General features: G+C 46.1%; 1 protein-coding gene across 1 annotated transcript; it reads left to right on the top strand.

Annotated features, from left to right (window-relative positions):
* Positions 1–84,267: 84,267 nt before the first annotated feature.
* Positions 84,268–134,340, top strand: LGALSL (galectin like). The gene is made up of 5 exons (XM_085612531.1): positions 84,268–84,611; positions 85,390–85,464; positions 85,572–85,660; positions 90,805–90,976; positions 132,465–134,340. The coding sequence occupies exons 1-5, from the start codon at positions 84,570–84,572 to the stop codon at positions 132,606–132,608; spliced, it is 522 nt and encodes a 173-aa protein (XP_085468657.1). The 5' UTR covers positions 84,268–84,569; the 3' UTR covers positions 132,609–134,340.
* The last annotated feature ends 9,839 nt before the right edge of the window (positions 134,341–144,179 follow it).

Raw genomic sequence — 144,179 nt, 5'->3', positions numbered from 1 at the left:
GCCAGGATCAAAACTAACTTCTGTCTCTCTTACTCTCTTCCCCAGCTGAAAGCAGCTGCAATAGTCTTCATATCTCCAAGGTTGAGCTTCTCTGTACTAATGTATACACTGTCCTTGTCTGTACATATCTTTCACTCTAGATAGGCCTGCTCCCACCCTTAGAGCACTGGGTGCAGGCAGAGTGACCTTGGCGCTGAGATAGATTGTGCCCGGTCTCAGGATCGAAACCCATCCTTCTATATCTCCATTGTCCACCAGCTACCAACTATAAATTTCCAGTTAGGGCGTGTCTTTATTGGTTCTGAATTGTACATAATGTATCACCATACTTGCTAAAGTCAGTCCCTCTGCAGCAATCCCAGAAGACTGGTCAGACTGAACTCCCTCTCAAGTGTATTTGAATAAAATAGACTTGGTATGTATTCTCTACTGTCTGATCGACTCTTCATTTGTTTGGAAGGCTGAGAGGTGGTCATGAGTAACCCGGGTGGCCCCTAATCAGGTCACTTCCTTCAGAGGTGTGCTGAGTGCATTTGTGTAGAGTGCAGTGGCAGAGAGTGGGGCAGATTTAAGTGATGCAGAGAGCAACTGTGTAGAGTGGCGTAGAGTGCAGTAGTGTGGAGTATAGTGGCATACAGTGCAGCGGTGCAGAGTAGATTGGCATACAGTGCAGTGGCATAGAGTGTATTGGTTTTGAATAATGTGGTGTAGTGCACATTGGTGTAGAGTGCAGTGGGGTACTGTGCAGCGGTGTAGAATAGAGTGGCATAGTGTGGAGCAGCATAGAGTGGAGTGGCGCAGACTGGAGTGGTGCAGAGTGGAATAGAGTGGCGTAGACTGCAGTGGCCTAGAGTAGATTGTTTCAGAGTAGAGTGAAGTGGCGTAGTGTGCAGTGGTACAGAGTAGAGTGTTGTGGAGTGCAGAGTTGCAAACTAGATTAGTGTGGATTCAAGTGGCCTGGCGTAGAGTGCATTAGCGTGGAGTGTAGCAATGCAGGGTAGAGTGGCATAGAGTTTGGTGACATAGTTTGGTGGCGTAGAGTGCAGTGGCATAGAGTAGAGTGGCATAAACTAGAGTAGCAGAGAGTGCAGTGTTGCAGACTATACTGTCATAGAGAGCAGTGGTGTAGAGTAGTGCGGTGTGCAATGGCATAGGTTGCAGTGCAGTGGCAAAGAGTATAGTGGTGTAGAGAGCAGTGGTGTAGAGTACAGTGATGCAGAGTAGAATAGAGTGGCATAGAGTGCAGTGATATAGTACAATGGCCTAGAGTGTAGTGGGGTGGAGTATAATGGCGTAAAGGACAGTGGTGCAGAGCAGACTGACGTGGAGTGCATTGGTTTTGAGTAAAGTGGTGTAGAGTGCATTGGCATAGAATGTAGCAGCATAGAGTGGTGCAGAGTAGAGTGGAGCGGCGCGGAGTGCAGTGGCGCCGAGTACAGTGGCAAAGAAAGCAGTGTTGCAGAGTAGAATGACGTAGAATTAAGTGGCATAGAGTGGAGTGGTGTAGAGTGTATAGGTTTTGAGTAAAGTAGTGTAGTGTGCATTGGTGTAGAGTGCAATGGTGCAGAGTGCATCCGTGTAGAATAGAGTGGCGTAATGTGGAGTGGCACAGAGTGGAGTGGCACAGAGTGAAATAGAATGGTGTAGACTGCAGTGGCTTAGGGTAGGTAGTTTCAGAGTAGAGTGACGGAGACTAGAGTGCAGTGGTATAGAGACGAGCATTGTATCGGGCAGTGGTGCAGAGGAGATTAGTGTGGCTTCAACTGGACTATAGTGTGCAGTGGCATAGAGTGTAGTGATGCAGAGTAGAGTGCCAAAGATTTCAGTGGCATAAAGTGCAGTGGCTCGAGTAGAGTGGCATAAAATAGAGTATATTGTTATAGACTCCAGTGGTGCAGACTAGATTAGAGTGGCATAGAGGGTATTAGCATAGAGTGCACTGGCGTACAGTGGAGTGGTACAGAGTGGAGTGCATTGGCGTAGAGTGCACTGGCATAGAGTGCAGTGTTGCAGAGCAGCATGGCATAGACTGGCATAGAGTGGAGTGGCATTAATTGATGTAGAATGCAGTGGCAATGAGTGCAGTAGTGCATAGTAGAGTAGTGTGGGGTTGAGTGCATTGGCATGGAGTAGAGTGGAGTGGTGTAGATTAGAGAGGCATAGAGTGGAGTAGGGCAGATAAGAGTGCAGTGATGCAGTGTGGAGTGGAGTAACATACTGTGGAGAAGTGCAGAGTAGAGTACAGTGCTGTGGAGAGGGATAACGTGGAGAATGTCTGGTATGGTAGCGTGCAGCCATTACAAACACATCTTCAACTAAAATGACCATTAGATTTGCACTCACATACAGTTTTACTGATAAACGTATATGCACACAAATGATAATGTGGGGAAATATCACCACCCAATGTACTGATTTGATCATCAGCACAGTTAATTTACAGACATTAAATTTTGTTGTGCGCTAGCAAAAAAAATAACACCGTACAGCTTTCCTCAAGCAGACCCCCAATAGCCAGCATGATTGTCACAGACATCCTGTCACTTTGAAGTCAGAGAAAGAAAAACAAACACCAAATTCCCTGGAAGGCACAGCCTGACATTTGATCTCCGTCTTTGAATGCAGAGCTAATGTGACAAGATAAGAACAAGATTTAAAGGATTATTTACAGAAAATGAGTAAGTGAAAGAATAGAGTAAACAAGATTTGAGCAACGGGAGGGATGAACTCGTGCTAGACAGCCTAAAGCAAATAAAACCAGTAACTAGAAAGTCAGGAAATGAGAGTTACAAACCACAAAGCCAATAATAAGAAACAGGTGGAATGCATCCCTAGGTCAACTTTCTGTATATTCCCAAGAGGTCTTAAGCAAACTAGACAGCTGCCCTTTCTGGTAGGCTGCGACCCAAAAACCAAAAGAGAAAGAAAATAAAGTCTCCTTGGGGGAAACAATGACAATTTGTGGGTTGGGAGGAGGGAGTAACAAGAAGCATGCAGGAGTGAAAGAGTGTTATTTGAAGGGGAAAGCAGAAGAGAAGGAAGAGAGCAAGAAATTGTATGCACTCTCATTGAGTGCTAAAAAAAAAATAAGTGTTGCTCCGTGAATGAGAGTAGTTGAAGGCTGCAATTCATCCAGTCCTAAGGATGGTAAAGAAGATATGTTCAACGGTGGGCCAAACACAAGGAGGAAAGCATTTGAATAAAAAGTAAAAAAATGAGATTGACAAAAAAGTCAATTAATCGTAAGCAATGGGCTTGCCCCGAGACAACCATAAGATTTTTTGTATGGTCCACAAGAGGTATTTCGACCTCTTAGGTGAGACCTTTCTGTCTGCAGGCGACGCCTAGAAAGGATCTCCCTCAACAGGGTGAGGTAGGAAAACATGATTGCATAACTAAGCTTATTTAGAGATAGATTGACATCAACAGGGATCAAAGATAAAGGATAGATGTACCAGCACCTTTTGTGAAGGCTCAATAGGCTGACAATAAATAAAGTCAATACTGGTAAATCGATTTATATATGGTGGTAAATGCCTTAAACTGAACCCTGCCAACAGACCAGAGCTCGGCAAATACAATTGTTACTTCCTCAGACCCGTCAACAGCCTTTCAGCCATGTTTTAGATCCACTGAAGGCACTGGCCTATTGGAACGCCAGTAAACATCTACATTTTCACATAGGTTAGGCATTCCATTGTCTGATAGAGATGGGATAGATTTAATCACAAATATGTCAAGTACTCCTTGCATTTGAATGACACTGCTCTGTCCCAAAGGCTTTTCCAGAGCCACTGTCTTGCAAGGGAAAAAAGAGCCTGGTGGCTTAAAGCGCCTTCTGCTAGGGATATGTGTTTCATCTGCAGGAACCAGTACTACCCCTGGTTAGATAGTTTGGTAGGTTAAGGTGCCTGCTGTAAGACTCTGTATGTAACCTGCACATCTCAAGGTCAAATCCCAGCTGGCCAGGCATATCTTTCCACTTCTCAGAAGGGTTGCAGTACAGTTCTTAAGAATGCATCAGCATTATAAGGCATAACTGTTCTTCTGTTGACAAGGATGTACCCACATGCAAGGGCTGCTATGGAAGTGGGCATCTCAACTGTTCTGCAATACATTTAAATGATAATGCCAACATTTTTCATCAGGGGTTGTAGCTTTTGAATCAGACGTACTTGCAATCTCAGCAGGGTTATCATCCTCTGCTCGAGTAACCTGTAAGCTGTGGTGGAACACTGCTGCAGGGCTGCTCTACTACTCCAGCACTAGTTTAAGTACTGCAGGACTGCCGCACTACTAACAGAAAACTACAGACACTTCCGAGAGAAGTGTGACCGAGTATCAACAAGAGGGTGCCGACACCTCATTGAGGCTATATTATGGCAGGTGACAATACTTCGAATGGAATGTCCCACCACTCTGTAGCAGGGAATGCCATCATTTTAATGCACAACTTTTGTCATTTGTTTGTGACTAGTATACTTTCATGGACCAGCATGACCACTCCTCTGGGGCTGAAATAAATCTAATAAATAAAGATATAGTGTGGAGTTAGACCTGGACCGCGCTTGTCCACCTGTGGGAACGTAGCAACAATCTTATATATTGTATTATATGGTTAGGTGTGTTCCTATGTCTAAGACTGACTCCTGTTAAAAAAGTGCATTATGGCTGAGCTATCTCCGAGGGCCACTGCAACACTTCGCACCTCTCTTCCTACACTTGATAGTCACCACAGCTGTTTTGCTGTAGGCCTCCATGTTCCGGTATGCCTAAAACCCAGGAAAGGAGATGAAGTCTCCCTTTCAACTACAATTAAAATGTGTGCTTAACTGGTGCTTCTATGAACCAACATGCTTAGCAGATGTTACTTCTTGGCATCTCCATTCCAAATATCTGCCATTTAGTCTACAGACTACACTGCTCGCTATGGTTTTATCAAGCTTAACATAGAAGAAAGAGGAATATTGCTGAAAGGGGTTGATCCAGCGAAAGGCCAGGGTAAACATTTCAACAAAATCAACAATTTTCTCACACTGGGCCCATATACACATTCAGTTTTCTGACTGTTTCGCTGGGGGTCAAGTTTTATTTCACTTTGATCTGAATTAGTCAATGTCTAACTAACCTTCACAGATCAACACTCTTCCTTTGGTCAATGGACCATTAGTCGAGTAGTTGATGGTGATATTACCGTATTCACTGTTCTATCTTATAACTTTTCAATAAAATAATCACAGACTCCAAGTAAGATTCAATAAATGTTATCTAATAACTCGTTCAAACTGAACGCTCACTTGTACAGATTCACAGTGCAAACTCCATCAACTTTCATGAGAGAGAAAAATTCATTTATCAAATGACATTCAAATACACAAAGACATTCAACGAATCAAATCCATTAGGAGTGATAGATGAAGAGACAAAAGGCATAATATCTTATACTTCGCAAAAATTATGCAAATTTAAGACCGAAATATATTTACTAAATGGGGAAACCCAAACCCTGGCCAAAAGGATTGGTGTAGGTCACCTGATAAAGAGTCAGGAGACAAAGACTATAGGATAGGTACAGGATAGGATTATACTTACTAAACTTCTATAGAACCCGACGCACCGAAGCGCATCCCTCACTTACACTCTCTCCCTCCTCGATATTCTTCCACAATTCTAATCAGGCTATCTTTCAGTATTGAATCTTCCCAGTCTTTTCTCCTCCAGCAGCAGCTCTTGCCCACACCTCACTCAGTATCGATGTCCTCGCATCATCATCTCAGCCCTCAACTCTCTCTTCACTTTTAATCACTCAAGTTATACTCTTTAATTCTGCATGTCCCACACTCATACGTTGCGAACACTGTGAATCATGGACTGTGATTGGGCTGGGGCAGGGGAGTTGTCGCCACCTCATGTGCTCATTCTGGATTTCTTAACTAATTCTTTGTTTAATAAACCCTTCCCATTTAATGTATTGAATTTTACAAAACACTTCCTTTCACATGCATTCGCAAAAAGAAATAGATAAAAATGTTGTATAATTTCTACAGTTGAAGAACTTTCCCAAGCATCTGTCCTTGGTTCTTGGCAGCCGGTCAATGTCTCGGTCGGCAGGTCATTCCAAGACTTTAGTGCGCAGACTCAACTTGTGTTACGTCTCAACTGCCATCTTTTCTTTTTGGCTTAGCACATCAAGCCCAAACGCACACTATTAATAAAGGAATATAAAACAGATGTTAATTCTCAAATATGTTATCATCACTGTTCACCACCCACTTCTACTCTATCCCATGTTATTTCCTTCTTTGTTAAGCAAAAGCATTAGCAGCGACAGCTCCTTTTAAATCCATGCAAGCATATGCCAGGCTCCCTCTACCTCGAGACTTACAATTAGTGGTTCCTTGCGCATGCGTCAGAGATTTCCTCTCACATGGGTTAATCACATGATTATTTACGCGGCATGGGTTCGCACATGCACAAGGCAATTTTCAGTTTCAAGCGGAACTTCAGTTACGTAGCACATTATTCTTTGTTATTTAAGCAAGCAGTAAGCCTTTTCCCCCATGTATGTGAATGTCGTGTGTATTTTAATTTTCTTTCAAGTTTCTATTTCTACTTGTTAGTATTCGTTAACGAGAGGTTGATTCGAGCAAGTTTCTTTTCTTCTAATCCTTGCTCCATCAATCCCCCCTCTGATGGCATTTTTGAGCCATCATAAAATACCCATCATTACCAATTGCCAAGTTTAACATTAAATCTTAGTGTCTTTGTTAGTTTTTACAAATTCTTAAGTTTTCTCCTTTATGTTCATCTCCTTCATTTTTCCATACAGATTGCCTTTCATTTGCTCTATCTCCTCCCATTTTCTCTTTCTTCCCATTCTTTTGTTCTTCATTTCAATCATTGATCTTGTTCTCACCTTTCCCTTACAACATCTATAGGTCAGTATTATCAGTAATATTACTAGTGCTATTGAAATCATAGGGATTAATATCTTTCCTAATAAACTACTTCCAAAAGTGGACAACCAGTTACCTAATTTTAAAAGACTTTTACTAAATGTTTCCAATGCACCGTCAACCTCCAGTTGCATCAAATCATTATGAATCTACGTAATATTATTGATATATCCCTCAGACCTTTACCTTTATCCGGGATATATGTACAGCAGTGTTGAACTTTTAACATGCCACAGACTCCACCTTCCTTTGCCAAAATAATATCAAGGGCAAGTCTATTTTGCAAAACCATAGATCTGCTCGCAACCATTTCAGTATTGATCATTAAGAATCCCCCAGCAGTAGCTGTTGATAAATGATCAACCACAGTAGACAACAAACCTATCTTATGAGAATTTAATGTGACTCCACTGACGGTATCAGTGCACCAAATATATCACCTTCTATTTCTGTAAAAACTCGCTCTTTTACTTCTTGTTAGTCCTTTGCTTATGTCATTCATTTAATTGTTCTTAGTAATGTGATATACCTTTGGGAATACAATGGCAATGTAGCAACTGCCATACCATTGTGCAGGTAACCTATAATAGGCATTTTTACCGCACACATAATAAATACCTGGAAATACAGGATCAGTTTCTCCTTTTGGTCCCCATCCCCCCATTATTAGGAAAGTATGTTCACATTCACTAGTACAATGAATATAGTATTCTATTCAGTTCTTAATCTATGAACAAAGAATTTTCCCAATTTCGACAAGTCCAGGGACATTGCAGCAGGAGCCTCACCTTTCTTATATTCCCCTTCTAAAGCAGCCCATGGAGGTATATGAGTCTTTTGCTCAACCACTTTCTTTTGGAAATCCTGCCTACTTTCTTCTACTAAATTTAAAAAATCTTTTTCTTCATCATGCAAAAGGCATGTTAGATTATTTCTATGTGTGTATGTTATATCTATAGGAATCATTGTTAAAAAGAATTCTCCCATGGACTCTGCATTTCTAGCACTAAGTACTGGATTCATATTTCTTCTAATAGGAATTTATGAAAAGACTAAATCCATGTTACTATAGTAGTATTGTAATTTACCGGTAACATAAAACAAACTAGTTACAATGCTACAAGACACACCACAGGTTAAGGGAAGGTGGTGATAAGTTACACCTTCCGAGACAGAAGTAGTTAGTTTCATGCAAACATAACAATCAATCACATCCATTGTCTCTACATAGTGATATAAGAGTTTAGTAAGCACATTTAATGATGAATCACTACTTGATTTATCATGATAATACATGCTCTTATCCACTTGTGTTAATTCTGTAGTAGTTGTTCTCTTACAGCCTCATGCATCAACCCAAAATCCAGTCGGTAAAATACCGATTCGCTAATAGCTCCCGGTATTAAGTTAAAAATACCCAATCCCAATGCATCAACCCAAAAGCAGAAATCGCTATTTAAGGAATCCTTAAATAGCGATTCTTTAAATAGGGATTCCTTAAATACCGATTCTTTAAATAGGGATTCCTTAAATAGCGATTCCTTAAATAGCGATTGCATTTAAGGAATCCCAAAGTGAGATTCCTTAAATGCAATGCATCAAAGTTAAAAAATTAGCGATTTCGCTAATAGGGGGAGCAAATTACCATGAAGATGAACTGCATGGTAATTTGCAAAAACTTTGAAAAATGCACTTTTGTGCATTTTTCAAAGTTTCATGTTGCGCACACACATGCCCTTAGAGCATGTGTGTGTGCAACATATGTGCACATATCATTTTCAGGGGTGCTATAGGGTGTCATTTTGACACCCTTGCACCCTTGAAATTGCATGAGCAATTAGCGAGAACCTACTGGTACTCGCTATTTGCTCATGCAATCTCCGAATCATTCCTATGGGCCTGGAGGCCCATAGGAATGATTGGGACGGCATTCCTTAATTGCTACTCGCTATTTGCTAGTAGCAATTAAGGAAAGTTAAGGAATCGCTATTTGAATAGCGATTCCTACATGCATAGCCTTTTGCTATTCCTTATTAGCGAATCCTTATTTTTCGCTAATAAGGAATCGCAAATGCTAATGTTGATGCATATGCCCCAAAGTCACTATATTCACTCTCTCGCTTACATTTGTGTTATTCTTATTATTAGTTACCTTTAGGACAGGTATCACATCAAGATTATTATTGTAATGCTACATAGACAACATTTAACACACCGTCGTTTTAGGTTAGATTTCGGATGTTCAGTCACTTTTACTTCTGCCATTTTTTGTTTCTAAATTAATTCTAAATTTAGTTTCTTTCTACAAATACGTAAATTCTTTGTGTGATTCCACGCTTTAAAAGCTTTTTGCTTTAGCCTTTCCTTCTGGGTCCTTGATTAATGTCTTTAATAGAATCCACCTTTATACAAAAAGGAAAAGTCTTTTAAGGTGGTCTCAATTCTCTTTCATCAGACCCTTCAAAATTGCCACTTTTTGGTTGCTGTTGTTTGCCCCGAGTGGACGCTTTGCTGACTTTGGAGGGTGGCACTGACGAGGCTCAACACACGGGACTGCGAGGCCCAGGGTGCACGCTGCTAATTCTCTTAGCACACCTGGTGCCTCTTCCCGGCCCCGCCTCCCTTGACCAATCCGCGCCTCGCGGCCCCCGCTGCGCGGGAGCCGCTCGTAGGCTTTATCACCTCCTCGCCGCTATAAGTGCTGGGTCCTTCCTGGGATTGCTGTTGCTGTTGTTTGCCCCGAGTGGACGCTTTGCTGACTTTGGAGGGTGGCACTGACGAGGCTCAACACACGGGACTGCGAGGCCCAGGGTGCACGCTGCTAATTCTCTTAGCACACCTGGTGCCTCTTCCCGGCCCCGCCTCCCTTGACCAATCCGCGCCTCGCGGCCCCCGCTTCGCGGGCGCCACTCGTAGGCTTTATCACCTCCTCGCCGCTATAAGTGCTGGGTCCTTCCTGGGATTGCTGTTGCTGTTGTTTGCCCCGAGTGGACGCTTTGCTGACTTTGGAGGGTGGCACCGACGAGGCTCAACACACGGGACTGCGAGGCCCAGGGTGCACGCTGCTAATTCTCTTAGCACACCTGGTGCCTCTTCCCGGCCCCGCCTACTCCTTGACATTGTAACTATTAGTAGCGCTCCCGCCCCGACGCGCAAGCGGAACGCGCGCGGGACGTAGCTTGGGGCGAAGACCGGGCAAAGAGCGGGCCGTTTGTGGCCGTTCGTGGACGGGTGTGGACGGGACGGGCTACCCCTCTGAGATCGATTGGACTAGAGTATAAACGGTAGCCTAACACTGTGCGCAAGTAGTATACAAGTTAGGTTGCTACCTGTGCTTTGCTAATATTCTGCTACTGTTTCGTTTTACATCCTTCACATTTGCAGGTATTTGTAATAGTTTGTACTTTTAGGGTTCTTGGTTACTGTCATAAGCGGTCCCCCCTCTTGTCCTTCTTCCTCCCTCACGAAGATGACATCTCTAAGATCCGGTAGGAAGTTTGTGCAGGGTAACACGGGGGGTAGTATTTCAGGGACCCTAGATAATTTCATCACCAGAGCTGCTCGGGTCCTTGAACAAGAAATTTCTTTGACTGAAAAACGATTGTCATTAGAAATATCTGCCAAGAGATCGTCGCTTGGCAACATCATGGCAGCCACTTCCCCCGAATGCAGGAACTTACCTCTGGTGTCTGATTTGTCGCACAGTAATGCACCTGGGTTGTCGAATATATCTTTACATAGTTCTCTGGACGATATTTCCGGTACTATAATTATTCCTGAAGATAGTGGTATTCCCTCAAATCCTAGTGCTATTCCTTTACCGCCCCTTATTGAGCAGCCACGTTTAGTTACCCCGATTTTGACCAATAAGTCCAAACCTATCAATGGGAAAAGAAAGCGTGTGGGCGTTTCTTCTAGGGGTAAACGTATAAAAGCTTCCAAAAAGTCCCAATTTGCCAATACACGTTCTGACCCCTCTTCCCTTCCATCTTGTTGCTCATCCCCTGCTGCCAGGAGCCCTATGTCCTCCCACTGCACAGACAATCTGCCTAATACTACTCCTCAGCCTACCTGCTCTCTTGAACTTTTGGACCAGTTGCTCAAGTCTTTTTTCCTTCCCCTTCTTGAGCGAGTCAAGAAACTTTCCATCTCCATCGGGAAACTAGAGAGTATGGTGTTAAACAATACGTCCTTGTTGGAGAAGACTACCATGTCCCTTGCTGACCCTAAGACTCTACCAAATACTGTCACTTCTGCCAAAACTGGGTCAGCTTTAAATGGTCATACTCCCGTGACTGAAGTCCCTTCCTCCTCACCCGCACAAAATGAACAAGCGGTGATAGTCACCCATCCACCAATTAGTGCTGTCTCGTCTATCCAACTAGCTAGTAACTCTGATACCAGAAATAGCAATAGCGATAATGCAGTAAGACAGCCTTCTTCTGAGGGTGCAGGTACGTTCTTAAAACTTCCTTGTATTAATCTCCCTCGAGAGTCCCTGCCATATACTGTTATAATGGTAGATGTTCCTAGGCTTCCCCAGGAAAAGTCCGAGACACACAGCGCACTAAAGAACAAAGTTACTCATTGGCTAAATGGCAATAGGCCTTTGCCATTTAGAGTAAGCGCTGAAATCTTGACAGAACGTAGGGTGAATTGGCTGGGTACTAGGGTAAAGAATGTGGAGGGTGATTGCGTAATTATCAATTTTCGGGATCCTAGGGTGGTGAGTCATATTTGTTCCCTTTCTAACACTTTGAGTGCCACTGGTATATTTACTGTGGATGTATCTTATTTCTACTCTCGAGACCCCCGTGATATACCGGGTGCTATGTTTAATGGCTGGGAAAGGGTTACCAAGGGGCCTCGTAGCCCGCCCGAATTGGACTCCCATCTCCCTTTGTTTAATTACTTTGCACCCTTGAATTCTCTAGAGGGGGTCGATTGACTGCCATCTGCCCAAATTGACTTGGGAAGTGTGAACAATACCTTTGCGGGCCCTGACTGTTTAACCCGCCTGTGGCCGGGCAGCAGGGGTGGGTGCGGGGGTCTGGGTGTTTCACATTCCACTAACGCTTGTGTTTCTTCAAATGCGCCTCTTAGTAACATTGATTCCTTTCCCCTAGTCTTGGAATGTCGGGATATTTCCCTGACTACTAACTTTGCTTACCTCAACCCCTTCCCTATAGAGACGGTGAATCGTTCCACTATGTTGCATTTAGATAGCCCACCTTTCTCACCCCCCGATTCCTGTTCACATGAAATTGTGTGTAGGGGAGATGACATAACTGTAATCCAACCTGCTGTTTTGGACTTTCCACCTGTTCACCAGTTGGCTGGTTTATCCAGCTCCCCCCATCTTAAAATGGTTTCTTGGAACATCGCTGGGTTACGGAATAAAATAGCAGTGGAGGAATGGTCTGCTTGGGCTATCACCCACGATATTCTTGTTTTTCAAGAAACGTGGGCGGTGGACCCTATATATTTTCCTGGTTATGTCAACTTTCACAAAGGGGCTATTGGTGGGTTAAGGGGTCGCCCTTCCGGCGGTCTCTTTATCTGGGTTAGACAAAGTTTAATGTATAGTATCGCCGAGCTACCACTCGATAGCCCAGATATATTGATTATTCTTTTACAACTTAAAGACGAACCCGACACCATGATCATTAATGTATACAACAGGGGTCTCCCAGGTGGGAAAGGTACCAACACCTTTCTCCATCTAGACGGGTTTTTGGATTCTGTTAACCCATCCACTAATGTGGTAATAGTGGGCGATTTAAATTGCTGCTTTGAGACGCTGCTCTTTGCGTGGGATTCACTTACTATGGAAGTGGATACAATTTTGAATATTCCACCACTTGATCTCCCGCCTATTAAGAAGTGGACAGAATCCGCCATCCAGTGGACGTCCTTGCGTATGGAGCGCGGCTTTAGGGCAGCAAATGGTCGGACTCGACTGGTAAGGTCACTTTTTCCAGTGGTCGACGAAGCAGTAGAATCGATTATGCTTTGATCAAAGTTGAGTTCTGGCATTTACTAAGCGACATGGTGATCCAGGACCGCCCCGAGAGCGACCACAATCCACTTGTCTTGAATCTTTTATTGAATACAGTCCCCCTAAATAAATCTACTGAGATTGTTACCGCAGTGACTCTACTAACCAACAACCAACGGAGAGTGCGATGGGACAAGGTCGCCCTTGACAGTGCAGTACTCTCTGTGATTAGTTCTAAAGTCACTTGTGCGGTGGCTGATCTCCAATCTCTTTTGAGTCAAGAGGATGACGTGGTCGAGTCTACCCATATCCACGAGAAATTATTTTCAGCCCTTTTTTCTAAACCTTGCAAAACCAAGAAAACTCGTAGCTTTAAGTCTGATTCTTGGTATAATAAGACCTGTCGTGAGTCTTATAGTAAATTGAAATTTGCTATTAAGTCCAAGAATCGGGCAAATATTCGACTTGCGAGGAAGCACTATAGTTCGGCCAAAGCTTTGGCTAAAAAAGATTGGGACAATGAACATTGGAATAATCTTTTGGCTGCCAGCAAACAAAGGAATTTGACCTTGTTTTGGCATATCGTGAAATGGGGTAACTCTCCGTGCTCGCAGACCCCTTCAAACCATGTACTCCCTGATACTTGGGTATCACATTTTGAATGCCAGTTTTCTGACCCTAATTTGGAAGAAGCGACCGATTCTCCGATCTCCCTTGCAATACACCCTCCTCCAAATTTCAAATTCGATTGTAAAGAGGTAGAGTTGGCTTTATCTAGGGTCCCGAGTGGAAAGGCTCCAGGCTTAGATTGTGTCCCTGCGGACCTTTTCAAATCAGATCCTGACAACTGGGTGCCTTACATCGCACTCATGGCAACCGCCATAGCTAAGGGGGCCGCTATTCCCAAATCCTGGATGGGCGCTGAAATTTTGCCCATCTTTAAGAAGGGCGATCGCGCCTGTCCAGGGAACTACCGCCCGATTAGTCTAATTGACTCGGTTCAAAAAATCATAGCTAGGATGCTCCTGGCTAGAATCCAGTCTTGGATAGAGCAGGAGAATATCATCTCACCCCTGCAGGCCGGGTTTAGACCTTGCACTAGCACTATCGACCAGGCGTTCAAGTTCCAACTGATCGTCTGGAAAACGGTTTACCTCTGCGACGGTACTTTGTACGCCGCTTTCGTTGACCTTCGGTCAGCTTTTGACTTAGTCAATAGGACTAAACTTTGGGCTGTTCTAGCAGAGTTAGGGAGGCCTGCTGACCTCCTGCATATGTTTATTAGGTTGCATGATAACAACTTTGCTCAAGTACGTTGGGGGATCCAAGGACAGGTCACTGACAGGTTTAAAGTCAATAGGGGTGTCAGGCAAGGATGCGTCCTGGCGCCTACACTGTTTCTGTTATTCATTAACAGTGTTGTAAGGTATTTTTTATCCACATCCACGGACGCCCCTTCGTTGGGAGGTACAAAAATTCCACTCCTTATGTTTGCCGATGACACCCTACTTCTATCACAGACCCTGTCTGGCCTACAGGTGGCCCTGAACGTATTTGTTAATTTTTGTTCTGATTATGATTTGTCCGTCAATGTTTCCAAAACTAAATATATGGTGTTTAATAAAGGGAAATGCGTGACCGGCAAAGTGACTATGAATAATGACACCCTCGAACGTACCGATGTCATGACTTATTTGGGGGTTGTTTTCGAAAACAAATTAAACTGGAAGCCACAAATACATGTTTTATCCCTCAAATTTGCACAACTTTCTGGGTGTCTGATAAAAGAACAAAAACAATCCCAGACGAAAACTATAGGTCCTGCCTTAAAAATTTACAACGCTGGGATTAATTCAGCATTCCTTTATGGCGCCGAACTCTGGGGTTTTTCCGATCTCTCTCCATTGGTCAAGGCCCAATACAAATTTTTTAGGCTTCTTACGGGTCTTCCCTGTTCTACCCCACTGAAACCATTATTGCTTGATCTTGGTTGCCACTCTTTTGATGACATTGCCAGGTTTAAACCTCTGGCTTTTTGGAGGAGACTTTGGACGGTCCCAGAATTAGGGCCCTGTGCAAAGGCATTTCTGGACGTCCGTGCCATCTTGGGCGCAGGTAATATCCTGTGGTTTAAGCAAGTTAGCTTACTATTGGATTCTATGGGCCTGGGTATTCTTTGAACCGATCCAGTTTCCAATCCTTTTCCCCCCAAAAAAGTTTTAAAAAGCCTTTACTGGGCAATGGTCTATCAAAAACAACTTACCTTAGTCTCAGCGGAGTCCCTGTCAGGCAGGTTCCTCGTGGAGAAAAACGCCCCTATTTTAGAAGCATATTGGGACACTGTTACTAGGCCCATCGATAGAAAACTCTATCATCAATTTAGGGTTGGCATCCTTCCTATTAAATCATTCACCAAAAATTGGAAGGGTGCGACCTCTGATTCCTGTCGCTGGTGCACAGAATGTAAAGAAACAGTGGGTCATATATTCTTCGTTTGTCCGGCTTATGCCGCTCCCCGGACTAAATGGCTTAAACCCATATGTCGCACTTTGGGCTCTAGACAGGGACTTGAGGCACTAAAAATCTTAAGATTTGATACTAGTGAATGTATCATAGTGGCTGTGGCCAAATTCTTGGGATGGGCCTGGATTATTAGAAATAAGAAACATCAGTCTGCTGAGTGTGTTTAATCATTGTTCTTATTTGATTTGTGTCTCTTAGACTTCTTTTTATACTTAATATTGTATGTATTGATCATTTTGTAAACTGTCTTTTTATGATGAAACTAATCGACAATAAAGACTAATGAAATGGTGAAATGGTTCTTCATTTAGGCCAAAGTTTTTCAAAATCTTCAAGGATAATGTATGTCCACTCTGGAACCTTATACTTCCTATTTGGAACCTTCACTTTTTTTAACCATTCTTTTTATTGAACAGTAACCGAAGATTGGTACATTACAGAGGAGCCAAGCAGTGTGTATTTTACAACGTGCATAATTGGAAGGATATACAAATCGTACATAAGAGTGGAACATTACGGCAAACTAGGGTCATCATGGTCAACAGTTTGAGGTGGCGTGCATATTTCCCCTCTACTGGTATTCCACGGGCTCCAAACCAGTGACCACTTCCTAGGGCACCCTCTTGCTAAGTACACTGTCTTTTCCCTAAACATACACCAGTCGAGATTCCTCTCCCAGTCCTCCAACGTGGGTGCATGGGCTGCCCCCCATAGTTGAGCTATATTTCGTTTAGCCAGCATGTACCCCAGAGTGGCCCATTGGGTATGTGATGCATTTAGGTCCGTGGGCTCCCAGATATTCAAAAGGCATCTTCGCACCTCAGGGTGGAGGGAGACCTGCAATACTTTACTAATTGTGTCGTTCACTTGACGCCAAAAGAGGCTGACATGCGGGCATTCCCAAATGATGTGCAGAAATGTGCCGGTTAGGCCATACCGCCGTTTACAATCCCCAGCATCTGACCACCCCATGTGCACCAATCTAGGCCCTGTTATATAAGTTCTATGGAGGATCTTCAATTGGACCAACCGCAGGCGCGCCGGAATGGCCACCACCTTAGGGGAGGAGATCGCCGTTTGCCAATCCTCAACCTTCACTCTTCTTGATGACCTTAATGCTCTTCTTCTTGTATGTTCTTGCTCAGACTGACTTGACACCTCATCTACTTGTTCTAGTTCTTTCCCTGACTTTCTTCTTAGGATGTATCTCAGTCTTTTCACTCCACTTGGCCAGCGATCTTCTTTCCTACCTCTTTGTCTGTACTGCCCTTTCACCTTCTTCACCTATCACAAGTGTCCTTTTTTATTTTCTCTTTCCTTTTGTTGGTTTTGTTCTGAATTCCCTACCTTTTCTTCTTTTGTTATTTGTTTTTGTTCCTGACTTTCTACTCTTCTCTTTTCTTCTTCTGACTGCCTCTGATCTAAATTTTCTTCAGATGATTCTTTTCCCTTTCCTAACTGAGCTGGATTTGAACTTTCGGCAATGGACTTCCCTTCGTTCTCTTCTTGTGACTGAATTTGATCTGAGATTTCTACAATGAGTTCTTCTTCTTCTATTTCTGACTGGGCTGAATCTGGGATTTCTGCAATTGATTCTTTTGGATTTTTCTCACTTCGTTCTGGTCTTTCAAGTTCAGGCTCTTTTCTGGTCTTTACGGCAGTCACTTCAGTCCCAATAGCTGTAATTGTAATTGTAATTGTTTATTTGTACATGATTAATTAAAATCTTTACAAAATATCATAAAACATCGGGAAAAAAAAAGAAAAAAAAAGTATTTGAAAATTCATTAATACATACCTAAAAAAAGAAAAAAGAAATTTATTTAAGATCAATTAAAAAAGTTTTTAAATTATCATCAAGTACTCTTAAGTCTTTTTCGCGTTAAATGAAAAAACTTTACAACCTGGCAGTTCAGTTTGGTATATTTCGGGTTAACACACAGTTTTTAGGCTTGTCTACAAGTCCGCGTGCCATACTGCTTAAAGGATGGACATAGTAGGTTATGCCTTAAGTCATTTAGTTTGGGACAAATGCAGATCACATGTGAACAATGTCCTCCTTGCCAGTGTTGCACAGTCGGCACTGCTCTGAGAAGTTATTCCTCTCCCAAGGTGGCAAATGTGGGAGTATAGGGATTACTCCAAAGCGTAGTTTCAGAAACCTTTCTTTGATTTTTATTTTCATGCCAGTACTAAGGTATGCTTGTGGTTGAACTGGCCCGTAATCACCCAGCATTATCCAGCCATGCTCTCTTTTCGATAAATCATTCTTGTCTTCAATTGCTGAGATGATGCGCGCCGATCTTTTTGCGATTTTTTTTAAGGACAGGTGGTCTGTTGGAGTTTCCCAAAAGTTGATCAGGCCCAAAACTTGAAGTGATTCGAGTAAGTAGTCTCTGGCCAAAGATTTTTGATGTCGAAATAGCTCCCCCCATATGTTGGAGCTTAAGGTGCCAGTCTCTGCAGTGCGAATCTTGTGCCAGGTCCATACATACGCACACCGCCTTCCTATTGTCTGTTTAATTATGCCAACTTCCAGCCGATTCTGAGCAGGAGAGACATATTTGGGGAGATTAAAAATGGCCCTGTATGATTTGGCCATAACTATGTCCAGTAGGACGGCGTCCTTCCCATGTAGGGATTCGCTCCCATATGTGAGGGTCGGCCGTAATTTTGCACGTAGAATTTGAAGGAGAGGTTTAAGTGTAAGGTCGGGAAGTTTTGCCTTTAGTGATTTAATGGCCAGATGGATCATAATCGCCTTCCCTCGTAGGGATTCGAGTTGTGGCTTCGACCTGTTTTTTGCGTCCAGGATTACTCCCAGATATTTATAAGTGGTTACCAAATCAATTTTCTCTCCGTTCAGATACCAACGAATTTCCCTTTTTTTTCTATAGTTCACAGCCATAGCCTTGGTCTTTTTAAAGTTTATTTGAAGGGCGTTTCTTTCGGAAAAGGTATATACAACGTTCAGAAGATGTTGAAGGCCCATTGGGGTTTGACTTATTAACACTAAGTCGTCTGCATATAATAGGTTGGAAAGGGTGATTGAACCCAGTTTGGGAGCATGGTTTGGACATTTGTCAAGTTCCCCCGGTAGGTCAGCTAGAAAGAGATTGAATAAGAAGGGAGCCAGTACACACCCTTGTTTTAGTCCTTTCGTTGTCTTGATAGGTTTCGAAAGGTGTGTTCCTGTTCCAAGTTTGATTTTGATCCAAGTGTTGGAATAAAGTAGTATTAGAACGTCTAAGAGATGTTTCGGTATTTCCCAGTGGCTTAATTTCTGCCAAAGTTTGTTGCGATCTATGTGATCGAATGCGGCAGTGTAATCAATGAACGTGAGATATAAGGATGACTTGGTCTCTTTGGCTTGGTTGTAGTACCTTGGCCTCTGCAGAATCCTGTTTGAGTAATCGGGATAATAGATTTTTCAGCTGCCCATGTTGTTAACTCTTCCAAAATTATACCTGCAAAATATTTAGCCTCTATATCTAGCAATGCAATGAGCCGGTAATTATTAGGATGCTTCTTGCTACCGTGCTTGTAAATCGGGTTAATTACTGACCCGTGCCAGGACTCAGGAAGTGTCCGGGTGAAAATTAGACTATTGAATAAGGATGGCAATGATTTGCTCCAAAATTCCACGTCTTCCTTGTACAACATTGGTGGAATGCCATTTGGGCCCGGTTCTCCCCAGGTCGCCCTCTTGTTATTTGTCGTTTTACGTCGGCTGGGATAATTAAATTTTGCCATTGCTCGACACATGTCGAAACTTCTGCCGCTGGTACTAGTTTATCATGTTTAGGTAAGATCGTAGACCCATTCTCACGCTCTTCCTGGGTCCTTATGGGTGTACAACTAGTTTCTTTGCCTTCAGTTTTAGGCCATATAATTTCTGCACGAGGTTTATGTGTTACAGCGCCCTCTATGATGTCCTCATTGCTAAAATGCCTTGACAGATATTTTGTCCAAACCTCCTCTGGTATGTGGGAGTTTTGGCCCCGATGGTCTGGGTTGTTTATTTTTTTTACCATTTGCCAGAACTTCGAGCTATTTTTCTGCTGCTCTTCGTAATGGAGCTTTTTCCATAGTTCTTCATTCTGTTCCTTCCTTTTTTCCCATTTCATCCGTTTTAGGTGTTTTTTTGCTGTCTGTAGGACTGTACGCAAGCTGCAATTTGTTTGATCCTTTCGCAGCAGCCTTAATGTTTGATTTATTAGCCGTTTTTGAGTCTTCATTTCCAGTGTTACTAGATTTTTATTTGGGACTCCCTTCCCCTGACATAACAGGTGTGGCGGGTTTTTTATCAATTTCTCGCTAATTTTTGTAATAAAGCTTTGCCAGTTTTCCGACGCTTTACATGAGGGATTGACTATTTGAGTAAAAAATGTTTTAGCTGTCGTACTTACTGACCCGATGTTATCAATGTTGCATCGTAGCCGTCGTAGGTTAGACGTGACTTCCGAGCGGGGGCCTTTATATGGTTCTTTTTCCAGTTGTAAATTAACTCTTATTGTGGCCTCTAAGGGTAGATGGTCACTATGATCACTCGTCCCTATTCTGAACGTTTTAGTCCAGCTGAACATGTTTAAAGATATAAACATGTAATCAAGATGGGAAGTTTGTTTATTAGAGTGAAAGGTTGCAACTGGTGGGTCGTCTTCGACGTAACGCCCATTCAAGGCCCTTAGATTAAGATGTTCCAAATTTTGAAGTAAATTTTTTGAGTTTTTAGTTAATTTGGTATTTTTTATCGAGCATTGTGTGGGTACGCCCCATGCCACGTTCAAATATCGAGTAAGGTCGTCATCTTGGTCCTCGCTGATGAGAAGCATATTAAAGTCCCCCGCCATGATGATTAAATCAGAGTCCTGTTCTTCCCTTATCTTCTCCAAGGCTGCTTCCAGATCTTTTGCAGCCTTTTGCTTTTGTTTTGGATGTATATATGTGTTAATTATAATTACTTCTTGAGGCAGGTTCTGTAACCAAAGTGAAATCTTTACCACCTGTATTGCACTCGGGGGGGTAAGTGAGAGTCTATTTCTTTCATTTCGCCTATTGTTTGTATGGAGGCAAAAAGCATCAGTCCACCTGACCTCCGTCCAAAGATGGCGTTTTTATTAGCCGGGATACAACATGATGCAAACCCTAACAGTTCAAATGCTTTTTCTTCCCAGGTTTCTTGAAGCAATAGGAGATCAAATCTATTCAGATATTGAAGAAATTCCGGGTCATTGCTTTTGCTGGCTAAGCCATTGATGTTCCATGAGCAGATTCTAATTTCCCTGATCTTATTTAAGGGATTAGGTATTTCTTGCCCTTTTTTGTCAAGTTGCGCCAGTCGTTGTGCTAATTGTGCGTTGGATTGACTGCCAATTAGGGTTACGGTCTTGAGAAAAGTAAGTACTACGATTTTGATTTTGTCCTATTTGTAATTTTCTGTTGTCTTTGGTGAATGCCCTCGGGGAGTTACTCCTGGCGCCCCTTAAAATTGAGTTGGTTATTTTGGGCGCTAAAGACCTATTAGGTGGTAAGAAGGGTGTTGGATAGCGGGGACGCTGTTCTAATCTCAACTCTATCCCCCATTGTTGGAATGTTGCTTCTTCTTCCATGATTTTACTTGCTGTTTCAATGGAGTTCCAGGTTGCTTTCGTTATTTCCGAGCGATGGGGTTCGGTGTTTGGCTGGAACTCTATTTGTGCAAGTTCTGAAGGGCTAATGTTTTCTAGGGTAGTGACTGAGTGCAAAAGTCTTAGGATATTACCCCTATTCAATATGTCGTCCCTACCTCGGGATGTATATTCGGGAATAAATAGGATTGATGCCTAACTATGCAAATGCTGAGGTGCTATTAAATTTGCTGGGAGTCCCACATTATCTTGTTGGATGGGTTGAGGGAAACATGCTGAGCCTGTTGTGTCTAGGTAATTTAATTGCTCCATTGTAATATTATCTGCCTTTTGAGGCCTTGTGTTGCTGTTTAAGTTCCGTTTTGGATGATGCGGCAACTCTGCTTTGATGACTGCAGCATTGTCCGCACTTTTTATTATTTGAGTATGTTCGACAGATGTTAACTCGACATTATAAGCGTTATGTGCCGATTGATTTGATTTGGTTTGAGGACTTTCTTGTTCAAGTTCTTTGAGGACAAGTTTCTGAGTCGAACTGATTATCTGTTTATCGCAGGATTCTGAAGATGGTTGGGAAGTGCTACCTGTGGTCTTATACGAGGGTGATAATTGATCGTTGTTTTTTACTTTTCATCCGCGAGTAACTGCTGAGGCGTGAGGATACAGTTGTGTCTCTTTGTAATGCCTTCCATGCGTTGGTAGCCTGTTCCTTCCTTTCCTTTTTTTCTTTCTGCGAGATTTATTCAAAGCTTGGTTGTTTATTGAAGTGGAATTGTCTATGAGTGTGGGAATAATCGTAGGGGCAATATCCAACGGGTCAGAAGGTGGTGTTTGTTTTGGTAGTAAATTGGTTGTTAGGCTCTGCTCGGGAGACGGCTCGGTCTCTCGGCTTATGTGTATCAATAAGGGCTCTGGCGGTGGGTCCAAAGTTTGTGGGATCGGAGTTTGTAAGGCTGTTAGTTTTAAGTCATTTATCAAGTCTCCCAGCATTGCTGGTAAAGATGATAATTTGTCCAAAATCGGGTCGTAAGTTTGCAATTGTGGGGGGTTTGTTTGGGACTCATAGACGGCGTCTTGTCCTCTTTTTATGAGGCCATTTAATTCTAAAATTTTCCAGTCAATTCCTGAAATTGTGTCCGCCATTGTCTGCAAAACTATGAGTTGCAAGTCCATTTTTTGGGATTGAAATTCTAGAGCCGTGGTCGAACGCTGCAAAGTTTTCAAAATTGTAGCCCATATTGAATCGTGGCCCAGATTATCGAAGTTGTTAGTTTTGTCCAAACTTGGTAATACGTTGATAGGTGGACTGCATCCGGCTGATTTCTGATTGTAGGTTGCAACTAATTCCTCCCATTCCTGCGCTGCTATGGAGGATATGTCGTTGTTTCTGTAGTTATCTATGGATTGAAAATCGTTGTGCTGTAGTAAGGTGCAACGTTGTGGTGAAGTGTGTATTGCTGACCTATTATTTATTACAATTTTTCCTATATTGCTATTAAGATTTATTGGAGATGTCTGATTTTGAGTCAAGGAGATGTTAGCCAGTTGATGATACTGGGTTCTGCTTTCTTGTTCAATTATTTTGGTTTGCTGCAATATTTGTGTTTCTTCAAGGACCTGGGTTACCTTCTTTGATTTCTTTGATTTTGGCGAACTACTTAGTGGTTGGAAACAGTGTAAGTCTTCCCTTCCCTCTACTTTGTGAGTCTGGGTCTCAAGATCCTTGTTCTCAACCTGGCTCTCTGGATATTGGTGTTGGTGGATTAATGCCTCTGTGGATTCAACTTTCTTTAATAAGCTCCAATTTTTGATGACGGATTTATTGGTCAGCTCTTTTCCCAAGTTTATATGGTTGGAAATTGCTTGGACAGCCAGGGTTGCCAAGTGGGTAAGTGAGTCCACTTTCCTGTTATTTTCCTTTGATGGGGTTGATGCTGATATTGCCTCAGCTACCTCAATGTTGAATGTATTCAAAGGCCCCGCTTGCCTGGGGGGACCTGCTAAATTGCTGTCAGTATTTTTTATACAGCTTTGATTATGTTCGCTTGGTAGGAGCGGTGCGTGAAGTCCCTTGATGCTCCCTATCTTAGAAAAGATTGCTGATCCAGGATCTTTTAAGAAAGAAAACTTCGTATATATCTTTGGTTGATAAAAACATGTCTTTTTTTCACTGGCGTTCCATCAGTGGTTATAAGGCTGTTTAAAACCATTGGTGGTGATTTTAATGCTCGGGGCGGAAGCACCTGGGATGGTTCCTGTAATTGCTGTGATCGTTGAGGAGCTGTCGCTAGACAGGGTAATACAATAAATTCGTTGTCGTGACACTTTATGTTTGAGGATTTGTTTAAATCCAAGGTGAGGATTAGTTCACGACTAGTTCTTGGTTCTTGGTTAATAACTGACATCCTATCTTCTCTGGGTTCCGTAGGTTGGCTTTCTCCGTTTTTGTTGGAGCTTAAATGTATTGGTGAAGATACTGACTCTAATTTCCTTTTCCGAGGTTTGGATATGGGGTTGATTTTAGAATTTGATTTTATGTTAGTTGAGTTGGAAGGTGGTTGCCTCACTCTACCTGATCCCATTGCATTTTATTATTTTCCGTCTTATACACAATTGATGTGTTTAGTATTTGTTTATGCTTCGTAATGATACGTGGGCACGGTGTGTAATTTGTTACTAGTTCAACTCTTGCGACTTGGTGGTGCAACGATTCCTTGTTTCCAGTTTTCCTATGTCCTTTCTAAATATGTCGTGATGTACACAATGTCCAAAATCCAAAGTGACCTTGGGGAACCTTGAGGAAAAAATGTTCTTGAAGAGGTTTTTAAAGACTTCAGGGGACTTGAGAAAAGTAAGTGAGGCACAGTAATACACGATGATGTAAATGACCAAGTACGCAACAGAGTTTTTGGGACAGTTTGGAGTAGTTCTCAGCAATTTTCAGCAATTTCCAGTGGTACAGCAGTAATGTTTTTACACTCAACAAGGGGTACAATAAATAACTGCAACAACTGCAAACAATGCTGATGGTGGGGGTGAGATAAGAGGAAAAAGGGAGCTCGGTGACGAGCAGTGCTCACGGACGGGACCTCGAACTGACTGTGCCTAGCCAAGCCGCCTTCCAGTCAACCCACCGGGCTCTTACTTTGCGACTGCCTCTAATGGCAGCCACGCTCATACGTCGTTCTCTACTTTACCCCCAGCACCTCTACGCAGCCTCGCCTCACCTTGTTCAAGTGGGAGCCAGGTGAAAACTCCCTCGCTCTCCCCTCCTGGGGGGTAGTGCAGGCGGTAATGGTGGGCGGTGGCTTGCTGGTTCCCCTGGAGCGGAGCGGGAACAAGGCCGGGGGGGTGAGGAACACTTAAAGTCCACCACCCGGCTGCCCGCAGCTTCCCACAGCTTCCCGGTTTCCTCCCGGCTTTTCCCAACTTTTTTCTGGCTCCTCGCTCTGCTCCACTGCTCGGCGCTACTTGGTTGTCAGCGTAACCTGCCCGGGCAATTTCCACCCAGGAAAAGCCAGAAACAGAGACGAAGGTCTCGAGAGGTGGGGCTCAGGAAGCCCCTCCGTTGCCTCGGGTACACCTCTCAGCTGCCTCCACCAGATGCCGAAATCCGGAATCAGAGTGTTGGGTTTTTGCCACAGCAGAAGCCTCGGTCCTCCGCACCCTGCCTCGTCCGCCACAGCCAGGGCACAGCCACCAGCCCGCCCGCTAAGGTGAGCACCTTAAGCGCTCACAAGGGGTCAGGACCGGGGGCCCCAGGTAAACGAGCAGTACCAAGCACAGTGCAAACCTCGGCCAACAGCGGCGGGAGCAGCGGCAGCAGCGGCAGCAACGGCAACAACGAAACCACGAGAGGCAAGACCAGGGCGGGGCGAAGAAGGAGGTACTCTTTCATGACTGGTGCCCAATCGATTTGACTTGTACTTGGTTGTTCCTCGTCAATGCATTCTTCAGAGTCTGTTTCTCTGATTTCTTCGACTTCACAACTCTCAGCTTCTGGTTCCTTTCCTTGTCCTACCAGTTGCTGTTCTGGTCGATCAGGTGGACTTGGGACTCTTTGGGTGTGACTGGCGTGGATCCAATTCGGAATCCCAGCACACATACTGCTGTTGTCGTGACCAATATGATTTGATGAGGTCCTTTCCACCTGGGTTCCAAGCACAACTTACTCGTGTGCTTCTTCATCATGACCCGGACTCCAGGACACTAATCATGAGCTTGATTTGGCTGTTCTGCGTTTGGATCCTCTCCAACCTGGTGAGACACAGAATGTACCAGATCAGCCAGCCCTTTGCAACAGTTCAATATCAAATCATCAGTTATATTCATTAATTTGTTTCCAGGTATAAATGCTTGTCTCATTGCTCTTCCCATGAGGATTTCATGAGGACTTAATCCTGTTCTTCGATCAGGAATGCTTCTAAGGCTCATCAATACAATAGGCAAAGCATCAGGCCGTTTTAGTGAAGTGGATGCACACACTTTTCCTAACCTGGATTTTATTGTGCCATTTAGCTGCTCGACCACTCCAGAGACTTCTGGTCGGTAGGCACAATGTAACTTCTATTCAATTTTGAAAGCTTCACAAATTAGTTTAATTATCTCATTATTAAAATGAGGTCCTCAATCTTATTCCAAAGTGACTGGAAATCCAAATCTTGGAATAAGCTCTCTTAACAATAGTTTAGCAACTGTGAAGCAGTTGTTTCTTCTCATGGGATAGGCTTCTACCCATCGAGAAAACAAACAAACAATGACAAGGACATACTTCAACCCGTTGCAAGGTGGCAACTCGATGAAGTCTAGTTGCAATCTCGTGAATGGTCCCTCTGCTTTTCCAATTTTTCCCCAACTAACCACTGTTTTCCTTTCTGGGTTTTGCAGTTGCCAAGTCAAACATCTTTGGTATAGGCTCTCTGCAACTATCCTGAACTTGGGATTAAACCACATTTATCTGAAATGTCTGATCATGGCGTCCCTCCCAACATGTGTAACTCCATGATATACCCTAGCCATTTGTGACAACAAACTGTCTGGCATTATTGGTCTACCATCTGGACACACCCATACTTCATCATCAGCCCTTTTTGTGCAACCTGTTTTGATCCAACGTTCCTTTTCTTTCATGTCTGTCTCATCCTGTAATTGCCTAACTTCATCCCATGTTTCAAAAGCAGAGAAAAACATTTGTTGGCAACTGGTAACTTCTTTTTCAATCCATCTGTTCAAAGACATTATATTTCTTGCACAAAATTGTGCCACTTGGTCTGCGTACCGATTACCCAATGTCACATAATCATTTCCTGACTTGTGTGCAGCACATTTAACCACTGCAATATCTTTTGGCAATTGCAGTGCTTCCAATAGTTCTTTAACATCTTTGCCATTTCTTATAGGAGATCCTGAAGAAGTCAGAAATCCCCTCTGTAGCCACAATTGGCCAAAATCATGTACAACCCCGAAACCATACTGACTGTCCGTAAATATGGTTACTCTCAATTTTTTTCCAAATTTGCAAGCCCTCGTTAATGCAAACAATTCAGCAGTTTGAGCGGACTTGACTCCTATTAGACAGGAAGCTTCTATGATACCTGACACAGTACATACAGCATAACCAGACATCAGTTCTCCATTTTCTCTTCTCAAACATGACCTATCAACAAACAGTACACAATCTGACTCTTCCAAGGGAACGTCAAGGAGGTCAATCCTCGGTTTAGTACACATCTCTGTCACATCCAGACAATAGTAATCCACTTCTTCTTTCACTTCTTCACAATAGAAATCAGGCAACAAGGTTGCTGGATTCACCATGGTACATCTTATCACACTTACATTCTCAGCACCCAAGATTACTCTCTCATATCTAGTCAGCCGACTAGGGGTCAAATGTTGTATATGAGTTCTTGTCAAGAGGATCTCAACTGAATGTGGCACATACACTTTGACGGGATGTCCCATCACAATCGATTCACTCTGCTCCACACTCACACAAGTAGCAACTACTGCTTTCAAACAACCAGGTAATGCTGCAGCCACATGATCAAGGGTAGCAGAGAAGTATGCTATGGGGCGTCGAGACAATCCATGTCTTTGGGTTAGCACCGAAAGTGCATACCTTTCTCTTTCACAGCTGAACAATGCAAATTCATATGTCTAGTCTGGCATTCCTAAGGCTGGGCCTGACACAAACAATTTTCAATTTTATGAATGCTTCCTCACTCTCATCATCCCACTCAATAGGGTCTGTCATCTCTTTTCGTGTCAACCTTATTAAAGGTTTTGCCAGCAGTGAAAATCCACTTATCCATTGACAACAATATCCAACCACTCCCAAAAACATTCGCACTTCCTTTTAAGTTTTAGGATTATTCATTTGTCGAATCACTTTTATTCTTTCTGGTGTCACCTTCCTGACTACTTTCTCTATCTTATGTCCAAGATATTGAACTTCTTGTTTACAAAATTGGGATTTCTCCGGGGACACCTTGTGTCCTCCTTCTGCCAAATGGTTCAGTAAAGCTATTGTGTCAGTGACACAAGCTTCTCTTGTCTTTGATGCCACCAATAGGTCATTAATGTACTGAACCAAAATGGAGTTCCCTGGCATTACCAATGTCTCTAACCATTTTTTCAAAATCTGATTGAATATCGACGGACTTTCTGTGTACCTTTGAGGAACTCGGCACCATGCCAAAACAAGGTCTTCAAATCAGAAGGCGAAAAGATATTGACTATCCGGATGTAGTGGAATTGAAAAGAATGCTTGGCACAAATCAATCACAGTATACCAATGAGCATCCTATGGTATCTGATAAAGAATCACTGCAGGGTTCGGTACTACAGGACAACAAGTTACTACTATTTTATTGATTTTCCTCAAATCTTGCACTATTCTGTATTTTCCACTAGGCTTCAAAAGTCCCATGATTGGTGAATTACAAGTACTGCCCAATATTTTTTTTTAAATTCCCTTTTCAATCATTTGGTCAATTACTAGGGCGACTCCTGCTTTTACTTCAGGGCTCATTTTGTATTGTGTGGTATTCGGGTATATTGCGCCTTTCTTTACCATAACTTTGATGGGGTCTACCTTTGCCATTAGGCCAACTTCTTTTCCTGTAAAATACCACACATCTGACCTCACTGTATCTCCTAATTCACCAGGCAAATCACTTTCAGTAAGAAGTGAAAACATCTCATCCACTTCTGTTTCCTACTTAGCTAGCATCATCTTGAAAGCTATATCCTCATCCGGAGTTTGGAAAGCCACACCATCAGGCGTACAAAAGATGGTGCAATTCATTTTGCACAGCAAGTCCGTTCTTAATATGTTTACTGGACTCGAGTCACATACCACAAATCAATGCATATCTTTGAAATTTCCAAGATTCCCTTCTATTGGTTTTGTGCTAGGGGTTCTAATCTGCTTATTTGAGACTCCTACAACTCGGATAGTTTCTCCCGAGAGGGGTAGGTTTGGGATTTCTGCTGTTCTTACAGTAGAACAGGTAGCGCCAGTATCCACTAGGAAAGTGATATCATTGCCCTCAACCTTCCCTTCAATAAATGGACCTGACTGATCTACCGCCAAGGATGCGCCAAGTACGCACTCCTCCTTCCCCCTCTGGCACCGTCACTGCAACATTCCCGATTCATCTGCATCACTCCACATCCAATATTGTTGAACAGTCTGTGTATTCTTACCACTTTCTCCTCGGAATCCAGTGTTCACACTGTATCTCTGCACCTGAGCATTCACATTGTTGAGCAAAGGGGCTTGAGGCACCTGTAACTGAGGAGTAACTATCTGCTGCTGTTGCTGTTGATTGACAACCACCTCATTCTGCATCTGTGGATTTAAAATTTGATTTTCCCCATTATTCTGTGGAAGGTTTCTACACTCATTCTTCCAATGTCCACATTTTCCACACCCATGGCAAGGATATTTCTTTCTCGCTTCTTCTCTACTCATTCTTCCTTTTTCTTTGCTTTCATTCAAAACTTGACCACTCTGATTCTGTCCATTCATCTGATTATTCATTTGAGAACTTGAATTTGCTTCTTGGTGTTCTGCTATCTTCACTCGTGCCCACATCATTTTCTCCTTTAACTTTTTATGCTTTTGCATCAATGTCATCACTGGAGTATTTTGCATACTTCAGAATGTCATTGATCGTCTTTCTTTGCCAACAAAGCATATGCTGCTGAATCATCTGGCTAATCTCTGATCTTAGCCCATAGACAAATCAGTATACAAAATGTCCCATATCTTTATCACCAATGTTCTCAAATTCACTATACTGTTTAAACACCTGTAGCAGCCTTTCATAGTACGCATGCTCTGACTCCTAAGGTTCTTGAGTCGTTCTATCTATTTTAACCCAATCAGTTTCTTTAGGGGGAATTTTCCCTTTCAGGAAAGTAATCACCTGATTATACTTCTTCAGAATCCTCCCTCAGCCCTACGCTCTTCAACATCTACATGGCTCCGCTCGCCCCCATCGTCAGAACCTACGGACTCAACATTGTGTCATACGCAGACGACACCCAACTCATCCTCTCCCTATCCAACGAACCCAATACCGCAAGACCCAACTTTCGAGAAGGCATGGAAGCTGTCGCCAAATGGATGAAAAACAGCTGCCTACAACTAAACACCAATAAAACGGAAGTACTCATCATGGGCGCAAACCCAGATGCCTGGAACGACACCTGGTGGCCCCCCGCCCTCGGAAGCCCGCCCACCCCCACAGACCAGGCACGCAACCTGGGAATCATCCTGGACTCAGAGCTCAAAATGGACCACCAGATCAACTCCGTCTCGTCCTCCTGCTTCCACACCCTCCACCTCCTACGGAAGACCTTCAAATGGATCCCCCTTGAACACAGAAAGACCGTCACTCACGCCCTGGTCACCAGCAGGCTCAGCTACAGCAACACACTCTATGCCGGAATAAAAACCTCACCCGCAAGCTACAGAACATCCAAAAGGCCGCCGCAACCTGCCAAGACACTGCCACATCTCCCATCACCTGCGCACACTCAACTGGTTCCCCATCAAAGCTAGAGTCACCTTCAAGATGCTAACCCACGCTCACAAGGCCCTCCACGACACTGGACCAGCATACCTGAATACCTGACTCAAATTCCACGCACAACAAAGGACCCTACGATCAGCCCAGCTCTCCTACACCGTGCTCCCCCACACCAGAAAGACCAGATCGGGAGGCCACTCCTTCTCCTTCTGCGCGGCCAGAGCCTGGAACGACCTTCCGCTCCACCTCAGACGGATAACATCAATCCCCATCTTCGCAAGAAACCTCAAAACCTGGCTCTTCGACAGACCCCCTCCTTGATGGACTGGAACCTGCGAACCCCCTCCCCCCTCACACCCACAGCGCCTTGAGACCCTTACTGGTGAGTAGTCACGCTTAACAAACACCTGATTTGATTTGATTACCTCCTCTGAGGGTGCACCTCTAGGCTATTCTTCGGTGGGCCAATCAACTGTAATCTTACATTCTGTCCACAAATCTGTTGGTACCACTATATCAAACAGACCATCCAAATCCTTCAACAAAACCTTTGAGACCTTCACAAATCTCTCCACCTGCTTGTACCATTCGATAGGTACTATCTCAACCTTGGGAAGTCATTTGTAAAAGACAAAATATCCTGTCTACTCGATGGAACATGAACATATTCACCACCTGAAACTTCTCTCATCGGACACATCCTTTCAAACTTTTCCACTTCTCTCATCGGAAATGCATATAACTCTTTGGCAACTGCCTCCTCTCTTTTCTTAGTCCATCTACTTCTCCATCGATCTGCATCTCCCCATTTCTTCATAAGCTGTATCAATTCCTTTATTTGCAATCTCCTTCCTGACACATTCGAACTTTCTAAGTCCTTTTCAGTAAATTCTGCTCTGTAATGTTTCTGCAGTACCTTTGACCTTTCTATGTCTATTCCAAATTCTAAGGCTACTTCCGCTATTTTCTCATGTAAATTCTTTGCTCTCCAGGTTATACTTTTACACAGAAACAACAACTAATCATCTTCATATGAACCTAGTCTATCAAGACCTATTGTACCAATGATCATTTCTTCTAAATCCAACCTTAACTTCCTTACATCTATAGTTTTGGGTTTCTTCTTCTCTAATCTTTTTGCCCATTCCTCTAGATCTTCAGGAGAAAATCCAGCTGAACTTCCTGCCACTGGAGTGACAGTTGGTACTTTTCTTCTCACAATTGTGGACGACATTCTCTTTGGGGTTTCAGTCACAGCCTCAATATTTGGGAGATCCGTTAATGAAACATTTGACTCACACTCCCTAACTTGATCGTCTACCATGACTATCTCTTTTCTAGCACAATTCTGTGAAGCTGCCACAATTTGTGATTTCGGTGCACCTCGTTTATCACCATAAAATGGAAGAACAGGACCGATCGTTACTGGTACTGTCAGTGCTTCCGCATTTAAGCCTTACTGATTTATTTCATGAATTATCTCTTCTTTTGTTCAATGCATCTCTTCCTTTTTCCTGAGTTTCTCGAATAACTGTTGGCTCACATAGAACTTGTGGAACCAATGGAGTTCCCATTATGGGGGCACTTGGAGTTGTATCTCTAGTACTTTCCTGAAAAGGCGGATGTCTCTTTATCAAAATGTCCTCAAATAACTCATCATCAGATTCATTACACCCTATCCCTGTCATACCCATGTGTTTCGTTTTCTCCTTACATTTGCTCCCTTCTTGATCATTAGCCATCAATACTGGATAAAAACCCTCTGTTACTACAGCTCTTCTCCATCTTTTCATCTGATCTCCTCGCGTGTCATATGGGTATCTTGCTGAAAATCCTCTATTAATTCTCATGTCTCCTCTGTATTTTTCCCGTTCAAATGCCTCAACTTCCCATTCTTCCAATGCCTCGTACTGTGTTAACCTGGGATTTGTTCTAATGTATTCATCCTGTTTCTCAAATTCTGAAGAATCCTTACGTTAAATGTACCATGTTCAGGGAAAGCTAAGACACCATCATCTTTTATATACTCCACCCAATTTTCCAACCATACACACGTATGATATCCAATTTCCATCATCATATAAGAAGCCGGTGTATTAGGGGGTGGCATAAGAATTCCCTCCCTAGTTATTACACGCTTATCCTTCTTGAAGAAATTCTTGACCTCATTATTCAACTTCATTTTCTCGTTCTTTTATCTAATTCACTCAACAAAATCCCAAAACTCTTCCATGTTCTCACTAAACCTATTAGTCAATATTCGTCCAATGCTTGCACGTCTCACACCAACAAATCAATCAGAGCTCACTATGTATTTTCTTCTTCACCCAATACCAGCACGCTACCGGTCTATTGACCAATCAGACCTTACAGCACACCCACTTGTCTGACCAATGCCAGCGCGGCTCTTGTGACGTCAGTGTTACTCCTTTTACTGACGCTCCCTTTACAATCTGCAGTTTTCTCACGCCCGCTACTTTCACCAATACCAATACTCTCTGTGACGTCAGTATGACTCCTGCTACTGACCCTCCCTTCACAAGGTAATACAACAATGTCTTTTCCGTCTTTCGTTATAAAATTCTTGTTAGCAACAACGTAAAAACAGCACTACTCTGTCTGCTCTACTAAACCAAAGATAGTTTCTCCACGCGCTACCAAGAGAAAATTCCTTCCTGTCACTGCGAATAAAAACCACTGTTTACCCTTCACTTAAGCTCGGGGAGGACCTGTTACTCCTCTAGGGATACTCCTCCTTTGAGTAAGTCCAAAGTTTCACAGTCGGGCCCTCTGCTATCATTCACACTCTACTCTTATATGATATAGTCCCTAATGTAATACTGCCAGCCCTCCGTAACTTCTCAGTATTACGACAACAGACAAGTAACCTTCTGCAGTGTGATTTCCATTTACTACACTCTTCTAAATTCCGTTACCGGGGTTCCCAGGTATCTCGGTACCTGTGCTTCAAGACGACATAAAACGTGACATTAACAGTTAGTGTTAAACATTTAGTCAATTAGTCAGAACAAAAGTCAATAATCAATAATCACCAAACTAATCAATAATAACCATTATTCTGCTACCTGAACAACTGATCCAGCGAAAGGCCAGGGTAAACATTTAAACAAAATCAACAATTTTCTCACGCTGGGCCCATTTACACATTCAGTTCTCCTTTACAGTTTCGCTGGGGTCAAGATTTATTTCACTTTGATCTGAATTAGTCAATGTCTAACTAACCTTCACAGATCAACACTCTTCCTTTGATCAATGGACCATTAGTCGAGTAGTTGATGGTGATATTAACGCATTCACTATTCTATCTTATAACTTTTCAATAAAATAATCACAGACTTCAAGTAAGATTCAATAAATTGTATTTAATAACTCATTCAAAATGAACGCTCATTTGTACAGATTCACAGTGCAAACTCCATCAACTTTCATGGGAGAGAAAAATTCATTTATCAAATGACATTCAAATACACAAACACAATCAACAAATGAAATGCATTAGGAGTGATGGATGAAGAGACAAAAGGCATAATATCTCATTCTTCGCAAAAGGTATGCACATTTTAGACAGAAATATATTTACCAAATGGTGAAATGGGGAAACCCAACCCCTGGCCAGAAGGATTGGTGTAGGTCACCTGATAAAGAGTCAGGAGACAAAGACTATAGGACAGGTACAGGATAGGATTATACTTACTAAACTTCTCTAGAACCCGACGCACAGAAGCGCATCCCTCACTTACACTCTCTCCTTCCTCGATATTCTTCCGCAATTCTTCATCTAATCAGGCTATCTTTCAGTATTGAATCTTCCCAGTCTGTTCTCCTCCAGCAGCAGCTCTTGCCCACACCTCACTCAGTATCGACATCCTCAAATCATCATCTCTGCCCTCAACTCTCTCTTCACTTTTAGTCACTCAAGTTATACTCTTTAATTCTGCATGTCCCAACCTCAAAAGTTGCGAATATCTGTGAATCATGGACTGTGATTGGGCCGGGGCAGGGGAGTTGTCGTCACCTCATGTGCTCATTCTGGATTTCTTAACTAATTCTTTGTTTAATAAACCCTTCCCATTTGGGTGCCGATTCCGATCCGGTAAAAAAAAATACCGTACGACTCGTATCCGTATTTTTTTACGTACGAGTCGTACAAGTACCGTACAAACGGCCAAGTACGATCCGTACGCGAAAAATATCTACGAATAGCGTCGGGAAAAGTCTACGAGAGCGCGCCGGAAATTTGTTACGTCCGAATATCGTCGGGAAAAGTGTACGAGATCGAGCCGGACATTTGTACGTGCAAATCGTAAAACACAAGTCCTATGCCCATGTACGAGCCGTACAGCCCCCCCACCCCCAATTCTGTCAGCACCGTACACCACCCTGTCCGCACTGTACCCCAGCCCCGCAACTGTACGCGCCGTCCCCCCTGTACGCGCATCACCCCCGCATGTACGCGCCGTACCTCCGCATGTATGCACCGTACCCCCTGCCCCCCACCGCATGTACGCACCGGACCCGAGCACCGCCTGTACGCACCTTACTCCCTGCCTCCCCCACCGCATGTACGCACCGTACCCCCTGCCCCCCACCGCATGTACGCACCGTACCCCCTGCCCCTCACCGCATGTACGCACCGTACCCCAGCACCGCATGTACGCACCGTACCCCGGCACTGCATGTACACACCAAACACCCTGCCCCCCACCGCATGTACGCACCGTACCCCCTGCCCCTCACCGCATGTGCGCACCGTACCCCAGCACCGCATGTACGGACTGTACACCAGCACAGCATGTACGCACCGAACCCCCGCCCTCCCACCGCATGTACGCACTGTACCCCCTGCCCCCCCACCGCATGTACGCACCGTACCCCCTGCCCCTCACCGCATGTACGCACCGTACCCCAGCACCACATGTACGCACCGTACCCCAGCACCGCATGTACGCACCGAACCCCCTGCCCCCCACCACATGTACGCATCGTACCCCCTGCCCCTCACCGCATGTATGCACCGTACCCCAGCACCGCATGTACGCACCGTACCCCAGCACCGCATGTACGGACCGTACACCAGCACCGCATGTATGCACCGAACCCCCGCCCTCCCACCGACTGTACGCACCGAACCCCCTGCCTCCCCCACCGCATGTACGCACCGTACCCCCTGCCCACCCACCGCATGTACGCACCGCACCCCCCCATGTACGCGTCCCCCCCCCCCTGTACACGCAGTACCTCCGCATGCACGCGCCGTACCCCAGGTCCGCCCGTGTACGCACCGTACCCCCACCGCATGTACGCACCGCACTCCAACACCGTACCCCAGCACCCACACCCAGCATCGCGTATGTACGGATCGCACCTACGCGAAAAAGACACATCCCCCTCTTCACATTCACACACACACACACTCACATACACACCCACACACCCCTCTTCACATCCACACCCACACCCACACCCCACACCATGCCCACATGACAAGAATCCAAAGTTCACTACGGCGGAGCTGGAGCTCCTTGTCAACGAAGTCATCAGAGTCGAGCCACAGCTGTTTGGAACATTGGTCAGACAGACCAGCATATCTGCAAAATCTGCCATGTGGCAGAGGATTGTCGACAAGGTGAATGCTGTTGCGCCCGTCCGAAGGACCAGGCATGAATGCCAAGCCAGGTGGTACGATCTGCGCTGGGCAGTCAAGAGGAAAATGAATGAAGAATATGCCCAGACTAACATCACTGGAGGTGGGCTGCCCCGCAGACCCGTACACTACCATCCCTGGGAGGAGAAGGTGATGGCCCTGCTACCGCCGGTGGGAGTACACGGAGTGGAAGGAGTCTCAGAGCCTGGTGAGTACACAAACAACTTACGTAACATGGGGGCAATGGGGTCCACACAACATATACACCAAATGCACGCAACTTCCCCCAAGCACTCACCGCTCACAACCACACTCACAAACCACGCTCATGCCACTAACGTCTCCATGCACCCTTCACAAATCAAGGCAGGGCCATGTCCAAGGCTACAACAATCACAAACACAAGACTGGATGTCCGGGAGGCTGGGAGGGTGGGCCCCACACAACACATTGTGGAAATGAGACGCAGACAACAATGCCCTCAGCCCATATGGCATATGTACATACCCATGCACAATGCACAGGGACTGGCAAACTACTGACAAGGTAGCTGACACTGGGCCCTGTGTATGCAGCACAAGGCCCTCCTGGGACCACTGTACACTCAAACTCCAACTCCACAAGCACAGGTATCTAGCACAGGAACTCACACTCACTGTCATGCCAGCATGCACCATGAGGGGACAGACACATCACCTGGGAGACCCAATGACAACTCACACTACACACGACAGCACGCCCGGCCACACCCCCCCCCCCCTAACACAAGCACACACCCCCGGGGCAGGCAACGGATTTACACACTCCCACAATGGACATGTGACACAACTACACCAATCCAGAGCCAAATAAGCATCAGAGCCACCAATCTACAGGTCAAACACTCAGGAGAACATCCCTATATGTCCCCCGCAACATACCCATACCCAAGTGGACATTGAGAGGAATGCTAGGGACAACCAACTACCTGGAGGAACTGTGTCAACTTGAATATGTATGAAACATAGATGTGGCAGGAAACACCATTGACATTGTCTCTCTCTCACACACAGGGCAACGTCGTCGATCTCCCCCCAACACTGGGGGGGAAGAATCACTGTCCCAGGCTCCGCGTGAAGACGATCCCACCGGCAGCGACGACTCTCACCACTCCGTGGATGACCCCGACCAACCTGGCCCCTCTGGTGCCCAAGCACCTGCAGCACCTGCAGCACCTGCGTCAGGTACATTTGTGCCAACCACCACCCCCATTCCTGCCACATCCCAGGACACACCCAGGAGCCCTGCTCGCACTGAACAACAGAGCCAGTCTGACCAGGAGGGACAAGGTTCTCCGGGCACCCAGGAGGAGGCAGGCAACCCTGCAAATGCCATCCCTCAGGGGTCCCGTAGACCCGATGTGCCCACAAGGGCAGGCCAGGCTCAAGTGGGCAGGGGTGGTGGGAGTGGAGGCAGGCGGAGGCGCGAACCTGACCAGCCAGCTCAGGACCCCGGTATGTCACACATACGCAACATCCTGGACTCATACCGGCGTGACACCAGAGGCATCGACTAGGTCGTGTCCAGACTTTCTGGGATGCAGGGGACCCTCGATGAGATTAAGAACCTGCAGGTCGAGCATCATGCCAGTCATCAACAACACCAAGGACGGATGGAGGCAAGACTGGCTGAGCTCCTGGCGGTGCACAGAGACGTGAGCCAATCACTCCGTCAGATCGCCCAAAGCCTGGCAAACCCTCCCTGTACCACCAGGCGTAGACCTGCACCAGACACAGGGAGGGATGAGGAGGAGGAGGATTCGTCTGACGGAGCGTCCCTAACATCGTCAAGGCCTGCATCTGAGGGTCCCCGGAGGAAGGTGGGTCGTCCACGTAAAAGACCGTGAGAGTCAGCGGACCATCCCCATCTCCCAGGTCACCTGGCCTGGCACCTGGCCCTCTGGCGCAACAGCAGCACCTCACCCAATGACATTCTCTGCCACATGGACTTGCTGGTCACAGTCTGACCAATGATGACCAACACTGTGGTCTGGACTCTGATGACTCCAACTGACAAGGATGCCATCTCCCCCTGTGAACTTTGGATTCTATTCCCCCGGTAGTGCACCTTAGCACATCTACCAAAAGACTCACCCCAACAAAAATAAAATCTTATTTTTCTGCACATGAGACGTTGCTGTCATTTGGCATTATACAACGACATATGTGTGTGGAAATGTCTAACTATGCCTGAGTGTTGAACTAACTCCAGCCATCCATACCCTGAGATCAGAGTCTGGTACAGGACACACATGGGTCACAAGGTATCATACAATGTAGGCATGGAGCACAACATTCACCTGTGATGGCCTCTGGCTGCTGAGGGGGTGCTTGCTAAACTGTGCGGAGAGACCTATTTGGGAGATTATCATCAAGGCGTAGGGGTCATGGCTCATGTGGAGGTACCCGGGGAGGGAGTCCCAGGTATGTGTGGCCAGGTGGGAGAACAATGTCCTGTATGCTGGAGTATGGTGGATGTGAAGAACGGTGCCCAGGGCAAGGTTGGATGCACGGAGATGGCCCAACGGGATCTAGGATGACAGACGTACAAGGTTGGTGTGGGGTCGTGTTTGTGGACTGCCTCCTGAGTGTGGGTGGAGAGTGTGGAGGTCATCCTGCAGCAGACAGTGATCCATTGCAGCTATCTATGCTGGACGGTGAGGTGGCTGGGGCGCAGGGTGTTGAAGCTGAGGTGTGCAGATGCCCCCTGAAAGGGGACCAGTTTCCTGGGAGTTTGGATGTACTTGCTCCGTAGAGGGCAGGGCAGTATTTGACACGGATGTTGCCATGGACCTGGGGGATGGTCTGTCTTTACTTGGAGTGGATCCATCTGTGGATAAAGTGCATAATGCAGAGGGCGTTGCAGCAAGAGGTACAGATGCTGTGGACTAGCATGGCACATGTGAGCCAGCCAAACATGATGCACACCATCTTGTGTGTGTGGCCACTGGGTGCTTGTGCAGGGCCCGCAGCAGCAGGCGCCATCTCCCTTCAATATGCCACATTTTGCACACAAAGACTAGGATGTCAGAAGGACAACTGCAACAGGCGCGGGTGTAAAGTAAGGAGTGTCCAGTATCACATGGCACACCCAGCGACAATGCATGCACAATCACCAAAGAGCCATTACACCGGATCAGGAAACTGAAGGCCGACCTGCGCACAGGAGACACACCCTCAGCAGCTGTTGATGGCCCATTGTGTGGTCGACCTAGCAAAAAAACATACACGACCATGTACTACATGCCCAATCGGGAGCCTAATCCATGAGCAACTGCATGCAAACTACACATGGACTCCTATGCATTATCTACAACAAGTATGCCAGATATGCCGCATGCTAAGTGACAAGAGACCTGCATTGACAGAGATGAGGCACCTTGGAGTGTTACGAACACCTTTATTACTCAGCCTCACACTAATGGAAATGCAACAATTGGAACAGACTCACAGGTCATTTGGCTGAACATGTGTGACCTACACTGGACACCCCCTTCAACACACAGATGTGGTAAATCCTACAGAGCTGGTACACAAGTGAAGGGGTTGAGCCTAACACCCTTTGCTGCACACGGAGAGTGTGCAATTCCCCATTGAGGCTGTCATGGGGATGTCACACACCATGTCCACCATTAGCATCCCGTATGTTCCTGAGGGACGTTATACACACATTGATGCCTTCATCAGAATCCACAATCCATGACAGATGACTGTCAGGAAGGGTGACTATCAATTCATGGGAGCCATGCAACACGTCATGTGACCCATGGTGAGTCGACATGTATGCATGGTAACACAACATGCACAGGAGCAGTCCCCACAAATCACAAACACGTACCACCCCCAAAACGCCTTGCTGCACTCCTTACCCCAAATGAATGTTCACCATGTCTGTGCATGTCACTCTGATCCAGCACATGTTGCAATACTCATGAGGAATAGCAGGACGGCAATGATGACATGAGCAGACGACAGCCGCAGGAACCTGGGGAAGACAGACACACAACAAGTCAGCTAAGAGCTAGTAATCCGCAGACATGTACATGTACTCTACAGGAATGATGCCGTCACCATGCTATTAATGATTTTTGTGTTCCCGCAAAAATGTGTGGATTGACATCATCACTTGAATGACACATCAGAACACACCTCCAAGTCACTCAGCACACAGTCAGCTCGACACACACATTGCAACACATGCCACACAAGGCTCTAAGCATACACACTCAGACACAGGGACTCACTATCATGAGAAGAAGTTGCGGATAAGCTGACTCCGGATGTCCTCATCCTCATCCTCCTCCTCATCCTCACTTGCCCCGTGCCCAAGCCCTTCATCCTCCACGGGTGGATGATCCTGCTCATCGGGATCCAGGATGAGTGGCACGGCCTTCTCCACTGCCATGTTGTGCAGCATGCAGCACACAAGGAAGATTTTGCAGACCTTCACCGGGGCATATGGGAGGGCGCCGCCGGTCTTGTGGAGGCACCGGAATCTGCTCTTCAGGAGGCCAAACGTCCTCTCAATAATGCGCCTCGTCTACCCATGGGTGTCGTTGTACCGGTGTTCTGCGGCAGTTCTAGGGTTGCGGAGAGGCGTCATCAGCTATGGCATGTTGGGATAGCCAGAGTCCCCTTCATGGAAACATCATGGGCAGAAGTGGGTCAGGAGAAGCAGTAAGATATTGAGATACCGCAAAGCACTGGACTAACAGAGTATACCCACCAACAAGACATGCACGTTCATTGCGCAGCTGCAGCATCATTTCAGGCACCCTGCTACGCCTCATAATGTAGGCATCGTGTGCTGATCCTGGAAAACGGGCACAGACATGGGATATCAGCATGTTAGCAAGACATACCACAAGGGCATTGATGGAGTGGTAATGCTTGCGGTTACGAAAGGCTACCTCCTGTGCCTGTGGTGGTACCAAAGCCACATGTGTCCCATCAATGGCCCCAATGACATGGGGCATCCCTCCTAGGGCATAGAACTCACCCTTGACACCTGTCAACTGCTCACGAGTTGGAAAATGTATAAATTCATCCAGGTGTAACAACATGGCCTCTAACACATCATGCAGGACACGGCTGAACATGGTCTGGGACATGCCACCTACATCAGCTATGGTCAATTGAAACGTACCCGTGGCAAAGAAATGTAGGGCTGCCATCACCTTCATCTTGGGTGTCAGTGCAGTAGGATACCTGTGTAGCGGTTGGAGGTGTGGTGCCAGCCTTGCGGTCAAGTTGTCAATCAACGGTTGTGAGAAGCGGTAGCGGCGTATACAGTCACGTTCCCTCATGGCAGCCAAGTCTGGCATTGGTCGGGGGAGAGGTGGTGCCCTGCAGAAATTTGGAAGGAATAACGAAGATTGAGTACATCACTACACAAATGTCAATGAACAGAGCACATGTCCAACAGCTAATACACATATGCTACATACAGAGTCTGTTCTGTGCAATGCATCCAGGCCACGTATGACAGCCAGGTGATACTCCTACCAAGAGTCAGCTACACACGTGGGTGCTCAAGGTCAACACAACATGCCATGAAACTAGCTGTGGGCCAGTGTAAGTGAAAAGCCAGACGCATTACAGGAGTGACAGACATCCACAGATCAGCATTTGAAGGATGTCATCTCATACAGACAGCTGGCGGGAGTATAGACGCACAGGTCACATGTAATCTTGAAAAGGACAGACAACACACATTACCATGAAGGGGTACATGTCAAAAACTGATGACACAGACATTGAGAGAATGCAGATATTGCCTCATGTCAGGGAGTCATCTTCGAACCATCATGACACATGTAACGTGTGAGTCCACATGTGGCATGGTGTGCGTATATGTGTGTCATGCACATATGCACACAGACACATGTTGGATACTGCAACAGCAGATGGATTTGACGGAACACCAACGGAAAGCTCATGGGAACACATGACACACACTTGACATAGTCACATCGTGGCATGCTGGGAGTCACATGTGAGGTGTAATTATCCGTGTACCTGGCATCAGGGGACAGTTGCGGGTGTTGCTGACTGTGCCATACCAGTGATGCGGTGCTTGACACGTGTGTCCTACATGCACACATGTGCAAAGTGTGAATGGGAAGTGTGCCACGTAGTGCCCCATCACACATGACATGTGTAAACAGCTCATCACACATCTATTGTGCCACAACATGAGGAGACATGTGCCACATCACTGCCTGACACACCTAGGCCCTGCACATGAAGGACTGCACTGACAATGACTTGATGTACAGCCTTGTGCGAGTCTGACACCTCCATTCCTTTCGTGTCCGCCTCCTATCACCAGTGTAAGCTGTGAAAGGCAGTACACACGCTCTGAGGGCGTGTGTAGGGCCCGTACTCACGCGTGTATGGGCCGTACACGTGTGAGTACGTGCCTATCAGTAGGACCTACGGTACCCCCAACTATAGTGATACGGGCCGTACTCACGCGTGTACGGGCCGTACACGCCTGAGTACGTGCCTATCACTAGGACCTACGGTACCCCCAACTATAGTGATACGGGCCGTACTCACGCGTGTACGGCCCGTACACGCGTGAGTACGGCCCGTATCACTGTAGTGATGGTGCCCTAGGGGTACGTGCGAAACGCGCCGTACCTGTGTGGGGAGTTAAGAATTACAATGGGGACACATGAGGGACAAGTATTAGGGCCTAAATGCATGCAGGTTGTCATGGATACCGAGTTTCACGTTCAAAATTGAACATCATGTGGTCTGGAAAAATCAGTTGGCCACATTTAACAATGTTGCAAAGTGGTTGTTGACTTGACATCATGCTGCAAAGTCGAAAGATGCAAAGGCTGTCACTGGTGTCTGTTTAAAGGGATTGGAGGAAACGTAGGATGCAAATGAGTCTGACCAATCACTCTGTCCTCCTGTAAATGAAATGGGCCAGCAAGGCAGATATAAGGCAGCCAGAACCCATGAAAGGGCACTTGCCTGCACAACATGTCAGTCGATACCACTGCTGCTGTATTGTCTCCCTCTGGCACCATGTCAAGGACTGTGGAGAGGGCCCAGCCTTTCACCCAGGAGGAGAACGAGGCCCTGCTGGATGTGATCTTCCCACAGTACCCCATGCTGTATGGTCGACCAGGGGAGCAGGTGAGTGCTGACTCCACTACCTTTGCTTGTGCACCTTTATTGTGTCTGTCACTTCTGGCATTGTGGCCAGGTGTGACAGACATGCAATGTTGGTTGGAGTGGGTCCCAGGGAGGGGGGGGCTTATGTCTCTCATGCAGGGCTTGATGTAGTTCATGTGTGCACTCCTCACTTGCATTGTGCTTACTGTGACATTCACTGCATAGTGCATGGCACATTCCGCCAGCCTAATCCTCTTGGGCATTCTTGTTCTATTGTCCTGCGGTGATTCAGTGGTCACCCCGGTGTGACAGGTGACTGCACCCACAGATGTGTGTGAGAGTTAAGTGGAGCTGTGGTGAGAGTGGTGAGAGTGTCCAAATGATGTGTACGCCCCCTGGACATTGATGTGTGTGAATGTTCCTTGTCATGTGGGTGAGTGTCCTTGTGGAGTGCTGCACCACAGCTGCATGGAGGAGGCAACTGCTCAATCCATATGATGTGTGAAGTAAGCCGTGCTGTGTGTCTGACTTGCTGAGGTAGCCCCACACCTGTGACCCCCCCCTGGCAAGTGGCACATGTGCAGAGTGAAGTGTGCATACGCAGTTGGCAATGGCAGGTGATTGATGTGTGCCTGTGTGTGTCAGTGTACTCTGCTGAGGTTTTGTCAGTGGCCTGGGGCATGTGACTGATTTGCGGTGCTGTCCATCAGCCTTCTGTTGCTTGGGATGCACAATGTGTGCCATGATCAGGGATTGTTTCGCACCCCTCATGCCACCTGTGCACTTACTATGCCATGTTGTGCATTGGGGCGCCCACAGTGGAATAAGTCACTGTTAGAAGGGCGACCTCCGGGGAGTCAGATGGTGTCGGACTGACCACCCCGAGAGGCACCGTTCCATAAGAACGCAGCCGAGCGCCACTGAGAAGCCTCCTGGGCGAGGTCCTTCTCCTAGGATCGTACAGCCAAGTAATCCCCTCCCACCACAAAGGGACACAACCAAGGTATCACTGCTCATAAGTCGTTTATCAGAATTAAGGGTAGGTCTCCGTGGCAATATTTACAGGCGGATCAAGGGATCCAAAAGAATCTCTGGGTTTGGTTAGGAACGGGGGTAGCGGGACAGTCTCAGTATCAGCCCGGGACGTCGTCCGCAGGGTTCGAGGGGTCGCTTCGGTGAGGTCGAGCCGCGACGAGGTCAGCAGGGCTCCGGTGGTTGCTTCAGCGAGGTCGAGCCGCGACGAGGTCAGCAGGGCTCCGATGTTCTATGAGGGTCTTCTTCTCAGCAAGGGGGAGCCGCGACGCAGTCAGCAGGGCTCGAGTTCTCAGTTCCAGGCAATGAGTCTCTCTCCGTAGGGTCAGCCGCGATCCGATCAGCAGGGCTCTGGACTCCAGGATACAACTGCCGTCCTGGTTGTGGGCTGCCCCAGATATATGGCTGGAGCCCTTTGATGTCCGGACCCTCGCGCCTGGGGGGCCGGGATGAGAGAGTCCAGACACCCAGTGGGGGGGTGGAGCCATCGCCCAGGGAGGCCGGAGGGCGTTCGGGCCCAGGTGTCGGGGGCCGGTGGGAGGCCCCATCGAAACTCCCCTCCTCCGGGATCTGTGGAGTGGCCACTCGACCCCCTTCGGTCGGGTCTTGGCACCTTGATGTTGGGGCTTCGCAGGGACCGAGGCCCGGGCGGGCCGCGTCGCGAAGGCTGGTGCGGGTAGCGGGGTACAAGCTTGGGGGGCCCCGAAGGGTTGGGGTTGCCCCGTTTGGTCTGGTAGGAGGGTTCGGGACCACGCCACGAGGCCGGGTCCAACAGGCGTCCCCCCCAGCGGAAGGCAGGGAGAGTCACCCATCTTCTTGGGTGTTCTCCTCACCGAGGAGGAAGAAGCGGGATAGGCCGTCGGCGTTGGCGTGGTCGTTGCCGGGCCGATGGTCTACGGTGAAGTCCATCCCCTGCAGAGAGATGGACCATCCACACACCACACACCACACCACGGCGAAGGCCTCTCGTTCAATGGTGCTCCATCTTTGCTCCCAGGGCAGCAGGCGCCGGCTGATGAAGGCCACCGGCTGGTCAATCCCCTCAGAGTTCACTTGGGACAAGACAGCCCCGACTCCGTATTCCGAGGCATCAGTCTGTACCACGAACTCTTTGCTGTAGTCGGGAGCTTGTAGCACGGGGGCGGTACACATCGCCGTCTTGAGGGTCTCGAAGGCCGCCTGACAGAGGGGCGTCCAGTGCACCTTCTTTGGTTGCTTCTTTGAGGTGAGCTCCGTGAGGGGGCCCACAATGCTTCCGTAGTTCTTAATGAACCGCCTGTAATAGCCCGTGAGTCCCAGGAAGGCCCTCACAGCGGTTTGGGTGGCAGGGGGCTCCCAGGCCATGATGGCGTCGATCTTTGGCTGGAGGGGAGCCACATGGCCGCTCCCCACTTGATGTCCCAGATAGGTTACGGATCCTTGGCCTATCTGACATTTGCTGGCTTTTATTGTGAGCCCGGCCCTTTGGAGGGCGGTCAGAACCTCCCAGAGGTGCCTCAGGTGTTCGGCCCAGTGGCTGCTGAACACCGCAATATCGTCCAGGTAGGCGGCGCTGAACGCTTCTAGGCCGGCCAGTACCTTGTTCACTAGTCTTTGGAAGGTCGCCGGGGCATTCTTCATGCCGAAGGGCATCACTCGGAAGTGGTAGTGGCCATCGGGGGTGGAGAAAGCAGAACGCTCTTGGGCGCCCGGGGTGAGCCTGATCTGCCAGTATCCGGCGGTGAGGTCAAAGGTGCTAAGGTAGCGGGCTGCTCCTAGGCGGTCGATCAGTTCATTTGCCCGAGGAATGGGATGGGCATCGGTTTTGGTGACGGCATTTAATCCCCTATAGTCCACGCAAAACTGGAGCTCCGGGGTGGTGCCCGGGGCGGCAGCTTTCGGCACCAGGACCACAGGGCTGGCCCAGGGACTGTCGGAGGGCTCGATGACCCCAGGGCCAACATCTTGGAGACCTCGGCGTGGATGCAGGCCCGCACCCGGTCGGGGACTCGGTAGGCTCGGTGTCGCACGGGGGGGCTGTGCCCGGTGTCGACGTCGTGGACGCACCATCGGGTGACTCCGGGAGTGAGGGAGAAGAGAGCAGCGAAGTGATGCAGCAGTCCCTGACACTCTTGGCGCTGCTCCACAGTCAGGGTGGCGGAGAGGATGACTCCCTCTACGGAGCCGTCCTTTTCGGAGGTTCTCAGGAGGTCGGGTAGGGGCTCGGAGTCGTCCTCGGCCCCATCGTCCATAGCCATCAGCAGGCTAAGTTCCGTTCGGGCAAAGTGGGGTTTGAGCCTGTTGGCGTGGAGAACCCGGAGGGGGTTCCTGGGGGACTCCATGTCGACCAGGTAGGTGACGGGGCTCTTTTTCTCTACCACCTTGAAGGGCCCGGTCCATTTGTCCTGGAGAGCACAAGGGTTAACGGGCGACATGACCCAGACCTGCTGGCCTGGCTCGAACTCGATGGAGGAGGCGTTCTGGTCATACCAGTGTTTCATTTCCTCCTGGCTGGCCTCGAGATTGGCTTCAGCCAGTTCCCTGAGTTTCCGGGTTTTATTCCGCAGGGTCAGGAGGTACCGGTAGACGTCGGGCGGAGCATCCTGGACGGTAGTCTCCCAGCCTTCTTTGACCAGGCTGAGGGGGCCCCGGACAGGGTGTCCGTACAAGAGTTCGAAGGGGCTGAACCCCAGAGACTTCTGTGGGATCTCCCGATAGGCAAACAGGAGGCAGGGCAGCAGGACGTCCCATTTGCGTCTTAGGGGCTCCTCCAGGCCCTTGATCATTCCTTTCAATGTCCTGGTAAATCGTTCGACTAGTCCGTTCCCCTGGGGGTGGTACGGGGTGGTGAACTTGTAGGTGACCCCGCATTGTTGCCACAGGGACCGCATATATTTTGAGATGAAGTTCGTGCCTCGGTCGCTCACGACCTCCCGGGGGAAACCCACTCTGGAGAATATTCCCATTAAGGCCCGACCCACTATGGGGGCCGTCACTGTTCGGAGAGGGATGGCCTCAGGGTATCGGGTGGCATGATCGACCAGGACGAGGATGAAGCGATGTCCTTGGGAGGTTCGGGGGTCCAGAGGCCCCACGATGTCGATCCCTACCCGCTCGAACGGGGTGTTTACTATTGGAAAGGGTTGGAGAGGGGCTTTGACTTTTCCCCCACTCTTCCCGCTGGCTTGGCAGGTCGGGCAGGTGCGGCAATGATTGTCCACGTCTTTCCGCATTCGGGGCCAGTAGAAGTGGGTCACCAGGCGGCTGTAGGTTTTGTCTTGCCCCAGGTGCCCGGCGAGGGGCACATCATGCGCCAGATTGAGGAGGAAGTCTCGAAATCGGAGGGGGACCACCAGCACTCAGCCGGCCCCCAGTTCTGCGGTCTTCTGCTCGCTGTAGAGGAGGTCATTGTCCCAATAGACCCAGTGGGTCCCCGTTTGTTCTCCGGTGGCCTGGGCGGCTGCTTGCTGTCGGGTCCCTTCGAGGGAGGGGCAGGTTTTCTGTTCTTGGCGGAACTGCTCCCTGGTGGGGCCACCTTCTTGGTACCATTGGGCGAGTTCGGGTAGGTCGCCGAGCGCGGCGACCTCGTCCGGGGGGATTTCTGGCGGCCCGGACTGAGCGTCGGCTTCTTCTCCGACGGAGGGGGGTGGCGGTTCGGGCCACTCCGGCTCTTCGGGGGGAGCAGGTATGCTCGGCTGGATGGCCCGGGCGGTCGTGGACTGGGTGGTTGCGCAAACCCACTCGGGCAGTCCCAGCATTCCCAGATGCTCTCGGCGCTCGACGTGGGCCCAGGGGGAACTTTCCAGGTCGTTCCCCAGGAGGCAGTCTACGGGGGCGTCGTCGCGGACGGTCACCTTCAGCATGCCCGACACTCCCCCCCACTCGAAGGGAATCCGGGCCATCTGGCACAAGTTCTCGGTGTTGTCTGCCGACCGGACGGGGCACAGTACATTAGGCATGATCTGTTCGGGGGTCACCAAGTGGCAGCGGACGGCTGTCACGCTGGCTCCGGTGTCGCGGAGGGCTTCGGCCCGGCGTTCATTAATGGTGACCCACTGTTGGTACTTCTGGGTGTTGCTCGGGATGGGAGCCGCGGGCACCATTTCCCGGCTGCCCAGGCATACCAAGATCATGGCGGCGGGTTCCCATTCGGTTGGCTCTGCGTCGTCGTTTTCTTCATCTTCTCCCCCTTCTCACAGGGCCGCGGCCGCCAACTGGCGGGGGGTGGCCCGGTGGTCCCGGCTCGTTGGTTCACGGGGCAGGTCGGGTCACTGGCATAGTGCCCTGGCTGTTGGCAGTTGTAGCACGTTACCGTTGGTGGAGGCCCTGGTCGGGCTAGGGGGGTCCCTCTTCGGGCGAGGGACGGGGACGTGCGGTTCGGGGCGGTCCCCGGGGAGGACTCCGGGGCGGCCCTGCTGGAAAGTCTCTGTTTTGGTTCGATCCCCCTCCTCCGCCGCGCTGGCGGAGGGGCCCCGGGTTGTTCCGCTGGTACTCCCCCATCGAGTTCCGAGGGACCCGGGTGTTCACCCATCGATCGGCCTCGGCGGCGAGCTTCCGCGGCTCGGTCAGCTTGCTGTCGAGGAGGTGCTGTCTCAGCTCGATGAAGCAGTTGTTGGAGAGGTGCTCCCATACAATGAGGTCGAACAGCTGTTCGTAGGAGGTGACTTTGCTGCCCTTGATCCACCCTTCTAGGGCTCTGCTGAAAAAGTCTACGTATTCCACCCAGGTGGTACCGGGGAGCTTCCTGCTGTCCCGGAAGCGCTGGCGGTACATCTCTGGGGTGAGACCATAGCGGGTGAGCAGGGCCTCCTTCATATGGTCATAAGAGGTCATCACTGCGTCTGGAAGCTGTAACAGGGTGTCTCTGCCTTCACTGAGGAACCGTCCCCATAGGCCGGCACCCCAATCTTTCCGGGGTACCCGATGGGCGGTCATGGCTACCTCGTAGGCATTGAACCATTGTTGGATGTCGTCGTTCTTGTAGTACTCTTTGACGACATCCTTGGGGATATGTACCTTCGCCTCGGCCGGCGGAGGGTTGTCCCTGTTTCCGGGGGCGCCGGTCTCTCCATTTTTGGACTTAATTTCAAGTTCTTTAAGGCCCCGCTCATGCTCGAGGGTTAGCCTCCTCTCTTCCAGTTCTCGGTGCCGTTTTTTCTCCTCTATTTCTTCTTGCAACCGTAGTTGCTCTAGGGCCAATTTCTTTTCTGCTAGTAGGAGTTCGCCGTCCAGGCGGAGTCGGGCGAGCTCTAACTCGTGGGTCCGGACCCTCTCCCGTTCTCGCATCTCTTCCGGGGAGAGGCCGGTCTCCATGCTAGTTCTTCTCCCATCTGCTGGGGCTGCGGCTGGTTGCTGGTGCACGCTTGGCACCGGGTTTTCTTCGGTTTGGGGGGAAGCCGCTTCGGGCTCTACCCAGGCCCTTAGGGCTTTCTGCAGGTCTTCTTTTGTGTTTAATCTGGTGGTCGCGATGCCTTTGTCTTTACAAAACTGTTTTAGTTCCTTATGGGTATATTCCTCCAACCGTTCTTGTTGGAACTCCGCGGTTGGGGTGGTCTCTTGGTTGCTCATAGTTACTTTGTGTCTGGGTAGGTAGTGGGTGAGTTACTCGCTGTACGATTTGCGTAGGGCTCGGATCGCACCGCTGGCCACCAATGTTAGAAGGGCGACCTCCGGGGAGTCAGATGGTGTCGGACTGACCACCCCGAGAGGCACCGTTCCGTAAGAACGCAGCCGAGCGCCGCTGAGAAGCCTCCTGGGCGAGGTCCTTCTCCCAGGATCGTACAGCCAAGTAATCCCCTCCCACCACAAAGGGACACAACCAAGGTATCACTGCTCACAAGTCGTTTATCAGAATTAAGGGTAGGTCTCCGTGGCAATATTTACAGGCGGATCAAGGGATCCAAAAGAGTCTCTGGGTTTGGTTAGGAACGGGGGTAGCGGGACAGTCTCAGTATCAGCCCGGGACGTCGTCCGCAGGGTTCGAGGGGTCGCTTCGGTGAGGTCGAGCCGCGACGAGGTCAGCAGGGCTCCGGTGGTTGCTTCAGCGAGGTCGAGCCGCGACGAGGTCAGCAGGGCTCCGATGTTCCGTGAGGGTCTTCTTCTCAGCAAGGGGGAGCCGCGACGCAGTCAGCAGGGCTCGAGTTCTCAGTTCCAGGCAATGAGTCTCTCTCCGTAGGGTCAGCCGCGATCCGATCAGCAGGGCTCTGGACTCCAGGATACAACTGCCGTCCTGGTTGTGGGCTGCCCCAGATATATGGCTGGAGCCCTTTGATGTCCGGACCCTCGCGCCTGGAGGGCCGGAGGGGCCGGGATGAGAGAGTCCAGACACCCAGCGCCCAGGGAGGCCGGAGGGCGTTCGGGCCCAGGTGTCGGGGGCCGGCGGGAGGCCCCATCGAAACTCCCCTCCTCCGGGATCTGTGGAGTGGCCACTTGACCCCCTTGGGTCGGGTCTTGGCGCCTTGATGTTGGGGCATCGCAGGGACCGAGGCCCGGGCGGGCCGCGTCGCGAAGGCTGGTGCGGGTAGCGGGGTACAAGCTCGGGGGGCCCCGAAGGGTTGGGGTTGCCCCCGTTTGGTCTGGTAGGAGGGTTCGGGACCACGCCACGAGGCCGGGTCCAACAGTCCCTATGACTAAGGTGCTATTACTTGCCAGCATACTATGCCCTGTTCAACAGATCAAAGATGTTCAAACGTGTGTCTCTGTGACATGGTGCAGGTGTAGTGATGTTGTCCCACTTTGTCATCCACACAGGTATCCACCTACCACAAGGGGAAGATCTGGAAGGATGCCGTCAAGGCCGTGCAATCGGTGGAGGGTCGCAGGCGGCGCCTGCCACAAGTGAGGAAGAGATGGCAGGACATCCGGTGCTGAACCCGGAGGATCGCCCGGGTCATGCTGAAGGAGGAGGAGCCTCGCAAGCATGGCGGGCGCCGGAGCCTGACCCACCAGATGCGGCGTGTCCTGGCGGTGGTCTTCCCTGACCTGGATAGGTGGATACGGGAGTTACAGCAGCAGGAAGGGGCTAGGTACATGTGTGTTTGTTGTGTGTCGTCAGCTTTTTGATCTGCTCAGTCGCCTGGATACACTGCCAGGCTATATATGTGCAGTGCATATCCATTTCCCCAAAGTCAACCTGTGCTGTTCTTCCTCCCTTCCCCTCCTTGACATGTGTTACCTGGTCTGTGTGCCATCACTATTGCACATGGTCATCTAGGCTGCCAGTTTATCAAGTGCACACTGCTTTCAGCATCATGTGTGGGGGCGGTCTGCCTGTGCCCTGTCCTGTTTGGTCATTTTGGGGTGCTTAATTGTTGGCGCTGATGCTGAGCGTCAACATAGCAGTGTGAGGGTTCAAATGAACAGACTTGCAGCATGCATTACCAATGTTGTGGCCTCAGACATGATGTGCATGAGTGGGACATATGCTTAGTGCCGGGACGGTTGCTCCTGCGACAGTCAGCTCATTCCAGGACCATGGAGCAGTGTGCACACTACAGTCCCCTGACACAGCCTGCCCTCCTACTCATGTGTGTCATCCAACACTGTGCACATTCACTGTGGGTACATCATGGCTCTGCCTCTGTGGCATTGTTCCCTGGCCTAGGTTGTATTTTTCACATGTGTGATACATTTGTCCACTGGACAGGGATACACCAGTTTGCTTGTGCATACTCACACTGGGCAGTGCCTGTGTGGCTATTCACAACAATCTGTTGATGTTTGTTTCAGACCAATATGTTTTGCCAGCCCTACAAGGTGATGTCGTGTTAATGAAGCTAGTTTTCAAGCACAGTTATTGTAACCCTGAATATGAGGTGTCACTTCTTGATCGGAATTAGTCACATTGACTCAGGTATGGGTGGGTGTGTGCGTGAGGGGCGTACATGTTCAACCCTGATGTTTCATTGCCAGTTCTGACTTGTGTGTGATGAGTCGTAGTACAGACAGTCATCGTGCAGTGCCCCCGTGATGTTGACCAGTGCTTAATGTTCGTGCCTCATTGCCAGTGTCAGTTTTTGACAATCATGTATCCTGGTTGTACATTTTTGCCACCTGTGTGTGGTTCAGATGCTACACAGTTGTGACTTTGTGTGCTGACATCTGTGGGTAAATTCTGGCTTGCCATGAGGGGGAACCCACAGTACAGCTAGGCTTTTTTGCTACACAATTGCAGGCCCATTAGCTTATGCATTGTCCTGGGTGTGGACATGTGTGCCACTGCAGATGACAGTCAGTAGGTCATATGTGTAGCCAACTGTGTGATCAGGTGACGGATAGCCATGTGACAAATGACATGATTCAAGTTGTTACACAGAGAAAATGTCCATTGGCACTCACTACACCTGTCAACATGTCTCAATGTTTCATATGCGTGACCTTGTTGTTTTGTTGTGAAGGACAATGATGTGCCTGCATGTCAGATGTCTCCCAAGGAAGTGCACAAGACACCACCTTTACACTTTCCAGGGACACGCTGGCACATTTTACAGTAAGGCACAGTTTGAACAAAACTTGTTTGGAGTTCATACATATACATCTTCCCACAGTGTGCTAGCAATTGGGTTCATCCTTGGTTGTTGCTGATACCAACTTACGAGTGTCAAGTCATCCAGACCACCCTGGTGCCATGTATATGTACATACTGATACGCCATTTCTGCCTAACAGTGGCTGATTTGAATGAGTCTGGCAGCTCAGACAATGACTGTGTACATGTAGTTTGGTGTGCACCTCCTTGTGTGACTTCTGCTATACAGACACATGTGTGTTGTGTTCACAGAGTGCCACATTCACACATGCTAGACATGTCCATCATGTAAAGGGTTGTGAATCTCCAGGAGTCACAATGTATTGCTTTGGGGTGTCAAAAATACTCACAGGTCTCTGAGTGTGGGGACACCTTCTGCATTGGCATGTGGTCTTTGGCCTTCATTGCAACAATACTGTTTGTTTCACAGTGAACAAGAGGTGGCATGCCTTCATAGTCTCACTGTGCTCAACTGATCCCAGACACTAGTTTCTCATGATCTTGTGATTTCAAGTTATTTGCTGTTGGGTCCTAATTTTATTTTTATCCAAGTGGCATGGTAGGTCAACCAACTGGGGAGTGCAGGGCTTACATATGTGGGGAGTATCCTAGATGTTACTCATGATGCCTTTCCTGATATGCAGTGTTGCCTATTTTGTTTGGACTCATGTGTCAGATGTATACAGGTGACTGATTTTTTCCTGTCTCTTCACCTTGCCCACAGCATCATCTGAGGACACCGAGGGAGACACCGGCACGGACGTCTAGGAGGGATCGAGCAGTGTGTCAAGAATTCCTGTCATACAAGGGAAACACGCCCTTATGTAAACAGGAGAGCTGTTACATAACTCAAGGGAAACGCGCCCTTATGTAAACAGGAGAGCTGTTACATAACTCAAGGGAAACACGCCCTTATGTAAACAGGAGAGCTGTTACATAACTCAAGGGAAACACGCCCTTATGTAAACAGGAGAGCTGTTACATAACTCAAGGAAAACACGCCCTATAAAGGGAGGAACCGGGAGGTACAAGGCTGTCGGATATTGTGTTTACACCGACGTACCTGCTTCGTGAAGAGCAGTGTTCCGGAGTGGTGCTCCAGTAAGGCAAGAACGGAGGTAGGTCGAGTCGTTACTCCCTGGGCCGTGTCTTGCCCCATCGTCACCTGTGAAGGACCCGGAAGCTCTACCGGTCAACCATTGAGCTTCGCTTTTTGACTCGGCTGAGTCCAAGCGCAGTGGCGCTTTTGCTGGTTGGAGTCGTAACTCCCAGCCCGACCAGAGACACAGGGACTGCCAGCTGTAACGCACACCAGGAGGTGTTTGCCGCGTTACACACTCGGAAGTCCACAGGATCGATCGAGCGGCTGCTCTCGGTTCAGTCTTCTTGCTTGTGATTGGGGTATCGGTGACGCATCACCAGGAGGTGACTCCGCGTCCCGGTGCAGTCTGAGGAAGAGGTTGAGCGGCTGCTCCCTTCAGGTAGAGACCCCGGCTGGGTGTTTCCCTGACTCCTCGATTCTCCCCAACACTCTTCGTGCCCCTCACAGCCTACCGATTGGCATTGTCGGCCATTTCATTTCTGCCCTCTGTTGGCATACGCCGGGATCGGCGTATATGCAGAGGACGGTTAGGACCATCCGTGCTGTGGGCTGGTAACGTACTTAGCCTGGAGGATTCCAGTGACTATAACTTTTGTTTGTTCTTTGTATTTTATTTGCCTTCATTAAAAGAACTAACCCTTCACAAGTGGTTGCGTCCTCATTGTCGTGTCTGTTAAACGATCCTGAGACGTTCAGGGCGTTACAAAATATCCGACCTTAATAACACTAACTGTCTCCCGGTCGATAACAGACATGGCAACACTTGATGATGTGCTGGCTGCTTTAGCGGCCATGCAAGTTGAAGTGGCTGCCTCTAGGCAAGAAACAGCCGATGTAAAAGCCAGACTGGATGCTATCCAATTGGACCCGCTCACGCCCAGCACCTCCCTCACGAACCAGACCCCTGCGGTAGTAGTGGAAATGCCGGTAGCCATCCCCTTGGCAACACCAGAGAGGTACAGTGGGGATCCTAACACAGTGCAGGTATTCCTCACACAAGTGGCGCTACATTTATCGTGCAAACCAAAGGCGTTCCCCACGAGTCAGGCTCGTGTGGCTTTCCTTATATCCTATTTGGCTGGAAACGCGGCACAATGGGCCGTACCTCTGGTGAGCAGGGACGACCCCCTCTTATGTGATTGGGGTGCTTTTCGCGAGGAATTCCTGAAGGTATTCGACAGAAGGGCTGACTCGTACACGGCGGACCGTGAAATGCTTGAGTTGAGACAGGGATCCAACGACCTGGTGCAGTATCTCAACGCGTTCCGAAGGCTGGTTGCGGAAACCAAGTGGCCTGTTGCTAAACAGACGGCGCTCTTCCATCAAGGGCTGTGCGATGAGCTCAAGGACGCCGTGGCTCATATTGACCCTCAACCCAAGACATGTGAGGGCCTTATCAACCTGGTATTACGGCTGGAACATAGGCTAAGTGAAAGAAAGGGGGATCATGGGAGAAAAGGAAAATCCCTTCCATACTATGTGACGGTGGGAAGTCCTGAAACTTCCACCGCATCCAAGGGAGAACCCATGGACATCAGCGCAATACGAGCGAGCCTCACAGCCATGGAGAAAGAGTCACGCCGTAAACAAGGATTGTGCCTATATTGTGGCAAAAAAGGCCACTACGTACGTGAATGCCCTGCCAAACCGAAGACGTCACGTTATCGGGCCAACCGGTCGGTAACAGCCGTGGTGGACATACCGGCGGAAAACTAGAGGACTCCAAGACCAGAGAAGGGGCATCTCGGAGTCACTCATCCATCCCTTCACTTTCCAACTCGGTCACTAAGGGACAACGACACCTGTTTATCACGGTGCACGTGGGAGTGCATGACCAGTGGATACCCGTTGTGGCCATGGTGGATTCAGGGGCCACTGGCATGTTTATGGACCACAACGAGGCATGCAGGCTAGGGCTAGTGCTTCTTCCCAAAGCAGTACCCGAAGACGTCTATGCGGTAGACGGAAGGCGATTGGTGACGGGGCCCATCGGACAGCACACGGGGGTCCTTCCGATGAGATATGGGAGGAACCATTTGGAACAAATCGATTTTAACATCATCCGAGCGCCCCAATATGGCGTCATATTGGGATTGCCGTGGCTACAGAAACACAACCCCTTTGTGGATTGGCCAACACATCGCATCGAAATGACGTCACCGTATTGCATCCTGCATTGTGGAATAAGAACGGAATCCCTTGACGCAGATGAGAGCGGGAGTCAGACGGTGGCTACAGCGGCAGAAAAAGATGTGGCTCTCCCCCAGGCTTATCACAGTTTTGAGGATGTATTTGATGAGGTGAAGGCGGAAGTGCTACCACCACATAGACAGTTTGACTGCCAGATCGACCTGGTGCCAGGGGCCAGCGTTCCCAGCGGCAGGCTGTATGCCCTGACGGAGCCTGAAAACGTGCATCTCCGGGGGTACCTGGATAAACTCCTCAAGCTAGGATTCATCCGCCCGTCCAAGTCTCCGGCCGCCTCGCCACTCTTCTTCATCCCGAAGGCTAATGGGGAGCTGAGAGCCTGTGTGGACTTTAGGGCATTGAATGCGATAACCATAAAAAATCGGTACCCCTTGCCTCTCATCAGTGTACTTCTGGAACAGGTCAAGAAAGCTCGTATCTACACCAAGTTGGATTTGAAAGGGGCATACCATCTGGTGCGCATGAGGGACGGAGACGAGTGGAAGACCGCCTTTAAGACCAGGTTCGGCCTTTTTGAGTACCTCGTCATGCCGTTCGGTCTGTGCAACGCCCCGGCAGCCTTTCAGTACTTTTTGAATGAGGTATTCAGAGAGGAGTTGGATATCTACGTGGTCGTATATATCGACGACATCCTCATCTATTCGTCCAGTGTGGAGGAGCACGTACACCACGTCAAAGCTGTGCTCCAAAAGCTGAGGGAAAACATGCTGTTTTGTAAACTCAGCAAGTGTGACTTCCACGTCACATCCGTGGAATTCCTCGGAGTGATGCTGAGTCCAGAGGGACAGGAGATGGCAGAACGAAAGATCAAGGCGGTGAAAGAATGGCCGGTGCCCCAAAGCGTGAAGGACGTCCAAAGTTTCATTGGCTTCGCCAACTTTTACAGGCGGTTTATAGATGGATTTTCAGGAGTGGTGGCCCCAATCACACAGCTACTGAGGAAGTCCAAGGAGTTTGTCTGGTCCCCTGAAGCGAACAAAGCCTTTGAGGCCCTGAAAAGCGCCTTTGGTAAGGCGCCGGTGTTGGCTCACCCCGATCCGGATCTCCCCTACGTGGTGGAAGCGGACGCGTCGGATGTGGCGCTGGGGGCTATCTTGTCCCAACGCAACCACGACACAGGGGTGCTTCATCCCGTTGCGTACATGTCCCGCAAACTCAACGACGCCGAACGCAACTACCATATTGCGGAGAAGGAGCTTCTCGCAATCAAGGACGCCTTCACCGAATGGAGGCATTGGTTGATGGGGGCAAGACATGTGGTATCGGTGTACACGGACCATCGGAACCTACAGTTCATGACGGCCACTAGACACCTTTCTCCCAGGCAGCTGCGGTGGATGATCTTCTTTGCGGGGTTCAACTTCCGCATCACATATCGGCCGGGGACGGAAAACCGGAAGGCGGACGCCCTGTCCCGTCAATCTGCAGTTAAGGAACCATTGCCTGCAACCGAGCGTTCCATCATTTCCCCGAGGATGGTATTGGGGGTTATCCAACCGGATACTTTCCTGAGGGGAATAAAGAGAGGGATCAGGTCATTCGCATGGCGGAGGTGGCTCCTCAGTCACAGAGAATGGCAGCTGAAGGACGGGATACCCCTGAAGGGCAGGTGCCTATTGATACCCACGCCTAGGCTAAGGAAACAAGCATTCATCTGGTGCCATGACTCTCCATGCGCAGGTCATTTGGGCTTTGAAAAAATGGTGGCTAGCATGGGACGGCATTTCTGGTGGCCAACCATGAGAGTGGATGTCAGGAGGTGGGGACAGGAGTGTCCTACGTGTGCTACCATGAAGGCCGACCATGGCCGAACCCAAGGGCTCTTACATCCACTTCCGACCCCGGATAGACCATGGGATAGCATATCACTGGACTTCGTGGTGGGCCTACCGGTAGACCAGGGGATGACGGCAATACTGGTGGTGGTGGATTACTTGACGAAAATGGGGCACTTCATCCCCTGCAAGAGAGTCCCTACGGCCGGGGAATTGGCGTCACTACTCCTAAAGAATGTGGTACGACTGCATGGATTACCTGGGGTGATCGTGTCGGACCGGGGGTCGCAGTTTACTGCGCAATTCTGGAAGACTTGGTGCACTGCGCTGCATGTTAAGACCGCCCTGTCCACCAGCTACCACCCTCAAACGGACGGCCAAACCGAGCGCCTGAACCAAACGCTCAAACAGTATCTGCGATGTTTTGTGGACCAGGGCAGGGAAGAATGGGTCGACTTGCTATGGGTTGCAGAGATAGCCTATAACAACGCCACTCACAGCTCCACACAGTCATCTCCGTTCTATAGCAACTATGGCCAACATCCCAGGTTCTTGCCATTTCTACATCCGTTCAGAGAGGACAGGATTCCCGCCACAGCGGACAGGGTGGCACACATAAAAGACACGTTGATGCGCTCAAGGGCTGTCCTAATAGAGGCCAAGAGAAGATACAAGGCTGCGGCAGATAGGAAGAGAAGGCCCGGGCCACTGTACCGCACTGGAGACTACGTCTGGATATCCACAAGAAACATGAGGTTTCGAAAGAACAGTGTGTTCCATCCCAAGTACATGGGCCCCTATCGAATTACCAAGTGTATGGGTCCCGTGAACGTGAAGGTGTGCTTGCCCCAGTCATTGCGGATACACCCTGTCTTTCATGTATCATTGCTCAAACCAGCACCCTCCAAGCCGTCTGGGACACTTAGGCCGGTATGCGTGGAGTCGGAGGTGGAGTATGAAGTGTCGGGCATACGGGCGTCCAAATGGCGCAGGGGGAAGCTGTGGTACCTGGTTGCGTGGAAAGGCTATGGCCCGGAGGAGCATTCATGGGAACCGGCTGAAGGGGTTCATGCTCCGCGCTTGGTCTCCTTGTTCCATCGGCGTTTTCCTGCCAGCGCTGGACCCGTGGGGAGCCGCTGAGAGGGAGGATGTACTGTCAAGAATTCCTGTCATACAAGGGAAACACGCCCTTATGTAAACAGGAGAGCTGTTACATAACTCAAGGGAAACGCGCCCTTATGTAAACAGGAGAGCTGTTACATAACTCAAGGGAAACACGCCCTTATGTAAACAGGAGAGCTGTTACATAACTCAAGGGAAACACGCCCTTATGTAAACAGGAGAGCTGTTACATAACTCAAGGAAAACACGCCCTATAAAGGGAGGAACCGGGAGGTACAAGGCTGTCGGATATTGTGTTTACACCGACGTACCTGCTTCGTGAAGAGCAGTGTTCCGGAGTGGTGCTCCAGTAAGGCAAGAACGGAGGTAGGTCGAGTCGTTACTCCCTGGGCCGTGTCTTGCCCCATCGTCACCTGTGAAGGACCCGGAAGCTCTACCGGTCAACCATTGAGCTTCGCTTTTTGACTCGGCTGAGTCCAAGCGCAGTGGCGCTTTTGCTGGTTGGAGTCGTAACTCCCAGCCCGACCAGAGACACAGGGACTGCCAGCTGTAACGCACACCAGGAGGTGTTTGCCGCGTTACAGACTCGGAAGTCCACAGGATCGATCGAGCGGCTGCTCTCGGTTCAGTCTTCTTGCTTGTGATTGGGGTATCGGTGACGCATCACCAGGAGGTGACTCCGCGTCCCGGTGCAGTCTGAGGAAGAGGTTGAGCGGCTGCTCCCTTCAGGTAGAGACCCCGGCTGGGTGTTTCCCTGACTCCTCGATTCTCCCCAACACTCTTCGTGCCCCTCACAGCCTACCGATTGGCATTGTCGGCCATTTCATTTCTGCCCTCTGTTGGCATACGCCGGGATCGGCGTATATGCAGAGGACGGTTAGGACCATCCGTGCTGTGGGCTGGTAACGTACTTAGCCTGGAGGATTCCAGTGACTATAACTTTTGTTTGTTCTTTGTATTTTATTTGCCTTCATTAAAAGAACTAACCCTTCACAAGTGGTTGCGTCCTCATTGTCGTGTCTGTTAAACGATCCTGAGACGTTCAGGGCGTTACACAGTGGTGCCACCACTGCTGAGGAGTCGATGGAATCCAGTGGTACGGAGGGCGAGGGGAGTGAGGCGGAGGACCTGCCCAGTACCAACACAGACTACGAGGCAGACGGGTTCGAGGCTGAGCTCCCAGAGGGGGCGGAGGCTGCTCCCACAGCTGAAAGCAGCAGTACATCTCTCGCCGCCCCCTCCATTCCCATCACCGCCCTCCCACTTGCTCGGGTCCCTTCTGTCCGTGCTAGGTGCCCACATGTCTCCTTCGTGCCAGGCACCGCACCCCCTACCCCTGTCCCCCCTACTGCCCTCGCTGCCAAGTCTGTGGACATTCAGCGGCAGTTGCAAGTTGGGCAGACATCGATCCTGACTGTCCTCCATGGCCACACCAGATTGCTGACACAGATGGTGTCGTACATGGAGGGCATGTCATCAGCGATGTCTGACCAACGGAGGTTGCTGAGGTCCATGGACTCAACACTGACAGCAGTAGCAAATCACCTGCAACGCTGCGTCCCCCTCCCTACCCCTGCCCCATCCACAAGTCCCACAACCATGCCTGTCCCAGTCACACCAAGACATCCACACACACGCACCCCACCAGACAGTAGCAGCACACCACCACATAAGGGCAAGCGCACACCTCCTGACACGCACACTCAGGGGGAAGCAGGCACACCCACTGGGTCTGGGGCACACAGGCAGGCTCGCAGCCACAGTCCTCGTCCACATGACTCACTCCCCAGTCCCTCCGATGTCACTCCCCTTGGCTCCCCTGCCCCAGATTCGGAGAAGGAGGCCTACTTTGCTGGGCTGGGCCTCAGCCCCACTAGTTCACCTGGGCGGAAACGGTCAAGGCACTCCACGGGTAGGGGAGTTAAGTCCCCCAGCCTGTCCACCACCTCCCCCAGTAGCTCTGCAACCCATTCCTATGACCCCCCACCCTCCTTGGGGCCTGTTGTGTCTCCGGGTGCAGGGGAGACGCTTGAAGAACCGGCAGATGTGTGCAGCGCCGAGCTCGCCTCCACCTTTGGCGCTGCCCCACCCCCTGTGGTGGAGTCGTCCGTCCCTGCACCCACCACACCTACCCTTCCCCCTCCTGTCCCTGCGGTGCCTGGTCCTTCCCCACATGATGCCCCCCCCCAGTCGACGACACAGTCTTGTGATGTGCAGGCAAGCTAGGGGAGACGCATGGCCATGTGCCCCCCCCCCCCAAGGACTGATGATATGGACTGGCCATTGGCCTTTGTGAATAGTCTCGTTTACACATTATTATTTTCATGCTGAATAAAGCATTTACTTTTTCATTTGAAAAGTCTTGCATTTCAGGTATTGATGTTGATGCTGATGCTACAGGAGTTGGGGTTGTGGGCATGTGTTATGTTTCAGGGACATGTTGTACTCTGCTGCTCATGGGGTGAAACCTGGTATCTGCGTGCCATCACAAGGTCTCTGCAAAGATTCTTTGTCGTGTCTGCTCTTTGTGTTTGGAGACATTGTCCCAAGGAGTGTTCTTTCCTCTGTGTCACCTGGCATCTCCCCTGCAGAGAGTTGCACAATTGTTGTGTTGCCCTGTGTCTACATATCCTTGGCTGGTGATGGATCCCTTCAACTCTGGCCATGCTTGCTCAGCAATGTGTCCGGCTGCATCGTCTGTGCCATCCTTGGTACTCACTGTACTCATGTATAGAGTGTTTTGCCATGCCTTCACGGAGACATTGTCCCTTTTCCGCACAATGCATGTGTGTAATCCCAGCCCAGTACACATATGATACTTGTCCTACTGGGTATTTGAACACCTGACTCACAATTGTGTCCTTTGTATCTGTGGGAACTCCACCCGATTCCTTCCGTGACAGACAACATCTTGGTGGCTAGGCCAGCACCTGAACATTCCTATCAGTCCTGGGATGTGCGTGTCAGTGTGTGTTCTCTTTGGCTCTCTTAGTTTATTAGGCAGTGGCATGACTATACAGTCTTGTGGCATGATCTCAGTGTGTGTATTGTGCTGCATCTGCCAGGGGTGGTTATGCATGTGTTATTTGTCCTCACACCCACATGTGGTGTGTCATGCAGTGGGGGAATGACATCCATCCTCCTGGGAGTGGGTCACTGCTGTCAGTGATGTGTTGCTATGGCACTATCATCATTGTCCTAAGTTATGGATATGTACATTGACCCATGGAGCTGTGGTCATCTGATAATGATATACACACCCCCATATCTCTGTCCACTGCTGGGAATCCTCTGCACCCACCCCCATATCTCTGTCCACTGCTGGGAGTCACCTGCACCCACCCCTCATATGTCTGGGCACTGCTGGGAGTCATAGACACCCACCCCTCATATGTCTGGGCACTGCTGGGAGTGATAGGCACCCACCCCTCATATGTCTGGGCACTGCTGGGAGTGATAGGCACCCACCCCTCATATGTCTGGGCACTGCTGGGAGTGATAGGCACCCACCCCTCATATGTCTGGGCACTGCTGAGAGTGATAGGCACCCACCCCTCATATGTCTGGGCACTGCTGGGAGTGATATGCACCCACCCCTCATATATCTGGGCACTGCTGGGAGTGATATGCACCCACCCCTCATATGTCTGGGCACTGCTGGGAGTCATAGCCACCCACCCCTCATATGTCTGGGCACTGCTGGGAGTCCTCTGCACCCACCCCTCATATGTCTGGGCACTGCTGGGAGTGATATGCACCCACACCTCATATGTCTGGACACTGCTGGGAGTGATATGCACCCACCACTCATATGTCTGGGCACTGCTGGGAGTGATAGGCACCCACCCCTCATATGTCTGGGCACTGCTGGGAGTGATATGCACCCACCCCTCATATGTCTGGGCACTGCTGGGAGTGATATGCACCCACCCCTCATATGTCTGGGCACTGCTGGGAGTGATAGGCACCCACCCCTCATATGTCTGGCCACTGCTGGGAGTGATATGCACCCACCCCTCATATGTCTGGGCACTGCTGGGAGTGATATGCACCCACCCCTCATATCTCTGGGCACTGCTGGGAGTCATAGCCACCCACCCCTCATATGTCTGGGCACTGCTGGGAGTGATATGCACCCACCCCTCATATGTCTGGGCGCTGCTGGGAGTGATAGGCACCCACCCACCCACTTGCGCCCTTGCTGTGGTACACTGCTGTCCTGGCCATACACCACCCCCAATTTACAGCTGATGTGCTGCACCAAGCCGTACGCCTGCATCCGTGGCGTGTGTACGCCTTGTGTCCATCATGTAATGAGGCTGTAGGGGTACGCATGTACGGACTGTACCCACGCTCTAGGGGCGTGGGTACGGTCCGTACACGCGTACCCCTACATCACCACTACTATGGTGGTACGGACCGTACCCACGCTCTGGGGGCGTGGGTATGGTCCGTACATGCGTACGCCTACATCACCACTACTATGGTGGTACGGACCGTACCCACGCTCTGGGGGCGTGGGTACGGGCCGTACCACCATTGTAGTGGTGATGTAGGGGTACGCGTGTATGGACCGTACCCACGCTCTGGGGGCGTGGGTACATCCCATAACACCATTATGGTGGTGACGGGTACGCGTCCACGTCCACTTCCGTTGCGACGGGACGTGGGATTGGTGGACACGCCCCCCGAAGTGACCAGACCATGGAGGTAATTATTGTGCAGGTTGTATTTGTATTTTGTGGGGTGTGGGTTATGTTTCCTGCCCCTTGCACCCCACCCCCCCCCCCTTTGCCCCTGGGGGTTGTTCTGACCTTCTGCGGCATCTGCGGCGGTTTCTGTACACAAGGTGGTAGGCTATGAGGGCCGGGATGGCGCGTAGGTTGGGGTCCATCGCTGTCCGTCGCGTACCCGTGCTCCTTGTTCGCGTCGTCCTCAATTTCCCGGCAGTTTTTGGCTCCCGTAAAAAATGCTAAGTGCGGAGTGACGTAGGCACGAATCGTACTTGCTGGTCTGTGAAACGCTGCCTGCCTCCGTCCGGACGTCGCGTCTGCGCCGTCCAGACTCAGATTTGTATGTATTTTTTTGACGGTCGGTGTTTTTTACGACTCGTACGGAAATGGTGTTTCTGTACGATTCGTACTTGCGAGTTTGTAAGGTGTTTTTCCCGGGTACGAGTCGGACGGAGAAAACGCTCCGTACGACCATTTGTACCCGGGTTTTACCGGATCGGAATCGGCACCTTAATGTATTAAATTTTACAGAACACTTCCTTTCACATGCGTTCGCAAAAAGAAATAAAAATAAATTTTGTATAATTTCTACAGTTGAAGAACTTTCCCAAGCATCCGTCCTTGGTTCTTGGCAGCCGGTCAATGTCCCGGTCATCAGGTCATTCCAAGTCTTTAGTGCGCAGACTCAACTTGTGTTACGTCTCAACCGCCATCTTTTCTTTTTGGCTTAGAACATCAGGCCCAAACGCACACTATTAATAAATGAATCATAAACAGATGTCAATTTCTCAAATATGTTATTATCACTGTTCACCACCCGCTTCTAATCTATCCCATGTTATTTTCTTTGTTAAGCAAAAGCATTAGCAGCGACAGCTCCTTTTAAATCCAGGCAAGCATATGGCAGGCACGCGTTACCTCGAGACCTACAATTAGTGACTCCTTGCGCATACGTCATATTTTTCCACTCACATGGGTTAATCACATGATTATTACGGGGGAGGGGTTCGCACATGCGCAAGGTGATTTTCGGTTTCAAGCGGAACTTCAGTTACGTAGCACATTATTCTTTGTTGTTTAAGCAAGCAGTAAGCCTTTTCCCCGTATGTGAATGTTGTGTGTATGTTACTTTTCTTTCAAGTTTCTATTTCTACTTGTTAGTATTTGTTAACGAGAGTTTGATTCGAGCAAGTTTCTTTTCTTCGAATCCTTGCTCCATCAGGGTGAGTAATTGTAAAGGGAGAGAGACACAGGGAGAAAATGAGAAGAGGAGAAAGTTAAGGAGAGAGGGCGAGACAGAGAATGTGTGAAGTGAAGACTAACAAATAACAAATGAGGTGAGACAAAAATAAAGGAGAAAAAAAGGAGGACAGAACAGATTGCCAAAGTGAGAGAAGGGAGACAAGAGAAAGAAATCTTTGTCAAGAGATGGAATAAATTGGGGAAGAGGGTATAGATTATGGGAGTGCCCGTCCACAAATGTATATTAGAGAAGGGGAGGGACATGAAAGATGGCAGCCGAAAGGGATGAGAAAAGGAAAACTTGAGGGGAAAAAAAGTAATTAAAGCCTGAAAAAAGTGGGGAGACAAGTGTGAGGGATAGAAGATTATGAAAAGTAAAAAGATGAGGAAGGGTATAGCTGAAGAAAAACAAGGTTTCTCAATGTAAACAGCTCTGGCTTGTATTTAGAGTCCCCAATCAGGTATTTCTAAAATGCCTGCTGGCGGATAAAAACAACTATTGCTTAATGTATAAGAGGCATCTGTTTACCACAGACAAGTACATTTGAAGCTTCCTTCACATGTAGGTCACCGTGGCACAGAGGCTGCACTTGCAGGGCCAGCAGAAGGTTGAGATATGACTGCATTTCTCTGAAATGCACCGGCCATAAAATGTATATCGAGCCCTCCCAATTTCTGCCTGTGAGGGAGCTGCTGCTGGGGGAATGGAAGAAAGCCAGCCAAGCCAAATATGCTGGCCCTGAAATCTCTGCCACTTGCCAGGAAGGGGGGTGCATCCATGGTACAAGAAAGGGGCACAAGCAGATGGGGGAGAAAAAACAGACACAAGGGCAGGTGAAACAGGGAAAGGGTGGGAGATCAAACAGGGATTGTTAAGGGGTTGAGGGGTGGTGAGGAAGGAGAAGTAATAGAGGAGCTTAAAAACACAAGCACTCATATGGAGTGCTTGAAAACAAAAAAGTTAGCTCCAAAAAACGGGAGCAGTGGAAGGTCAAAAGTACTTGTTCCTTACTCCAGGGGAAGGACAAACTCAAGAGACGGCATGACACGTCTGCCATGACAAAAAGAAAATAAGCAACTGAGAGCATTGTTCTAGCTAACCAATAGTAAGCTATGGGTGGGCTGTAGCCCACTAAACTGTAAACAAAATGTTTTGAAGAGACAGTGCAAGCGCTGTCTATATGAGACCGAAAAATGGAGGAGTAGGGCAAAAGGTTTGGGAGAAGACCCCCTTATGACTGACAGGTCTAACAGTATTTACAATACAAGTGTTGACAAAACCAAGAGGTCTCTGCTCTAAAAGATTGAGCTATTGTGTTTTCCAATGTTTGTGTGGTACATGTGAGCTGAGTTGCATTTATTTACCTGGGTGAGTTCTGATTGTGGGAGAGTGTTCATAATGGGGCACAATTGAGAGCTCTAGATCTGAGGCCTTGGCCTCTATCCAGTTGGCACATGGTGATGGTCACATATGCACCATTTGTAATTACCAATTCCAAATATTTACAACAAAATCATTGTTGTTACTCATTTATGTCAAACTGATAAAAAGCCCTCAGGAAGCCAATAGGTCTTGTTTGTTTTAGGCATATGTGTGTTGTTGAATGCATTAACGGAAAACCCACCAAAAGGCACCTTATAGCTGGTCCAGCAGTAGGCTGTGGAAAACACAGGATTAAAGTTCCCATGTTTTAAGCCATTCCCTTAATTCCTTAGGCCATGCTCTTATTAGAGACCTTGTCCACCTTTTTCATCTCACTTAAGGCACTGCGGTCCAAAATAGTCAATTTCCTGTTGGTGGCAATGTGGAGGGACGGGCACGTTTTATCTCACACTTTGGGAGTGTCCCTTGATCCAGACGTATTGGGAGGTGGTTAATGGGGCGGCTGGAGAAGTGTGCGGGACTGCCTTAGCACTATCTCCCAAAACATGCCTACTGAATATATGGGATGCCACGGATCTCACCGGCATGGAACAACTTTGGGCAGCTACTGACTTTATGCTGGCGAAGCATAACATTGCCCGCAAATTGGAGGTCTCTGAGCTGCCAACAATACTTGAGTGGGAACGAGATGGAGATTGGTGCATGCTGGCTGAACGAGCGGTCTATACAAATACGGGATGCCCCAAGATGTGGTACAAGTGTCAATATCTGCACCTCCCCATCAGCGCAAGGACATGGATTGGAAATGTAAAGTCAGGAAATGACCTTTAGACAAGGGAGGGGGAAGATACATGAAGAGTTTGTGTGATGGAATGTAATCAACTGTTCATGATCTGTTGTGATGCATAGTTGTGTTGTTTATGTCATTCTAACCAATGCCAATAAAAAATGTTTTAAAAAAAGAAACAAAATAGTCTATATCCTGCGGACAGCTTCAAGCTGTCTCGTATGGGAGACCAAAATATTGATTATGTAAAACTGTGTACTCCTTGGATTGAAACCTAAAAGGTAGGGAGCAGTAAGAAGAAGCAACCGGTTTGCTCCTCTTGGCAGTCACTCTTCTGCATCTCTTGGAGGGCAGGAGCCTAGCTGGTGTTACATGTCAGAGGGGAGACTTACACTTCAGTGAAAGAAAGCAGAGGGTTAGGCCTCCTCTGCTGTGACCTCACAGGCCTTGTGATTGTAGGTGTCACGGCTCTTGATGCTACTTCACCCTTTTAGAAGTGGACCATTTGCTTCCTGGAGAAGTTGATACAAAGGTTGTGCAGGTCATTTTCTCCCGGGAGAAACAGATTCAAATATCCTCAGCTTCTTTAGGAGTCAAGTGCAAAGGGAGAAACACAGGTGAGAAACAGCAACTTGGAGTGTGGGGGGTGGAAGCAATATGCAGGGTGGTGCTGGAATGACAGAGGATGGGGTGGGGGAAGCAACAGGAGAGTCGGGGAAGCAAAACAGAGTGCAGAGCGGACACAACACGGGGCAGGTGGTGAGGAAGCAACACGAAGGACGCAAAAAGCATGCTAATGGGAAGAGAGAGCAATGTGGAGTGTGAGGGGGAAGTAAATGAGCGAGAGAGCAACAGGAATGAGCAGGGAATGAACATACAGGCAAGAGAGAGGGAGAGAGCAACACAGAGCACTGAGGGGGTAAGAGAAGCACTCTATGGAGACAGTTGGAAAATACAGGCACTCTTGTGGAGTGCTGAAACAAAAAGAAGAAAGTAGCACCTGAAAAATGAGAAGTGGAAGGGCACTAATAAGGCATCCACTCTCCAGGGGCGGGACAAAAACTTTAAGAGGAAGGAAAGTCCACACAAGCTAACAAGTAAGAAGCAAGCAAATGAGAGTTACAGTGAAGCCAACCCATTGTAAGCTATGGATAGACACTCACCCACCTAAGCTAACAGTGCATCTCACAATAAACAACGCATGCGCTGTGAAGTAGTTGAGACCTAAAACCCTGGCCTCCATTTTGCTTATGGCTGAGGTTGAGAGCAGCGTGTCTGTGGCTGAAAATACTACATTTGTAAGGGTGTGTGTCACAAATAGCAATGTGTATGCTTTCAATTAATGTAGGGTCTCAACTTCTGTATCACTATTTCTTTAGTGCGCATATGTCACTAGAAGCACGTATAGCATGTTTGAAAGTGACTAGTTCAGTGTTGGTGAGTAGGGCAACTGTAGTTTGATGTTAGTGTGAGTGTGCAGTCATGCGAATTGTATATATATCTGGCTAGATATTGGCATGGTGCAATAATGTGGTCATGAATGCAGCATATGTCTGTGGTTTAGTGTTAATGATGTCAAGTGAACTGTACCTGCCACAGCATTGGTGTTTTCACTTAAGCTGAACTGGTCTGGCTATGTTGTTAACATACAAGAGGCATATGCCTAGGGGATGGCTGCTGTGGTCATGTGATTTGTGCCTTCCTATGGCTCCTCTTTGGTGTGGTCATGTGCCCTATACTTGTTTGTGTCCAAATATTGAAACATTTGAGTAGGACTTACGTTGCCAACAAGAAACATCTTTGGGCCTCACAAGAGTTAAGAGTTATTAAGATATCAGTAGAATACAATTGCCTAGCCTGGACCACAACTTAACATTAAACCAATGCTGGGGTGGCTCCTCCATTTGAGCGGAGGAGCGTCGCCCCACTAAGAAGGCTTCAGGCCAGATCTGAAAAATAAAACGATAATGAAGCTTATTTATTACCATTTTGTTTTTCAGCAACCGACCCGTCCTGATTTGAGTGGCAGGATGGTGGTGGGGCCAGTGCAGCCGCACCAAGTGGCAGCATCAGGGAGCTGTGTGCTTTAAAACGCGCATGTCTGTTTGGCCGGGTGTCTTGTGACGGCCAGCCAGACCAGCGCCTTTTAAAATTCTCTAACCTAGCTGTCTAAGACAGCTGGGTTAAAGAAAGTGCAGGCCTCCAGTGCTCTTAGAAGCTCTGAGTGAGGCCACTCCGTCCAATCTTGGTGCTGCTCTCATGTTGGTGAGATCTGTGCCAGGATTGGTTAGGGGAGTTTGCTGCTGGGTCCCCCGTTGGAGCCTACCAGAAGACCGAAGGAGGACGTTGCGTCGCATCAGAACGTAAGACTGTTTTATCTTATTTTTTTGTCACCCTCCTGTACATGGTAGCCGCCACTGAATCAATGTACATATTGTTTCCTAACTTGAGAGTAGACTACAGCAACCCAGTCAGCTTGCAGAGCTTGACTTAGTACTCCTGGAGCTGTCACTACAACCCCACAATGAGCACTCGCACAGGCTACCAGGACTTGCTGAACCAGAACAATGTAAAATGGCACATGCCTAAAAACTGCTCCCCCCTATTCGCGCTCCTAGCACTGACCAACATGGTAGATCAGCCTGCTGTGGTCTGCAACAGAATGGACTGGCTTTCCTTCCAACCCCATGGTAAGGATGAGCAACGGCACAACGGTGTGGGCCTGGTGCTGTACACGCGCAGGGGTATGTTCCCTTGATACAACACCTTTGTTCATAACCTGGAGATAGGCAAATGCCAGTTTGAACTGTTCACCTTCTGTTTCACATGTCATTAAGCAGCTGGCATTCTTTTTATGATTTTTATTTCTGCTGCATGAACTAATTTAGACACAGTCTCTCAGTGTACACTCTGTGAGAGAACTGGATAAACCCAGTACAGTAGTACAACGCGCAGTAGCGCGTGCTGCATAATAGAAATTAAGTGCATTGTCAGGTCTTTGCTGGGTCATAGTGCTGGAATAACATGCTTTGCTGGAGGTCAGAGTTGAGGTGCATCCACAGCGCAGTTTGTGTGTCTGGTCTCAAATAGAGTTGTGCTACTTTCAGAGGTGAAGTGTATTGGCTCAAAGGTTTTTGGGCCTTCATTTTGTAATGTCAGGACTGCTACAGTTCAGGTTTTCTGGTTTATTGACACAGCGTTTCAGAGTCTCAATGCTAGCATAACCGTTTTGTGCTGCAGGCCAGGTCTGAGGTGAGTTGCACACTTTGTTTTTTTGGGCCAAATTGTTTGCCTTTTCTCTATGGAATGTTTGTCTCTTGAAGGGGACATATTATCGCCCTGCCTACAAAATGGCAATTCACTCATTTCTGTGCAATCTGTAGACACTTTGGATAATAGCATAACACTTGGTTCTCTCTGATCTTGTTTAACTTAATTAACCTGTCCTCATGTCATTTTCCTACAATTAAAGTATTGTAATATTTCATGTGTGCCATTTCAGAGTCTATGGCTTTGCAGCAAACATAAGTGAAATTATTACTATAAAATCTACCAATGAACAGCATTTTTTGAAGTTGTTGTGTGATGCATCAACGGCACTCCTGAAACGTTCTGGGGGGGGGGGGGGGGGGGGGGGACCAACTCCCTAACTCTCTGCAAATCAGATCAGGGATTACACCTGAATTCAGTCAGAGTCCATGTAGGCAGTGGGTGGTGCAGTTGGTTGAAGAGAATCATGCCAGTAGTAAGAAAAGGGGGAAGGCCTCCTGAGAACAATTTGGTCACCTGCACTTGTTTTCTTCACAAATGAAGCACAGGAGTGCAAACAACCCTAAAGCCGGTCCTGCTGGCCTGAAAGTGGACAAGAAATCCAGACAGTAAGAACGTTAGTAGTCCTACACCAACAATTATCGGTTGCTCCAAAGTAAGGAATAACTGTATGAATATATTCATAAGTGTGACATGTATGTTGTTGATGGGTCAAGTCTGATATTCTGAATTAGTTAAAGCTGCACACACTCTTACCATAGAAAGGGGGCTGTCAGTGAATGGTGGGTTTCCTAATTTCTAGCGCCCTATATTGCCATATTGTGATTTGAGAGTACCATAACAATTTAATTGAAATGACGTCTAACAGTTTGTCTCTCAACTTTTCCCAGGTTAATCAAACATGTACACACAAAAAGGACACATTCTGGCATGCCTAAAGATTGTATAATGATGCTGCACTGCGTTATTAGCATTTGAACATGCTGTCTCAGCAGTGTTTTGATAATTAGCAAAGTAATCTCAGAATGAAACTCCTATAATTAGGAGTTTGCGAAATACAACTTCTAAAGAGAAATTTTCTGTTGGAATTAAAAAAAAATAATGCATGCGGTCTGGATTGCCCCAGTGCAAACCTGGCTGTACAAAATGTCTCCACTGTTCACAGCAATATCATGAGTTTGAAACCATGCTATGCTTAAGAAAGTCCATTTAGATGGCTGTAGATATTGCAGGAAAGTAGGGTTAGCAGTCATAGGATTAGGGAGGCAGGTGGTTGTAAAATATTGACAAACAGAAGAATGACCCCAGCCGGCAGTACCATAGTCTTGGACTGATGCATTCCCTTGCAGTACATTGGAAATATGCCACATGCCCGTTATCAGATATGCCTTCTGATGCTTAGAAGGCTATGGCTCCCATGATGAATTGGCAATCACCGAGGAGTTTCTGTCTGTAAAGCCAGGAAAGAATCCAATGGCTGAAACCCAGTAGTTCAGTACTACTAAATTATGTTTATGCCATTTCTCCTCCATCCGCCTGACCCTAAACTAGGCCTTTAGTCATTTAGGGCCAGGTGTACGACCACTTTGCAAGTTGTTAATCGGTCGCAATACAATTTGCGAATGCGCCGTACGAGATGTACAACAGGTATTTGCAAATCAGAAATAGAGATGTGACTAATTACGAACTTGCAAAAAAATGCCAATGGATTTTGCAAGTCTCAAAAGCATCAGGAATGGATCGAACCAAGGTAAGTAGGAGCCCTCCCATTGACCTCGGTTTGATCCAGTCATGTTGCATGCATTAGACCCAGCCACACAAATGGTGCAACATGTTTATCGACACAAGTGGGGTAATACTGGGTTATAGGAATTTTGTGGATTCCTCCTGATTCCGGAAGTTTCCAACACAGAAATGCAAGGAAAATTCATGATTTTAGACAAAGTTTCAATCAATCAATCAGGGATTTGTAGAGAGCACTACTCACCCGTAAGGGTCTCAAGGTGCTGGGGGGGTAGGGGGATCAGACAGATCCGAGGTCATCCGAAGAGCCAGGTATTGAGTGCGGTCTTTTCTGAAGGCTTACAGTGTGGGGCTTCATATGATGCTGAGGGGGAGTTTGTTCCAGGTCTTGGCCGCGATTTAAGAGAAGGATCTGCCCCCTGTTCTGACTCTGTGAATGCGGGGGACTTCGGCAAGGGCTAGGTCGGTAGGTTTCTCTAATGAGGGTGGAAGGAGATTCTTTCATTGAGGTATTGGGGTCTGGTGTTGTGGAGGGATTTGTAGGCATGTGTGAGCAGCTTGAAGGTAACTCTCTTTTCGACGGGGAATCAGTGGAGGTGGCGGAGGTGCCTGGTGCAACTGCGGTCCGTGCAGGTAACAGCGGTGGGGCTGCATTGTGGGGCATTTCGAAGGACGATGCATCGTCCATCAAAATCCCCCCCACGCGGCCCTATCGCCCACTGCTGTTACCTGCACGGACTGCGGCTGGCTGGGTGATGTTGTCGTGTCGTGGGATGTTGGATGTTGAGGACGAGTGTGGCTGCGGCATTCTGGATGGTCTGGAGGTTTGAGAAGGAGTGATTTGTTGATTCTGGCGTAGAGGGCGTTTTCGTAGTCCAGCCTGCTGGTGATGAGTGCGTGGGTGACGGTCGTCCTGGAAACGGGGGGGTCCATTTGGAGGTTGAAGTTTGAGGTTTGCAGAGCATTGTGGGTAGGAAAACTTCATGGGATTCGTGTGTGATACACCAGCCTGGGCTTCCCCGGATGTCTACTTTTCAGAAATGTGTGGGTTTGGTAGGTTTTCCTAGGTGGCGACTGAGTCAGGCCCCAGTTAACACAGCTACCCCTTTTGCGAATCAGGTTAATTTTTGGACAGGAAATGTTGGTGTTTCCACATTAGGATTTGGGGCTTTTCCTGTTGTGAACACTAGGCCCACCCATACATGAAGGATAGTTTCTTTATCGGGACAAGTCGGGGAATACTCTGCAATAGGAACTTTGTGGATCCCTGTGTATTCCGGAAGTTTACATCACAGAAATGCAAGGAAAATTAGTTATTTTACGCAGAGTTTGAGGTATGCAGAGCATTGTGGGTAAGAAAACATCATGTGGTCCACACAAGGCATAGAACCCTTGACTCCCCTCGATGTCCAGTTTTCTGAATTGTCTGGGCCTGATAGTTTTCTCCAGAAGGAGGCCTACCCAAGCCCAAAAAGTGCAGCCATTCACCATGGCAAGTGGGAAGATATTGAGATTTAGCCCCAAATTCATGGCCTATATGGAAAAACAACACTCAAAAGAATCAAATATCCTCTCTCATACCTGTGGATGAGATGTTTCCATCCCCAGGAGAGGAGAAACACTGCTGAAGCTTTAAGGGTTAGGGTGGGGCTTGATATCAGGATAGGCCAGAGTCCCACCCCATTATTTTATTGTGTAAAAATAGTCCTGTCACTGATTTGGCTTTCTACACCTGGGGGCAAATTTGGGGCAAACCCCCAGTCTTGTTTGTTTTGGCATCATTTTGAATTCCCTGGTGCCTAGAGGGCCCTCTGTCCCCCTACAAGTGCAAACTTTAGATAATCTTCCAGTCTACCCCTGGGGGAGGGGCAGGAAAAATAGTCTGTCCCTTTTGGGCTAGGGGTGTCGCCAATGCCGCAGTGCAATGCCGGCACCCCAGTATTTTTGCCACAAATGCTAAATTCCTGGTGTCTAGCAAGCTTTCTATCTCCTGGGGCGGAGGGCAGATTTGGGGCAACCTCCCCAATTACAAACTTCAAACTTCCTAGCTGCCCCTGGGGGGCAAAAAAACATGATGGTCCCTTCTGGGACAGTGGCATGGTTCGATGCCAGGGTAGGCGTCACCTCTTTTTGTTTGTTTTGGCACCATTTTGAAATTTCTGATGTTTAGTGCTCTTTCTGTCCCCCACCCCCCCCCCTCCCCCTCCCCCGGTGAATGAATACCCCTATCCATCCCCGCGGGGGCAAAAAGTCTATTGGGCCCCAGGGTGATGAGAGCACAGGCCTATGGCGAAGGGGGGGGGGGGGGGCTCTTTCCAAAACAATACTGCATAAATGCATACCCCCTTATGTAGTGGGCTTTCAGACCCTCTGAGGAAGCAAATTGGTGGTAATTTCCCCCATCCACCTCCTTGGTGAGGGCAAAAAGACTGTTGAGCCCTTTTTTGCATGCCCATGGTGGACAGCCCCTACTACTTTGTTTTTTGCCCCTGGTATTTAGTAGACTTTCTGCAGCCTGGGGGGCAGATTATGAGTAATCACCCCCCACCCCCCATCCACCACCCAGGAGGACAGAAAGGCTGTCTGTGCCCTGTCTGGTGAGGGGTACGGCCATGCCATGGTCGGCAGCCTCCACCCCATTTTTATTTTTAAAAATGTACCCTGGTGTTTAGTGGGTTTTTTGCCCCCAGAGGAGAGGAAGGGGGAGTTGACTGGGGTAATCAGACTGGGGTAATCCTCCCCATCCTCCACCCCGGACGGTAGAAATACTGTTACTATGTCTATTGGGGGGGGGCATGGCCATGTCCTGGTGGGCAGCCCCATCCCCTATATTTTATAAGAAAAATATCCCTGGTTTCAAGTGGGCTTTCTGCCCCCCCAAGGGGGTAGAGTGGGAGTATTAAAACTATCCAACACTGGGGGGGGGGGGGGGCAGAAAGACTGTCTTACTTTTTTTTGGTTGGGGCATGGCCATGCACATTGTGGGCAGCCCCCACCTCTAAATTTTTATTTAAAAAAATAACCTGGTGTCTAGTGGACTTTCGGGTAATCACTTCAACTGCCCCTCCTGGGCGGGAGGGGGCAGAAAGACTGTCCCATGTATATTGGGGGTGGGGCATGGCCATGCGTTTGGTGGACAGCCCCTACTTCTATATATTGTTTTTTTTTACTATTCCTGGTGTCTAGTGGGCTTTCTGCCCCCACGCTGGGCAGATCTGGGGTCTGTGTCCCCATCTGCCCCATGGAGGGGCAAACAGACTGAAAATATGGAGAGGGTGTTGGGGAAATACAAGCCCTTGCCTAAGGGGCCGCTCTCTCTAACCCTGGTGGCTAGTGGGTGGCTCCCTGCTTGGGGATCGCTCTCCTGTGGCAATGCCCAAGCAGGAATCCACTGGACAGGGGTACCATTGGAAAGGGGAGATTCTACCCTTCCCAACAATACCTCTCCCAAAAGAATCAAACCTGGGTGCTGAGATATGCCCCAGAGCACTGATTCAGTGAAACTACAATACGTCTCATTTTACGATATTAGTGCGCCCAGCACACTGATCGTCATTACAAACCAAAAGAAATAAAGCTGAGGCAGCTCTGCAAGCTCTTCCTGGGCAGCCCGAGCCTGGAGGAAAAAGAAGGAAACCATCTGGTGCAAAGCACCAGAGGGGTCTTTCTAACCCTTCCCAGTGTCGGATAATGGCCGACAAAGGCACTTGAAAACAACAAAGGAGTGTTGTGTAAATTCAGGGGCCTTTTGAAGGTTATTCCTGTCAGGGGCAACTATGTCATGTTAGATAATGGTCAACGGTGGAAAAGGAGAGTGGCTGTGTACCAGAGAGATAGAATGATTGATGAGGGCTTACAATGTAAGAAAGATGGAGTGGTTTGATGCTGATGTCAGACAAGGAAGGTCTGGGGTCTGAGTTAGTTCATCAAATTGCCTGTACGTGAGCTTGAGAATGTTCTGTGGGGTTACAGAGGCTGAGTGTGGGGATAGAAGAGATTCAAATGGTATGAATGAAAGCTGGCCCAGGACAAGGAGACCATCTATTAGGCTTGATGACTATGTTTGGTAGGCAGGTGCTTAGGTTTTTGGGGGGAATTCAGCAATTTGTTTGGTGTTGTTATTATCTTGATTGTATTATTGGATTGCCTTATTTTGTCTTTTTTTCCTTTTTTCCTTCCATGTTTCTACCCCATCTTATCCATTCGTCATTCCTTTGTTTGTTTGCTTCATATAATGCAGTTTCAGGAAATTAAGGGTGATGTGTTGAAATATATAAATTGTTACTACACATCTCCCATATTTAGGTTTACTTGGGAATATTGGATACCCTAGTCCAACGCCTCAACGACACCGGCATCCAGGGGATTGCTCTGGAATGGATCATCTCATACCTCTCCGGCAGAACACAGAGAGTACGCCTCCCTCCGTTCCGCTCTGAGGCCACCGAAGTCATCTGCGGCGTCCCGCAAGGATCATCGCTCAGCCCCACTCTCTTCAACATCTACATGAAACCCCTCGCTGCCATCGCACGCCAACACAACCTCAACATCATTTCCTACGCCGATGACACCCAGCTGATTCTCTCCCTCACCAGAGACCCCGACACCGCCAAAGCCGACCTACACGAAGGGATGAAAGATGTCGCCGAATGGATGAACATCAGCCGCCTGAAGTTGAACACGGACAAGACAGAAGTCCTCATCCTGGGACCGTCGCCCTCCGCATGGGACGACTCCTGGTGGCCCCCGGCCCTGGGCACCGCACCCAAGCCAACGGACCACGCACGCAACTTGGGCGTCATCCTGGACTCCTCCCTATCGATGACCAGACAAGTCAACGCCGTCTCCTCATCTTGCTTCCACAACCTCCGCATGCTCCGCAAGATCTTCAGATGGATCCCGACCGAGACCAGGAAGACTGTCACCCAGGCCCTCGTCACCAGCAGACTAGACTACGGAAACACCCTCTACGCCGGTACAACAGCCAAGCTTCAGAAAAGACTTCAGCGTATCCAGAACGCCTCCGCCCGTCTCATCCTGGACGCCCCCCGACGCAGCCACATCTCGAGCCACCTGAGAGACCTGCACTGGCTCCCTGTCAACAAGAGGATCATGTTCAGACTCCTCACCCACGCACACAAATCCCTCCACGACCTGGGCCCAAGGTACCTCAACGACCGCCTGACCTTCTACACGCCCACCCGACAGCTACGATCCGCGAACCTCGCCCTCGCCGTTGTCCCTCGCATCCAGAGAGCCACCGCCGGAGGAAGATCCTTCTCCTACCTGGCGGCTAAGACATGGAACTCCCTGCCCGTCCACCTGCGGCTGACCCAGGACCACCTCGCCTTCAGGAAACAGCTCAAGACCTGGCTGTTCGAGCAGTAGCAGACCCCCTCCCCCAAGCGCCTTGAGACCCTTCCGGGTGAGTAGGGCGCGATACAAATTCCTTGATTGATTGATTGATTGATTATCCACCCCTGGTTGTTCCTGGTCAAGTATATTTTGGCTTATTAGAAACTGCTTTACAGGGTATAATCACAAGTTGTGATATATTTTGTCACTGAGGGGGGGCCATGATCCTGATGAAGGCTCTGTGGCCCTTTTGAATGCAGTATTTTTAGGCAGAAACATGTCAACCTATGTATAAAGTTGAAGCAACATTTTAATCTATACATTGAACACAAGACTCAAGGTTATAGTCTACCAGTAGGTAGTTTTAGTTTCCCCTTTCTTTTCCCCTCTCTCATCACTCTTAAGGACACATTCAATAGATAACAACATAACCATACAGAACAAAACAGCTCCTCCACGTTCAAGGTAGTAGCCCGCATTGGTACTCACCAGTGCTTAATTTGTGCCGGAGCATTCCGGGGCTCAGCACCGGTATTACAGCTTTTTTCATGCTGTCAGGCCATCCCCAGATAGAACGTAACAGTCGTAACGAATAATCCATATTACATGTTATCACAAACACTTCCAGGAAAACTTATTTTGTGCATTGTATTTTAGAGGACTTGCACATTCATGCACGAAAGAAAGAATACAATACCCCCGTTTTTAGGTCTCGCTGAGCCAAAGGCTCGAAGAGACATTTTATATGTGGGATTTTCAAAGTGCTACCCACAGTTTTGGCTGGCCTAAACCTTGAGTGCACGATCACATGCACGTGCACAGCTGCTCCCACCCCCCCCTCCCTTCTCTATAGCTTTGGCTCCTTTGTTTTTTATTACACCCTCCCTTCTCTCCCCGCTGTTTTCACACTACCCCCTCCCTTCTAATCAGTTTCCTTTCTGCTCCCTTGATCGTGTCTCCGATCACTTTAACTTCTTCAAATGCAACGCGCACCCCTGCTTTCACTTTTGCCGTGTCTCGGCGCTTTTATGTCTTATGTTTCTACAGTCACCCCGCCTCTTGATCTGGGATTGAGGTACTATTTTTCCTTTTTTGGCATTTTTTTAATAGCGCTAATTCAAGCCGACCCGAAGGTATCAGTGCTTTACATGAGCACCAGTTACATTACACAAGTTCACATTCGTTGTTTTTCTTCTTTAAAGAGGAGAATAAGTGATTTGCCCAGGATCATAATGTGAAACCGACCTTGCTCGCCAGTTCCATAGTCGTCAGCTTTGTTGGCGCTCTATGTGTTGTATATAAGCATAATTTGCACCCGCTTTCATATTTAAAACACGGACAACACGCTTTATTTTTGATCATGACACCCGCGTTCCTGTATTTGCTTTTTAAATGCCTGCACATAACTATTTTGATGCACGGGCGCCATGCTTTGTTGGAGCACGGCACCCGCTTTTTTATATTTATAAAAGTGTGGGTTACACATTAAGCAATTGCTCTTAGGTTTCGTTTTGCTTGTCAGCAGGTTGGGGAGTGGGTGAGTACCATGCAGACAGAGGGTTAATGCTCGCAGCTGTGGGTAGTCGGGGGCTCTCAGCCCACCTTAATCATACAATTAAACTTCCTTCCATCGCCGCGCAGCTACCTCTCTTCAGGGACACGAGTCCAAGGTTTAAAGCCGGCATTTCTTTCCCATAGATCACAATCGCACTAGCTGTGATTTATTGGGATTCTACAAATATATTTAATTCCTATGAAAATATGTGAGTGCTACAAAAGGGCTGTGGTAATATAATGGTGCCGCTGATGTGATTCCTGAATGATTGGTGTGTGTGTTGCCTATCTGCCGTTTGGTATTCCAGTCATAAATTTCCACTAATCTTTCACTGCATGCAGCAAATGCGAGCATGGAAGTTGCATTTCTTCGTTTTATATAAAACTAAAAGAATGTCAGATAAAACTCATTTGTTAACAAGCATTTGCAATGCAATAGGTCTCGCATTTACGCGAGTTTAAGCTATTGGCATTGTAAATGACAATGCCTTTTATGTATGTTTTATAAACCAAAATATAAATAAAAGGCATTGTCATTTACAATGCCAAAGGCTCAAACTCGCATAAATGCGAGACCTATTGCATTGCAAATGCTTGTTTCATGTGCCACAGCATCTCGAGGGACTTGAAGAGTTACGGCGTCGTCTTGCCAACGGCCGCCGTTTAATTACAGATCACGCCCAAGTCACGTGCTCGTGCTTGTGATTAGCGCAATATCCGGGTCCTGAGTAGCGCACAGACTCCCGACTGAACCAAGGTATGAAGTGCGCTGCAGCGCTCATTTTGGCTTCAATAGCGATGATAAGAACTGCTGCATGACTACCAAATTGCATGTCCTGGAAAGGCATTTCGCCTGACCACGAGTTGACCGTTATAAGGAGCCCCTTTGAGCAGTGCTAGCAGGAAACTTGGTGTGTGCGTCAATCTACAGCCTACCTTCCATCTGGAAACAGACAGAAGTCGGCCCGTATTTTGGTCCATAGTACGTGACCCTAGAGGTCACGCTCACTGGCACTGAGTTTTGGAAATCCTGCAGGCCCTGCACCGTCCGCCTGCCTCAGCAGCCTTTGCCTTCGAGGCTCAGGCACCCTGACCAGATAGCGAGGTAATATTCACCTGCCTTCCATGTGGGGGCAAAGGGGACACACAATTGCACTGAGAAAGGCAGTTTTGCAAGCGCCTGGAGAGCAGCACAGCGCCTCTCAGACCCTCGGGGCTTCACGCAGATTGACCCCCTCCCTTCTTGGGCCTCAGGCCCTTTGAAAATGATAGGAAAGTCCGGATCCAGGTCGACGGATTTACAGCAGTGCTGCAGAGCTCAAACAGAGTGTCTTCTGGGCTGTTTACAGCATGCCAAACACCGTTAAACCACCAGCATGGGGGACACAGCCTGGAGCCGACACTTGTAAGTACGTATAGCAGCAGTTCCTCAATTGCTGTTCGTTTCTTTTGCCATTTGGCCTCATGCAAAATAAACTTGTAAGGAGAGTTGTTTTGATGTACGGATGATTTGGGTTCCATATTAGTATGCTATTATAGTAGCAGTAGGCTGCATCAATATCTGGTGAATTGTAATTTGAGGTTACCATTTCCACATTTCAGGCTGGAGCCAGCCAAAATAAAGCAATTTTTGGCTTTAAAATTGAGAGTCTCCCATCTGAATCGGATCTATTGAAATGTATGAATCATCTGAATTTATTTTTAGCATGGCTTTTCTCTTTGTTTACTTTATCAGTAAAGGATCATTAATGCAGCTCAAACATTTTTAAAAACTTTCTTCTTATAATTACAGTTAAAGTGTGCAGAAATGAGTGTAAAAAATACTGGTTTCTGGTGATAATGTTACTTTTTGTTGACTGTTTAAATAGATGTCATGAAATGTGCATAACGTTACTGGAGAGCACTATGCTCAACAATGACTCATGAAGCCATGTACTACTCGTTTAAAATGGTTGTTAAAGTCATGTACCTAGAGCATAAAATAACTATGGTCCAATTTATGATGTTGCTTACTACCCATTCAGCATTACTTGTTTACATCTTCTGTCATAGGAGTCCTTCTTCCTATGTAAAGAAATCCTGCCCACTCACATGAATTTCTACATTGAGATGTTCACAGTGCCATGGTCCTTGTGATATCTCGTCCACCTCATCCCTTTTCCCACTACAAGTTGGACATGGGCTTATTTTTGTTATAATGTGGTTAGTTTAGCTTAACTACGTGTGTTTAAACACAAGGTTCTAAAGACCATCTCATTGCTCAAATGGGTGTACTTTTCGGATATGTTTCCCTCGTCATCTTTGCTTGATTCTGCTCATGAGAAAGTGTCACTCATATTTGTTGAATTGTCACTCATAGTTGCACTGAAATTATGAAAATGTCACACATTGCAATCTGAAACCTTGGCAGCTATTATGTTACATGGTTCTTCGGTGAGCTGGGGCCGGTTGCTCCGCAACGTTAGTTAACTGGCACAGCCAGCAGCTCCATATGGCCTTCTCCCCCATCCGCTCCTTGCAAGGTAACCACACATTCTCTATTAAAGTATTCTTTATTTTAACGACACCTTGATATACTTGGTGTGTCAGCACAATTACGCTCCTTGCAGTGAGGCAGGCATCTAAATTGTCTGTCCTCTCAACACCAGTCGATCCGCAATAGTGCTGAATTCTGATCTAACTCTCCAGGGCATTGCACATGAAATACTGTTCTGTAATCTCCATGGTACACATTCTTTGCATCAGGCAAAATTTATATAACACATCTGAGAATGAACCTTACCTGTAGGGAAATTGTTCATGAGACTGTTCGTGATGAGTGACTTCAGAAAATCCAAACAGCCATTCACACCAGAGTCTGGAAGACACTCCTAGCAAGCATACATTTCATGGTAGAGTTTATCAACAGACAATAACACTGCTCTGTGGGATGCTGCTTTTGTCACATAGATCCTTTTATTACTGTGCAGTTCATAAATTATAACCTAGCACAGTGAGCTATGAACTGCCATCAAAGCACTACATGCAACCAGCATGGTACAGGTTAGAAAGTTATGTTTTTCCCCAGTCTTTGACTATCCTAATTTTACTAAAAAGGGTTTGTTTGAGTAGAAATACATTGTAATTAGTAAAGTCAACCCTAACCACTGTGTGGCACTACAGAAGTTGCATTAGTCGTTTTAGCCAATTTATTCCAAAATAGTGCTTTAAATGCACTTTTGCATTCATTTTTTTCAAAATTTTCCTGGGACAGGGGAACCTCCTATCAAAATATTACTTAAGGAAGGCTCCCTTGCAGAAATTCAGGTCGGGGATTACATCTGGCTTTCAGATGCGCCATTTGAGAATTTGGGTGGAGTCAATAGAGTAAGTGGGTGGTGCCATTGAAGGAAGTGGGTGGAGCTGCGTGAGTGGGCGGAGCAAGAGGAAGTGGGTGTGGCCTCCTAAAAATAATTGAGCACCTGGACCTAATATTTAACAAATTAAGTTGACCAATGAGAGGAAGCGCACTATGATGAAGCATTATACCTCCGAGTTCGTGAGTGCTTTCATCTTAAGGAAGGAACACTCTATGGACTAGAAAGGATGCCCCACATTTTTACTTTCACCTACACTACTTGTTGATTCAAAAACACTTTCCAACTGAACATGAATTCTTGAGTCCTTAGTTAATGCCTTTAATTTCAGGAGTGCTGAAACTAGGGTTGCATGAGGTGCTGCACTACCCCCAGAATAACCTTTCCAGAATTCAAAAGTCAGATGAGCAATAAATTGGCCTATCCTTTTGTTGTTTATATTGACGCATTTGCTGTGCATCCAAAGGCAGAGGTCAAATTTCAGGTAAATGTCTTCTGACAAACTACTGCTTATTCTTCTCTTAACATGGAGATTGACGTTTTCTTTCCACTGTCCTTACTTTAAAATGTGTGAATTTTGCATCCAAGTAACAATCCTGCACGGGTATAGGGAGTGTGAAAGGAGAAGGCTGCAGTATGTCAAATATTTTTTAACGCCCAACAAAATCGAAATACTTGTAAATTAACTTTACAAATCTTTCAATACAAAATCAGCAACTAAAGAGTAAATGACAAATAAAATAGGTCAAGTCAATTATTGGAGACATACAGAGTTGCGAATTAGAGATATCAATGGCAAAAGTGATCTCTGTGCCATACCACTCCATGCTTTACTCCTATATTTGGGACAATGTGCTGCAGAATGCACCACTGAACGCATATTGCAATCCTAGTGTTCTCCTGCTGAATGGATGAGGTTAATTTGCTGATGTTGTCCTTCGTGAAGCGCTTTGATTTTTAACAAACCCTGTGACTTCAGCAGGACTGACCAGTACTGCACCCTGGGGGTGGGGGGGGGGGGGTGGGGGCGGTCGAAAATGTGGTGCTTGTTGTGGGAGGGAGGGGGAGGAGTTGTTGCGATGTGACAGCAGGAGGTGTCAGGAAGATGGGTGGAGGGCAGGGGGGTGATGGGGTGATAACAATTACGCTGAAGGACATTAAGGGCTGAATACAAAGTTTTCAAATGACCAAGTGGGATGGAGGAGCTTCTGCTTGCATAACATTGAGCCAGGCAACTCCCTCGGTATATTGACGCTCGGGCCCAGCTCGCCAAGGCCAGCCCTGGACTTCAGGGATGTCACACTGATGGCAGCACACCCCCACTCTCAGAATCGTTCCGGCTCCACTGGGCTTAGCCACTTGTAATAACGGTTTATGAACATTAACCAGATGGGTTGTCCTCAATATGAGCATGCAAGATTGATGCGTATCCAGAGCTCCTGCAGTAACTATACATGATTTTCACTTATTGGCACTCTGGTGGCCTCCCTAGCCGCGCCTGCCTCGCTCAGTGACATCAGAATACGCCAATGTTTCAGGGGGAGTAGACTTAGTGAAAACCAGCCTTTGCCCAGCGTTGCAGTCGAGGGTCTCATATTCCAAGGGTGACCTGGAACGGTTCAAGTGCATATGATTCACAGGAGGGGGTCTCGGTTGGTGTCAATGGGGACGCTGAGACTGGTGAATAGTGACGTCTAGTTTATGCATATGCCCAAAAATAAAACCCAGGCACCCTAAGAAGCGAAAAACAGCCACAACTCCTATCATTAACGTGAAGAACGTATCACGGGTGAAGGCGCGAACTGCCGCCGGGGGATGGCGCAGGGAGTTGAACCCTTACTGAAAGTAAATGAGGCGAGTGGCGCACGAGATTAAAAGGCAGTAACGCAGGCTTTATCTGCCACCCTTTCCTACTCTGTACATTAAATATATCTAACAAGGTAATAATACGCTGCAACGCTAGGGAACAACAGAAAGGCTATAGACAAATTGCTTGACTCCTTCTAAACTCCCCAGACGGAGTAATACTGTGAAAACGGCAGCAGTCCCACTGGTTCTGCAGATTCCCCTCCTGGCAGGTGACCGCGCACCACTCCCAAGGGCACGTCACATGGCCCGTGGCCGGGCGGCTCCTCCCGTACCCACAGCCCTGCCTGGGCCACGTTCCAGGTAGGCTGAACCCCATATAACCCACGGCAGCCTCCCCTTGCACACCCCTCCTCCCTATTGCTTCCCCGGAGTCCAGACTCGGACAGACAGACAGCAGGCAGCGCTGCCCGCTCAGCCTCTCCCGGGATCACCTCTAGAGCCGCCGGGGCCACGGTGATCCGCCGCTGAGCCGGGCTCAGACCTGCCCACCTCCCCTCCTCCCCCGCAGCAGCTGATCCGCCGCCGCCTCCACCGCTCTGCAGCACGCAAGATGGCGGGGTCGCTGGTGGAGAGAGACAGCCGCCTGGCAATGGTAGGTGCCCTTCATGCTTGTGTGTGTGCGCGTGAGAGAGAGAGGAGAGGTGGCGCGGGCCCGGCCTGGCCCCGGGCCGCGGCACGACCTGTCAGTGCCTCGCGCGCAGATCTCCCCACGCGCCACCAGCCCAGCCCACGTCAACAGGCAGCAGCAGGTACCTGGCTGCAGCCACTGCAGCTCAGCCTGCAATGCCAGCTCCCTTCCCGTGACACCGCCCCGCAGTGACATGTGTCCTGCATGTTTACACTGGGGCTGGAGGCTCGCGGGCACCTGGAAAGCATCCTGGAGAACGGGTTTCCAGGACTGAAGCGCGAGCGCACCTACTACCATTGGGTCTCCCATCACTACTGTCTGCTCTAGGGAATGGCTCATGTTGTTTACTAAATTTTATTCCCGTAGTAAAACAGACTGACCTCGTCCAACAGGTCTCCCACAGACAGGGTTACGGGTTATTATGAAATCTTCGCGCTCATAATAAATAAAATAGTAAATGTGCCAGAGACTCCGATTATGTATGTGCCATTTGCACATAAAAATGAAAAAAAAAATCGCGATAGCGATTGGATTTCTCTTTGTTAGTTTTCTTTCACTGTCGGGCTAATCCCTCCTTCAGATGAGAAAAAAATGCCCCAGTTTTTCATCAGCGCGAGAGCTGTCAGAATTAATTACCGCCTTGCAACACAAATAGCTGTTTTTTTGCACTCCACAACAACCCGAACGTGCGTTGCCTAAATAATAAACACATGTGCCAATCCGTGTTTGTGTTTTTATGCAGAAAATTGACAACGGGCATCACTTCAACGATTCGCTGGGCTCTCCGGTGCAAGCAGAGGTTTATTACCCACGACTGGTAAACACGTTTGTCCCTCACTACTGAAGTCATAGAGATATGATGGTGCCCCTTGTTTTTGCCTGCTGCCTCTGAACACCACGCTCTCTTCCTTTCTCTGGTTGTAGGCTGTTCCCTTTTCTGGACATATAAAAGGAGGTTTGAGGCCTGGCAAGAAGATCCTGGTGATGGGAATTTTGGACTCAAGCCCTCAAAGGTGAGAATTTGGTTCTAGTTTGCAAGATCTACTCCAAAACGAAGCAGAGTGTATTTTGATTTGCATCAGGGCTGGGTTGGCTACACCAGACAGAGGAAATGGTAGGCTAAGAGCTAACAAGGTTGTTTTCAGGGTCTGGATGTGCTGGGAAGCCCTCAGCCCACCCAGGCCTGAAGGCAGCCAAGTTTGATCAGCACACATTTTTCTCGTGGGTACTGGGCACACACATAAGATTTGCCGCAGCAGATAAAGAGTTCTCATGGGTACTGTTGCCAGACGCTTCTGCATTTCAATACTTGATGGCATTTTCTTGCGGGAAACAGTATAGAGAGGCTTTCTGCTCAATTCATGTTTTGCTCGCTCTGTTCCACGCAAGGTTTGGCTCTAAAATGTTTTCCAGAGCTTATTTTAGTTCCTGGCCTAGCCCTGTTTCCCATGAGGGAATACTGCTAAAATCTCAATTTTTATGGGCAGAAAATGCAACCACAGCGTGTGCCATTTTAGCAGATTATTTTTAGCACAGTTTTGCTTTATATAACATGCTGTTTTCCCAGCTAACCCATACATTACTATAGCAATGGGTTATGCAAGTGTTCACAGTCGGGTAGTTGTAAGTCTTTGCTCTTGAAAACATTAGAGTGCGAGATTTGTAAAACACATTTCAAACTGAGTCACATTTAAGATGAACAGATTACTGATGTTTTTTTCAGTATCATGTTCATAAAGCTTGTAGTGTCCAGTACTTTCCTGAGGGCTCCCGAATTCTGCTGACAAAGTAAATAGCATTGGGTGGTAAAAGATGCCCAGGATCACACAGTTTTGATCAGGCAGGGGAACTGGGACTGGAACCCTCAGCACTTGGTAAACAAGCATTGAAAATGCAATAGGCCTCGCCTTTTATTAAGTTAAAGCCATTTGCTTTCCTATATAATACCATTAGCAAAGCAAATGGCTTTAACTTAATAAAGCCATTTGCTTTGCTAATGGTATTGTATAGCATAGCAAATGGCTTTAACTTAATGAAAGGCGAGACCTATTGCATTTTTAATGCTTGTTATATCTATGACTCACTGACAAGCACTGTAAGAAACTCACACTGCGTTCAGCCTCAACGCCAGAGCTCTCAGTCATGGTTCATTATAAACACAGTTTATAACGAGCCATGATTGAGAGCTTTTGCATTGACTTTGGTCCTCTAGCTCATGAAGTTTACCTCTTCATTAAGCGAGCGGTGTCTTGCGCGCGGACTATTGTACGCAAAGAAAAAATTAGTAAACATGTTTTAGATCTGACGAAAGAACAGCTTTAATTGCGTGGAAAGACCTAATGTCGTTAGGTGGACGAGTCAGCTAAATACAAGCGCTCACAATTACGTTGTTTTTCTCTTTCCTCTAGAGCCGTCCCAGTTGGACTGGCTCACGAGCCGTCCCAGTTGGAGTGACTCGCATGACTGGTTTCTTATCTTTATGGGGCCATGTGTTTGGCCCCATAAAGATAAGAAAACCTTTTACGCCAGCAGTAAGTCGGGGCAGCCAGTCCAACTGGGACGGCTCTAAAAGCGAAAAGTGTACGTCGCAAGATGCTCCTTTCCAATGGCTGGCCACCGTTTAGCATAAACGGTGACACCAGCCAATGGAAAGGAGGGGCGGGGCTTATAGCCCACTAGAGAAACCTAACCAAAACATTGAATCTCGCCAGCGAGACTGCGAATGTCTGCGCAGTCTTACACCAGGCGAGACCTAAAAACTTGAGATCTTTTACCACTAAATCACACATCTTCCCTTAACTCTATTTGTTTGAATGTTTTTTGGTTTTTTTGCATTGTTTTTCATGTTTGAAATAATGGCAGTCGTGTATTACTTGGCAAATTGTTGCATATACTACATAAGAAAGTAAGGCTTCCTGACTTTCCAAGTGATTGAATGAGAAATATTCATGTGTGGTGCCACAGCAATGGAGTCTATCTTCCTTGCAATGTATGACAATATTTGCTGTTCATTGTTGGCCCACTTGCACTGCTAGAAACGGTATTGTTTGCACAGAAGGCACGTAGAGGCTGCCATTTGTTGGTATAACTATGTTACACACATACAGCTGCGTCATGGTAACATCCTGTTTTGAAAGTAGGGCTGTGTTACCCCCCTTCCAAAAAGATTTTTCATGGAAACAATTGCCAGCATAGAAAAAGAAAGAAACGCTAACAAACCAGTACATTAAAAGAAACTCATTTGTTTCAAAGTAGCAATACCCACATATAGCAACTTAAACGCCAGTGGTATGTTTAGCAAAGGGAAGTAATCCACAACAATGTATACAGAATTTACCTTTTTGGCAATTTTGTTGTCAAATGCCCGAACTCGTTTAATTTGTTGGAGAGCAGTAATATGAAAATATGTCAACGTGCTGCAATCTTGTCCATGTTTTGACGGTACGTGTTACAAATTAACACATTCTGGGACTCGACAGGGTGTTTGTTGTACATGGAGTGCTCTCCAACCTAACTGTGAATGTTTGTAACAAAGAAAAAAAAGCAAGGTACTCCATTTTATTGCTGCATCTGTGGGCAGGGAGCTCTGCATTTTTCACTACATTCAAATGCACCATAGACCAAATTCAAGAAATTATTAAAATCTTTCTTATTTTAATTCTGCCCTTTGGCCCTGTTGTTGTATCTATTGTGTCTATCCGTAGCGCCGAGATACCCCGTTGGGATGATTCGTGTGTGATACCAAGTTAAAATAACATACCATCACTACATTATTCCTTCCAAAAATGCAAGGATTGGATAAGAATGCACACAATTAATTCCTCGCCCACTGTGAGTGATTTCTCCACAGATAGGTCATGGATTGAATACTTTGTCAACAGCACTCGTTCCTGTACCTCAAATTTGATTTGTCAGCATGGGGGCTACAGAATCATTGGACCTGAAACATGCATCAAATCATCCATCCATCCATCCTCTAGTCTAGTCATCTTTCTTTTCAGCCCAGCCTCATCTCTGTGTGCTTCTTGTGGGCCTTTTCCTCTCTTCTCTGTTTGTTGTATGATTGTCACTCTCTATATAATTGCCCGAATTGGCTTCTAGCTAGTCAACAGACCCTGACTCCTCACACTCCTCACTCCTCACACTGTTTTCCCTTTCGCCTTGATTTTTATCACCTGACCTACCCGGAGCCCTCCTTGCTTTTGATCGGTCCCTACATTTCTGCCCCTCTTTTCTCCTTTCCGACCAGACACCCTTTTTAGGGATTATCATTGAAATCACATAGCTGTTTTTCTAATTTCCTCTCATTTTTTTCCAAAACATTTTTATTGGCAATTAAAATATCATAAGGTAGTTCAAGGATGCCTAGAACACGCAGCATACAGGATGCATAACACAGTACAGTAAAATTAATTGTATTACAAACCATAGATTATAATAAGAGTAGAAGTGTAACATGTTGTAACCCAACATAGTATAAGTCAAATGGTGTAAGACATGCATGGACAAACATGCCACATAAGAGTAGATATTTGGTATTTATGCCTAAGAGCATGTTATTGATAGTCAATGGACTAGGCCAAAAATGTATACAAGTTTTTCCTATAACAATAAGGAATAATAGGTCCTAGTCTTTGATAGATTCCTTTAATAGATCTATTCGCAGTTGAAAGAGAAAAACGTCTGTAGTCATGTACAAGGGTGGCTTCATATAGTGAGATATATGCAAGGTGTAGCAACCAACTGTGTCAAGAAACTAAATCCAACCTAAATAAGACAGCGGAACCCCTGAGAGAGATTGCACCTCTCCTGATATTTCCACTGTATTAGAAAGAAAAGAAAGGCCATGCACCTGGCATTCTACACACAATTAAAGCACCCAGTGTCAAGGTGTGGTCCAAACAGGTATATATAAATTCAAACAAGATACAGAGGTGCACCAAATAACTGTTATATGTCAAAGTAGTCAGAAAGTACAGTTCTATTTTCAAAGACATCTTCCAAATTCTTCTTTTATTCAGTAATATTCACATATAAGATGTATGTACAGCAGAAAACAGCTAGCACGTTTCGTCCAAAACATTGGACTTCTTCAGGGCAAACGTAAAAAAGATGTATGTGATGGTATACTTCTGATTCACCCATCCAATTGTAAGGATGGAACATAGTCTAGCCGTATGTATAATGCCGCAGTCTATGTAAGAAGAGCCGTTTAGTAGGACGTAACATAGATAGTCAATCAGGGTGAGTTCACTCCTGGAGCTTCCAACTAGGGAAGCCAAGGGTACATAAACCCTAAAAATGGCACCAGAATCCATGCCACACCAAAGTACGTGCCTCATTGACCCCCACATACGACTGTGGGCCCGAGTGATGAAACTAGTATATGTAGAGAGAGGGGAAGAGGAGAGAGGAGGAGGGGGAGTGGAAATGGGGAATGATCAGCTATACCCTATACGCATCACAGGGGCTAATGGAAGGTGGTGACCTATATGGCTATCATTTCCCCTCTCTTGTTCCCTTTTCACTTCTAGTGCTTTTAGGAGGCGTAAAGTGCTATCCATGCAACCAGTATGACGCTGCTTGGCTGTTGGTCTCCATACTTGTGTGACTTTATGTCTGGTGGGTGTGTGCATGGGTGCTTTTAGCTCCCTGTACATAGTTGACTGTTTTCTGGTCTGTGGGGCATGCCTCTAAGTGTGTGGATCTGTGTGTTTATTAATATTATTAGGTATATGGCTCGGCCATATTAACAGCATAAACACACAATTTGCGTAAATGTATATATGTACATTGTGTCAGTATGCACCACTCTACCAAAGTCAAACCTACTGGTTTTGTCAGTCATTGCTTTAACTATATTTATACCCAGTTAATTGCACTCTCAGGCTTTGTGTTTGTAAACTGTGATATATAACACTTTTAGCCTCAGCGTGTTATTGACACCTGAAGGTGGTGTGTGCTGGACTTCATACACCTTACAATATTGATTTCTTCTAGTCTGGCTGTTGCTATATGTTTTGCGCAAACCCTGGTTAAGAACATGTTTTTTCCAGCCGAAGATGTGGAAATGATCTGGAAACCACATGTGGGCAGTACTTTGCTTTCTTTTCCCAGGATTAGAGGGTTGATTTTTTTTCCCCCTTGCCTTTCACAGCTTTGACATCAGCCTCACATGTGGGGATGCGAACGACGCAGATGTGGCCATGGAACTCAAAGTTGCATTTGCAGAAAAGCAGCTCCTCAGAAATGCCTGCGTGGCTGGTGAATGGGGCAAAGCACAGTCATCTCTCTCCTACTTTCCATTCATCCCGGACCAGCCATTCAGAGTGAGTACTTCCGGGGCGCGCTGACACATCCGGGCCTCTGCATGACATATTTTGGCTTGTTGTGCTTGCAGGGAGTGAGGTAGACCAGTGGGAATTAATATTATGACTGCAGTTAGCAAACCGCACTAGGCAGACAAAAAGAACTGACAACTCTCAGTTAATTATTTTATTAAAATGGGTGGTAGTACAACAATTCCGGAGTCCTCTTTACTAGGAAACATGAGAAATAACACTTCTAAACATTCAAACGTGCTAGATGAGCAGAAACATACAGGTAGCGATGTCTTTTCTTTTCCAGTGTTTGATTAGCTTTGAATGCTTACTACATTTGATCACATATTTTAATCATCCTTGGCTTACTATTTTGAAACCTGCATTTTATAAGGCACAGGCATTTCCAGCCTTCTACTCGAATGTGTTTAGACCAGGCTTCTCCAACGAGCACCTCATGAGCTACTGGTAGCTCTCCTGTGTGCATCACAGCATACTCAATTAAACGCTTTTAATTGGTTGAATTATATGTTAATGTATTAATTAATGTTTGTATGAGTGCCAAAACTGTGTTTTCAAGCCAAAAGCGTGTGTATTTTCAGAACTCTTGAACTGATGTTTGCACAAAAATGGCTGAGTTTCCAAAATATATTTAAAAAACTGTTTTTTGAGTGATAAATCATGTGGAGACACTTATTATTAGTATTCTTACTTTCATGCTTAGGCTTTGCAGCTGCGGATGTTTTATATTCCAAATTGACAAAGTCTTTTTTTTACATTCCTGCTGACAGCCATGACTGATGCCCTGAGTGGATCACTGCTAGTAAACTGACATACAGCGGACATTAATATAATCTTGTCTAATGTGGTCACTATTACAACACTAGTAATAATAGTAGCTCACAATGAATGTAGCTCTTATCACACAAAAGGTTGGAGACCCCTGGTTTACATCTTTTGACCGGGGAGCACATTTTCAGCGACATGAGTGAGCTCTGGTCAACCACAAACAAGCATTGGCAAAGGACGGATATTCAACACATTGGCCCTGTTTTCGAGTAGCCCAGTAAATGTTCTGGATTCCACCCACCACGACAGTTACTGATACCAGGGATACAGGTTGCTCCAGGAGTGGGGAAAATCCATCCTGTTATGAGTTGAACCCTGAAGATCCACTTAGAAATGAGGAATTACCAGGGGAATGTGTTATGTGTCTGATTTCCCCAGAAGTTCCACATTTTAGTTCAGAATTTCATCTGGAGATTTGCCCACGGAAAGTTAGCGATCCACAGTGTTTCTGCAGATCTCATAATTCTAAAGGGGCTGATAACTACTGTAATTAGGAGTCTACTCATACTGAAGTCCATTGTGTATTAGGTCCGGTCAAAGGGAGGGATGAATAGAGAAACGATTAATTGGCAACAAATTAGATTTAGGCCCAGGGGCTTTCCCTGCTTATGGGTTGGTACAGAGTGTGTGTTTGGCAGTGAGTGGCCACTCATAGAAGGTGAAATTCTGCAGAAGGATGGTGAGATTACGAGGGTTAAGTCTCCAGGAAGACAGATAAGGGTGTGAGTACAATTTGGTCACTGACTGCATGGCGATCCTCACACAAATAACCAATGCGGGTGCAGTGATAGAATATTTGCTTTGAAGGGGGCAATGATAGAATGAAATTCAAAGGATATATACAGTGTGCTTACTTTAGGAACTTGGATGGATGTAACTGATTTACTGATCCTAATGGTAACATCACAGCATTTGAAGTTCCATGCTCTGTCAGTAAAAGCTGCATATCTGGTGTGGCAGTGCCTTTAGGGTCAATCCATGTCTCAGTGATGAGGGATGTTTTGTTGCAGAAAGACTAGGTGTTCCATGGGAAGAAAAATACAGAGTGTTTGTTGGGATTGGGGTAATTTTCTTTAGAGTCTCTGTTTAGTGCCCAATCTGAGTGGATCTAGTGATGTTTGTAAGGTTTAGGCAGGTGTCTGCTATAAAACGTGGGCCATTTTAAAGGACAATTGCCTTAAAAAGGAGTCTTTCATCTCTCTGAAATCGATACCAGCAGACTGGAATTGTCCCTACTCTCAGTTAAATCCAATTATGTTGGCTTTGTTCATTGTTCTCAAAGTCTGCATGGACCATATGACTTTTAACTCCACATTTGTTTGATGACACACGAGGATCAACTAAAAAGCATCTCAGACCATATGAAATCTATATATACCAGTGGATCAGTGGCATAACAAAGGCCTGCAGCCCCCACAGTGCGGGGGGGGGGGGGGGCTAGGCTCCAGGGGGCCCCTACAGCACAGTATTCTGACCTGAGAGCAACTGAGTGAGTCCGGAGGTGGGGCCCTCCATATACTTTGCAGGGGGCCCCTGCAGGCCGCTCCATAGAGAAGGACAAAGAGCGTTGCACAAAAGACTTAGCATGAACACCAGGAATGAGTTACACTAAGGCTATAACGAGACAGGAAAGGGTGAGAATAGATCACCCTAGAATGTTGTGTCAAAGGTAACATGAGCCAAGGCCGCAGCCCATGAAGAAGAGTGCAAAGCATATATTTGCATACTACTTCCTGCCCCCTCCCTTCCAGCCTGAGTAGGTTCTCATGAATGTAGTGACGCCGACACAGAGGAGGCACCCCAATCTTATAGACCCACTGCAACTCCAATTGTAGTCTATAACCAGAAGAACATATAAAGAATACTCTTCAAGGACAAACAAGTTAACTGTGGGAAAAGGTATAATAATTTCTTCAAGTACCATTCGGTTGAAACTGCTATGAAAATGAGTTGAGTAAAATACCAGACATTGAAATCTCCAGAGTTGAATATGCTGCTGTATAAATAGCAAGTGGAATAGGAAATAAAATATGCCTAAACAATTGTACATTCAGGCATATTGTATGAATTGAAAAATATTAATAAAATGGTTTATAAAATATACACCATTGGATAAGAAAGGTCTACCCGAACAGCATAAAGGCTCAAATTCTATTATGTGGTGAGTTCTCTAGAGCATTATCTAAGTGTGGAGTGGAATTAGGATTTCCCCCACATCTGCTCTCTCTTTAAATAATTTAGGAGTGTAGTTCAATCCTGGGGTATTCTTTATAAATCAATTTGGAGAGTTGTAAAAACTCCAACAACCAACTAACTATGTTGACGAGAATCCTCTTGTGCCTGGCATTAACCCGGTGCATAACACCTTCTAGTGCTATGATGCTGGCTTAGATTCACTATTGTGAGCTAATCTTGACACTGCCACAAGTAAAATATCCATACATTTCACAGAATGCTAAACCAAACATCCAGCTGTTTCTGGACCTCAAGAAACCAACTTGCATCACTCAGCCTTTAAAGAGTCTCTCCGGTTCACTACGGTACAGAGACTAACATTTAAGGTATTATGCACATCTTTCCAAGTCCACTGACATTCAGCCCAAATTTACTACAGGAGCTCACGCCTCACTGCTCTCCAGCTCTTGCCCTTAGAGTAAACAAAGTGAACCAAAATTAGATTTAGCAGGAAGAGGTATGGGGCAGAACTATACACTTCCTGAATACCCAACTGTGGAATGCCTGAGCTGAAACTTGAGGAAGCTGCCATATTGGGTAGCCTCCAAAAACAACTGAATGTGAGTCTTTTCAAGAGGTATCAATTATCACTTCAGTGAAGACATCCTAAACCAGGGGTGTCAAACCTTTTATGCAATAAGACCTACTTATGTTCAACGACAATAATACCAAGAAACCACTATCATTAATGTTGTGATAGAGACTACATCAGACAAGATTACAATAGTGGCCGCCCTATGCAAGACAACATGCAGTAACCAGGCTTTGATAATTTGGAATGGTTTTGCATGGGTAGTAAATAGCAGCCTTAGCTGGAACCAAGGTAATATTTTTAACAAGTTTCCAAAATGTCACATGATTTATCATTTACATACCAGCTTTAAATATATTTTGGAAATTGAATCCTTTTTCCAAATATCAGCTTATAAGTTCTGAAAATACATCCATTTTTGTCTCTGATACACGCTTTTCAATGGTGGTATACATATACTAATTCAGCCAAAAAGGCCCTTATTTACTAGGCTGAGCACCCAGGAGAGCTGGTTACAGGCAGATGGAGAGCTACCGGTAGCTCATGAGCTACTTGTTGGAGAAGCCTGGCCTAAACTTTCCATCTGAGACTGACATGCAAGTGACCCTAGATGATGACGCATCATAACCAACAGCAGTTTATTCTTTGTAAGGACTATCTTAAGCAATCACCATTCCAGGTAAAGATATTATCAGCACGTGTACTTATTACATACAAACCATCTGTACATGGAAAAAAAAACTACTGATACACATGTTGCTCTTTTTTGGAGGTTGTCAGAGTAGTATATCTGGGAGAGACATTAAATGCTGGGGTTGGTAGTGTAGTGTTGATAGATAGTAATGTGGTTGTAGTATGATTCTGAATACTGATGTTTTGCAGTGGCACTGTGGTCCTACTGGGGGTATTGTAGTACTAGGTGTGATAGTCCACTGGAAATTTGTGGTGGCAAGAGAAAATAGTGCAGTGCTTTGAGATTGTATTGCAGTAGTCAAGGTAGCAACATAGTACTGTGAGGGTAGTGTAGTAGTGGAGTGATTGAAAAGTGGAGGGGGGTGGAAGCACAGTGCCTAGCAATGTCCACTGTGCCAGGTATCTTAGGGACAGAAACATGAACTAAACACAAAATGGCATCCAAAATTGGCACCGGTTCCTGTGCCAAATTCCAACAACGTTGGACAGGGACTTCTTCTGTTTGGTGGATGCATATACTGTATCCCAAAGAGTGGACCTGATTTTGTGTCAGAGTCAGGCACTGTCCATGATGAGGGGAGTATGCACTCACTTGGCAGCATAGTGTGTTAAATTAGTGGTAGTGTATCACATGTCACTAGAGTGTGCTAAAACATTTGTTACAGACTGGGATGTCTCATGACTACTAACGATTGTGACTATTTTGCAGACTGAAAGTTGCACCAGGTAGTAAAATTCTGAGAACTTCACTTCCTCATCTCACCTTAAGGATAACACATTTGGAGCTGTACCTAGTTATAGTCATGAAAAAGAAATGCACCTTACCCAACTTTGTATATGGGTAAAGAGATAATCAATAACTGTTGAGTGCATATATGAAACAAATGCCTCCAATTTATATTAACATAAACATGCTTGTGCTCTGTTACTCAGGCAGCCTGATTTAGATTTGTGGCGTTTGAAAATTCACCGTTTTTGGGATTGTCCTTAGTAGCTATTTAGGTTTCTTCACCAAAGTAAATATCTGTGCCAAAAGAGGAGCCACTTTGTAGAAAACCCACCTATGCTCTGAGAACTAGCAAAAGTTCTGATAGCAAATATGGGTCGGGGAATGTCCACCAATTGGAAGTGCACAGTAACTGTCCATATAATAGTCTCCATAACAATATGGGCTATATCCTAGTTTGATAGGGACACTACAATAACCTTTTTCTTTAGATTTGCCGCCATTGCCATGGAGATCATTCACAGAGTTAACTCTGTCTGATGTCAGAGATGGAGGTGGACAAGTGCTCCACCGTGTTAAACAAGGTCCAATCCAGCTTTGGCGGAACTCAAAGGGTCTTCACTGGAGGCATGTTTTGGTGGATTCTTTATTACTGCCTTCCTCTAAATCATGTCAAGTGTTGTAGGCTGTCCTACATTTTCCATATATAATTACCATTCTCTTCACTTCCTTGACCAGCAGAGTGCTATTAGAATCAAGAGATCAGTGAGGGAGTTCAAGATCTTCATAGCAAAAGTTAATTATGACCCATAGTTTACATTTTTAATGTGTGCTTATGCACACCATTGTTCTTTCCCACAGTTAAGAGGAACCATTTGTAATCTTACTCCTGATGCAGGGTTCCCCGAAATGTATTGAGGCATTATTTGAACCATTGAGAATTGTAGATGAGAATAATCATGCCACCGCTACCTTCAAAGACGTCCACTTGTTGCACTCAATGTGAAGATGGATGATTCATCACTTTTGGAGTAAAGTGATAGGAGCATGAACTAACATAACTAAGTAGGGCTCCCGGTGTTATGGTATATATATATTTTTTTTTACATTTCCGTCTGTATTTATCCATATTTATTTTTTGACCTTCAAATTGGGATTTATCCATATTTATTTTGTGTTTAAAGAATAAATTGAGTCGTAAAATGGTATATTACCACATTTATTTAACTCTTAGACGTGCCCTCGTACATGGATGCCCTGTCGCGCCTTAGCAAACTAAGCATCCACATATAACAAAACACTACACCCATAAGTGCATATTAGTGTTATACTACAAATGAATGTTACCATATGTCTGTATTTGTATCGGGGAGAGAATGTGGCCTAACGGCTAGGGCGGTCGAACTTGGAGCTGGGGAACCGGGTTCGAGTCTCGGCAGAGACGCTCAACATTCTGTGATTCTGGGCAAATCACTTAATCTCACCATGCCTAACAAAAATGAATGCGTCCATATGTAACGCAACTGGAGCTCATGTAAAGCGCTCTGATACCTCCGGGTCTAGTTAGCGCTATATAAAACTCCACACAAAAAAAAAAAATCTGATGCTGTTTTGTAATCCCCCATTCTGTCTATCTGCTCAGCTTTTGCCTGGAATTCATGAAAGACAGCATGGTGAGTCACTCATAAGAAGCACACTTTTCAGTATTTTTCTGTATATAAAATAAATAAAGACAGGAAACACACTGTTTTCTGTCTGTATTATCTGTAAAAATTGAAAACTGGGAGCCTTACATATAAGCCTGGAGTCAGCCAATTACAATGTTCCAGACTGGGATGAGCTCTAACTCCAATGTGTGCTGAAAGCTAGTATTGTGACTGCTAGGCTGGAAGGATGCTGGCCAGGAAGCACAAGTCTAACTCTGCAAGAGTACTTCCACAATGTCTCACGTATTTTTACACATTGATACTCGGGCACATGCACTCTAGTTGATTGCTCCGCTCTCACAGTATACTAAGCCGATCTGCACGTGATGTGCTTTGGATAAGTATTTGCAAGTTGTTGGTATCTTAGAAAGATCAACTTCGCTTTTTAACGAACAAATGTGCCGAGAACATTGCAGCATGGCTAGTAATGTGAAGCTACAGGATGGTAACTCCGTGGGCAGGTTTGATATCAATTAATGTATAATTTGATTCAATCTAGTAAAATATTGTAACAAGTAACCATACTAGTTTCTAAAATCAAATCCGAATTTAATCTAGCAACAATAAAAAGGCTCCAAAATGTGCACATTTTAGTTAACAATTTCTTATCATCCGCACTTAATTGAAATCTAGCATCATAGTCCATTTCTGACTTCATGACTGAGAACACCGATTTCAATGTTTGCATCTCATATTTTCACAAAAAATTGACATTTAAATAGAATATAGAGCATTGTTGAGCTATTTATATTCATGTGTTTTATATACCAGTACAAGTTCCTGTATGCTTTTATAAGTTCATATATCTCAGCCAGATCCTTAAAAATAATAAACATTGTTGCGAATATCAAGACATCTTTAGGTATATTGGTATTTCTCTTGTGATATATTTAATGTACATATGATACAAGCTCTTAACCGATATTGCATCTTCATCTACCATTGGTGCACATTTTTTCACTAGTCTCTTAATATTAGCCATAAACTACTTTACAGTAACTTCACTATTAACGGATAGCTCCTCACATTGTGGTGTCTTGATCTGTCGGGTATAGTACTGAACGTGAACGCCATTAAATAGATTAGCCTGATGACCTACTTCAGTAAACACCTCACCTGTTAGTTTGTACTCTAAATCCCTGGAGGCATTAAAGCCCATCAAAGGGGTCTGAATCAGTGACTGATGTTAAATCAAGTTCCAGCCTAATTATCTCAAGATGAATCACTAACATGAAAGTAGTTGTATGTGATAATTGCTTCCATGCCATCAATTGAATAACTTCTGAATGGTTGCCAAGAAATATCCCCATACACTATGACTGGGACAACCTTTGCTTCATTCGCTTTAAAGATAGGCATCAATGTATACTTCCATGCGGAGCATCGAATCTGCTTCTTCCATATACCAACGCAATTATGTTGTTTTTCATGTACTTACATTTTTGGCTCCATATTAGATGATTGTCCCCCAGGCATGCACAATGTTTCACCTGCTCCGTACACTAGTTCTGGTGTGCTATGTGGTTTGGGTGTAGTTTCAAGGACTATGATTTTGCTTTTGATTTTGCTGACAAAAAGCAAATTGCATGCTGCTTGTGCTAGAGTAAAAGCAACGGCATATTACAGGCCAGTCCGGGGTTCAGTGAAATTTCACTATATTATCAGTGATAGACTTAGAAAAGGAGTTTACCTTGATTAAGTAAATCAATGTTGTGAAGAATAAATAATTGGGGCATTTTTAGGCCTTTTTAGGGCGATGCCTACAAGACAGAGTAGCTGTCTGGTTTGCAGACAACATCTTGGGGATATTCGGAAGGCTTACCTGGGAATGCATTTCACCCATTGCTTACAATTAGCTTTGTGGTTTGTAACTTACATTTGTTTGCTTTCGATGTTCTGGCTTTATTTGTTTTAGGCTGCCCAGCTTGGGTTTGTTGCTTCTGTGACCCATACCTTATTTTACTGTATCCTTTGGAGCACTTCATTCCTGTAAATAGACCTTTAAATCTAGTTCTTATCTTGTCACATTTGCTGTGCATTCAAAGACAGAGGTCAAGTGTCAGGCTCTTCATCCAGGGAGCTTGGTGTTTAATTTTCTTTCTCTGACTTCGAAGTGTGAGGATTTATGTGGCAATCATGCTGGTTATTGGGAGTGTGTATGCTAGATGAGGAAGGCTGTATAATGTTATTGTTTCCTATCCCACAACAAAATGTAAATGTCTGTAAATGAACTGTGCAGATTTTCTGGAATATGTCAGAATTAGGAAAGCACAAATGAAGCATATCTTTTGGTAATTCTGAAGTGTAGTGGAAACAGATATTTTAATACAATAAAAAATCAATACATTAGGTGATGACATTTCCACACATGATCATTTCTGCACTGTATACATTTAGAAACAAAACTGTACATCTATGCAAATGTAATGGCAGTTTCAATTGAAGAGGTGTTGTTAATGATGGCAGAGCCATACAACACCATGCATACTCCCCTTTGCCCCCACTTCACTCTGCACCACTCAACGCCACTGAACTTTGCACTACTCTTCACTATGCCACTTCACTCTATGCCACTCCACACTGTGCCACTCTACTCTGCACCACTCCGCACCGCTCCACTGTACACCACCTCACTCTGTGCCTCTTTACTCTGCACCTCTCTACTGTCTGACAATTCACTCTACCCCACACTACTGTACTGTGCACCACGCACTCTAAGCCACTGCACTCTACACCACTCTATTCTATGTCACTTCAATCTATGCCAGTCTACTCCACGCCAATGCACCTTTACTTTGTACCACTCCACTGTACACCAGTGCACTTTATACCAATCCACTCTATGCCACTCCTATCTAGTCTGCACCCCTTCACTCTATGTCTCTCTACTCTACGCCACTGCACTCTATTCCACTGCACTCTACCATACACCACTCCACTCTACCTTGCACAACTCTACTCTACCCACTTCACTTTACTCTGAAACAATCTACTCTGTGCCACTGCACTCTGCTTTACTCCACTCTTTGCCACTCCACACCACTTCACTCTGTGCCATTGCACTTTACACTGCTCTGCGCCATTAAACTCGACTCTGCTCTACACCATTGCACTCTACTCTAATTACTGTAGTCAATACCAATGCACTCTACACCACTTTACTCAATACCAATGCACTCTGCGCCACTGCACTCTGTGCCAATCTATTCTACATCATTGCACTCTATGCCTCTATACTCTTCTATGTATCACTCTACACCACTGTAGTCTACACCATTGTACTCCATGTCACTGCACTCTGACACTTTGTTCTACTCCGCACACTGTACTGTACAACACTGCTCTTTACGCCACGCTACTCTGTACCACTCTACTCTATGCCAATGCATTCTACGCCACTACACGCCACTATTCTGCCTCACTTCACTTTAACCCACTGCACTCTACACTGCACCAATCAACTCTACACCACTCCACGCGACTTCACTCTATGCCACTCCAGTCTGCAACACGGCACTCTCTACCACTGAACTCTATGCCATTCGACTCTGCACCACTTCACTCCATAGCACTGCACTCTATTCTGCACCACTCTACGCCAGTCTGCTGCACTCTAGGATAACGCACTTTACTAAACTCTACTCTGTGCCACTCTATTCTACACACTTGCACTCTCGTCACTGAACTCTATGCTACTCAATTCTGCCCTGCACCACTGTACTTGAATCCACTGCTCTCTACACCACTGACACTCTAATAAACTCTACACTTCTGCACTCTATAACAATCTACTCTGCAACACTCCACTCTCCACCACTAAACTCTATGCCACTCTACTCTGTGCCACTCTACTCTATGCAGCTCGCACTATAGTCTACACCGCTCTACTCTATGCCAATGCATTCTATGCCACTCCACTCTATGCCACTCCACTTCACGCTACTCCACTCTATGCCACTGCACTCTATGCCAATCTACTCTATGCCATTCTAACCATCTATGCAACACTGCACTCTATTCCACTTAACACAACGCCTCTTAACCCAATGCCTTTCTACTCCACTATGCATCACTCTTCTATTGCCAATGCAACCTCCCCCACTCTACTATGCACCACTGCATTCTACACCACTCCAGCTTTAGCTACTCCACTCTACTCTGCACCAATCCACTCTATGCCAGTGCACTCAACACCACTGCACTGTCCCCAGCACAACTCTACTCTACCCTGCATTGCTCTATTCTACGCCACTTCGTTCTACTCTGAAACAATTAACTCTATGCCACTCCACTCCGTGCCACTTCACACCACTCACCTTCACTCTATGCCACTGTACTCAATGCTGCACCACTAAACTCTGCGACTCTTTATTCTATGCCTCTGCCCTCTACTCTAACCACTGCACTCCATGCCAATGCACTCCACACCACTTTACTCAGAACCAATTCACTCCAAATCACTGCACTTTTCACCAATCTACTCTGTATCACTGCACTCTACGCCACTTCTCTGCTGCACCCTACACTACTGTTCTCTACAATATTGTACTCTACGCTACTGCACTCTACGCCACTCTGTTCTGCTCTGCACCACTGTCCTCTATGCCTCTGCTCTCTACGGCACTCTACGTCCTTCCACTCGCACACTCTACTCCATGCCTCTCCATGACATTCCACTTCACTCCACGCCACCTAACTTTACTCTACACCACTCTATACCACTCCACGACTCTCTCCACCACTCCATAACAATCCACTCTACTCCATGACACTCCACCTTATGACACTCCACTCCTCGCCACTCTCCTTTGTGCCACGAATGTTTAGCCATGCTGAACAGCAGCTTGTGTCTGTCCCTCCCCTGGAGCATTGCCAAAATACTTGTGTCCTTCCACTGCTCACTTTTAGGAAGCTATTTTTTTTGTCTTAAGCACTTCACAATTGTGCATGTGTTTTCCATTTATCTCCCTAAGATGCCCCCCCTGCGCTCCGTGTTCCTCTCTCTCATCCGTGTGCTTCTCCCCACCCCTCTACATGATGCACTTGCCTTTTTTGCTTCTCCTAGCATTGTTTTCTTGCCCATGTGCATCTCCACCAGCTACACGATGCTCTCTCTCTCATTTGCTTTTCTATGCCTCCCACCGTCCATGTTGTTTTTCCCATTTGCACCCCGTTGATGCTTAGATCCATGTTGTTGCTTCTCCCACTGACTTAAAAGAATGATGCTTTTGTACTTTTTTTTTATTATTTATTGATCCAACAAAAAGGCTCCTGTGTCATATTGTAGGCAGGTGCATGCTGGGTGTGCATGCTTACAAAATGATGCATACAGCCACTTCATAGGTTTTTTCAAATTCTTCTTCTTTAGCCATCCTACAGTATCGCTAAAACCATTCGCAAAGCTAATAGGTCCCAAAAGTCTCACCTATTGGCTTTGACAATTCTAATTTATAAATAGGGAGAAACAATTCACGTTTCCAAGAACCTGTGTATTTACCACATTATATCAATGACTCGTAGACATGTCGGATTTATTTTCAGGGAGTTAATATTGCACCGGTTTGGCCCAATGGCCTTTAGATCATTCAGTTGTTTTAACTTGTTACATAATTACTCTTACAGATATTTTAATACATGTTTCTTCCTGGTTCAATATTTTAAAGTTTAGGCTCCCAGTAGCTTTCTAAAAGGAGGCGAAGTACTTTGTCCAGCTGTATTCGGCCACCAGTTTGTCTGGATCTTGCATTTCTTCGGTGTTCAGAGTTTTTCAAATTGTAACAAAGGGCCAATTTAAAATTCAGTGGACCGAGGTTCAATCTGTCATGGCAACGGAGTACATTATTCCATGGCCCTGATGGAGTTCGCTTCTGCCAAAGTTAGAAAGGATACCAAGCCTGCGGTCATTTCTAAAGCATTGGTAGGAACAAACATTGCAGCAGTTCCTGTTAATGCTTTTTTAAGTCTGACACACAGCTCCGTCAACATGATGGAGCTGTGTGTCAAACTTTTTTTAAATTTTAGATTTCAAAACGAAAATCCCGAAGCATGATTTTCTTTTTGAAAATAAAAACAAATGCTTCCCTAGCCATGGGAGTCAACCCTCATGGTGAGGGAGGGATATTTAGTCTTTTACTGCACCTTACCACCAGGGTTTTCCTGGTGATGACTGGAGTAAAAAACAGCAATATGCCCACCCATTCTCAGATGGCTTTTACTCCGTCGGGTCATCATAGACATTTGGCCGCAGCGGAGATGGAGTATCCTATGCTGTTGCCACACTATGGTCCGCCGGCAACTAAGTCCGGCAGGTGGACCATTATATTGGGAGTAAGGATAGTCTGTTGCGAAGGAGTATGTTTCCCATCAATATATATAAATCAGGCTGAAAGTTTCTTTTCCTTTATTGTTTTAATGATCTCCAACATGTTGCCTTATTCTTTTTCATTACATTTTGATAACTTTGTTTTACTGCTTCATTTCAGTTATATTTTGTGTTCTTGTGGATATTTCTCCAGCTGTATGTATCATTCAGATTGTATTAGCAGTCACGGCTGGTATGACTCAGGGGTGGGGGGGGTCATGTGGGGGGGCGGGCATGCAGCCTACATGAAGGAAAGGCAGAGTGCTTATGAGTGGTTTGGTCGGCTCTGCGGCCGACCAAATAGTCAGCGCCCACAGAGTGGGCAAGCCACTCCTCCCCTGCCCTATAGCAAGACCGCCAACCCAAAACCTTCTGCTTTCTCACAGTGCAAGAAGCAGAAACATAAAATGGTATTTATAATACCATTTTATGTTTCTGCTTCTCGCACTGCAAGAAAGCAGTGGGGCGACGCTCCTCCGCCCACATGGAGGAGCCGCCCCTGTGTATTAGATTGCAGCAATTGGATAGTGATTCATACCTCGAATCAGGCCAAAAAACACTAGGATTTACATCAGCTTCCTGGGTGCCTTTTCGGAGTGCTTGTTTGGAAGCGCATTGGATGTAGTATGTGTTATATGTGACATGCTGGGTGAGGTTCAAAGACATGCACCAAACAGTGTACAGCCTATGTCATACCATATGCACAGCCCAAATACTTCTTAATGGAATCACGCTGTTTACAGCAGCCACATCTACAAGACACCCCTGGTAGTTCAGACTTAAATAGTGTTTTTTGGATTTGAACACACTTATTTTTGTAATCCTTAATGCTTGATTGTTGATACTGTAGTGTTAGATGTTTATGTGGTGGTTGCACTATGGTCCTGAGTGGTGTTCAGCAGTGGGAGTGCGGTGCAAGATGTGTTGTAGTTTTGGGGATCATAGTACAGTGACGGTGTGTGGTGGTAAGAGGTAGCAGAGTGAAGTCAATTGAGATTATATTGTGGCAGTCAGGGAAGCAGTGCCATTGAGGGTAGTTTAGTGGTAGGGGTGGTAGTGAAGTGGTTAAAGTGAAATCCTTAGCGGTTGTCCTAAATGCAAGCCATGTTAGTGTCAGGCACAGGGCCTAACCACAGAATGACCTTGCCAGTTGCCACTAGTTCCTGTGCCTGATCCCAACAAGGTACATTTGACAGGGACTTCTTCTGTTTGGTGAATGCACAATGGGTGTTACAGCCAAACCGTCTGAAAGACTTGATGCAATGGCTGAATGTCTACTTTTAGGGCTACCAATTGCTCCAGATGTTTGGGACAGTACCATCTTTTAGTGTAATGATGTCTCTGGCTGTCCTGATTCTGCATCCATGTGAAACACTAGCCATGATCTGATGAGGTGATATCCCAGAAAAAAGAACTGGCAGGATGTTGCCTGAAGGTAGTGGTAGGGTGGAAAATGTGACTGGATAAATATGCATATGGACACCATCATCCTACTGTGTGTCCATAGTAGGCCTGGGTGAAAACTTCTGCTCTGCTCATGGAGTTTGCAGAGTTTTTCCTACTCCGCGTAGAGCTTGGAGTTCTGAAAAACTCTACGTAGCAGCGTGGAGCGGAGTTATTCCGCTCTTGCAGCTTGCCAACATTAAGTTGGTGAGCGCGAGCGAGGAAAATCGTATACTAGACCACCGCCCGGCGAGATTTCTCAATTCAGACCGTCACAGCAGGTCGCTACTGCTCACACCCTCTGGTGCTGCGCGAAGTGCTGTTCACGCAAATTTTACAGTGCCGGACAAACTCCGGCACTAAAAATCAGTGCAAGCAGGGCGACTTACCTCACTCCACCGCTTCCAGAACTCAGCAGAGCGCGGCAGAGTGTGTTCGGCACTAACTCTGCGAACTCCGCTCAGGCCTAGCCTTTGGACCTGTTAATATTTCACACTAAGTACCATATAGAAATGTATTGCTTCTCGTTTGTATCATGCAGCTAGAAATGTGTTCTCATCAAGTGTTGTGTAATGAAACCAAGGTAATTATATTCTTCTAACAGTTCTACGTAAAGCGCTGAAACACCCATTGGGGCCTGAATTATGCTAATTTAAACTGAAAAATAAAATATTAAACATAAACCTGTCTGCATATCGTGACTGTAGGAACATGTACCTAGCTTTTCAAATGACCAAACTGCAGAGAGTGCTTGAGCCCTGGGCCACGATGGGCGCTGTATATGATATTATAGAGCATGTCATAACATATTCCAAATGACAAAATGGTATTATCACCCAAGTGGGTACAAACCTGCCAAAACACACACTATAACCGTGTGTATCACAATATAGACTCTCTTCAGACAGTAAACTGAAACAAGTGCACTGAGTGGGTTTCCAGCTTGTGTGTGGTGGCGGTGTTCAGCAACCTCCCTGAAACTTGGGCGTCTGTGTCAGTAGATTTTGTTAGTGATTTTCAGGGAGGGATGGGAGTAAGGGGGTCCCTGCTTAGGAAGGGCTTGTCTTTAAAACCATCCTTTCTCCTTGGCCCCGCCCCCTTTATGGCTTATGAGACAGTGAGGAGTCAAAGCCTGCCCACTATACTGAATCCTCCTTATCCTCGCAAAGTAAACATTTCTTTAAGTTTGGCAGATCTGTTGTCCAGAGAAGCAATTTTGTCTCTGGAGTTCTGTAGCACCAGAAGCACCCTACCAAAGTTAGTCAACATATTCACAGATGCCAGCAGCTAGCAATCCTCCATTACTTAATGCAAAGCGTAGCACATGCCAACTGCGCTGTTGATGCCTAGGCATCTCTTATGATGGCCCCCGTTACACCTCTTCTAAGAGCTGGTGCAAGGTTTGAATATTGGTGTCAAAAGGTATGGTCTGGTGGTAAAAATAAAAAGGTGATCAACTCTACCAGTAGTGCAGTAATATTTCTGTCCATCATTGTATCTGGTAATCAAGGTACATCATGCCAGAAACTTTGAATTTTAATACTTGACCATACATGCCATCCAAAGTACATTTTTGTGTACACACCCAACAGATATACACCCAACAAATATTGAATATTTAATCCAAGGTTTCAACATTCGGTCAGGTGCTCAGTAAAATGGGAATCGGTTAGATTCTGATCTATCCTGCACCTTCAAGCTCTTGCTGTGGAATATGAACTTATTTAACACCTGCCCAGAGCTGGTCTTTATTTTGGTGGTAAGTGCCACCTGAATCCAGTGATACATTTTGTTGTAAAAGTCTATCCCTGCATCAAGTAGTATTACCACTGATGGTATAAATGTAATTGCTAGAGGCAGCATTATGACCAACAAAGGCGGTGGAACAAAATTTACTTTTGCCTCATTCAGTCCTGATGATGTTACAGCATTGTATGATGGGCAATAATGCAATGCCAGAGGACAAATAGATGCTTTTCTTTCTAAGAGCTCCCGAAATAAAATGGGTAATTCATTCCGACTGTAAGAGAATATATACATGCATCCAGGTGATGATTTGTCCTTTGATAAAAACTCCTGGTTAAAGTAGGAAAAGTTCATGTCAGGCAAGAGTGAGTGTTTGTATTTTAAAATAAAACGTGAACTTCCCCTGACATTCATGTTCAGCAAGGCTCAAGAACGTTTAGAATTCCTTACATTTCCTTATGTCACTACACAAAAGACAAATATTTCTTGAACATGAAAAACTCCCTAAAATGTTAGACCTGTCTTTAGATGGAAAAACTATTTTCGCTAATATAGTCTTGCCGCGCCCTCTGTCTCCCTCTCCCCTCCTCTCACTGCCACATGATCTCTTTTTTATCCTATCCTTTAATTTATATCTCCTTCCCATTTTTTGCAATTTCTCTCTTTTCTCCTTCTTGCTCTTACACTCTCCAGCTCCCTCTTTTTCTCAGTGTTTAAACAATTAAAATGAATTTCTTTAAACAAAGGTAAAGCAGTTTCTCGTACATCCCTAAAATTACTGTAAATTCCTTACCTGATGACAAAATGTGACATACAAGGTAGGTAATCCTATTATCTCTCTGAGGTTGCCTAGAATTGTGCATCAATACTACCCGTCACTTTTGATGCCCTTTGTTGTGTTGGCTTTCCAGCTTGTTCACTGCTGTCATCATTTGGAATGTGATTATTCATGATGACATATTTAGAATGTTGGGTTCTGAGCTCTAGTCAGTTGGGAGCTTGGGACTGAGCTGGAAGGTGACAGCTCCTGGTGGGGTTTTTATCATTTGGATTCATCTTAAAATTTACAATTACCACCTTGTACCATCTTACACAATAAATACTTATTCTTACAAGAACCTACGTGGACCTGATCTTCATTTACATCACAACACCTTTGTTTTGAAAAGTATCTTTTCATGAGGAGGTAAACCTAATTTTGTGTGTTGGATAATGCAGGTCAAAATGCCCCCCAAGTCGTCCTTCTCACTGGTTGGAGAGCGAAGCTGATGTGTTTCGATCTCCAGTCACTAATATGGCTGTAAAAGCTAATTTTCCATTCAGAATAGCCAAATATTTCCTGCACAATTTTGGACCATTTTAGTCCAGTGAACCAGGAAATCATAACACAAGTTTATTTATACTATGAATCTGCCATTTGTTTTGGGCTGCCCAAGGAGCATATATTTCGCTCTACAGGCACACTAAACAAGCATTGACAAACCTGATACGTCTCGCCTTTCAGAGGCATTACCCAATCTTTTGACGTTGTCAATGTTTTTTGCCAATGCTGTTTTGCATCAGCAAAAAGAAATATAAAATGCTAGTGATAATTGTGTAATGCATTTATGAGTCATAAAGAAGTTACAATTTTTCTTAACATTTGATATTTTGTTTCAAGATGGTGGATGCCAATCTTGGAGCAGTAAATAAAAAACAAATGTGCGAAGGAACGGTCCTGAAAAGAAAAGAAAATTAATTTGTTTATTATATAATAAATAAATAATAAAAATAATCAAGCAGTATTTGTAAAGCGCAAACTACTCACCCTTACGGGTCTCAAGGCGCTGGGGGCCGTTTTGGAAATTAAGTGAGCTATTGCCCAGTCACATTGTGCTGAGCTGCCGCCGGAGCTGGGGATCGAACCGTGAGCCCTGTGCTCTGAAGTCAGCTGTCCTGGCCACTGCACCACACTCCTCCAACTTTATATAAAAAAATGAATTAAAAAAAACGGGAGGAGCTGAAGGGGAGGGGTGGAAGTCAATGCCGCAACTGGAGTAGCAGGGAGCTGGGATTGTGAGGAAGCAAAAGAGGTGATACAGAGCAATTTTATATACCTTCCACTCTTGTGTAGTCATCAAACAGATTGCGTCACTATCCGTATGGACATTTAAGCATCAGCTGAATGTGTATTCTGGAAATTAACATCAGTAGAACAAGACAGAATACAGTGAAACCAAGATCGATAGAGAGGATATTTTCTAAACCATGAAGGTTTATCAGCACAGTAGTCAAAGTTCCAGGCTTTATTTATTCAACTAGTCATTTGTCAGTAAGCATACAATTTCATAAAGTTAATCAATCCATAAGAGTATGGTATAAATTGTTAGGGTGGTGTGAGGGGCAGAGCAGAGGAAGTATCAGTTCCATAAAGGAACTTCCCTAAACTAAATGATGCATCTAAGAATTGAAGGGGGAAATCCTAAGCAGAATGTGTCAGTCTTAAGTGAACCAAATAAAGGTCCAGGGTGAAGCAGAGCATAAGCGTTCGATAGTCTAACCCAGGAACCAGGAACATTGAGTCTGGCAAAGGTCTTCCCTCAACCAAGTCAGGATAGGATCTCCAAACAACTATTCTAAGACTCACAATTAAACAGATTGCATTCTCTCCAGAACTTCTTGCCACTAACTCCACCAAACTGGGACCAATCAGGCTGCGCCGTCTCCTTGGAACAGGTAAACACACAGCTGCACGAACTTGAATGTATGATGGGTCCGCACTGCATGGTATAGAAGGATGTTTCTCATCCCCACGCACCGTGTGAATCGCAACTGTCAATTAAAGTTATCTACTCTACAATTTTAAATGCAAACAATGCGCCACGTTTCTAACTAACATAGTTTACCTTGCTCCAGCAAGGAGAAAGAAAACTTGAAAGCGCATTTTGAAATCAGCAAGATGTTTAACAGTGAGAGGCTTTTGAGCAGCAGAGGCCTACTTGCAGTAAGGCTAACGTTAAGAATGCACATTTGGTTAATGTGAATATTATATAGGTTAAATAATTACACTTCAATTACACAAACTGTGGCTTCTTTATACTTATTTATCCACTCATTAACACGTGGATTAACAAATGATTTTTAAAGATTATAAAACATTACATTTTTGATGCTCCAGAGGAGTTGGGTGGGGTTTGACAAAAAAGAAAAAAACATGCTGGATGGAGAAGCAACAGATGTGCTGGCGAGGAGAGGAGGTACAACACACAGAGTGAGGTTGATGGGGATGTGAGGGGCAGCTGCACACAGAGGAGAGCAAGAAAACACATGCACTCTCATAGAACCCAGCAGTATTTAATTTGAGGTGGTGGATTCCGGTGCTCAGCACTGGCAGCTAATTGTCAACACCAGGATTTATGACAGTCTGCCACCTGGTGGTGCTGTATATCTAATTTAGAGATGAGGACAACAACAGTTGTTTATTCATTCAACATACAGTAAAAATGACTAATACCTGCTGCCCCATCCATTCTTATAGCATTGGGGGCATGGAAAAGTCTGAAATGTCGCACTTGTAGGAGTGTGATGGTTAGTAGATATGTTGGTACTGTCATTGACATCACTGGCAAGGACAATAGGTTTCGCAAGCTGCAGTTGCCCCCCTGACCAGAGTCCTGATATTTATTTTCTTACAAATCTAGCACTGGAGTGCTGAAAACAAAAGAAAAAGTAGTCTCCTGGTGTGGCACTGTAGAAGGGTAGAAGTCCTTCAATGAAAAGTATAGTAACTAAGTTGTACTCTAGCCGCGGCACAAACACTAGAAGGAGGAAAAACAATGAATAGGATGCAAGCAAATTAAATAGACAAGAAAACCAACCAGTGGTAAGCACTTGACTGATCCAGACTCTCTGTTAGTGTTGGTATTGTCAACAATAATCCTTCAGCAACAGACAGCTAAAAGCTATCAGTAGGCAAGACGTGAAAAAAAGGGGGTTCATTCCGCCCTATTTGCTTTTCTACTATTCCTGGCTGAGGTGGGAATTCATATGTAGCAGCCCTTCCCAGTGTGTGATCAGTGGCAGCTCTTCCACTATGGCAGAGGAGCGTCTGTCACCCCACTGCTTTTGAGCAGTGCAAAGCGCGAAACATAAAAGGATAGTAACTTTGCGTTAATATAATTTTATACTCCGTGCTGCTTGGCGGGCAGGTGGGTGGAGCTGGTCATCTCTCGGAGTAGGGCAGGGGAGGAGTGGTTTGCCCACGCCTCAGTGTGCAATAACTGTTTGGTCGCCCCTCTCGGGCCGCCCAAACCAGTCATGCGCACTTTCCCTCTTCTGCAGGCAGGCTGCATTACAGCCTGAATGGAGAACATGCCTACCCCTCCAGCCCCAATCACAAAGCTGCATTGCAGCGTTGTGATTGGTCAGTGGGGCCTGGCTGTGCTTCCTGTTCCAAGATGAGGAGAGCAGGAGCAGAGATACGGAACCGGTGGCAAGGTACGATTTCTTTTTTTAGATTACCACTCAACCCCCCCCCCCCCCCCTGATACTCCCCCCTGCCTCCCGTGAGCCATGCTGGCCGCCACTGTGTGTGATAGTGCTGTATTGGGCCGTGCCAGCAGAATGGCTGTGAAAATTACACCAAGGTTGGCGAATTAAAGATCATTAAATCAGGGTCACACTGGGAACCAAAAACAGCTCAAAACTGTGTAAAACAGTGGATTAGACCCATCTTTGACATTCTCAGAGCCTGGAATTGTTAATTTGTGGTTTTATGATTTCTCTCTTTTCTTTCTCTCACTCGCTATTTCATGCTCTCTTGCTATTTTTCTTCTGTTGTCTCTTTTTTTTCACTCCTCCTTTCTCTCTGCTACATCCCACGTTCTCTTTCTCAATCTTGTTTTGCCTCGACTCTCTACTTATTATAGTATATGTACCAAAAATATATTTCGAACACATTGTGCCCCTAATTATATTTTGTACATATTTGGTTTTTGTAAATACAAAATCATTTTCATGTATGGAATTTTATTAGCAAAAAAAAAAAATACAATTCCTCTCTGCGCGGGCCTCCCATTCTCAATCCTTTGTGGAGTGTATGGTGATACTGAAGGACAGACAGAGCGAAAGAAAACGTGTTTGTCTATTTTGAGAGAAGGGATTAAGAGCCAAAAGAAACCCAATGGGAACACACCCTGAGAACGAAACCACATCTGAAGCCGTATTGTTAACATGCAGCCTTTTTACACCTCAAAATTACAGCACGGTTGCATTTCCTAGAAATGAGTTATCATCATTGTAAAATGTTAAATGTTCTATGCTTGGGCTGCGTACAGCAAAGCTATTAAATGTGAATGTTATGTTATTAACGTGTCATCATAAATAGCGTGAAAACTCCATGAATGGTTCCATAAGGTGTTGAAATTCGTGAAAATGTGTCACCTGCGCGCGCGAGATGTTCTCTTTGCACTTCCTGTACAAACATAGACGATGTCGCAGTCCTGAGATCTGGAGATCATCTCTTGCTTAGGACTGTGCCTTATTGTGTGCTCGTTGTTCTTGTTGGAGGAAGGGGAGGGGTGCAGGGCTTACATTTATGGACCTAAATGTAAAGTGAGGTATGATAGATACAGAAAAGAAAGACGTTTCACGCAAGCATTGAAAATGTGAATTGAGGTGCATATTTGGACAGAGAGCTGCAGGACACCTTCCCATCAGGAGTGCAGATTCCATAGGTGCAGCGGGTGCAGTGGCACCTGGGCCAAGAGGCCTGCAGGGCCCACTGAATCCTGCATTTTATACTCCAGACAGCAGCCAGGCGGCCCATTTCCTTCCTTGCTCTGGGCCCATGACACAATGGCTCTACTGCTGCCCAGGGCGGCGCGGTCTCAGATGGGAGATCAGTCCGCGTTTCTTGTAGGACAACACATGATAATCCGGACCTGAATCTATGATTCCTGATACAAAGTCCCGCGCTTTCTATACATGACATACGTTTAAGGCTTTCGCATAATGCTATGAACTCATGGCGATCCAAACAATAAGAGGTTTGGGAGTAGGCTAGAAAAAAACATGACTGTGAAGCTAGTCAGGTAGAAGAAAGATTTCTAATTTACTTGTAGGTTTTTAATGTAACTTTATCCTTAAGGACTATGGTCCTGCTGTATTATAGAGTTTCACCCATTCTGTGTCTATAGGTAAATGTGTTGATGTGTAAGGTGGTCTGAGTTGTGTGCCACAAGTCCCAACCACATACAATTATGTTTTATTTTAGGTAGAAGGGCATTTCGGTTCTTGTGGTTGTCAATGCATACTCTTTACCAATGCAACATTGCACTTTCTGCAAAAGTTATCTAAGAATTATACTTTGCCAGTAAAATAAGGGACAACTGTCAACCAACGCGCGACCCCAACTTTACCATTTCCCAGACTCTTCTCCCCTTAAGTGCATTCACAATTATCTCCATTCTAGAGTTCACCACTTAGTAGTAATAGTTAGGACCACGTTTCCACAGGAAATCGATTTTTTGGTTATATCTTTGGCACCATTTGATAAATCTTCCCATAACTTTCCCCCCCAAAAAATCTCAACTACCTCAGCTCCTTCCTGGAAAGTTTTAGGGTGATCTGTTAAGCAGGATTTGAGAAAAAAAAGGGGGGGGGGGTCATAAAATGTGTTTTCCCCATGGAGTTTTCTATAGGAAAATTAGATACAGCTACAATGAAAACGGCTGAACACCAAATTTGGCAGAAAGCTAGGCTAGCTCTTGGTCCAAAAAGCATGCTTTTTATGATTTGGTGTAAATCCATTCAGTGGCTTTGGCAAAATTAATATTCAAAATGTAAGTGCAGAGAAATTCCCACTTTCTACGAGGGGAATTTCTAAAATAGTAATTTGAAATCTAACTTCACCAGCAAGGAGGATTTATCATTACCATTCTAAACATACCAAACATGAAAAAGCTACTCCGTTCTGATCCAGAATTACCACTTAAAAGTATATAAGGAAGGGAAGGACCAGTAGATCCAAAAAACTATAGACCTATATCACTGAATAATATAGACTGCAAGATCTATTCAAATATCCTTGCTAAACGTCTCCAAAAATATTTACCCAAACGTATTCATCCCTCACAATTTGGATTTTTAAAGAACAGACTCTCAAGTGACAATTCTCGTACTTTGTCACGTCCTGGAGAAAGCCAAACTAACAGAGTCCCCAACAGTGGCAATCACATTGGATGCCGGAAAGGCTTTTGACAAAGTTGATTGGTCCTATCTTAAGGCAACACTCGATAAATTTAACCTGGGTGACAATTTTACCCGCATGGTAATGGCACTGTATTTTAACCCTTCCGCCAAAGTTAGAGCAGGTAAAAGTCTCTCTTCCTCGTTTAAGCTAGAACAGGGAACGAGGCAAGGATGTCCTCTTTCCCCTTCCCTATTCCCACTAGCAATAGAACCGTTCCTTTACCAACTTCGGAACAATGACCAGATAACAGGAATACGCTTCAACAATTGCACGGTCAAAATAACAGCTTACGCAGACAACGTGTTAGTCATCTCCGAGAATGCTGAAGCGGCGATTACTGCAATTATGTCCTGAATAGAAGACTTCTCTGCAGTATCTGGTTATAAGCTAAACAAGGACAAGGCTGGAGCAGCACTAGGATTGGCTGAGAGGGTTTGCCACTTGCCAGCAGTGATACGACCCTCCCCCCCCCCCCGCCCCCTCCCGAGCCATGACTGGCGTTCCTTCCAGCAAGGCAAGCTGCTTCCGAGAAACGTGTAATTGGGCCACTGTGTTCGTAAAGTGAGTCTCAAGCCATAAAACTGGCCTGTTAAGCTAAAACTACTCACCTGGCTGCTGTTTGAAGGTTGCACGACTCCCGCCTGAGGAGTGGGATCGATTAAAGGTCCTGAAAAGGTCTTCCTCGTTGCAACTTGACTGTGAAGTCGGACTTTTAGGATTTAATGAAACAACATTAGCTAACATTTTTTTGTACATTATCTAACTTCTATTTAGATTTTGCAGCAAAAAAATATACGTAAATTAAATTGTTTAAATCAGCGATTTCAGAATGAGAGTTTTCTCTTGACTAGAGTGTATTTAATGTTGGTGATTCTCTATAGTGCGGATCTGACTCCAAGGAGCAGCAGAGCGCTTTATAGGAAACATTTGATTGCAACAGATTTCAATCATAAGCTTTTGTGCCATAGAACAGTTTGTTACAGTTGAGACCAGATTAACATAACATAACAACCCTATTTGTAAAGTGCAAGGTTACCTCTCAGGGGCAAAGGTCTCTTGTTAGTCACATATGAGGGATGCTTATTTTATTCAACACAATTGTTCTCCTCTTATCAACGTTGAGAAAAATGAAAGTGTGAATGGCCCTTCTAGATTTGCACATGTGACTATGGAGTCAACCACAGATCCCTGGAATGCATGAGTACGCTTAGTCACAAAGCCTGGCTAACCAGGATATTATGGTGAGGTACTCAGAAGTGACAGCACCGTGCTGGCTGGCGTCGGCGGTTTCTGGGCGAGCAGAGCACGAGAAGGTGAGTGAGAGGAATCAACAAGCATTGGCAAAGCGTGTGAGGGTGTGTGTGTGTGTGTGTGTCTAGAGAGAGATGGCTGGTCTTCACTCGGGCCCAGCATTACGATTTGAGAGGATGTGTTTATGTGTGTGGGATGCCTAAGTCAGTGCGCGCGCGCTTGTGTGCGTCTGTTTTTTTTCTGCTTAAGCGCTGTAATTTTGCACCGGATGTCTTATTAGAGAGCTCTCTGTGTCTCAGGGCGCTGGTTTTCTTGTATTCAGCAAGCCATTTAGCCCTACAAAGGGGTAAACATAATCACATAAATACGTTTTTGAGCGCTTTACAAAATAAATCAACCGCTGTCAAATTGAGCCAATTTTTTCTCGGGCACCAGATATTCTTAAATTGCCCAGGCAGCATTTGGTGGGTGATCGAGGCTGTCGGGCGAAGTTCTGTTAACGCTTCGGGGCAGCTATACACAAAATATGCATCGTTATTTTAGATGGAGGAAGGGGTTAAGGCAACAGCCCTTAGCTTTAGGTAGAATGGACTTCCCAAAGAGGCATAGACATGGTTGACACAATGATCCATTTGGTCTGGACACCGTACTCTTAGTCCTTACCTTTAATTGGCAACCTTGTGTCTTGTGGGAATTGTAGTCCTAGTTTACGTTTATTAGATTTACACACCTGAGCTCATGGCTTAGAGCTGACGAAAGTTAACGAATTGGGAGTATGTGTCCGAAAAACAGCTTGGGTGACTTGAATCAGAATAACACATGAATTTCCATGACCGCTTATGTGCTGCCAGTACAAATGCATTATGTGTTTTTAGAAACTGTCTCCGTGCAAACCGACAAGGAAAAATGTTTTTAAAAAAAAATCATATTCAGTGTGCATTGTAAGGTAATCTCGTGGGGTTTTGGCTTCTGCTGCAGATTTCTGCGGGACCCCATCAAGTCTTACGCCATATATTATTGGTAAAGTAACTCAGGTGGTTAATGCACTTTCTGCTGATTTCTGTATAACCTGCTGGTCTATGGTTTTAATCGACATCTAAAAAATGTAGGTGGTTAGTATGGCAGTTGCAGAGCATTTCATATTACCCGTAGGTTGCTGGTTACGTAGCTCAGACGGTAAGTGTGTTTGTTGCAGAATCCATTGTGTATTCTGCAAGTCACAAGCTACAATCCGGATAAAATAGCTCAGTGGTGTATGTGCCTATGCCTGTGCCACAATATGCGTAGCCTGAGGGGTATTGTTCCTGTTTGCAGCTTGAGCTTCTATTAGGGTCCGCTTTACCTGAATAATGCCTTTGTTGTCCAAAACTCAAACCTATATAATTCGTGTTGACTGGCCTGTCACTCTGTTCTCAAATGTTTTAACATTAGTTTATACATGCTAACTAACTTAGGAATTGAAACATTAAAGCACATCACCAACATGTAGAAACTAGGCTCAGGCTCTCTGCAGGCCCCTTTTTGTAACTATCAATGTTCAGGACATCCACTCCCTATGAATATCTGCTGCACAATCACAGTACATGCTGCAGTGCAGAATCTATTTGTAGATTTATAAGCAATAAGAAACTGCAAGCATGATCCATATAACCACGAACAGCCTCAAAGCATTGCTACACCCAAGATGCCCCTGTAGCCATTAAGATATGCTTTGTGCATATTACAAATATATCAACATGGAACACTGTGTCTGAAAAAAAGGTCATAATATTACCAAGATTATTTTATTAACAAACCTACTATTGTGACCTTTTTGCAGACACAGTATTCGGATATTTTAGAAAAACTGATTTATTGCAAATTCACTAGACTCATTTATAGTTTACTTTGCTCTTAAGCAAGGCATTTCTGAGCTATTCTGTGTTTTCAGTGGGATGACAATTTTTCGGAGGAGGGAGGTGGTCTCCGAAAGGGATGTGACATGGCCAGACAAGCATAACTGATTATATCATATATTAGAGGTATGGCTTATGTAATTATAAGCTTACCTAATACCTGTAAATTAGAAACCAGTGCTTGACACAGCTAGCCATCTGACCAGTATTTTGGTACCTCTGTGTTTTGTTACTGTATCTAAACACCACACACACACACACATCAATGGGCTACAATAAACGGACGTATGGACTTTACCCATGCTTGTTGGCACTGATTTTTACCAAATATCAGATAAATGAGTTACCACTCTTAGCACCAGGAAATCCATTGCTGGGTAAAAACTTGCTTTATAAGTCTTTAATTCTTTCAGTCCCCTTCACAACACTATATTCCTTCTCTGCATTAGTCACTTATGCCTTTTCTCTCCACACATCCTTCTGAAGTCCCTCCATGTGCATATCTCATACTTCATTTCCATCCTCTCCATTTCTGTATTTCACTCTCGACTTACACTTGTGATTGTGAGTGAAGCTTGTACTATTGCTCTCATTGCTATATCCGTGTCACGCGCCCAGCTGGTCTCAGTGCTGCTCTTTTGTGTTGCACGCGCGTGTGTTAGGAAGCTCAGAGCGCTGAGGCCTATCTTCCTGATCTGTGATTGTGAGTAAAGCATGTACTATCGCTCTGTGTGTTTACGTGAAGCTTGCACTGAAGCTGTCTCTACTGTACGTGTTCTGGTGTGTTGGAAGCCCAGGCTGGCTGCTTTTCTCTTGTCTGTCTTGTATCAAGACCCTGCTGGACTATGGGGTGAAAGAAAGCTTGAATAAGCAGCTACCTGTGTTATGACATCTCTTTATTAATGTAATAACTGCACTTTCACAATTGCTTTATTAACCTTCCTGCTTTCTCAAATTTGCTTGAAAATGCACCATTTCTACATTTTTTTCAAACTTTTCCCAGGGGTGTAACACCCCCGAACCCTACTTAGGTTGTTCGGGCTCGTTCGCTACGCAAGCTCGCTGCATTTCAGTTTGACAATCATTTTACGCTCACCACTTTCAAATTCCACCAGCCGCCACTGGTACGAAGGTAGATTGCGATATTTATAGACTACCTGTATATCTTTCTAACATAACTGCAACTCCTACTGCAACGCACTTGAATAACTTGCTGCCTTCTCTTCTTCTTTTGTAATTTTTCCTTGTTTTTATTATTTGTCAGTATTTTTATGATCATTAATATTATTATTACTGTATTTATCAATTCTTTATTCTTTTCCTGAAAATTCAATAAAAACTATTTGAGATATATACTTTTTTTTTTTAAGGGAACTCCAATGCTAGCCTATGAGAGTAGTAGGCCTCACAGTAGTGAAAAACAAAATTGGCTGTTTGTCACTATCAGAACATGCAACACATAAAAGTGCATGTTCTACCTTTTACTTAAACTGCACCCTACACAAAGGGCTACCTTAGGGCCTACCTTAGAAGTGCCCTGTGTGTAATAAAAAGGAAGTTTAAGGCTTGACAAGTTGTTTTAAATGCCAAGTCGAAGTGGCAGTAAACTACACTCAGAGACCCTGCTTTGACAGGCCTGAGAGAGGTTTGAAATGCTACTTCTGTACGTGGCGCAATCAGTGTTGCTGGCCCACTAGTAGTATTTAATTCACAGGCCCTGGGTAAATGGTATACCACTTTACAAGGGACTTACAACAAGTAAATCAAATATACCAAACAGGTGTAAACCCATTACACCATGTTTAGAAAAGAGAGCACATGCACTTTAGCACTGGTTAGCAGTGGTAAAGTGCCCAGAGTCTGAAAGCCCACAAAAAGAAGGTCAGAAAAATAGGAGGATGAAGGCAAACTGTTTGGCGGTAAGCCTGCAAAAAGGGCCATTTCCAACACCAGGGACCTCTTTCCTGCAGAAAAGATCCTGCCAGGTGGGAGCACAAATGTTTCTTCCTGCCCACATGCTCGCAGGCAGGGTAACATAGAATTGCTCCCACCCAGTGGGAGCCGAAAGAAAAGTTGCTTTCGCCGGCTGTGAGCAATGCCGACTGCTGCTGCACCCGAGATGAGTGCTGGTAGGGCAGCTATGGGCCTACCTCTGCAGCCCCGAAAGTTGACAATGTTGTGAGGTGCCCCAGGTGTACAGTAAGGCCCTTCAGTGATACCAAAATTGAAGGTCATGTTGCCAACTGCTGTTTGGCCCAATGGAATGGAGCTGCTTGCAGGGAGTCAATGGTGCCATAGAGGTCATGGGGCTCCCTCCATGGCCCCCAAATAAATCAAAATTGCAAAAACTGAGTCCGGCTACAGCATGGCCCCATTGCATGGAGTTTGTGGGCCACAGGGAACTGGGTTTCACCCCGCAACCGCCAACAAAAGCTGTGGGTGTCCTGGGTGGGACTGGGACACCCACGAAAAAGAACCACATTTTTAAAAAGCACACTGGGGTAATAATAAAGGAGCTTGCGGAGCCGCTCATTTATTATTCACAGCTCCTGGCAAGGGGCACACTATAAGCCTCTACAGGGGCTATTTTAAACACATTTGGATGCATGGTGGTGCCACAATCTGGGCTGAGGCGCCACCAGCATGTTTCATAAGTGTTGTGGGGAGCTGCAGACAGTGGCGTAGGTAGTCTTTATGGCAGCTCCTGCGTTTGCTGCCTGCGGCGGCTGAATTTAAGGGCAGAATGGTGCGGGCAATGCCTGCAGCGGTCACTCCATGACTGCGGCCACAGGTAAGAGCGGAGGGGTGCTGCCCCCAAAACTCATGCAACTCTGGGCGGACCGAACCCCCACCCCCCCTTGCTACACCACTGGCTGCAGCAGCTCCCCACAACTATGTTTCCTGGGGTCTATATAATATGACCCCAGGAAAAAGTATTGATATTTTTAAGCTTTTCCTAAGCTGGAGCTTTTGCCTTCAGTTTGGGAGTACAGGGACCCCTTCTAGTTAGTCTTATGGCTGCATTATATGGCCTGAGGACCTTAGAAGTGTAAGAAAAAAAGACTGACACATGTTTAATGTTGTTTTGACTATAAATGCTTTATTTAAATGCTCTTTGACAAAACCAATAGGCTTGCCTTTTATATATTGACAGTGACTTTCATTGAAAACACTTGAAATGCACAGAAACAAGTAGTTTAATGTAACAGTTGTACTTAGGTATTCAAAAAATCCTTAGATGTTCACTGAAAAAAGCAAAGGTTTATTTATTTTTATTTTTTCTTTAGTCCTCATTACACCATGGCTACTGCACTCTGGGCTGGTTGTAGACACCCTCGATCCGTCTGTGGTTCAAGCAGTTTCTGACTCATACCTTCCACGGCACTGCTCTATTATAAAGGGGGAGGGGCTGAAAACCCCCACCACCTAATCCATGGCTTGATGTAATCATTGGACCAGTTATCAGTGTTTATGAGCCACCTGTAGGCTTATCCTCGAGCCCTTTCCTGACCACTTTACAAAGTCCTCCCACATTTCTGCGGACCTTCGTGGGATCCCCTTGGTATCTAAGTTACATATCCATTTAACCACACTTAACCAGGCGATTGAATTTGGGGGGTGGGGATCCAACCAGTGTTTACAAATCTTTCGCCTAGCTAGGAGTAACAAATAAAATAGTAAACTCCATTGCTTACTATTTAGAGCCTGTTGGGAGACATAATCCACCCCGAGAAGCACCAATATTTCGGTTAAGATTATATGTTCTGCTAAAATGGCCCTTATGGTGGCTTCTACAGTCTTCCACAATTCTTTTAATTCTAGGCATGTATAAAAGACATCGACATCATTGGCCCTTGGGTGGTTTCATCTTTTACAACTAGGAACAGGCTGTAGCACAAACTTGGCTAGTCTTTGTGGTGTCCAATCCAACCTATGGATGACAAAAAAATGATGGCGCTTAAAGTTAGCTGGTGTTACTGTGGCATAAAGTAATTTCACAGAGTCTATCCACAGAGATTGTATGCTGCCCTCCTGCAATATATCTGTCCAGTCCTCCGAGAGGTCCTTAATTTTTTCTTCTTCTGCATCTGAAAATTGTCTGTACCATTTTGCCACTACCTTAGCTTTCTGACTGGTATCCTGGAATTACCGCCGACTTTATCCACTGCAGTCAGAGCCCATGAAGTAAGCTGCAAGTACTTGAACCTGGAAAGCCTATTGCCTGTCCTAATGTTCAATACCTCCGAGGGGACCAATCCTCCTGTTGTTATCAAGTCTCCCCATTTCGTTATCCCCACCTGTTTTAAGGGCAAGCTAGGGCATCTTCTAGTCATTCTGGCATTCCCGGGGATTCCCAAATTGGGGCAAATTCTGAGAAGTAGCCAATCTTTAAAGTCCGTCTCACTGCCAGCCAAAGACTTAAAGCTGATTTTAAAACCTTTAACCTTACTTTTTTTTTTTAAATTGTGCTCCAAATTTATATAAGAAGGCTCCTCCCAAATCTTTATTCATTCCTCCCAATATTAAGCCCCAGGTAGTGTTCATGGACTCCCCAGCCAATATACGCATTTTTTAAAAATTGAAAGGCCATGCAATAAAGTCTGCGATCTGGTAATCCTAACACCTCCTTCTTAAGGCTACTTCTTAGTTTTTTCCAAGAGAGACGAAACCCCCGGGATGCCCAGGTAAAACTAGATATTTTCCCGTGTATTTTGTTAATTTCATCCTTATGGAAGCTGAGTGGTATGCAGTTAAAAAAGTATGTTAACTTTGGGAGAACAGACATTTTTATCAAATTGACCCTCCCATATATTGACATGGGTAAGTTCTTCCACCTAGCTAGTCGTTTATCTACCTCCTTCATCACTCTTTTCAGATTACGAGAAGGAATCTCATCAATTTTATCCGCAATTATTATCCCCAGATATTTAATCTCTGAACAGACTCTGCCACCCCACCATGTTCCAACACATTACTTCTGTTTTTGAAATATTAACTGAAGTGCCCTGAATTAGGTTGTCAGTTGTTCTATCTTAATTAATGTTTGAGCTGGGTCAGAAGTGTAAATTACCAAATCATCTGCATATAGTGCAATTTTACTGTGCGTTGGAAACTGGTAGATAGGGATAATCTGCTCATCTGTTCTTAACATGTGCGCTAGAGGTTCGATGTATATATCGAAGAGATGAGGGGACAAGGGTCAACCCTGTCTCGTCCCTCTATAGATTTTGAAGCTCCCTGTCAGGGAGCCATTTAAGAGAATTTTGGCCATGGGGTGCTCGTTTAGTTTTTGTACTGCCCGAATAAAATCAGTACTGAAGCCCATTGTGCCTAAAACAGCCCAAAGAAATACCCAGCTGACACGATCAAAAGCCTTGGCGGCATAAATAGTGATCACCGCCAACTGGATCGATCTCGCAACTGCTAGATCTATAGTCCCTATTAATGACAGTGTGAGTTCTTGTATTTGTCTCTTAGGGACAACGCCTATCTGGTCTGTATGTATTAGCTGGGGGGCCACCTTGGCCAGTCTCCCGGCCAATATACCTGTGTAAATTTTATGATCCACATTTAATAAGGAGATTGGTCGATATGAATCGGCCTTCCTCGGATCCTTAGCCGGTTTTAGGATCAAAGTGATTATGGCCTCATTCCACGAGTATGGAATCTATCCTTCCTCCTTATAAACAGAATTAGAGAGAGCCACCATTTCCGGTACTATCTCCTCTACTATCAACTTGTAGACCTCGACCAGTACAGAATCAGGGCCTGCCGCCTTACCGTTCTTCATGTGTTTAAGTTGCTCTCACATTTCCTCTTCCGTATTTGGGGCATCAACCCCGTTCCTCCCTTCTGTTGTTAAGGCCGGGAGACCTGTTATTTAACCAGCACTTTAAGACCTCTTCATCCAGGCTTGAGCCTGGCCACCTCTTCTGCTTGTGGATCTATCTAATATTGGGTCTAGAAGGGTATTAAAATCGCCCCCTATTATTATGGGTGCCGTTGCCCCAGCTAATCTTAATTGCATATCTACTATGTACTGGGGGTCGTCCGTATTCGGACCATAAAAACCAGCGCACACAAAATCAGAACCCAAACACTTAAGAGTGGCCTTGACCCATCTACCTGAACTATTAGTGTTAGAAGCAGTCATCTCCACACCTGACCCTTTCCTAATGAATACTGCAACACCTTTAGAATATTCTAGTTGGTCTGATGCTACATAACTCCCTACCCAACTTTGTTTCAGGTATAACCCCCTGCTCTCACTCGCCGTTAAGTGGGTTTCTTGTATGATACATACTTGGGCTTTAGATTCTTCTAGATACCTCATTACCAGCCTCTGTCTGTATTTTGACCTTAAACCATTTACGTTCCAAGTTGCAATTAAAGCCTTATTGTCCCTCCCTGCCATTTATCTCATAGTGCCACAGTTTCTTGGATCTGAGGATCTCTGGTTCTTTAAGTTAAAAGTAAGCCCTGGTGATGTGTCTGATACGGCTAATGAGGACTTATTTTTTATTTTCTCCTGCTGCGCCCCACCCTGTGCACCCTTAACCCCCTTTATCACCCCCATAGGAACCCTCCCCAGATTATCCGGCATAAAGCCTATTGAACCGTCGAAGGAAGGAGACTTATCTGTAGTCATAGCTGAGCCTCCCCCTCACCCCCCTAGTATTAATAACTGTGTGTCCCTATTACATTTGTTACAATTATATGTTTTATCTCCTTTTTTTTAAAACTTTTATTTTCACCCTTATTAGCTCACCCATAGGTTAAATTGACGGACTCGTTTTCTCAGGAGCACCCCCCTTTCCCTATGAAATCAATCAGACTATCTGCCTCTTCTATGGACTGTATATTGTGCAGTTGGTTATTCCACATAACGCGGAGCATAGTTGGAAATTTTAATTGAACCTTAGCCCCCAGATTATTATTATTATTTTTTTTTTTTTTTTTTTTTTTAAACCTTTATTTCTTCAAGAATCTGGACACAGCTATTCAGCCGACAACCAGGAGGTTCGGCAGCTTCGATAGGAGAGTACAAAGAATCGTCCACAGTACATTGAAGGAGCAGTGAGAAGGTTCCATTTTTAATAATTACAAACACACAACAAACCCCAGCAAGGCAACAACACTGAATGCCCACGGTGATAGCCCCTCAGGGGGAGCCGGACCCCAATCGTCTAATAGTCACAGTACTATGATAAGAGGAAAAAGGGGGAAAAGCAGAGGCCCAAGAAGTCAATTAACCATCACATCTGCATACTGAGCTGGAAAGAAGGTCAAGAAGAAAGCTGTTCCTCGGGGGGATCCAGATCAGGGGCAAGACATATTCCCCCCCTGTATTGATTCCACCGCCCCCAGATGGCATGCCACTTCCGAGGGCGGCCTCTGGCACAATATACTGTCTTCTCCCTGAGCATACTCCAGTCCATATTTTCTTTCCACGCAGTTAACGTGGGGGGCCCCCCGGAACCCCACAAGCGCGCGATGTCCCTCTTAGCAACCATGTTACCCAGGGTCACCCACTGGGTCTGTGCCTCATCATGGTCAGTGGGCCCCCAGACATTCAGGAGACAACACCGCGCTTCCGGCTGCATAGCAATGCCCGTCACCTCCCCCATCACCGCATGAACTCGCCTCCAAAATTCCGTGATGACACCACATTCCCAGATGATATGTAGGAAAGTACCCACCATACCGCATCCCCTCCTACATAGGCCTTCCTCAGAGAATCCCATATGAACCAGTCGCGGCCCCGTCACATACACTCGATGCAGGATCTTGAGCTGCACCAGCCTCAGACGCGACGGGATCGCAACCTCCTTAGGAGAGGAAACAGCAGACTGCCAGTCCTCATCATCCAACTCGAGTCCGTCCCTAGTCCACTGGTCCCGCAGCCCCAGTAGCATATCAGCCCGAACATTTATCAGTTTCTTGTAGATGAGCGAGATCGTGCTCTCCGGCATATGGCCATCAAGGATCCGGTCCTCCAAAGGCGAGGACTCAGGCACCTTCTCACCCTCTACGAGGACTGACCGCAGGGCATGACGCACCTGAACATATCGAAAAAACTCAGACGCCCCCAACTCATACTCCTTCTGCAACTCTTCAAAGGACTTCACCCTACCCTTAATCAGCATATCTCCAACCCTGGAGATGCCGATCAAGTCCCATTTATCAAACCCTTTCGTATGCCAAAGCCTACCCAACCTTTCAGATTCAAACAACGGGGCAGCTTGGGTGAGCCTATCCTTCCAGCCCAGAGAGTCAGTCGCCATCTTCCATACACGCACCGCCACCCCGGTGGGCCCCGTGAGGGATGAGTCGAGGGACCGCGAGTACAACGCCCTAAGATAGTTCCCACCGCGCAACAACCATCTGTCCATGGCATAACCAGGGCTGAGGGCCGGGCCATAGAAACTGTGGTTAATCGCGGACAACTGGGTGGCCCAGTAATAGCGTCGGATGTCTGGAAGCGCGATACCCCCGTCATACCATGGAAGCGTCAATTTAGCAATCGCTATCCGCGGCCGCCCATCCCACAACAACGTCCGTTGGAGGCTTACAACCTCCCGAAAGTACTTGGCCGGCACCCAATCTAGAGTATTTTGCAATGCGTAGAGGAACCGAGGAAGGGACATCATTTTGAACAAGGCAGCGCGCCCGACTAGGGAGAGCGGCAGCCTCCGCCAGCCCTCAACATCCCGCCGCAGGCGCGCCAGGGGGGGGAGCAGGTTTCTCTCATACCGCAAAGCGGGGTCCATGGAGATAAAGATCCCCAGATACACGAAGCCCTGCTGAGCAATCTGGATCGAACAAGTTCGCGGGACCGGCGGAACCTCACCACTCAGGATGTATAAATACGATTTACTCCAGTTGATGACGAGACCCGAATTCCTACCGAAGGATGTAAGAACGTCACAGACCACTATGAGTGAGTTCTTAGGCGAGGCAAGATACAACAAGATGTCATCAGCATATAGCGAAATGCGGTCCTCGTGTTCGGGCGACCACCGAAGGCCACGTATATCCGGGTGCCAGCGTATCCACGCCGCCAGCGGTTCAAGAGCAAGGGCGAACAACAGAGGCGACAGGGGGCAGCCCTGCCGAGTCCCCCTCCCAAGCCTGAACGGAGTCGATGCCCGGCCATTTACCACCACACTCGCAAGGGGTCCCTCAAGCCCCCAGATTATTAAGCTCCCCCATTCTTTTGCCCAGTTCCCATTGTTTCTGGTCCGTTGTGTGGCATAGATCTGATCTGATTGTGAACGTAAGGTTCTGGATTGTATAGGGACCATTCCTCAGTGCAGCCAACAATATAACTTCCTTAACTGAATATGAGAGAAAATCTATCAAGATTTTCCTTGGCTTCTGGCGGTGTGGATTTCTCTTGAATGGGTCTCTGTGAACCCGCTTATCTCTCCATCCAGGTCAATATCTGGTCCGTCACTCAGGGCCATCTCCGTTAATAATTTGATCACTAACGCTTTAGGATTGGTCCCATCCTCCGCCTCTGGAATATTTAAAAGCCGCAGATTGTTTCTCCGAGAGTGGTTTTCTATTCTTTCCAGATCCTCCCAAAGGCTAGCATTTTCTTTAACTAACGCCTCAACTCCTTTTATGTTATTTGAGATGTTCTTCCGCATTGAGCTTACTTCCTCCTCGAGCTTCCCTGTTCGGGTGGCGACATCATCCAATTTTTGTGCAAGAACCGCTCAAGAGGCTTGGATATCTGCTTGATTTGCCTCTGATGTCTCAAAACGGTTTCTGAGCTCTCCCTTAAGGTCAAGAAGGATAGAAGCCAATGGGACATTTGAGTTTTCTAAGGGAGGCTGGGATTCCACTAAGGATTCCGATTGTACCAACGTGCTTGAAGGAGCTAACCGTTTTTTTGTTTGTACCCTGGGGTCTCTTCCCCCACCCGCCTGCTGCGTCTCCAAAGTCTCTTCATCTTGGAAGATACTAAACCTATTCTGCGTTGCTACTTGAAAATGAGTCCCGGTATCTCCATTATCTTCTCGTTATTCTTGGCCCTCTTGTATCTCCTCTCCTAAGTTAATTACTGACTTAGGGGGCATAATGGGGCTGACCTCCGGCTCTGTCAGTTTATTCTGAAGCCCCCCTGTCGTGCTACCTCCAGTGTCTCCTGATGCCATTACGTGTGTTAGCACTTTATAGTATGCTTTTAATGATGGAGTAAATTTAGCTTGCAAGGGGGAGTTTTTTTTCCCCTACCATGCGGACTCTTCCCCTGGTGTTTTGTGACTTTTCCTACTTTTGTAACCTTTGACGGAGCTCTACCAGCAGAGGTATCTCCAGGGGCCGCCTTAGCCTTAGCTGGAAGTAAACTAAAATTGTGACTTACCCCTGATGAATTCTCCCGAGGGCCCGGGTACGGAGAGTGTACCTCGAAATCCTATCCAGATTTACACCAGAGGACTCACCTCTCTTCTCTGCAGGTGTAAAACTCTCCTTCTCCATTGGGGCTAAAGGTCGTTTAACAGAGTCTTCTTTCAAACGTTTCCCGTTCTTGCCATATTGTTGGGGCCCCTCTAGGTGGTGGATCCGGATTGAATTCCCTCTCTGGTGAGTCAGAGACGCCGTATGCACCGCAAGGAGGCTTGTGCTGACTCTTCCCCTCTGTGCGCGCGCTGCTCGAAGACGCTGCAGCAGTCCCGCTGCCCTTAGCCAAGTCGACGTTCTCCCCGCTTCTCTGAAGCTGGAGTCGCCCTCGCAATTCAGCCGAGTCGATAACATTCAACTTTCGGTGAGTAGAAATGAAAAAGAAGATTTTATATTTTTGCGCCGTCTTTCTGCCGCTCAAAGGGTCATGCCACAAATGGAGAGGCGGGCGGGGGGCGCTCAAACCCTCATAGCTCTCATCTCCTTCCCCGGCAGTCCGCAACCGTTTACCTCGCGGCCGCCATGTTCCAGCTGGTCAGTACTTTGTTGCTGGAAAAAAAAAAAGTAAAGGTTAACGTGACATTATAGTTAGGTGAAAATGTCAGTTAAATCTGATTCTCCAGTAACTTTACCTTCAATAGACCGGGCTGCCACTCCATTATAGATTATATTCTGTCGAACACTAAATCATGGCACTGGATAATTGACTTTAAGATTGAGCCCAGACATGACAGCGACCATAATGCTCTGATCTTAGAATTGGCCTTGCCACATACCGGGCATGTCCCAAAGGGCCAATTTTTGAATACCCCAGGGCCCACCCTAACTAACTGCAGGAGGAGAGTAAGATTGGGTGCCCTATGCCAATCTCAAGATAGACTAGCTTATCTCTCTTGAACCATCATGCCATATCTGGTGGTTGCAAATCAACTGTGCGAGTGTGTAGATCCCACTCGTCTACTCTGTGAAATTGCAGAAAACCACCAAGGCCTAGTGGCGGCCCTGGCTGATAGCTTTTCCTATGTATCACGATCAAAGGAAGCCAGTGCACCCAGGCACCCCTGGTACGATGGCAACTGCCGCAAGGCCAAGAAAACCCTTGTCTCAGCCATTAAACCAAATGATAAGCTGATAATAAAGGCCAATAGGTTATCCTACAAAAACACAATTAAGCTAGCCAAAAAAAATTGGGAAGTAGAAAAATGGGAGAGTTTGAGACATGCTCTAAATAGCAGGGACACGAGGACCTTCTGGAAACTAATAAACACTGATTCCAAGGAGGATAAACCAGCACTCGAACCAAATCTAGGGGTTGAGATTTGGAAGGCTCACTTTCAGTCCCTTTATTCCGGGGTGGAGTGCGATTTAGGGCTAGTAGTAACTCATTGTCCCCAGTCACAGCTAGCTCGCCTGGACAACCCCAAAATTTCCCTAAAAGAGATAACGGCTGCAATTGATCAAGTAATTCCCGCAAAGGCTCCAGGCATAGATAAGATCCCTGGAGATCTCTATCGTACTGAACCTAGTATTTGGGCTCTGTACTTATGGACCGTATTCAATGCTATTCTCCAGGGAATGGAGGGAATGGAGATCCCCACAACATGGTTAGCGGCGGAAATTATCCCGATTTTTAAAAGGGGATCACCCCTCCATCCCGCGAATTATCGTCCCATTAGCCTTATTGACGTCGCACAGAAAAGTTTTTCTTGAGTGCTCTTGGGCCGATTACAGAACTGGATGGAGAAATGTTCCAATCTTAGTCCCTACCAGGCCGGATTTAGAGGAAAAATGTCCACAATTAACCAAGTATGAAAGATTACAATTATTGCACTGGAAAACAGTGATCTTGGAGGGTGGCAGCCTCTATATGATATTTGTGGACTTAAAATCAGCTTTCGATTTAGTTCCCAGAGAGAAACTATGGGTTAATCTATTAGATCTGGGAGCGCCCCTGTACTTATGCCACGTGCTAAAAAGATTACATGAACACAACGTTGCCCAAATCAGATACGGGAAGAATGGAGAGCTCACCGATCATATACCCATAGAGAGAGGTGTACGGCAAGGGTGTGTTTTGGCCTGACCCTCTTTAGTATTTTTATCAATGGCCTAGTGGGGGCCCTGACAGCGGGAGGGGACATAGATGCTCCCAAGTTAGCGGCCACAAGGTATCTGCCTTGATGTTTGCAGATGATACCCTCCTGTTGTCGATATAAGGCACAAGCCAGAGGAGCTGCCTTATATGGGGTGGAAATTTGGGGTCATAGGCCATCTGAACAACTTGCTAAGATCGAGAACTCATTTCTTAGACAACTTTTGGGACTTCCCAAAAGCACACCCCTCACCCCGCTCCGAATGGATCTTGGAGTTAGTCCAATTACACTGGAGGTCGCCCTCAGACCCTTGCTATACTGGCGCCGCCTATGGAGCACCCCAGAGCTATCTATGTATAGAGAGGAACTGAGGGAAGTGGCAAACCTGAGCGGAGCAAGCAAAATATCTTGGCTCACTCACATTAAGAACTCTCTGATATCCACTGGAATGGGAGATCTATGGGATAGTGCTGAAGCCAGATGTCCGTTAACTCCTAGGAAGGTTTTAAGAAGAATTTCAAGGATCATAATTTCAACCTACTAATGAGGGGTCCCAGGACAGGTACACTTACAACATCTATTCTAGAAGTTGAACTGCAATACAGTTTAGAACTTATTATAGACGATATACAGCTGTCTCTTGCCCATAAACTATACTTGCAGTTTAGGCATGGTACACCTCCCCTACGTGCCGTTACTTATAAGTGGGGGGGCAGTTCCACAAAAGATTGTCCGACCTGTAATAACTGTACAGAGACTGACCTACATGTACTGTTTTTTGTCCAGCATATAAGGAAGTAAGACATCACTGGTTACGACAGCTATGTAGGAATCTTGGAACTTCCCACTGTTCACAGGCTTTTAGGATCCTAAAATATGATAGCAGTATGCCCATTGCATATTCAGTGTCCCGCTATCTGTTTTCAATGTGGTGTGTACGCCGAGCAGTTTTAAAGAAAGAGCAAGTTCAACCAACTGATCTTACTTCCTCATCATGACCCGAGGTTCCGCCTTTCTAATATAGTACTTTGTATATCATGATTGAGATACTTGTACTTTTTTAGGATATTTATTACACCTTATATTTTTTTACTGATCAAATATTTTAATGTGTATGCTTATTTTTAATGTCGGAAAAGCTGTACTGATTGCACTGTATTTTTTTTTATGTTTTATTTGTTCTTTTATGGCCTTATTAGGCCAAAATAAAGTATCTCTTGACTTGACTTGAAAATGTCAGTTAATATATACAATTTCAAACTAAAAAAACACTAACATTCTCAAGTTATAGTTATATCACGTAACTATAACTCATGTCCTAAGTTGCCTCACATATTACATCACATGACTTTCTATGACAGCATTGATATTACCCCTACAATATCTGAAATGACATCACTGATGACCGCACCGTGCATGGCAAGAACATGAGTTATAGAAACTTGAGATAACTTTATCTAGTGAATTTCAATGGGGTTTTTCCAGTTTAAACTTTTATGTTTAAACTGATGTTTTCCTATAACTATAATATTAGTTAAACCCCTGTTGTTTCACTGAACACACACACACACACACACTCTCACCAACACTCAAACTTACTTACACATAGACACACAAACAAAAAGATTAGGGAAATGCACATATATCACAGAACGGCTTGATGGATATACCCCCCCCCCCCCATAAAACAAGTAAACAATACTGTTATATAAACAATGCTAAAATCACATGTTTATGAATTCAATTGGGGAGCGGGGGAGGGGTGGTAGCTTTTCCTTCCGAAATGTAGATAACATAACAACATCATAGTAAAAATAGAAACATGTCTCTGTGCATATATATAATATATACACACGTATAGTAGAAAGGCACACATGAAACATATGAATGGGTATTTTTACTATCAAAAACAAAAATAGAATATAAATATATATGTATAGATATTTCTTGTAACTGTGTGTGTAAAATAGGTAGTTTGGGGTATAGTTATAAATGGCGTGTGAATGGAAGTAAATATATTAATAGAAACTGATTTACTTAGAAGACGCTAAGTTTATGTGAAAAGGTCTTTAGTCTGAATAATGCACTAGCTAGAAAAACTATTTTGTTGTTAAAAAGAAATTTGAAAAGTGTTTTTGCTAGATTATGCTTTTGAAAATGATGTTATCACTTGGCACCTGTGAAACTGACCCTGAGAGGATGAATGGGCAACTCAGACTCTTTGCGAGGTCATTTTGGTGAAGAATTACGATTTGCTAGAACATTGTCTCAAAGTTCTGACGTCCTGTCTGCAGTATTTGGTTACTTATTTTTTTCTTCCTGCAGGTGGAAATACTTTGCGAACACCCTCGTTTTCGATTATTTGTGGATGGGCATCAACTCTTTGATTTTTACCATCGGGTGCATACACTGTCGGCAATAGATACAATCCGGATTAATGGAGACCTCCAGCTCACTAAACTTGGCTGAACTTGAGCCCAACACCAAGAAGCTTTGGTGGTCCGGGGGTGTGGCACTGCCAGGAGGAGCAGAGACAGCCAGGGGAGAACAACAGTGAACCAGCCACACTTTCTATCCCTTCCAATGAACAGATGAATTGAACTCTCCTCTTGATGGTACAAAGAGTGATGATGATCATTAACCACACAGACATTTATACCCCAACAAGGCGGCGCATCTCAGATGGCAGCATTTCAGGCCATTCGCGAGTGATTTAGAGTCTTGGACACGGTACAAAGCAACTACCAGTCTTCTTAGTTTCTCAAATATAAACTACAAGTCCACAATCTGTTTGCCTAAAGAGTCAATAGTAATAACTGGTAATGTAATATAACATGCTTTATATCACAAGCACGCTTCCTCCTTACCATGCTAGCACTTGAAGTTACATCATCACAGGTTCCTTGTCTCTTCTCGCCATGCCTTTCATTCAAGACAGGCCTTCGCTCTATCTCCTCCTCACACTCTACCCGACTGTATGTCCAAACCTTCTCTGACTGGTCCTTGCTGGGATTTATGCTTTACGAAGCCAAACTATGAGCAGTTGTTGCAGGTCCTCCTTTCCTACTCTCCTTGCATTGACCTTCGTTTCATTGCAGGGTCTGTTTCTCGGCTCTCATTTCTCTTCTTTCCTCCAATGTGTCACTAGCATTCTGTCTCTCTTCTCTGTTATGCCTCGTTCTCCATACATTAAAAGCTGTCAGTATCCATTCTCCCCAGACTCATCACATGCCCTGCTTCCATTCATTCAGCATCCTATCCCCAGTTCATCACAGGTTTTCTCAGTATTCATCAGTTTATTCCTCTGTTAATCACAGACTCTCTCTTTGCTGACCCCATCCCTTCATTTATAACAGGGTCTTTTTTCACACTTCCTATTCCATTACTTGACTCCAGTCATTTGGAGCTCTGTTCACTCTATCCCTTCATTAATCACAGGCTCTCTATCTCTTCTCACCATGTTGATCCACTTGTCCTTTCTCTCCCTGTCTCTTGCCTCTTCCCTAAGGTTCCTCTCCATTAGTGACAGGCCTGTTTCTACCCTTACACTGTCCCTCCACTCACCACAGTATCTCTCGACTCACCTTCCCTTCAGTTATCAGAGGCTCTCTGTGTACCCTCACCCTGTCCCTCCACCCATCTTACATGCTTTCCTTTTGTTTTTTTGTTTTTCTTTAGGTACTACACAGTATACATATTTATGACATAACATGAAAGTATTATTTCAGCATGGAAGATGACCAACAAGCACAAGTGATAGATTTTAGCCAGGCTATTTGCATAGAATGTAGATTGTTAAATGGTGTTTTGCACAGTGTACTTTATACAATTTTTAATGCTCGTTTCATGCATAAATTATTTATATGATTGTGACTAGAACTAGAATAATGTGCAATGTGGTTGGAAGGTAAATCTATATCAATTATGAATGTAGTAATGTGCGGGGTCCATTGAGTAAAAGTAATACAACACTCAGTGAACCTGCCATTCGGTCTTAAATCCTGGAGCTGGTGATCTGTAGCTTAGATTATGTTGGCAAAAAACATTTTTTCTTATTGTTACCTGCTTCTGTAATGTTTGTTTTTTAATATTTAAAATTCTGCACAGTTGCATAAATGCTGCCATTTTCTAGTTTATAAAAACACAGTCAATGTTTCGAAATGAGAGTATATTCTTAAAAATAAAAAGCAGGATACAAAAACGTTTTATCCTGATGAATGGTGCTCTGCCAACAATCGATCTTCTTTCTCCAGGATGGATATGAAGACGCAGTTTTTCTACTTAGAGTGTTATGCTAATATATCAGACTATCGACTAAAATAGTATATTTGTCGCAAAAATGTGTAGAACTAAAATATTCTGATTGCAAGTCTATGTAGTTAAGCATAGGTTTACTATTTTACTCTACATCAACATACCTTGAATATATATATAATCAAGGTAAGTATATGTGGAGTGTATAATAAACCTATGCTTACCTACACATTCTTACTTTGTCAGGACTTTGGTTGCTGTAGCACAGTATCTAAAACTTCCAATACCATACCCAGTGTTTTTGTCATCAAGAGTGAAAGTCGTAATGCAAGTTTCTGGAGATATTCGCCTTACAAGGAGAACTATCTTGTCATCTCATTTCATTGTTCAGTGAAGTAAATCATGTTCTCACTGCCAGTTGTATGTCATATGATCGAAAAAACTCTCCGGATGCTTAAGATGTCTGAGAAACTAGTTTATTCCTATGTATCTGTGTATTTCTTGGTGCTCAAACTAAGGCATGGCTTGTCAACGCCGGAAATAGGAAAACCTAGTTGGATTTTCACAATGACCATAAAAAGTTGCACGTAATCTATATTGAAATTTATTATATGTCAGATTTTCTCGTACGGATTGATTTGACAGATCCTAAAAACCTGACTGGAATTTACTATAGCCTTATAGCCCGCCGTAGCGGGCTATACCGGCTGTTAAAGGCCCGCTGCAGCGTTAAAGGCCAGAGCCGAAGGCAAGGTACTTTAACAACAGCAGCGGGACTTTAAAAGCCGGTATAGCCCTGCTACGAAGGGCTAAAAGGCTATTAGAACATTCTGCCACTAGAGGGCAGAATATTCTAACAAAACGAAGCCTTCAGGGAGCGCAGGGGATTCAAATCCCCTCCGGCTCCCTGAAGTCTTTGTTCACAGCCAGAGCTGTGAACAAAGACACATTGGAATGTTGGCGCTCCGGGCTTATACCAGCCATTATAAGCCCGGAGCACTCCATTGTTTTCAATGGAGCTCCCAACATTCCAATGTTCTAATATTGGTTAGGTTGCCAAGGCCTGTCCCGAACAAGGTTATAATTGACAGAAAAGAAGCACTCTCGTTCATATCCTGTCTTCATTCATCAGTGAACCTTTTGATGTGCAGTGCACCCTTCAAGACGAAGAGCACTGTGCACCTCTCGGGGTAGTGCATTGTGATGTAAAGTGTTCAGTTACAATTCCATACATTCAACCTATTTCCTCTGGGGGAGGTTGCAAAATGGTCACAGCCCACATTTAATAGAAAGGCAGTCCATGACGTTAGTAACTAGACAGAAACGCACCCAACTTTAGCATCACTCAAAAAGTGTTAGAGTTGTGAGGTATGAATGGTGAAGAAAATAATTCAACCTGTTTCTCATAACTACAAATTAATGAATAAAAAATGCCTAATTTAATTGAGACAACATCTACCAACTTCCATCTCATAGGGAAGACTCGCCCCGAGCAGTAGAGCTGAACGCAAGGCCATAGTTCCTAGCCAATGCTTGCTGTTTCATTTGCTGAAAAATGCTGAGTGTGTGCACCCTCCTTTTAGGCAGCCAGCCTCATGTCTTTGATAGCCCAGGGGCTCCATTCCCAATATTTAAAAGTCAGTGATAAAGAAGCTTTCTCGCCTTTTCTCAGCACATCACAAAGTTGCCAAGTGACAAGCAGCTGCCCTGGCTAGCCACAGCCAAAAGCACGCCTTCTTTCTAAAAAAAGTAAACATGTGGCTTTGATCCTGTTCCATAAGAAAAGACCACATGGCCAGTGGCCAACCTGAGGAATACAAGCCGCAGCTAAGACGCCTATTGTGCCACACCAATGACCACCATCAAGGCGCTTTCTTGAGTCTATCAAATAGCTATGTTATTCTTCTTGCAGAAAACGGGAGTTTCATTAATGTGTGAGTCTGAGAGCAAAAGATGAATAGTACATCGCAATGCATTAACAGTCCACAAACCCGCTATCTTTCCCATCACTTGTTGATTTTATACTGGCTTTTGACGAAGTACAGTGCTCCGCTAACTTTTGGCTAGGTTTGTGATATAGAAATACCGCATACATACATACATACATATATACTTACCAAAATAAAACAGTCCAGTTCTAAACCTATCTTGCTTGGTGACTGCATTTTCCATGTAAATTTATTTATTTAAATACAAGTTTCATTAACTTACAAAGCATTTAACAAAATGAAATTAGCATTAATAATTACTTTACAATTTGTACTGTGGAAGTGTGCTATCTGATCGTAATCTGCAAAGACCTATACTGTATATACCCCACCCTTCCCTTTGTGTTTCCGAAAATATTGAATTTATATTTCACATACACGGGAATAAATTATGTCACAAAGCTGTACATTCTTTTACTTGAGGTACACGCTTTACATTTGCCACAACTACTAGCATTAGAATTGCACTTGCTTAGCCTCTAAGCCAAGACAAAAAGAGCCCCAGATATCCTGAACTAGTTCTTTCCTTTTCTGTCATGTGTGCCAAAATAACGTAAAATTTTTTATTTACCTGTATAAGGATCAATAGGATTACTGTTCTCACTTTAGGGATGGTTTCTTTTTTTTTTGTAATTTTTTTAATTATCATTTGCAAACTCTTGGTGCATAATAGAAAACACAATATGACCACCGTTTTACCCCCAATAAAACACCCACACCCGCTACACAATTAAATACCAGAAAAATTAATCACTATTGCCATACCATATATCATAGTGAAATCAATCAAATTCATACAGTTGATGCCAGAAGTGACAGAAAGAGAAGAAACAAAGAAAATATAAGCCAATCCATTAGGGACAAGCAAAGTGCCTAGGCGCTTATATAAACGCAGGATTAAAGTGCATCATGCCTAACCTCAACAACTCCTGATGTCAACCCAGTCTAATAGCGGGCCCCACCTCCTCAGTCCCTTCCTTTTGTTACGAATCCCCTTCCTTAGGAAAATTGCCTTCTCTAAATTATAAACAGCTAGCACCCTGGCTAGCCACTGTTCGAACACTGCTTTGTCGCTATCTAGCCTGGGTGCGGCGATACATAGACGAAAAACAGTCATAGCAATAAATCTCATCTCTCTGCCTCTTGCCGGCCTCTGATATTCAGATACTCCCAAGAGGATGGCTGTAGGGGATAGAATTACCTGAATATTCAGTTTATTTGACAGGAATTCTGTTATCTGGATCTTAATAGTGGATAAGGACAAGCAAGTGGGCAAAGATATGCACAATATCAGCACCCCTAAGATGACAGCTAGGGCAACGAATGCCTTTGCCATCCCCCCCCCCATTTGATACTCCTACTAGGGGTATAGTATAAATTAAAACATGTTTTGTAATATTTAACGTGTAGTTTGGCTGATATGAATGATATCTGAGCAAGAGAAAAGGATTCCCAGAAGCAGGCGTCTGAGATGGTCAGTTGTTCTTGCCATCTCTGCGAATTCTTATCTATATCATCCCTCATGTATTTGTAGAGGAAGGAATAGATAAATCCTATTGAGGGTTTGCGTTCAGCTACCAAGGCATCCACCAAATTGCACTGTTGAAATCCAATTGCCCAACCAGTCTTGCGAAAAAGAAAATCCCTTACTTGTAAAAACTTTAAAAAATCCTATGGCTAAGACCAAATTCTTCTCTAATTTCTTCTTTTTTTTTTTTTTTTTTTTTTTTTTAAAACCTTTATTTGTGCATAGCAAAAGAACAAATACGGGCCTACAACCATCAGGCCGGCCACAAAACAGTTAAGCACTGAGACAAACATTACATCCCCTGTGCATCAATGGTCAAGATTGGCAACGATTCAGGAGTTATACACTGGAAAGATCCTTGACACCAGGGGAAGGAGAAGTGAAGGTTAATTTTAAGGTTTTCAAAATAATTTTATCGAGGAAAAAGTCAGTAGAGGATAGAACCAAGGAGATTCGAGTCCGCAAGATGGCTCCATCACACGGGAGAGCAGCAGCATCATTAAAAACGGCCATAGAAATCTCAGACAGTGAGGCGATGCAGTTATATAACAGGATAGTCACATGAGTAAATACGCACCCCTCCAAAGCCGCCCCCACTCAATCCACCCCACACCCGGACCCCGAATCGGAAACAAGGACAGCGCAGAGACATAGAAGAAAAGGCCCATAGAACTAAAAAGAAACAGTAAATTACCCCCCCACCCTACACCAATGCGGAGGCTACGGCCTGCCCCCCCCCCCAGCATAGTGCCTGTCGCCCAATGAACCCGAAATATAGACAAGAGAGAAAGTAGGAATAAAGGAAAGAAAATAAGAAAACAAAGAAGAAAGCGGGGAGGAGCCCACGTAACCTCGGAGCGCCCGAAACCACCGGCCAACTACGCCTCCACACACTGAGAACCCACTACGCCCGAAGGCGGTCGTGTGAAGATCACTTGTCACAACAATATAATGAAGGCAGACAAATCGCGACGAGTGCGCACAACATATGCAGACAGTTCCAGTCCCAGTCCAGCCCATCCGTGAAACCATGGTGATAGAAATCAATCTAGCCCTGGCCCGATCGCGGGCGTAAGATTAGACTAGCCCCCACATGTAGGCCCCGCAGCCCGTGCAGACAAAGACAATATGGCCGCTTGGGAGAAGATGGAGAAGTAGAGTCACAAAATGGCCGCCGATCATCTATTGAGGACCCCTTGTGCACCATATAAAATCCAGACCTGGCCTGTAAAGTACAGGGGTTCCACATAAAAGAAGCCGTAGGCCACCGTGAACGGTTCCTCGAGGACGTCAGGTGTCGCTCAGCTGGATACTCTTGCGGGCGCGGTGAGGCAGGCAACAACAAAGCAGGCAGCAATGAACGGGGAAACAAAGTGTCTACAATTGAGCAGGAGATCGATTGATCCTGGGTGCCGGGAAAGCCAGATGCAGACACCAGTGTAGCACGATTATACCCAGTCGTTGCGTCCCCGCAAGAGGACAGAAGCACTGGCAGACCCACGTCTTGTTGAGAACCAACAGGGCGCTCACGACCCGCAGCCGACAGTATGGAGTCGAACCGCTCACTCAGCGTTTGCAAGCCAACACACAATTGCAGACGAAAGTCCCGCAGGGCAGCCAGAACGGAGCCGCATGTCAGCGGAAGCTGCGCCCCCACATCGGCAGCAATCCGGGACGGCACTGTGGAGCTGGAGTCTGGTAGAGGGAGGGCGAAGCGGGCAGCGGGCGAGACCGGAGCATCACCCCCCAGCAGCGAGCAGGCAATCAACGCCATGTTTTACCGCTGAACGGTACAGTGGCCAGGGGGGGGGGTCGTAACAAGGAGGCAATTCCCCGCAGGTCTGCGCCGCAACAGGTGAAAGCCAGCAGTCGCTTCCCCTCCCTCGGACTCTCTTTGCAGCCGACTAGGCAATAGAAGAAGGGGGTCTGCAGCCTTCCACAGCGCGGGCCACAGAGCGGGGCAGGAGACCCGCCACACCGGGGCTTACCCTATAGCTCCAGCCCGTCAGGTGAAAGGTGAGGGAGGTGTCCGGGCGTCTCTCCCCCGGCTCGTCTGGCGACAGTCCGTGGTGTGAGGCGGGATCGGGGCCGCGGGGCTCAGATTTGCGCCGGGGGTCCAGTGACTGCGGAGCTTCCAGGGGGCCGGCCAAGGCCACAATGGAGCAGGGGTCCAGCGCGGAGAACAAAGGCACCAAGAGCTCCGGCATCCGGGCGGGCTTAGACTCCGGGAAAGCGGCGGCGCGGTCAGCGCGTCGTCGCGCACGTTGCACCTCGAAAATCGGAGAGGATAGGAATCAGGATGATAGTCCGAGGCCAAGGGCCGGCGGAGCCGGGCGCTCAAGCGTCTGCTCCGGTCGCCATCTTGGCTCCTCCTCCCTTCTCTAATTTCTTGAAATGGTTTTATCCCTCTACCAGAGAAAAACAGGTTCACCTTGTTTAAGCCAATGTTAACCCATCGTGACATATATTGATCCAAAAAGATTCCTGGGATAATTAGATTATCCTTTAGAGGGTGTAAAAATTAAGTTGACCCAAACCCATGAGTTTACGGACTGTAGTCCAAATCTCAAAAGCATTCCGCAAGGTCTTAAAACGAACACACTTGAAATAGTTTAGTTCAATTTCCCTTCATAAGTTCCCCCACACCCCTTCACCTATCAATAACTCAAATAGAGAGGAAAAATAGACAGCACCTGCTGGCCACAAAGTTTTCTCTGATAATAGAGGTCCAAAATTCTGTAGCACCGTAGCCCATTAATACAACTTTAGAATCTTCAGGGAGCGTCAAAGATTTCATGGCACGCCTGGGTTTGGAATACGCCCACACAAATCGGGAAATTATTTCATTTAGCTTTGTGAACCACAGATTGCCTATTCCTAACAGAATAGCCCCCAAAAAATAAAGAATCTTAGGGAAAAAAATCCTATTAATAACATTGCATCGTCCTGCCAGGGATAAATGCAAAATATTTAGCCTCTGCAGATCTTTCTTAGATCTTTCAATCAAAGGCTCAAAACTATTCCCTCTAATACAATCCACAACAGGCGTGATAGCAACTCCCAAGTATGTTGCACTCGTAGCCACCCATGAGTCCTGCCAAGATGACATACTATTTAACAAAATTACAGTGTTATCCCTATTTAGCGAGTAACCCGAGATATGTCCAAATTCTCCTGCTTCTTTCTCCATTTTCACCATTGCCGTAGGAGGGACGGGCATAATTACGGCGATGTCCTCAACGTACGTGAGTATTTTAGTATCCCACCCGTTATATGTCATGAAGATCTTTACATTGGATTCTAGCCTGCGGATAAAAGGGTCAATATAAAGGAAGAACAGCAATGGGGATCAGGGACAACCTTGCCTTGTCCCTCTTAGAATTGAGAATGACTCTGAGAGTTCCCCAGCCACAAACACCCTGGCCTCTGGTTTATAATATAGCACCTTAAGTGCTTGCCTAAATTCGGGCCCTATATTTATTTGTTCGAGCACTTTCCACAGGTAGCCCCAGGAGACCCTATCAAAAGCCTTCTCGGCATCTAACAAAATTAAGGCCATAGTGTCTCCTGCTACCTGGGCGGCATCGAACAACGTTATTACCCGCCTAATGTGGTCTATAGTGCTTTTCCCATGTATAAATCAATGTTGCCGTCCACTTACTACTTTACTAATGACAGGGACAAACAGGAAGCTAAGATTTTAGAATATATTTTAGTGTGCCCATTGATAAGCGTGATCGGCCTATAAGACCCGAGCTCCATAACAGACTTGTTTATTTTAGGGAAAACTACTATCTTTGCTTGAGACCATGAAAGAGGAGGTTTATTACCTTAAAAAATATGCTTAAACAGTCTCCCAAGGCAGTCCCTAAGCTCCGATGCAAATGTTCTATAGATTTCCGTTGGAATGTCGTCTTCACCAGAGGCCTTCCCGGCTGCCAATGAGGAAAAAGCAGTTAAAATCTCTTCCCACGGGGGGAATCCCTTCCAGCCCTGCCTGATCTTCATCAGATTTCATGATTACACTTAGATCTAAATAATAAAAGATGTCATCCTGATCCCCGTACCAGTTTCCAGATACAATTTCTGGTACAATCCTTTATATGCAGATCTTATACCCATTGGACCGGAAATTATGCCCAGGTCTGGGTCCCTAATCTCCCTGACTTCATTCTGGCCAATATTTTGCCTGGTCCTTATAGCTAGCGTGCGCCCAGCTTGTTCTCCATATTCATAAGCTTGCTCGCTACAAACTAAAAAGTTTGCTGCTGTTTTTTTTTAATTGCAATATTGTTATAGCTGCTTTATCAATCATGACCCCTATCTGTGCTTCCTGACAATCGCCCCCTTGTTGTGCAGCAGTTATTAATTTCTCTTCTTCGAGGGATAGTAGGTCATATAGCTCTTGCATCTTTTGCTTTTCCTTCCTTACCCTAGTTAGCGAGAATTGGAGAGTTTTTCCCCGAATCCCAGCTTTTAATGTGTCCCAGACTATTTCTAGGGAAGTGCTACCAAGATTTTCACTAAGCAACATTACTATCCAGGTTTTCATGTGAGTTAAATATTCTTCATTTACCAATAATGCCAGCTCAAAACTCCTTTGACTGCCTTTTCTACGGGGCACACCCTCCTTGATTACCAAGACTAGAGGGTTGTGGACAGGCATGACCCGAGAGAAGATTTCAATATCACAGTCTTGAATTATAGCATGTGAAACAAGGAAAAACTCAAGACGGGCGTGTGACTGATGGGGTGAAGAGAAAAAGGTAAAGCCATGTTCAATTGGCTTCCTACTCTGCCATACATCCATCAGAGTGTGATCTTTACACATACTTTTAAGAGACCGGAATACCCTGGGCTTCCTGCCATAGTACATATATTGTTCTTCGCACGACCAACTATTAGACAAGTTAATGTTTAGGTCTCCGCATAGAATACTGGGAGCTAGCCAAGACACCAGTTCATTATTCAACCAATCATATAGCCCATCTAGAATAGGCCCATATAAAGAACATAGTGTAAAAGTACAAATATTAGACCGAAATTCCAGAATAGCCCATCTCTCCAGACTGTCGGTACGAATATGTGAGAAAAACTGAATCAAATCTCTTTTAGCCAAAATTGCCACCCCACACTCCGTGTGTTTTGACGTGTAGCCTCAACCAGTTTAAAACCTAGAGTGTCCAACAAAGACAACTGCGCTCCCTCGATGTGGGTCTCTTGAGGGCATACTATATCCGCCTCTAAAGCTTGCAATTCCAAGGTTACCCTGGCTCTCTTTTTCTTATCATTGAGACCGCAGGTGTTCACCGTGGCGACTCTTAATTTACTCATTGGCCCAATTTCCTGAATTCCTTTTTACACATCTCATGCTTAACAACTTGCCCCTAACCATCCCCCCCAAAATATCTTCCTTTCCAAGGCACCGATTTCTCTTCTTGTCTTTCATTGTGCCCAATTACCCTCCCATGTAGCACCCTTCCCGTCCCCCCAAACCTCCCCTTCCTAAGGACACCTCCCTCCTCCCCCCACCAAATAAGCAATCAAGCCAAAAGCCTGAATGATAGTGCCTATGCAAGAGTGCATCTCCGATCGCTCCCGGCCCGTGCCCCCCCTTAAGAAAAAAGGTGAAGAAAAGGGAAGTAAAATAAACCCTTAAACTGAATATCCCACTCCGACCAGAATAAATTATCCTTAAATCCCCACAGTGATTGTCGCCTTGCTGACCATTATGCCACCATTTATTTAACCTGCGGACATGGAACAGGGATCCCTAACTAATTTACAACACTATATTTTATCTACTTATCCTCCACCTATTTCTTTCAAGTACTCCTGAGCGCTAATTTCCGAAGTGAAACTTTGTGTGTCCTTTGTAAGTCACTTTTAAGTGGGCAGGATTTAGGAGATAAACTTCTGCTCCAAGCTGTTGGAAAGGTTTAAACAACTGTCGCATCCGCCACCGCCTCTCCACCGTGGCATGGCCAAAGTCTGGTCTTACAAAGAACAAAACATCCCCAAAAGCCTTCTTTATGTTAGGACGAGCCTGACCATAAATTTCTTGCCGCAACAGAAAGTTCCCAAAATAAACCAAGATCGCCCTAGGTCTTTCGGTATCATCGGATCGAGACTTCTTCATCATTAGGGGGAACCGGTGGGCACATTGAATCTCTGCGCTCCAGTCCCAACTAGTTTTTTCAGGGAAGGCACCCTTGAAGTCCTCAGGTATCCCCAGGACTCTCAAATTGTTACCTCTCTGTCTATTTTCGT

The sequence above is a fragment of the Triturus cristatus genome, chromosome 6 (assembly GCF_964204655.1).
Source record: "Triturus cristatus chromosome 6, aTriCri1.1, whole genome shotgun sequence".
Classification (NCBI taxonomy): Eukaryota; Metazoa; Chordata; class Amphibia; order Caudata; family Salamandridae; genus Triturus; species Triturus cristatus.
The sequence above is the reverse complement of the archived record's forward strand: the minus strand, read 5'-3'. Positions and strand labels throughout refer to the sequence as shown.

Excerpts from the sequence above, each read along its gene's own strand:
- LGALSL (XM_085612531.1), top strand. The coding sequence starts at position 84,570 with ATGGCGGGGTCGCTGGTGGAGAGAGACAGCCGCCTGGCAATG. Across the intron at positions 85,661-90,804 it reads TTGGACTCAAGCCCTCAAAG|CTTTGACATCAGCCTCACAT; the intron begins GTGAGAATTTGG and ends TGCCTTTCACAG. Across the intron at positions 90,977-132,464 it reads TCCCGGACCAGCCATTCAGA|GTGGAAATACTTTGCGAACA; the intron begins GTGAGTACTTCC and ends TTCTTCCTGCAG.